Genomic DNA, 144,179 nt, shown 5'->3' on the forward strand with positions numbered 1-144,179 from the left:
CCCATCACAGTATCTGCATCTCCCGAGAGCTTGTTCTAAATTCCAGATCAGGTTCCACCAGACTTACTGAGTCAGAACGGACATGGAAAGTTTGAGAAGCATGGATGAACACCACTGTAGTCTTCTGCTTCCGAGACTTCCTACTTGCTTCCCATTAATACCTACAACAATTCACTTCCTGTCTTCGGTTCACTCCTCCTCCCAGTGCTCTTCCTACACCATGCTGAGAAGTGAAATCGGATGTCCCATGGAAGGCTGAGCCAGAATTTCTGTAGAACTCACTGCCCTGCACTCCCCAAGCCCCCTGAGCTCCAGGCCTGATGCCTTGGAAGCCTGGGACATGCTCCTTTTCTGGTCCACAGGTGCTGAGACATTTGTTACCTTCTATCCTTCCCACTGGGACAGGAAGACCTCTGTCTGGACCGTGAGTCAGGAGAGCTGGACTCTGTTTCTGAGATTTCCAACTCCCTGTGTGACTACAGCTCCTTCACTGACCTTTTCCAGCCCATGCTTTTCTTAGGTGTAAAATGAAGCTTTTGTCCTCAATCAGGAGCTTTCAAGCTCTTTTTCCCCCAAAGCATTTGGATTCTTTTTGGTATGTGAGACATTACACAGAACCCCCAAAATGCACAAGAGAGACCTGGAGACTCTGAGAATCAAGGAGAGACGATGGACAATGGTGACTGAGCCCCACAGAGCTGCCCCTCCCTCTCGGACCTGCAGGCAGATCTGAACACAAGGCTGTTAACACCACCATCTCCATCCACCCCTGCCTTCTGCTACTGAGCCCGAGGCCCTCACCTTGCCCTGGGAGCTGGGGAGTGGGGCAGTGTGCACTTGACAGCCAAGCAGTTGGAGTTGACATCTCCTGTTGTTCCTACTCACCCCTGTATCAGTCTGTAGTGTTGGCAGGGCTGATCCCCTTTGAGGCCTCTCTCCTTGGTGTGGTAGGCGGCAGCCTTCTCCCTGTGTTTTTATGGGTCTTCTCTCTGTGTGTGTCCTTGTCCCAATCTCCTCTTCTTGAAAGGTCACCAGGACTGGATTAGGGCCAGCCCTAAGTCTCATTTTAATTTAATCACCTTTTAAAATGTCCTGTCTCCAAATACAGTCCCATTCGGGTGAGGTGGGGTTAAAGCTTTAACACAGGAATTTGGGGGGACACAATTCCCAAGAGCCCCTGAGGCACTGAGTGCTCCGGGGCTCAGGACTCACTTCCAGCCTGCTCTCTCAGACACCTCTTCCTCTGTCACCCTCCCCTGGACCCCTTTAGGGGCCATGTCTCCTGAGGAGGGCCTGAGGGAGCCTGGGCCTGACCTACAGGGTGGACCATGACACAGGGGTCAGGGGATTCTAAGGACTTGGGCTGCTTGAGTAGAGATACCCCTGCCAGCACCCAGCCAGGGCCTCTGGCAGGTGGCCAGCAGCTGGAAGTGGCGTCCATATTTCTATGGAATCATCTGGAATAGAAGCCAAGGTAGTAGGCCGGCCCCTCAAATCAGGCCGTGTGGGGCCAGGGGCTGATGCAGGCTCAGTAACTGAAAGGAAAGAGGTGCCAGGAGCAGCGCAGGGGCCCAGGACCCAGTGTTCTGGGCTCAGTGTCCGGGCCATCCTGGGAGGGAGGGTGCGGCAAAGACCGCGACGAGCTCCCAGCATCCATTCTCTTACTCTTGCTTTCAGCTGGGGCTTTAGCAGGATGCAGAGCTGCCCAGCCGGACAACAAATGTCCTTGTCTCCCTAGAGGCTGCGTGTGGCGTCGCCTAACCTCTGGTCAGGGGGATGTGAGCAGGAGTGCCAAAGGCAACTTCTTGGTGCTGTGCCTTCCAAAGGACGCTGCTGGCCTTCCTATCCCCGAGCCCCGCTTCTAACCTCAGACTCCCAAAGACTTCAAGGTGCCAACCGTCTTGTTCAATAAACTAACCTGTGCCAATGACAAAGGGCCCAGAGAAGGACGCTCCTCTCTATCTCGAGGCTGCTAATCATTATTTAGAATGCATCATTGTGGGATGTTGTCATTTGTTTCCGTGTATTTATAAAAACAATATAGTTTTCTACTTCCATCTATTAACATAATACATTATATACAATCATTTTTATTAATAACAAAGTTATTTTGTTTTCCTTGCTCTCAAGGTATCTAAGAGAGAAGGAGGGAATGGGAGATAGCGGAAACCCAAGGCCAAAGCCCAGATCCTGAAGCCTGGGCCGTGGAGTTTCTGTGCTCTGATGACATTAGAGGCTAAGGGAAGGATGTCGGCATACTAAGAAAAAATTCTTTTGTTTTACAGTTGGGACTCGTTAACAATTTTCCAAGACAGATCACCTGGATCAAACAGGTGGTTCCCTCCAGGGTGGTCAAGTCTTATATGATGAGATTCTGTGCTGTCTCCTTTGTATGAGAATTTATTGTTTACCACAGGGACTTTGGTGAACAAGAAAAATATCATTTACATGGATGAGACATAAGACACTGTTCAGCTTATCAAAAAAATAAAAATAAAAAATAAAAGTCAAGGTCTTTGTTGCTTTTATTTCTGGACTATAGGGCCCCATGAAATGCCCAGAGACCTATGTCCCCAGAATACAAATAAGTCAGAAAACAGAGTACTTCTGGGCAAGAATGTCCATAATTCTGTGCTTATCTCGATCTGAGGGTCTCTGCTCTTTGAATATGAGGCCTCCATGAATGCCTTATTGTAGGGGTGAGTGTCATCTGTTTGTACTTTTAGGTCAAGGGGGGGGCGTGGTGGGGTTTCCCGAGAATATGGTGTGGCCCAGTCGGAAGACACCCAGGTCCGGGTCATCCCGAGAAGGCCCGGTCAGAAGACCCCAGGAGTGAGGAAAAGGAGGCGGCTGGCTTTCACCTTCACTGATGTGGCTCCTGGGGAGGCTGAGTCGGGAAGGGCTGGGGCTGCAGAGCCGGCCCCGAGGGGCTGTGGGGTCGGGGAACCGTAAGGAGCAGTGAAAGCCGGAATCAGGCCACCGCGGAGGTGGCAGCACGTCTGCAAACAGTTTCGGATGGACCCCAGGGAGAGGCGATAAACAGAATGTTCTGGGGTTCAGCTCTGCCTTTTTGCTGCCACCCAAGCTAAGCAGCATATGGAAGAAATTTTATTTCTTCTCAAATGTTGATGCTAATTTTGAAATCTCTCTATTCTAACAAGACATCAAACTATATAATGGGAGAACACACAGATTGCTACCCATGTGACAGCTTTCCAAAGAAAAGCCCACATGCTCTGTTATGTCGTTCCAAACCCCAGGCCGGGCAGGATGGGGAGCCCCCCAACCCTGCTCCAGCACCAAGGGCAGCTGCAGGATCTCGACGCCCCTTACACTTGTTCCAAATGTGTGGTGAGGTTAAATGTCACTCTACTGGGAAGAAGACACCCGCCAGCAGTACCGTCTGAGAAGCAAGACCCCCATGAGGCTCCCTTGACCGCCTTTCCAGAGAAGTCTCTGTAAGAGTACGTTGTTGCTGAACAGCAGTGCGAGAAATGTTTAGCAAATTAGTCTTGAGACAAAGTAAATATGAACTGAAGTAGTATTTATATTTGGCACGTCCAAAGTCTCCTAGGAGCCTGTCCAGCCTCCCACTCTCCCTCCTTCTCCCTTCCTTCTCCCAGTACTATCTTAGTGGTCTTGAAATGCTAACTTCAGCATACACAGCTTTCAATTTTTTACCCGCAAAAGTGAGTTTTCTCCTCCAGTTACAAGGTAGCTGTGTCACAGATCAAAAACAGTCTCCCCAGACCACGCACTCCCCCCGGGGTCTGGCTGCCCCTGCAGAGCGAGCTCCTCCCGGGGCCCATCCTCCAGCTTCCCCCACAGGCACGTCCCTGTGTGCCCAACGTGGGTAACTTCCTGTGGAGTTACTGGATGTGAGCTGAGGGGCAGCGGCACGTATTTTCAAGATAATCCTCCTGGAAAAGCGTTCTTTGAAAGGATTGGGAACCCGGAAGCCTCAACGACCAAGGCTGGTCTGGAAAAACACTCCCAGTCCCCGTCTGCATCTTAGAGACGCAGACTTATTCTCAGACAGAAGCAAGCACGGAGGCCCTCCTCCCAGCAGCAGCCAGAGGAAGCTTCTCTTGGTCTTGAGGGAAGCAGGTGGCTCATGTTTCCCTTACGTGTATTTTGTGCGAGGAAAGACTCCGCATCCTCCCAGCTTCTCCGGATTGCCTAAGCAGCTTCTGGGAGAATAAGAACGAGAACTCGAACTAGGATTCGGGACTCCCGGCTGGATGCCCACCCTGTGTCCTAAGCATTTTATGTGTCGTATCTGATCAAATACTCGTCCTCAACACGGTGAGGTAATTGTGAGTAGCCTCACTACACAGGAGGAGCTGAAGCTACGGGAACTCACAAAACACTAAAGAGGCTGCAGAAAGTGTGTCAAACCCCCAGATCATTACACAGTCCAGGCTCCTTAAATCCTACACCAACAAGCGCCCTCTAACAGAGAACCTGTTAGCCTCCTGAGCTTCTGGGACTCCTGACCTTGGGGACACGTTCTTGGGCTGCCCCAGAGATGTTTTAGGCCACAGGTGGGGCCTGGATGAAGAGTGTGGCAGACGCTCTTAGCTAAACCAGAGAAACTGGTGTCTTTGTCTTCAACCTCTTCCTGACGCTTTTTCGCTTTCTTGCCCAGGCCTTGGTCCTGGGACATTTCTGCTGCCCGGGCGCCCAGCCAGTCGGCTCCGCTCATCTCTGCTCTGCAAGCCCCAGCCCAAATTCTTCCTCGCTGCTCTGAACTCCAAGCCTTTGGGTGGGGTTTCTGTCATCCTCCCCCAATCTCAGCCTCGGGACAGTGGCCCCTCTCTGGCCTCCTGTCTGCCCTGGGCCGGGCGTGGTCCTTGATGCACTGGGCATGAGGAAGCCTGGCAGCTGCCTGATCTTGGGAAGCACTTTCTCATTTAAAGCACTTTCACGTCCCTGACCGTTGTCCTCTCCCCCCACCCCCCGACAGTCCTAGGAAAAGGGCATCACAGTCATTAGAATTCTTAGAATAATTTTCACTTTATTGTAAAGAAACAAAAGCTCAGAGAAACTGAGGAACTTGGGCTGGTCTTGTCGCCCCCGAATGGCAGAGTTTGTCCTTGAAGCCAGGTCCCCTGGTTCGGTCCTGTTGGCCTCTGTCCTGTGCCTCCTTTGCCCAAGCACTGGCCTCTTCGCTAGGAGGCAAGGTGAAGACAGGTGGAAAGACACACCAAGGCAAATTCAGACAGATGCACCCCCGTAATGACACTCCTGCATGCTCCGTGGTCCTGGGGGTCAGGCAGAGAGGCTCTCTACTGAGCTGCTGGCAGAATCAAGGGACAAGGTGCATCAGATAGGGAGAGCCGGGGAAGGTGCATGCAGAAGGAGGGAGAGGGGCGGTAAGGAGAGCCCACCGCCAGAAAGCAGACAGCACAGTAGATTGCCTGAAGCTGGCCATTCTGGGGGGATCTGGAGATCAGAGAGACTAGCACTGGGGTTGACCTTGAAGGCAGCAGGGAGGCAGAGAAGGCTCCCGAAGGAGACGGCAGAATGAGAAGGTGTCAGAGGAGAATTATGTGGTCATTTGTGTAAGTAAATACTGCAGAGGAGAAAAGCCTGGGGCTGGGAGAGCAACCAGGAAGGAATTCACTGTAATAATCCGACCTCTACCTGTACCACACCTTTGGCCAGGTAGGTCCACACTCGCAAAACTTCTTGTTAGTTTGCCAACCCAAAAGGCAGTTCCCGAGGGAGGGGAGAAACCCAAACCTCTTCCATTACCCACCCAGGGCAGGCTACTTGGCCCACGCCAACTCCCAAGCTGGGGGTAGGGTAGGGTGGGGGCCACTGACTTCTGGAGAGGGAACCTTAGGCTGTGTCCCCCTCTGCCTGCTGTCACGAGGAGCTGAGAGGTTGTGCTTCTCAGAGGGTCATCCACATACCACAGACGTCAGGGCGTATGGGAAAGTTTCTTAAATGTGGATTCCCAGGCCCAGCTCCGGCAAGGATGAATCAGAATCCCTTCCAGTTAGGGAAGTGGGTCCCTAGTAATCAGAACTCTCTAATTTTTAAATAGACTTAATTTTTCTAGAGCTGTTTTAGATTCACAGAAAAACTGAGTGGACAGTCAGAGTTCCCACGCACCCACTTTCCCCCTCACACATGCTCAGCCTCCCCACCATCAACATACCCCACAGGGAGGGGACCCTTGTTACAGATACCAGCAATTGTGGACGGGAGTTCGGGGCTCTGAATCATCACTGTTTTCACAGGTATGTATAATCCAGACTTTTAACAAGCTTCCCCAGGTATGTCTCATGCTTTCTAAGACTGACAGCCATTCTCCAGGGGTGTGTCTCCTGTTTGGGAAACCGGGAGTGGCTATGTTTCAGGAGCAGGTGGAATTTTGGAAAGGCAACACCAGGATCTCTGGGATGTCAGCTGAGGCCCCAAATACCCACAGAGAACTGACAGGTCTGCACTCAGTGTTGCTACATCCGCCTGGGAGTTCAGAAGCTTCTAGAACCTACTGGACGTTTTGTGAGGAATCCTCAGGGGGGGGGGGTGTCAGGAAGGGGTTGGATTTTTTTTTTTTAAGATTTTATTTATTTATTTGACAGAGAGAGATCACAAGCAGAGAGAGGCAGGCAGAGAGAGAGGGAAGCAGGGTCCCCACTGAGCAGAGTCTGATGGGGGCCTCGATCCCAGGATCCTGAGATCATAACCTGAGCAGAAGGCAGAGGCTTACCCACTGAGCCACCCAGGCCTCTGGGGCTACAATTTCTGATGGGTTTTGTTTTTCAAGGGGACGAATTAAAGTCTCCCAATGTGTCTTCTAAGCACTCTCCACCATCACCCCCCATCCCCCAGCAGGCTGATTTACCTAAGTTACTACTGCCTTGTGGGCAGCGATCACACGGAGCATATCCTCGGGCACTCCGGAAGCTCTCCAGGGCCAGGATCGTTGGGCCACCCCCAGGGCTCAATGACGCACAAGACCCATGTCAACAGTCTCCCACACTGAAGAGGCATCTGCATTGAGTTCACCCAGGGATGCCTGGGGGCCAGGCTACCCCCAGCACATACCCCGGGCGGCCTCCTGTTTATCCTCACAGCCTCCGCTGCCGTCTGATGTCTCGTTAACATTGCTGAGCATGCCGATTGCTCTGCTTTAGCAGAAGTTGACCAGTGAGGCCCAGTGTGCGGGCTAAATAGTTTGCCTCCTTGTTTTCATTCTCTTGGCAGAGACTGGTCAACAGTATTCCTTCTCCATATTGGCTAACGAGGTAAGAGGCGGGATTTCGAGAATGATGGAAGCCAATCTTAGCCTATCTCTATAAAGCTCCAATGTGATGCCCAATGGCTGGTTGGAGCTTGTGTTTGTTCTTGTTATCCTCCACAATACCCAGAAACATGAAGCTACTTCATCACCAGAGAAAGGGACAATTCAGAATAGAATGGTGACATAGGAAAACTTCATTCACCTGGACCTCAATCTAGACTCCCCAAGGGGCTTGGATTTAGTTTACTTTTGAATTATCTATGAAAGACCAGTTCTCCTAAAGAAGCAGTAGGACAGGGGCTCCTGGGTGGCACAGTTGGTTGAGTGTCTGACTCTTGACTTCAGCTCAGGTCTTGATCTTAGGGTTATGGGATTGAGCCCCGCCTAGGTTCCCCACCCAGCGGAGAGTCTGCCCCCAGCCCCCCCCACCCCACCCCTGCTCACATGCTCTTTCTCTCTCTCTCCCTCTCTAAAATAAATCTTCCCAAAAAAGTAGTAGGACAAATTATACTACAGGTTAAGGTTTACTTAATTAAAAGTATTTTTCAAAGTTTTTCAGCTTTCTTACCTGTACAGTTAATGGTTTTATGGTCCAGTGTCTGCCACTGAAAGGCTCTTTTCTGATCAGGCAAAGGGCAAGTATTGTCAAAATCAGTGACCAACTCCCTGGTCATCCACATGCCCATTCCTCCAGCCCACTGTGTGCTCTGCTTCAATCCCTATGTCATTTCTCTCTTGCCATCTTGCCTCCCCATTCTGATTTGGTCATCTTTCCACTTGACTCAACTTCAAACCACCTGTGTCTCAATTTTTTTAATTAATAAACTTTACTTTTTAGGACAGGTGTAAGTTTCCAGAAAAATGCATCAGAAAACAGAGTCCCCTTACACTTCCTCAGCCTTACCCATTCTGGGCCAAGTTTCCTTTGTTGTTGACATTGTGCATTAGTGTGATACATTTGTTACAGTTGGTGAGCCAATATTGATACATTTTAACAATCACTCTTTGTGTTTTGCATTCTATGGGTTTTGAAGAGTCTCCACCAACTTCCAGGAGTGTCAGAATTGAATTTATAGGACATCTAGTTGGTGTCTGGAGATTGGAATTCGTTAATATGGGAAAACCCCACACATTTGGTGTCAGAAATGTTATGAGTAGAGGGAAAATAGTATCATGTCACTCACCCACCATATGGTATCATACAGAGTACTTTGCTACCCTAAAACCCCTCTGTGTTCCACCTGTCCATCCCTCTTCACTCTATCAAACCCTGGCTACCATTGAGCTTCTTACTGTCTCCATAGTTTTGCCTTTTCCAGAATGCCATATAGTTGGAATCATACAATATGAGTGAAGCCTTTTCAGATTGGCTTCTTTCACTTAGTAAAATGAATTTAAGTTTCTTCCATGTGTTTTCATGGCTTGATAGTTCATTTCCCTTTTTAAAAAGATTTTATTTTATTTTGTTTTAGAGAGCACACAAGTGGGGTGGGGAGGGGCAGAGGGAGAGAAAGAAGCAGACTTTCCGCTGAGCAGGAAGCCTGATTCCAGGCTCATCCCAGAACCCAGGGATCAGGGCCCAACTGAGTCACCCAGGCACCTCTTCATAGCTCGTTTCTGTTTCAGGCAGAATAATATTCCATTTTCTTGATGTGCCACAGTTTATCTATCTATTCACCTACCAAAAGACATCTTGGTTGCATCCAAGTTTTGGTAATTATGAATCAACATTTGTATAACAAATGTACAAACATTTGTGTGCAGGTTTTTGTGTGGACGTAAGTTTTCAACTCCTTTGGGTGAATACCAAGGAGTAAGACTGCTGGATCATATAGTAAAAGTATATGTAGTTTTATGAGAAACTACCAAACTGTCTTCCAAAACAGCTGTACCATTTTTCATTCCCACCCGCAATGAATGAGAATTCCTGTTGCTCTCTGTTCTTGCTAGCACTTGGTGTTGTTGGTGTTTTGGATTTTGGCCATTCTAATAGATGTGCAGTGGTATCTCATTGTTTTAATTTGCAATTCCCTAATGACATATCATGGGGAACATCTTTCATATGCTGATTTGCCATCTGTATATATCTTCTTTGGTTAGGCATCTGTTCAGGTCTTTTGCCCATTTTTTAATCAGGTTTTCTGTTTACTTACATTGGCTTTTAGAAGTTCTTTGCATATTTTGGATGTCAGATCTTTATCAGATATGTGTTTTGCAAAGATTTTTTCCCCCAGTCTGTGGCTTATCTTTTGTTTCTCTTCATAGTGTTTCTCACAGGGCAGAAGTTTTTAATTTTAGTAAACCCCAGCTATCATTTTTTTTTCATGGATCATACTTTTGGTTTTATAGCTAAAGAATCAGCACCAAATCAAAAAGTACCTAGATTTTCTCCTGTGTTATCCTGCAGGATTTGATGTATTTTACATTTAGATTCATAATCCATTTTGGGTTTGTTTTTGTAAAAGATGTAAGATCTATGTCGAGATTCATGGTTTTGCATTGGAAATTCAATTGTTCTATAGAAGCACTACTGTGTGAAAATACTATCCTTTCTCCATTCAATTGCCTTTGATCTTTTGTCAAACATCAGTTGACTATATTTCTGTGGATCTTTTCCTGGGCTATCTTTTCTGTTCCATTGATCTATTGGCCTAGTCCTTCACCAAACCACTTTGTCTTATTATTATCGTTCATAGTAAGTCTTAAAGTTGGGTAGTGTCAGTGCTTTGACTTTGTTATTCTCCTTCAGTATTGTGTTAGCTATTCTTCAATTTTTACCTCACCACATAAGCTTTACATCAGTTTTTCTATATCCACAAAAATAACTTGCTGGGATTTTGATTGATTGCATTGAATATATAAGCCAAATTGGGAAGAACTGACATCTTGAAAATGTTGAGTCTCCCTTTTATGGACTGAATCGTGTCCTCCCTAAGATTCGCATGTGAAGCCCCAACCCTCAGTACCTTAGAATGTGACTATATTTAAAGATGGGGCATCTTAAAGAGGTAATTAAGTTCAAATACACCCTAGTCCAATCTGAATGTTCCATTGATCTATTTGTGAAGAGGTTAGGATAAGGAGAGGTTAGGACACTGGGGTAGCGATAACAAGACATGCACACAGAGGAAAGGCTATGTGAAGATATAGAGAGAAGACAGACGTCTGAAAGCCAAGGACAGGGGCCTCAGGAGAAATCAAACTAGCCAACACCTTGATCTTTGACTTTCAGCCCCAAGAAATGAGAGAAAATAAGTTCCTGTAGCTTAAGCCATCTGTTTTGTGATATTGTGAGTTGGCCTGAGCAGACTAAGGTTACACTAATTGGTTTTCAGTGTTGAACTAGCCTTGCATACCTGGAATAAATCCCATTTTGTCATGGTGTATAATTCTATTTATTCATGTTAGATACAAATTTGCTAATTTGTTGAGGATTTTTGCATCTGTGTTCATAAGAGATATTGATCTGTAGTTTCCCTTTCTTGTAATGTCTTTCTTTGGTTTTGGTTTTAGGGTAATGTTGGCCTCATAGATTAAGTTAGAAGTATTCCTCCTGCTTCTATTTTCTGGAAAAGATTCTAAAGCACTGGTATAGTTTCTTTCTTTAATGTTTAGTAAAACTCACCAATGAACCCAACTGGGCTGGTGCTTTCTGTTTTAGAAGATGATTAATTATTAGCTCAGTTTTCTTTAATAGATATGGACCTGTTCAGGGTATATATTTCTCCTTCTGTGAGTTTTGTGTGCATTTCAGTAAGTTGCAGCTTTCAAGGAATTAATCCATTTCATCTAGATTATCAAATTTGTAGGCATAGCCTTATTCATAGTATTGATTTATTATCCTTTTAATGTCCATGGGATCAGTAGTGCTGGCCCCTCTTTCATTTCTGATTTTAGTAATTTGTGTCTTCTCTCTTTTTTTCCTTAGTTAATCTGGCTAGAGGTCATTAATTACATTGATCTTCTCAAAGAACCAGCTTTGGTTTCATTGCTTTTCTTGATAACTCTCCTATTTTAAATTTCATTGATTTCTGTGCTGGTTTTTATTATTTTTTTATTATTTCTTTTCTTCTGCTTACTGGGATTTAATTTGCTCTTCTTTTCTTGTTTTCCAGAGAAGAAGGTTAGATAATTGATTTTGGATCTTTTTCTTTTTCTTTATAAAATATTTTATTTTATAAAGAGGGAGAGAGATCACAAGTAGGCAGAGCAGCAGGCAGAGGGAGAGAGGGAAGCAGGCTCCCTGCTGAGCCAAGAGCCTGATGTGGGGCTCAATCCCAGGACCCTGAGATCATGACCTGGGCCGAAGGCAGAGGCTTAACCCACTGAACCACCCAGGTGCCCCTGGATCTTTTTCTTTTATAATACATTCAATTTATTCAATGCAATATATTTCCCTATAAACATTGCTTTCACTGTAGCCCACAAATTTTGATAGGTTGTATATTCATTTTCATTTAGTTCAAAATATCTTTAAATTTCTCCTGAGACACTGTGTGTGTGTGTGTGTGTGTGTATGTGTGTATGTGTGTGACTCCTGTGTTATTTGAAAGTATGTTGTTTAATCTCCAACTGCTTTAGGATTTTCTCATGATCTATTAGTGATCTCTAGTTTAATTCTATTGTTATCTGAGAGAAAATTTTGTATGACTTCTATTCTTTTATATTTGTTGTTTGTTTTATGACCCAGAATGTGGTCTATCTTGGTGACTGTTCCATGTGAACTTGCAAAGAATGTGTATGCTGCTTTTGTGGGCTGAAGTAGCCTGTAAATGTCAATTAAATACAGTTGTCGGTGGTTAGTGTGTTGTTTAGTTCAGCTGTATCCTACTGACGTTCTGCCTGCAGGATCTGTTTCTGATAAAGGAGTGTTGAAGCTTCCAACTGTAACACTGCATTTATCTATTTCTCCTTGTATTTCTATCAATTTTTGTCTCATATTTTGATGCTCTGTTAAGTGTATACACATTAAGTATTATTCTGTCTTCTTGGAGAACTGATCCCTTTATCATTACCTACACCTGTCTTTATCTCTCATAAATATCCTTGTTCTGAAGTTTCCTTTGTTTGTAAAATTAACGTAGTGCTTCCAGCCTTCTTTTGATTGGTGTTAGTATGGTTTAATTTTCTGCATCCATTTACTTTTAATCTTGCCTTTCATTTAAAGTGGGTTTCTTGTAAACAACATATGATCGGGCCTTTAAAAAAATGTTTTTTAACTTATTTATGAGAGAGCGAGCACAAGCAGGGGGAGGGGCAAAGGGAGGGGAGGAGCAGACTCCCAGCTGAGCAGGAAGCCCCACTTGGGGCTTAATTTCAGGATCGCAAGATCATGACTTCAGCCAAAAGCAGATGCTTTAACAACTGAGTTACCCAGGAACTCCAGGATCTTTTTTTTTTTTTTAACCTACTCTGACAGCCTGTTTTTTAATTGGTATATTCAGACAATTGACATTTAAAGTCAATTTTTATTATTGATATAGTTAGATCAGTATCTTCCATATTTGTGATATTTTCTAGCTATGATTCTTTTTTTTTTTTTGAGATTTTATTTGTTTATTTGACAGACAGAGACTACAAGTAGGCAGAGAGGCAGGCAGAGAGAGAGGAGGAAGCAGGCTTTCCGAGATGCAGAGAGCCCGATGTGGGGCTCGATCCCAGGACCCTGGGATCATGACCCGAGCCGAAGGCAGAGGCTTTAACCCACTGAGCCACCCAGGTGCCCCTAGCTATTACTGTTGTTTCTTGTTTGTTTTTGTCTTCTGTTCTTTTTTCCCTCCCTGGTTTTAACTGAGCCTTTTATATGATTCCACTTTCTCTTCTCTTTCATTTCAATTGGGATGGCCAATTTTATGTGTTGACTTGATTTGGTCTTGGGGTACCCAGATGATTCTTAAAAGAAAATTCTAGGGGAGTCTGTGGGGATGTTTAGCATTTAAATCAGTGGATGGAGTAAAGCAGATTGTCTTCCACAATATGGACAGGCTTCATCCAATCTGTTAAAGCCTGAACAGAACAAAAGGCTGGACCAGAGAAGATTCTTTCTGCCTACCTGATGATGTTGAGCTGGGACATTGGTATCCTGCCTTTGTACCTGGACTGGAACTTCACCATTGGCTTTCTCGGTTCTCATGCTTTCAAACTCAGACTAGAGCTGTATCATTGGTTCTCCTGGCACTCCAGATTGCAGATCTTGGGACTTTTCAGTCTTGCATAAGCCAATTCCTTATTTACACACACACACACACACACACACACACACCCTATTTCTTGGAGAACCCTGCCTATCACATCAATTATAATCTTTCATAAAACTTTTTTTAGTGGTTGCCCTAGAGCTAACAGTATACATTTAAAACTGATCCAAGTCCACTTACAAATAACACTATACCGCTTCATGAATATTAACATGTACCTTGTAAAAGAGTATTCCCAATTTTTCTCTCCTGTTTCTTATAACATTGATGTCATTGACTTCAGATACCCATAAAGTACAATCACCAAATGAATTGTCATTGTTTTGTGCTATTTCTGTTAGGTCAAGTAAGAGTAAAAAAAAAAAAAAAAGGGTTTTATTTAACCTTCATTTATTCCTTCTTTAATGCTCTTCCTTTTTTATGTAGATCCATGTTTGTGACCCATATCATTTTCATTCTCTCTAAAGAACTTTTAATACTTCTTGCAAGGCAATCTGATGGCAGCAAATTCCCTCAGTTTTTGTTTGCCTGAGAAAATCTTTATTGCTCCTTCACTATTAAAGGATAATTTCACTGGATACAAAACTCTAGGTTGGTGATTTTTAAATTTCAACACTAAATAATTTATTCCACTCTCTCCTTGCTTGCAGTTTTTGAAGGCAAGCCATATGTGATTCTTATTCTTGTTCTTCCACAGGTAAGGTGTTTTATTCTCTGGCTTCTTTCAAGATTTTCTTCGTGCCCTTGATTTTCTGCAGTTTGAATATATACCTAGGTATAGATTTTTTAGTATTTATCCTTTTTAGTGTTTTCTGAGCATCCTGGATCTATGGTTGGATGTCTGTTATTAATTTCGGAAAACTCTTAGTCATTATTACTTCAAACATTTCTTCTGTTCCTTATCTCTTTTTTCCTTCTGGTATTCCCACTACATGTGTATTACACCTTTTATAATTGTCTTACAGTGCTTGGACGGTTCCATCTTTTTAATTTTTTTTTTTTTTAAGATTTATTTATTTGACAGAGAGAGAGATCACAAGCAGGCAGAGAGGCAGGCAGAGAGAGAGGAAGGGAAGCAGGCTCCCTGCTGAGCAGAGAGCCCGATGTGGGACTCGATCCCAGGACCCCGAGATCATGACCCGAGCCAAAGGCAGCGGCCCAACCCACTGAGCCACCCAGGCGCCCCTTAATTTTTTTATCTTTGCATTTCAGTTTGGGAATTTCTATTGACATTTCTTCAAGTTCACTGATTCTTTCCTTGGCCATGTCCAATCTGTTGAGGAGCCCCTCAAAGGCATTTTTCATTTCTGTTAGAGTGGTTTTTACGTATAGAATTCATTTTGATTATTTCTTAGGATTTCCATCTCTCTGCTTATGTTACCCATCTGTTCTGGCATTTCTTTACTTTTTCTTAACATATTACCTTAACATATTATCTTAACATATTACCTTAACATATTAATCATAGTTAATGATTTTAAATGTTTTAAATTTCTGGTCTGATAATTCCTTCTCTGCCATACCTAATTGTGTTTCTAACATTTGCTCTGTCTTTTCAAACTATGCTTCAGTCTTTCAGTAAGGCTTGTGATTTTTTAGTGAAAACCAGACAGGATGTACTAAGTCAAAGGAATCAAAGACAACAGGCCTTTAGTGTTGTTTGTTTGGCGAGGAGTTAGGCTGTATTTACTGTTTGCTATTGCCATAGGTGTCACAGGCTAAAATGGCCTCCAGTGTCTTTATTTTTGTCTCCCCTATATATGTTCATGCTTGGGTTTCCATAAAGTCTTCTTATATAAGGTCAGACACATGACAGTCCTGCTGTTGTATTCCCCCGATATTAGACAGGAGCACTATTGATGTCGTTGTGAGGTGTAGGAGAGGGGGGAGGTCTATGGTTTTATGATTAGGTCTCAGTCTTTTAATGAGACTGAGCTCTGGACTGTGATCTTCACAAGTGCTTCTCAGTTGCACCCCCACACCTGCAACTTGCATGGAATAGGACAGCTAGAGGGGGCTGAAGTTGTGTGTTTTCCCTCCTCCAATTGTTTAGGCCCCAGCAGACTAATAGTTTCTTTTGAGGGCAGGCCTTATTAAGAAGGACAGAATGCTCTAGCATTTTTCAGAACGGTTACTTCTCCCGTCTTCCTACAAGAAGCCCAAGGGATTTTTCTCCAATCTTCACCGTGAGAACCTGATAGACTCATGGAAGTAAAACTCACCAAAAGGGGACATCTTCTAAATCCTGAGTTCCCCCAAGAATTTTTAACTTTCAGACTTGTCCAAGTATCAGACTGGAGTTTCTAGCAATTCATCAATTAAAGTTTGGCTTTTCCTACACCAATAACTGATTTCCATCGAGATTTCTATTTCTACGCTACTGCTCCAGTAAGTTGTGATCCTCTGCCAGTAAGCTGTGACTCTATCTGCCCATCCATCTCTCCAGTTTGGGAGCCAGCTCATGAGCCTGTAACTTTAGTTCTCTAGTCAATCTAAGAAGAGTTGTTGATTTTCAATTTGTTCAGGGTGGGTTTTTGTTTGTTTGTTTGTTTGTTGTTGTTTTTGTCATGAACACAGGAGTGACAACTTTCAAATACACTGGATCAGCATCTTTTCTTACTATTTTATCACCTGAATCCTGTCCCCTGGCAGAGCCTTTTCTCAGGGGGTCATTCTGATATTGGAGCCTACCTGGTGTTTTTGCAACCCCAAATAGACAAACTGTTTCTGCATTTATAGTGTAGCTTTGGCCCTTGGGTGCCTACCTCTTCCTACCTAGAGGGCTAGACCAGACAGGTGATTCTCACAGGGCTTCCAAAGCAAGCCTGCCTGAAGGGGTTTTGTTGTGTGCCCTTAAAAACTTTATAATTTGCAGTTTTGATAGCTCACAACTCAGTCATCACTAACTCATATCAGTCCATCTCACTATTAATCTGAATTTGAAAAATGTCATTTATCTCACATTTATAGTGTATCTTTACTTACGAAGCCCCAGGAACAAGTGAGGACAGTGTGGCCCAGATCCCTAAGTACAGGGTAGTTTTTGTCCTGCTAAAGACCCATTATCCAAACGAGGCACCTATTCTTCAGTTTATCTCTTTAAGATAAGCATAAGTTTTGTTGACTTTTATTCCCTCCTCTTTGCCCCAAACTACTATGATGTGTTATTATTATTGAGTTGAAACCATGGGGATAGGAGACAAAAGAGCGTTCCATGGAGTAACTTAGTGTTACTTCCTGAGTTTTATCATTATGATAATCACATGTTCTAACTGCTCCGGGGAGTAGAAAAACATGAAACAGGTTAATAAACTATATACCTCAAGTTTTAAGTTAGTAATCAGGAAAATGGAAATTAGCATCATGAGGCACCATCTTACATCATCAGTGAGGGAGGGTACAGGTGCTTGTAGGGAAGAGAAGCAGCACTGTCTTATCATACAACCTCTTTGTATGATTGTCTATTAATGTCTATTAATATGGAAGAGGTGTGCGAGAACACCCTTTGGGCCAGTGCTTCTGTTTGTTACACATGTGTGTGGTACACCTAGGACCTTCATCACGATACTGTTTGTTGCAAGTTGACAATGGATGAACAACTTGGGGACAATGTTACATGGACTTTCCATCATCGGTGACAACAGCTGAGCTAGAACTCCTTGTACTAACATGGATAAAGACAAAATAAGTTCAGAAAGCAAGTTGCATGCACCACATACAAAAAATAATTCAACATTTATTGAAGACCTAAATGTAAGACCTGAAACTATAAAATTCCTAGAAGAAAACAGGGAGGAAGCTCAATGATGTTGGATTTAATAAGGATTTCTCGGCTATAACACCAAAAACTCCAGCAACAAAAGCAAAAATAGACAAATAGGACCACATCAAATTTAAAATTTTCTGTGAACAACAACAACAAAATCAACAGAGTGAAAAGGCAACCATATAGAGAAAATATGTGTGAACCATTTATCTAATAAAAAGTTAATATCCAGAATAGAAAAAGAACTCCTAGAACTCAGTAACAAAAAACAAATGACCCAGTTTAAAAATGGGTGAAAAATTTGAATAGACAATTCTCTAAAGGTATACAAATGTCTAATAAGTACATGAAAAGATGCTCAACATCACTCATCATTAGGGAAATGTAAACCAAAACCACAATGAGATATCACCTCACATGCATTAGGATGGCCACTACCCAAAACCCAGAAAACAACAAGTGTTAGCTAGGATGAGGAGAAATTAGAATGTTTGTGCACCATTGGTGGTAAGATGGTACAGCCACTAGGGAGCACAAGAAGGAGTCTCCTAAAAAAATTCAAAATATAATTATCATATGATCCAACAATCCCACTGCTAAATATGTATACAAAAAAAAAAATTAAAACGGGATTTCAAAAAGATGTTTGCATACCCGTGCTTGTGGCAACAGTGTTCATGATAGCCAACAGGACCCTTGTATGTCCATGAATGATGCTTGCTTAGGCAGTATATACACTAAAAATAGAGATTAGCATGGCCCCTAAGCAAAGATGATACCCAAATTTGTAACATGTTCCATGGTTTTGTAACTATACTATTGATTATTCAAATAAAATAATTGAAATTAAATTCATTAAAATAAAAATAAATTGTTGAGAGAAAAGAAAAATGTCCATGAACAGATTAATGGATAAACAAAATGCAGCACATACATACAATGGAATATCACTCAGCCATAAAGAACTTCACTTTTGCTACAACATGGATGAAACTTGAGGATATTACGTGAGTGAAATAAAGCAGTCAGAAAAACACTCGATGATTCCATTTGTATGAGGTATCTAAAGCAGTCAACTTCATAGAACATAGAATGGTAATTGCCAGGCCCTGGGAAAGGGGAAGGTGGAGAGTTTGCTTGGTGGGTGTGGACTCAGTTAAGAAGGAGGGGTTCATGTGTTTGACAATACTATACAGCTGGAAATTGTTGGGAGGGTGAATCTCATGTGTTTTTTTCTTTTTGCTACCGTTTTCCTTAAAAAAGCAAGTTGCAAAATCATATGGACAGTAGAAAATCACGTGATACACACACACTCACACAAACACACACACACACACACGGGAATATTACTCAGCCATCAAAAAATGAAATCTTGCCATCTGCAAGGATGAAACGAGAGTATATTATTAGAATATATTATTAGAGTATATAATGCTAAATGAAGTAAGTTAGAGAATTGCAAATACTATATGATCTCACTCATATGTGGAATTTTAGAAATGAAACAGATGAACATATGGGAAGGGGAAAAAAAGAAAAAAGGAGAGAGGGAGACAAACCCTAAGAGACTCATAACGGTGGAGAACAAACTGAGGTTTGAGGGAGGCAGGTAGGTGGGGTATGGGCTAGATAGGGAATGGGTATGGAAGAGGTCACTTGTGATGAGCACCAGGGGTTGTATGTAAAGGACGAATTACTGAACTCTATTCCAGAAGCCAATATTGCGCTGTATGTTAAATAGCTAAAATTTAATTTTAAAATACATACATACATACATACATACATTTATCAAAGAAAAAAATTAAGAAAGTTTAAAAACAAAATTACATACAGTTTAAAGTTTAAAAACAATATCCCATACAGTCATTTTTATATCATGAAAATATTAAGGCAAGCACGAGAAACAATCTGATGGGATCAAAGACCTCTGGGGAGAGAATTAAAGAGTATGGTCAGGTTTCTAGTGGAACATAATGTTTTAATTTTTTTTTAAGATTTTATTTATTTGAGAGAGAGTGAGAGCAAGAGAGAGAGCAAGAACACACACAGAGGGAGAGAGAGAGAGAAGTGGACCCCCCACTGAGCGGGGAGCCTGCTCAGGGGTTGGTCCCAGGACCCTGGGATCATGACCTGAGCCAAAGGCAGACCCTCAACCAACTGAGCCACCAGGTGCCCTCTTATTTTTCTATCTTGAGATCTAGAGTAAATTGGGCAAAATAACTTCAAATTTGTTTTTAAAATTGCTCTATCTTTCCATTTGTTTGAAAAACTTGATAATGTTATATAAAACTCTATCTAGCTCCTCCTTTCTTCTTTCTTTCTCCAGAATCCCTCTGGCTTCCACACCGCCAGTGGCCTTTCTGGGAAGGCTATACCGATTTCTTTCCACTTTTGTCAAGTGCCCTCGAGAGTTGGCGTGTACTTGTGATTACTGGAACTGGTTCCTGGATTTATTTATGCTTTGGGCAAAAATAAGTCTTCCTTTCTGAGAGATACATCATGATTCTGGAATGTATTGGGAAGAACAAGCCAGAGGATGGGGCTGTTGGAAGTTGAGGCCCCGTCCTTGTTCCCTTGGGTGGTACCTGGGCACCCAGCCCTCTGTAAGCAGGAAAAAGCACCAGGGAAAGCTTCATTCCTGGGGGCAACTCCTGTCAGCCTGATTGTTGCTATGGCCAGGAGGGTGACAGAAGGAGAGCGAGGCAACATCTCTTTTCCTTGAGAGCTAGGTCTAAGCTGGGATCGTTTTTTGGTCAGAGTCCAAATAAATTCCAAATGTACATCAATCCTATTCATCTGTTTCCCCTAAGGACCCAAGTTAGTTGGTTAACTCCAGGGCAAGCCCAGGATTTGGAATTGAATTTAAGGGAAAACGATCTCCAATGCTGGAACCAGTCCCTCCTGTTTCATTTCTCCTTGGCATACCCCAAACAGAGTCTGTATCAGGGAGTCACCTCCCTGTGGGTGTCAATGATTTAATCAATTGTTTCTATGTAATGAAAACCCCAAATAATTGGTTTTGAAGGACTTCCATGTTGGTGAACACATGGAGATTTGGGGAGGGAGGTGTGCTCAGAAAGGGCAGGGAATTTCCACACCCTTCCCCATACCTGTGTATCTCTTCCATCTGACTGCTCCTGAGTTATACCTGTTTGAGATAAACCAGGGCTCTTGTAAGTAAGGTGTTTCTCTGAATTCTGTGAGCCACTCTAGCAAATTAATTGGAACCCATGGAGGGATTCGTTAGAGTCTCCAGTCAATAGCTAATGACAAGTACAGTTTTGTGCTTTATATTAGGGGCGGGGGTGGGGGGAGCACTCTTGTGGGCCTGAACCCTTAACCTGAGGAATCTGATGCTGTCTTCAGGTAGATGGTGTCAGAACTGAGATGAATTCTAGGCCACCCAGATGGCGTTGGGGAATTTCTTGGTGGTATGGGAAACCTCCAACCACACACACTTGGAATTGAGTGCAGAAATTTAGTATTATTTATGCAAACTTTAAATTTTTTAATTCGTTTAAAGATTTATATATTCATTTGAGAGCGGGGAAAAGGGCAGAGGGAGAGGGAGAGAATCTCAAGCAGACTCCCGGCTGACTGTGGAGTTGACCCAGCCTGATCCCACAACCCTGAGATCATGACCTGAGCCAAAAGCAAGAGTTGGACACTCAACCAACTGAGCTACCTAGGTGCTCCTAAGCAAACTTTTGTTTAAAAAACTTAATAAAATTTTTGTTTATCGGTTGTGATTCCCATAAATAGTATATCAGAAATATTTAAGACATGGGATTTATACACCAAAATCATAATAGTGGTTGCCTCTGAGAAAGAGGAGTGTAGAGAGGAATAAAATTAAGGAATGCGTAACAGGGGACTTGAACTTTATACAACATGACTTTATTCCAGAGAGGTAGGAAACAAATGTAACTGATTATTAGCACCTGTTACTCTGAGGGGTGAGTATCTCTGGATTTGTTACAATAGTCCTTGTACTTTTCTTTGTCTTTAATTTTTTTCCCAAGTGTAAGAGTAGAGAGAATAATGCTTTACACTGCATGGTGGTTTGGTCCCCCGGTGCTTCCTTACCCACATTTGTGTTCTTCAAAGGCACCCTGAAAAGCAGGCAAGACTGGCAGGACACCATTCTTGGGGACTCACAAATGAGGGGGCTCACAGAAGTTGAGGGATTTGGCCAGGTCTGGGGCCAGTAAACCTGGGTTCCCTGATGCCAAGTTCAAAGCTCTTTGCTCGGTGTCTTCATCTCTAAAGTTCAGGAGACAGCTTGGCTTGCTGGAGGAAGAGGCTGGAAGAAGCTTCTTCTTGAACTGCGTTTCAGAGGAGCCAGGAGGAGCGACACTCACGTCTTGTGAGCTTGCCATACCCAGCAAGTGTGGAATTGCAGAGCGCAGCCCATGAGTACTTGATGAATTCATTTACTCGCTCAACAATTATCCAGCAAACTTGTACTAGGATCCAGGCTCCTTCCTAGGCATTTGAGATGCAACCAATAAACTAAACAGATGGACAAAATCCCCTTGCATTCCAGAGATCAATGTGGGGTGCCCTTGTGTTCCCCTTGGAGGAGGGGACCCTCCTCCCAGGGTAAGGTCCTCTCCCATCTCTAGAGCACAATTTCCTCTGAGCTTTCTGAAGGGCCTGTCACAAGCCCAGCCACAGAGGTCATCCCTGGGCGACTCCAGCCTGGGTCCCACCCAGTGGGAAGGCGCAGAACATTCTTCCGTGTCCTGGCACACACACATCTTGTCCTCCTCTCCATCCTCCCCCTACCCTTCCCTTGGTATCTGGACAGGGCTCCCATCTGTCATCCATGTCAAGTTCATTCTCTTCATTTACCCTCCTTCCCATTTGTAAGGTTTGTTTCAGATTCTGCATAAACAATATGCAAAAATCAGTAAATGAACTCCCCCCGCACCATGCACCCAGACGACCTGTCCCTCCATCCTCTCTCTTGGTGCAGATAATGGAGTCAGACTAGTTCCCGTGCAGCCAAGCCTGCCTTTCCCTGGAGCCCACAGCTATCCTGAAAGTGCCATTGGCCTTCCCTTCTGTTGGAAGCTTGTCCCAACCACCCATTTCCATCCCAATCCCTCCCCGCTAACTCCAGATCCTCTGATTCCCGCTCTGCTTTTAATAGAAGCACATCACTTTCTAACGCAATATTTACTTACCGGTCATCTTTGTCATTGCCTGTCCTTCCCCACCAGAACGTAAGCTCCATAATGCAGAGTTTTATCCAGTTAGTCTCCCCAAGCACCTAGAGAAACGCCTGGCACAAAGCAGTCCTTCAATAACCATATGTCGAGCGAAAAAGGGGGAAAGGAATGTATTAATCAGAAGCTGCCAGAATCCAAGCGTATGGAGAATGGGTCTGAGCAGAGGGTGATATGTTCACGAATGTGAAGGGGGAGGGTGTCCCAAGAGCCGCACATAATGTAAGTGAGTTGCACGAAGCTGCGGAGCCTGGCCCCCATGGCAAGGGGTAAGGAGTCTCTGCTCTACCCAGAGAGCCTGGGAAGGGCGAGCCAGCGTTTTGCATGTCACCACAGCTAAAACCAAGGCTGACCCTGCCAAGCCCCCAAGTCTCAAACTCTCAGTGCTGCTTCTGCTCCTCTGGGGATAATTCAAGCCTATTTTTCTAAAGGCGAGGAGGGGCAGGCAATAAAACAAATTAATGCAAGGAAGGCTTTTGGATGAAAACTACCTCTTCCGAAATTCTCCCTGTACAGATCACACAGAATTCACGATGGACATAGGGAGATTCCTGAGCCTTTGTGTGTGTGTGTGGGGGGGGGGAGTAGGTCAGTCAAGAAACTAGCTTTTATTTTCATTTTATTTTATTTTATTTCTTTTCAGTGTTCCAAAATTCATTGTTTATGCACCACACCCTGTGCTCCATGCAATCTGTGCTAAATGCACTTCAATGCAAATATTTATTGAGCACCTACAGCATGCAAGGGTCTCTTCTGGGGCTGTGGGCTCTGAACCAGAGTAAGGTGAGGGCAAGGGACCATTAGATCTTAGAGCTGCCTCTGACTGCCCTCCCCAGGGGCAGCCTAGGGGAGCCTCAATCCGTTTAACATGCAAATGTGAAGAGTATTGCTCTCCAGGCAAAGCTTCAGGGCTCATGTTTTCTTCTTTCCGCGGGAAGGGAGCTTCCCCAGAGAAATCCACGTTTTCAGTCTTCGCTGTTGATTTTTCATGGGTGCCCACCTCCCCTCCCCCTCCTTCATCGTAATAGTGGATTGTAATAGTGGATGATTTCTCCCCTAATCCACGGAATTTCATATGATTCACCTCCAAGCTTCATTTCATTTTATAGTCATTCTGTTTTTCAGCATCCCCAGCAGCAGATGTGGCTGAAGCAGAGATTTCTCGGGTTGGATTATCTGGAAGGATCTTGGGCATACAAAGGGCTATTTATTCTCCTGAACCCCGTACATTTGGGGTTCACTTCTATTTTATTCATCAAGTCAGTCCTTAAAAATCCTGATGGCAGGGCGCCTGGGTGGCTCAGTGGGTTAAGCCGCTGCCTTCGGCTCAGGTCATGATCTCGGGGTCCTGGGATCGAGTCCCGCATGGGGCTCTCTGCTCGGCAGGGAGCCTGCTTCCTCCTCTCTCTCTCTCTGCCTGCCTCTCTGACTACTTGTGATTTCTCTCTGTCAAATAAATAAATAAAATCTTTAAAAAAAAAAAATCCTGATGACAGCTACGACATAGGTCAGAGAAGGTAGGACTCTGTTGTCCACCTGGGGCTGGAGCTCCACATACCATTACCAGGTGAGGGATCAAGTCTTCTCTGCGAGTGGTGTCTCCATGTGGGCGGGAGGGAGGGGAATGCAAATGGATGAGCACCGTGGCTGGTCCTTCTGAGCAGTCACAAAGTAAGTTCTGATGTCCTGGGACATAGGTGCTGGGTTGCTCACGGGTCATGGTGGCAGGGTGTGGCCTTGTCTCTGGCCAAGGGGTCCTGACTCCTTTGCTTCTGTCCAGGCAACATCCAAGTCTGCTCTGCGGTCCTCATGGCCCTGAGTTCTTTAAGCTCCATACAACAATGCAAGGAAACCCTCTCGACTTAAACTAGACCGATGGTACTGTTAGGACCGAGGGGGAAACTCTGCCGATTCCAGAGTCTGATAGTAAATTGTTCCTAAGAGCCATAGACAATGTTTCATTAAAAAGACCTTGAAAAATGGACAATGCCTGTGCCCAGTTTGAGATTTCTTTGGTTTTAGCGTGGATAAGATTTGAAAAACTTAGCAGTTTTATCTAGAGTGCCTCATTTATTATATTTAGATTTAAAAACAAAAACGGTGCATGTGAAACGAAAGGAAAGAATCCGGGTGGAAGGATTTGGGGTCAGCTGTGGGGGTAACCCACTGCTGACCTCCCTTTCCTTCTAAAGTGCTTCCATCACTGGGAGCAAAGCAGCACTGAGCAACCGTCGGCTCATTATTAGGGCTCGCAGTCCTGCAGCCCTTCCTGGCCTCGTGTCTGACAGGTGCCCCCTGCAGCACGCCCCCTCGGTGGGCACGTTTGCAGAGTCCTGGGGGTGCAAGAGTCAGGGGACTGGAGGCAGCGCAGCTCCCACTAGTCCACACCTGAACTCAGACCCCAGATCTGACTCCCCCTATCCCCCAGGGCCTCGGGTCCACTTGCAGCTCTTCTTGACCCCCCTGGCCTCAGCTCCCCAGCGACGTCCCCCTTCAGCCCTGCAAGTAGGAGTGCTAGGTTCCCTTCTCTCTGCCTCCTCACTAAGCCCGGTGATAGGGCATCCGGGGGCACATGCACGGCTGCCAAAGACTTTGCCAGCTGGGGGTCACCGTGCGGGGTGTGTGCTGGCGTGGGGAGCATGCCGACACCAGGAGTAGCTGCAGTTAAGAGCTAAAAGCGCCTGACAACAGAGCAAGCCCCCCCCCCCCACCAACCACCACCTTCAAGGAAATCTAGTCTACCCACGCTGGATTCTTCAGGAACGGAGAGGGTGGGCAGTGGGAACAGATGCAAAGCAAGGTAATAACCTACTTCACAAAAATGTCCATGCGAATTTCAAGGAGACGCTAATCTGTTGCGTTTCAGTATAATTCCGTGTCTTAACAACTTCATTTGCTCACAGCCTTTCTAGAATGTATGGAACAATGTACCTATGGAAATAATACCTAAATGAAAGTAATTAGTTGGTGGACTTTGTGATTCCCAAGAGGAATCCAGAGGCTTCCTTTGCTAGAGGATGTGGGGATTTTGGTGCCCCAAATGACTGAAAATGTGGGGCATCTCCCAGAACCCTGCTTCCCGGGGCGCTATTCCAAGAAGGGCCATCTTATTGCATGCTTCCTCACCAGTCAGGTGACCAGGACTGTCTGAGTCTCTTCTAATGTATATGTCATATATAAATGTGTAAATATGAATATATATATATATAGAGAGAGAGAGAGAGAGAAAAGTTTAAAATACATATTGAAGACCTGTTTCTTCCATTTGGTGATATATCATAATTCTTTGTGGATGTCACTTGTTCTTTTTCTGTAATGATGACTTTAACTTTCATGGCACCTTTGCTCCATCACTGAAGAGCTACATGACTGTATTGGATTCCTGGGGCTGCCGGAACAAACTAGTACGAACTGGGTAGCTTACAGCAACAGAATACATCCTCTCTATAGTGGACAGCAAAAACCCAAACTCAAGCTGTCAGAAGGGCCAAACTCCCTCTGAGGCTCTAGGGGAGGAGCCTGCTCTGCCTCTTCCAGGGTCCAGTGATCACAGATGGTCCATGGCTCTGGGCTATGTGTCTCCACTCTCTGCCTCCACCTGGACCTTCTGCTCTGTCTGTGTCTTCCCTCCTGTCTTTGAATCAGGGCTGGTCCTGATCACTCAGGATGATGATCCCATCTCAGAATCCTTAATGATGTCTGCAAAAACTCTTTTTAAAAATAACATCACAAAAACAAATAAATAAATACTTACATAAATAAAGAAAAGAAATAAATAAATGAGAAATAAAAATAAGATCACATTCACAGGTTGAGGGATTCAGGCATATCGGAAGGGGGCAGGGGGTACCATTCAACCCGCTGCAATGACTTCGGGCAAATCTTTAATGTGATTCCCAGTTTCCTCATCTATAAAATGGGAGCTCGGGAATCACCCTCTCAAAAAGCCGTGAATTCACGTCTGACTGGGTTACTCCCTGTGAAGTGCCTGGCACATGTCTCGTAGATACTAAGCACTCAGTGATGGTTCCCTTTATTCATAGTGATTATTATTATGATTCACTAATAGTTTTTATTCCTCAGGGCAGTGCTGTGAGTGGGGAGAGGTCAAGATCTTGAGGGAAGGGGCGCCTGGGTGGCTCAGTGGGTTAAGCCGTTGCCTTCGGCTCAGGTCATGATCTCAGGGTCCTGGGATCAAGTCCCGCATCGGGCTCTCTGCTCAGCAGGGAGCCTGCTTCCCTCTTTCTCTCTGCCTGCCTCTCCATCTACTTGTGATTTCTCTCTGTCAAATAAATAAATAAAATCTTAAAAAAAAAAAAAAAAAAGATCTTGAGGGAAAAAACCACTGGCATCAGTCGTTAATATAGACCCCCAAGCGGGATCTGGCCTGAGCTTAGGTCCCCAAGCGTCCACACTTGCCTAAACATTAAGAAAAAGCCATTGTGCTAAGGATTTCTAAAAGTTTTTCCATCCCATCCTGGAAACCTAGCTTGGGAGAGAGAGGGTAGGCTGGGGGTGCCCTGGAGGTTAGCGGAGGAGAACCAGGCTGTTTCCAAGCCTTTTTGTTCTACTCCACTTTCCGCAAACTTTAAAAAACCCACCCCAGGGAGCAACAGTTAGCACATTGCACAGCTCATGAGTTTTGATAAGAGAAAGCGTAGCCTCCAACTGAGAAGAAGCCAAACTTAGGAAATGAGTCACAGAGAAGGAAAGCAGGGGTTAAGAATGCCAGACCCTGCCAGAAAGGGAAAGCAGGAAGAAGACCCAAAGGTCAAGAAGGGGTCCTGAGCCCAATGCTCCAACCATTCTGGTCAAGGGATCCGTAGGGTAACTCCCTGTTCCATTCATTTCCTTATGAAAATGATGCTTCACACCAGCTCCTCTCAGAAGCCCGTTACAACAGACTCTGGTTTTCTCTCAGAAGAGACGAGAACAAGTGAGTCTGCCCTAGGAGAGTTTGAGCCTCCGAGCCTTCCTGCCTGCTTCAACATCATTTCTGTGAGTGTGTCTTCTTGGCAAAGCTCAGGCTGCCGTTCACATGGGCCCGGCTCGGAATTCCATCCCCACCCCCATCGCCATGTATATCTGAGGGGAAATGTGATCCATGTGTCTGGGACAGATTTCTTCCTGACTCATCACAATGTGGCTTTGTCACGGTGGACTATGTTGGCTTCTCTTCACATCCCCACTGACTGGGAAGTCCTGGACCAGCCCCAGGGCTCAAAGGATTTGGGGGGGGCGGGGGGGGTCTGTGGATTTTGACCTTGCAGAAGCCCAACTCTGGGTCCACCTCCTTGGCTCTGCTCCCTGGTTTAAACTTGTCTCCCTGCCTCTGGGCCTTCAACATGGCAACACCTTCTCCATGTCATTCCCCTGCTTCAAAATCTTCAATGGCTCCCTCATGGCTGGAGTTTAAAATTCTAAACACCCTTTGCATATGTGTCAGGCCTACCCATGAGTTGCAGAATGACCAGAAAATATTAGGAGTGGCTTTCTGCCCCTTTGAATGTTACAGTGAGCACAACACCCAGATGAGATTGTCATCGGTGGGCATTAAAACAGTCGTTGTACCTGGTGCTGGAGCCTTGGTGAGGTCTGTCAGTTTAGGCTCCAGCAAGCATCCTTCATGCGAGGTCCACTCTTGGTCAGGGGCCTTAGGAGCTCTACCACCCAGTCTTTCCAGGTGAGACTGTCCCCCTGGGAAGGTTGACATGAGGCCATAGGACTCATCAGAGTTCCCCACAGAAAGCTCCATTGGGCAGGAGGGAAACTGAGCACCCTGTGTCCTCATACCTTATCGTGCAGGTGCTCATGAAAACTTTCTCACCAAGCACATGTCCTGAGTGCTACTTATTTCACCAATAAAAAGTCATTTCTAATATCTGATATGCTAAAATTCTGCACAGATTTAACCAATTACATTTGACCCACTTGCTAAGACCCCTGTCAAGTGTAAGTTCTTTCCTTTTTTAAGATTTTATTTATTTATTTGACAAAGAGAGAGATCACAAGTAGGCAGAGAGGTAGGCAGAGAGAGTGGGGAAGCAGGCCCCCCTGCTGAGCAGAGAGCCTGAAGCAGGACTCGATCCCAGGACGCTGGGATCATGACCTGAGCTGAAGGCAGAGGCTTAACCCACTGAGCCACCCAGGTGCCCCCACGTATAAGTTCTTGATTATTTACTAACCACTCCTAAGGTGTGAAGTCAACTTCACTCATTTATAAACACAAGCCAGAAAGGACTCACACTGAAGTATTCTGAAATATATGGCAACCAAATACAATGATCTTCTTCCAACTTCTTCCAACTTTTCTCCGATTACTCCTCTATACAGACTTCCAAACTTAAACTGTCCATTGTACCTTTCAAAGAAGCAGGGTCTACTAAAGAAGAGATGGCATTGACCTAACACGTGAAAAAGTTTAGTACAATATAATTACAAATACAAGGGAATAATGCAAGTAAAGACCAGACAACAGCAGAGATGTCATGCAAGGTAACTCAGATATATAGCCCAACCCACATCTCCCACGGGCCTGAGGGACACTCAGCACCTTCCAGGATTTCCCGGTGCTGCCACGTGACCACCTTCCCACTCTCTCTCACTCTGAATTCCTGCTCTTACCTAAGTCCCAGCCTCTCCCCCTTTCATCCCTGAACATGCCCTTCTCTCTCTATTCCTCTCTCCAGAGTGAACACAGCTTCTTCCTCTCCCCTTCATTCTCCAAACATAGCAAGTTATTGGGTCCATCAGTCTGTTATTGATGATTTGGGATTAGGAATACCTGAGATTGAATGTTGGATTCATTATTCCTGCAGTTCGTTGGTTACTTTCTCTCCTGGGAAGCCCTCACCTCCTCTCCTTGGTGCCAGTCTGCCTCCATATTTCTGGGGCTCATTCTTATGCTCAACAGGAACCCATTCCCCTGCTCAGTTCACAGGATGGCCAGACCCTCTGTCTTTCCAGCCACCACAAAGAAAACAGAACATAGACAAAGAAATATCTGCCTTAACCTTTCCCCTTCACTCAGACAAGACCCAAGTTAACTTTGTATAACCAGTAAGCCCTTAAGGTGTTTCACAGACCCAAGAGACATTTCTCCCCATGGAGGAATTTTGCTATTGTGCTTGACCAGAATTTCTCCATTTCCCTATGTAAGTCTGGAGTTCTGTCTGTACATTCTCACAGATTTGCTAGGTAAAGATACTTCTCAATTATTTTCTTTGCAATAATCTAAAAATTCAAAATAAATGTATTCTGGGTCATTTGTTCATGTTTTATATTTATATTTTATATTTACTTATGATCAGGTTGGTACAAGTGATTGCCTAACTCCCTTAAATAATTCAGTATCGGGGCACCTGGGTGGCTCAGTGGACTAAAGCCTCTGCCTTCGGCTCAGGTCATGATCCCAGGGTCCTGAGATCGAGCCCCGCATCCAGCTCTCTGCTTTGCGGGGAGCCTGCTTCTTCCTCCCTCTCTCTCTCTCTGCCTTCCTCTCCGCCTACTTGTGATTTCTGTCTGTCAAATAAATAAATACAATCTTTAAAAAAAATAATTCAGTATCTCATATAATTGACCTGAAAAGTCTCCTAAAGGTTTCAGGGACTAGTCTAGAATCTAAAAGAATTTGTCTTCTTTAAGAAGGACTTTACCTATTAACAAACCAAATCCAATAATACACTTTAAAAATAATTCAGTATGATCAAGAGAGATTTATTCCAGGGATGCAAGAGTGGTTGATTTGCAAATCAATCAATGTGATACATCACATTAAAAAGAGAAAGGATAAAAATCATATGATCATTTCAATAGATGCAGAAAAACATTTGACAAAGTACAGTATCAATTCATGTTAAAAACTATTAAAATAGATTTAGAAGGAACATACCTCAAGATTATAAAGGCCTTATATGAAAAATCCACAGCTATTATCATCTTCAGTGTGAAAAACTGAGAGATTTTTCCTTTCAGATCAAGAACAAGGCAAGGTTGTCCTGTCTCATCACTTTGATTCAACACAGAACTGGAATTGCTAGCCACAGTAATCAGACAACAAAAGGAAATAAAAAGCATCAAATTTGGTAAGTAAAGAAGTAAAGCTTTCACAATTTGCAGATAACATGATAATATATACAGAAAACCATAAAGACACCACCAAAAAATTACTAGAACTGATGAATTCAGTAAAGTTACGGCATATGAAATTAATATACAGAAATCTGTAGTATTTCGACACATTAATAATGACGCAGCAGAAAGAGAAATTAAGAGAACAATCCCACTTAAAATTGCATCCAAAAGAATCAAATATCTAGGAATAAACTTCACCAAGAAATATACCCTAAAAACTATACTAAAATTAGAAATTAGAGATGACACAAATAAATGGAGAGATATCCCATGCTCATGGAATGGAAGAACCAGTATCTTTGAAATGTCCATACTTCCCAAAGCAATCTACAGATTTAACATAATCCCTATCAAAATGCCAACTGTATTTTTCACAGACCTAGAATAAAAAAATACTAAAATTTGTATGGAGCCAGAAAAGACCCTGCATAGCCAAAGCAATCTTGAGAAAGCAGAACAAAGCTGGAGGTATCACAATCCCAGATATCAAGCAATACTACAGAGCTATAATAATCAAACAATATGGTTCTTGTACAGAAAATAGACTTGTAGATCAATGGAGCAGAACAGAGAGCCCAGAAAGAACACCAACTATGATTATATGGTCAACTAATCTAAGACAATGGAAGCAAGATGGACAAGAGGGAAAAGAAAATTTCTTCAACAAATGCTGCTAGAAAAAACTGGATAGCTACAAACAAAGGATGCTGCCACGTCCTAAGCCTCACCAGCTTCTTGACAGCCACACTTTCTTATACCATACACAAAAATAAACTCAAAATAGACTAAAGGAATATATATATATATATTTTTTTTTTAATATGCTACGTGTATATACCATAGGGAGTCTATTCCCAGATCCTGAAGCTAGTCACTATGGTGCAAGTGTGTGTGATCACACACACATATATATTATATATATTATATATATAATTATATATTATATATATTATATAATATATTCTATTTGGTGTATATATAGTTCTCATATATAAGTGGCCAGCTTCAGGATGTGAGAATACACTTGCATGTATGGTTGGCTCACTTTCATGTGTGTTGTCTGGCTCATCTCTTGCACTAAAGTCCAAGCTCCTTGAGGACAAGGACTGCCCCTAGGCTTTTGTGGATCCCTTCTTTGGGACTCACAGCAGGTATTTTAGTTCTTCTTTTTTAAATTGTTCTGCTTTTCAGTGACTCAAAAGTCTGCTGAAAGTTACTTTGCAAGGGTTGGATTATTATTTTAGATTTCTACCCTCATTCTGGGCATTTCCACTCAAACAGGACCACAAGTTATAACCCGAGTACTGGCATAGGTATGCTAAGGGACCTTGGAAAAATCTGTAATTTCTTTTGGCCACATTGTCTCCCTTCAGCGCCATTTTGGAATCAAAAATGGACAGACATATGGATTGGAAAGTCATGGCAGTCTAGTACTGAAACCATTGATTCCTTTCCCAAGAGGCATTTCCTCACCATCACCCTCCACCACCCTGCCCAAACCCCAAGAGCAGGCCAGCCTTTCCCGGAACACTTGGCCCCTTTCTGCCACATCCTAAGCCTCACCAGCTTCTTGACAGCCAAACAAGGCAGGTTGGAGGTTTCTATCAAGCAGAAGGGTGCGTCCGTTGTGTGCCATAAAGTTCCTTCTCCCACCTGGTCCCCCATTCTCCAACACTGGTTTCTTTTGCATTGCCCACCTGGGCTCAGCAGGCCTCCCAATGCCTGCCACCTGCCATCACCTCTTGCAGGTGATGTCATGTGACATCTTGACCTGTAGTTAAGTTCTTGACTTGACCTGAGTTTTGCAAGGACAGGGCTGATGTCCATCAGAACTCCCATCTGCATGAAAGCAGTGAGTTCACTGTGGGAACACAGCCAGGGGGCTGACCCAGAACCCCAAATAACCCCAGGGTCAGGTGCTGAAGAAGAGAGCACAGGGTCTGCCCTGTTTCCAAATGGGTCCACAAGAGATCTAGTCAAGTAGATGAATGGGTGATTACCAAGAATGATCAATGGTACAATAGTTGGTGTTCACGTTGCCTAGCTTGTGATCAACATAGAAATATTCCATATGGAGCTCTTGGGCAAAGGATGAGGTTATAAACTTATTTCTTATGAATAAGTAGCTAGTGGTGAGCACGTGTGTGTGTGTGTGTGTGTGTGTGTGTGTGTGTACTCCATGTTGTGCTTCCTTCTTCGTATTTATCACAGCTCGAAATGGCCATTAGATGTGATGGCTTTCATCCGGGTTGCCAGGGTCCTTGTAAAGCCAGGACCTGTCCCGTGCTTAATGATGTCTCATCCTGTATTGATGTTGTCAGGATTTCCTAAATGTCCTGTATTCAGCGTGCTTCAATAAACTACAAAAAGTTGGCAGGTAGAGCCATTCTTCAAATCTCCATAGGCATCCTGTCCCATTACTTGCTAAATCTGGCAACCTGCTTTAGTCTCCATGACCAACACCATGAAAAAAAAGGAGAGAAATAAAATGTCTTTGACTCCAAGGTACAGAAACAAAGGCAGTGGGCAAACCAGACGCTGAACTGATCTCCTGCCTCTAAGTCCTGGCTCTGGGGTTGGGCCCCACTTTGGCAGCGTGTAAAGACAAAGAAATGAAGCTTTCTATCACTTAACGGTCTTTCCTCATGCTCTCATCTAAGGCACTTTTGCCAAGGGAACTGGGAAGAATTCTCATTTATTTAGGCTGAGGGTGAAGGAAGAATTGGACATTTTGACTACTGCTCCAGATTTAACACTCCCCCATTGATTAATGATCCCCTCCCCCCACTCACCTCTCCCCCCGCTTTTGTTTCTCTCCCCCACTGCCCACCTTGGAGTCATTTTGCTGCCAACAATGCCTCTGCTGAGAACTCAAATTCGTCCAACAGGCTGGTGTTTCTGTCCCTGTTTATTCCTCTCTTCACCCCACATTAGTAACCCATTGCAAATGGATCTCAGGGTCCTTTCCTGGATGGCTACGTTTACCTAAGTTTATTCATACAAGTGGAAAGGTGGCTGTTAAGGCTCAGCCCAAACCCACAGAAACAGAAATGTGCTGCCAAATTGAGAGAATCCCAACCAATTTTAGGGATCAAGGAAAACAAGGCTGGCTGTTTCACAGGACAAAAAACATTAAAGGGCCTCACCTGCAAAGGCTGAAACTGGCTGGATGGCCAAGTTAAACAGGCCAGAGCATGGCTCCTTTGCTTGGCCTCCCCCACTGCACTAATGAAGTCAGAACCCTGACCAAGGGAAGGAGGGTCAACAAGCAGTGAGCCCTGCTTGATATGGCTTCCTGAACAGACAGCACTTTAGCATCCTGCCTTCTTTGGCCGGGTTTACTTTAAGACAAACCAGCTTCTGCTCCTCCCACCTCTCTGTGTAGGTCTGCTTTCTGAACACATGAATTAATTGGTTATTGATAGTGACCATAAGGCAACATTTATGGAGTCCTTCGTGTACACCAGGCACTACGACAATCCCTAGACCTAGGTGGTCTTGTTTGATTCTCAAAAGAACTCTAACAAGAAGGAACTATTATTGTCCTCATTTTTCAGACCCATGAAACTGAGACTCAGAAAGTATGGAACATGCTTAAGCCAACAAATGGTAGGCCAAGGAATTGCAACCAGATGGTCTGTCTAGAAATCTGTGGTTCAACCACTGCATTTTCTAACACAGTTGCCTGATTTGTGAGCCCAGCTGAGCTTAAATAACCACCACATAAGGGATGGAGAGCCCCAGAAGAGTTTGTTTGTAAGGCTGATTCACTCTGGGACTTCTGGATTCTGCCTGAAGGAGAAGGAGGAATGGTTCATGCCAATGGAGAATGGAGGGGACTTTGTGCCCTTCTCCCAAACTGGGTCTCTTGAGATAAGAGGCCAACTGAGGGAAGTGAGGCCTTGAGTCCAGCCCATGGGGTTCTTGGAGGGGGGAGTCTACGAGGCTGGGGGTTCAAGCGGTGCTGTTTTTGGGCCCACAGGACCTAGTAAACATGTGGTTGGTAGATGGGCTCTGCCCCATCTTTTGCCTGAGTCCTGGGCATATATCTAGAAGCAGGTACCTAGAAGCCACTTGTAGGAAAGAGGGGGAATAAGATAAGAACAACTGAGGCACACTCTGGGGCCTTGAAAATGCCTGGAAGGCTCTAAGAAGGGGCCAACATCCTCCATTGGACTATTAACATAGAAGTGATTTTCTAGGCCTTCCTGTTGGTCACAGGGAGTGACACCTGAGGATTTAGGTTAGGATTAGAAAATGGGTAACTACAGTTGATAACACTGTCTAATTGAAATTTGCTAGGAGAGAATAGAACTTAAGTGTTCACACACACACGCAAGGACTGGGGTTTTGCCGGGTGATGAGGGACAGACTTCACAAGTGACTTGGACTGGAAACTGCCAGGGAGCAGGGGTACTTTTATGGTCGGGGGTCTTAGTAAATCTCATAGAGAATGCAGGACGGTGAGGTCCAGGCCCAAGTCTGGAACTGGGGAAGGAGAAGGATACTGCTGGTCTTTAGGGATATGAGGGGGGTATGCTTGGTCTTCTGTGGCTGGACAGTGTACATGCTGAGTTCAGGCTGATGCCGAGGGGTCTGGTGTTTGCCTGACTCCATCACGATGGAATGAGGGTCTTATCCAAAGTTGATGTTCTACACAAATGTTTCTGTTCAACAGGAGGACACCATTGGCCAGCTGTGAGTGTCCAGCCAAGAGGACCAGGCCGGTCCCTGGTACGTGGCTGCTCTTCTCTTCTTCACTGTGAAATAAAACCTATTCTACTTTCAATGTAATTTCTGCAATTTTTTTTTTTTTTTTACCACCTGGTCTACCATTTAGGACACAGCTGTGAATTCATTGTTCACTGATTTTTTTTTAATTATTTATTTATTTATTTGTTTGTTTGTTTATTTATTAGAAAATCTTTTCTTTTGCAACTCTTCTTTGTGGCCTTCCAAACTCAGTGGGTCTCTCCAGACAGGCAGAAATCATGACACTGCAGATTTTGGCCCCATTCATTGGCCAGTGCTTGGAGCTTTCCATGAGACCTCACAGTGTTTGTTATTGGACAGACTATCTTCTCCCTTGCCAACATTCTAACGTCAAACTACAGCTTCAAACGCTAAAGAAAGCAGGGTTGCAGGCACTTATCTTTTAATACTTGAGGGATTTGCAAAGGATGGGCTCAGAGGAGAGGGGCTGTGTTGCGGGACCAGGCACATTCAGAAAAGGCCATCAGCTGGGCTGGGTACCTGAGTCTGTCACATTGAAGGGAAGTGGCCCCAGCAGTGAGCTGATGCCTGATTCTTTTGCCGACTACTGTGGGCTCCCTTATTTCCTGCTCCCCCAACATGTGCTACACGCAGAGGGGATGTTGAATTTACATCACATATGTACAGGCATGGTGAATTAGATTACCCTGTCTCCCCTCCCCGGCTACACAACCAAGCTCAGTTGTGTCTGTTTCCTATAAGCACCCTTCACTTTGTGCTGCAGGAATTGACTGGGAAGTGGCCTTCCCACGTTGGGAGGTATGCAGGATGGCCCCATGATATTCTGAAGGGCTGACTTAAAGAGGGATCCAAGCATTCCCCAAGACGAAAGCATCCTACTCCCTGAGCCTCAACATGGGGCTGGAGTCTGCCCAGAGACCCCTCTGCCCAGTGATCCCCCAAGGTGCTGAGTATGAAGACACCCAGGAGACTTATTAAAATACAGATTCCTGAGTCTTGACCCAGAGGTTCCAAATGAGTGGATCTGAAGAGGGGTCCAAGAACCTGAATTCTTAAATAATCTAGCCTGAGGAATTCTTAGAAACAGCCAGGAGCATAGGAATCACTAATCTGGTCCAGTGTTTCTCAGTTTAGGGAAGGGATAATCAGATTAGGGATCTTTTTCTCCCCAAAAAAGAAAAAAACGTGTGTGTGTGTGTGTGTGTGTGTGTGTGTGTGTGTGCGTGCATATGCCTATGCATGGGCATGTGAGCCCTTCGTGTCCTCTTTCTTCTGCCATTTGTTGAAATGCCCTCTAGAAAGAAGGACAACATAAGAATTTTTTAAAAGCTCGCAGTGATCCTAACACCTTCCTTCATACCCTTCTTGCTATGGAAACCAGTGAAGGGGAGAACATGACACCCCAAAATATGCCTCTTTGACAGAAGAATTATCTTGAGCTGATTAATTTTAAGAAATAGCAGACACTGGAGAAGCTCTGAAAACCTAGTAGAAGTAGAAGTTATCTTCTTTTGTAAGGGATATTCACATTTAAAAGGAAATCTCCATTTGTAAGGATATCTCCCTCTCTGTACCAGGAAGGGGGGGGGAGGGGGAATGACACAATCTCTAGAAACTCTTACCAGTGCAGAAGGCAAGGGTTTAAATATGCATTACAGCCTTATCCTATTAACTGTGCTTTCCTGATGACCTCCCAATAACGGGTCTTGCCACCTATCTCCCCACTGTTTTGTTTTGGCTTGGTTTGGTTTGGTTTTTTGTGGGGTTTTGTTTTTGTTGTTGTTGTTATTATTGGTTTTTGGTCTTGAGCTGAAGATGGTATTTAAGGCAATGGTTCATCCATTTCTGGGAGCTGTCCAGTTTTCCTGAGTATCTCCTATGTATACCGGAGATGAGCATGTTATCAACCTTCTGATGCATTTTTTCCTGTTAATCTGCTTTTTTATTACAGGGTCTCAGTCAAGAACCTAGAAGGGTAAAGAAAAATTATTTTCCTCCCTTACACCCTGGAGCAAGTTGTAGAGGCAGCCCTAAGACCTAAGGAAGGAGGATGCCTGCTCGTAGAGGCTCAGCTGAATGAGCGAACCAGGCTGATCAGCCCACCAACCTGGTCCAATGTGCTCTACACCCCTCACCGGTCCGGGGCCCTCACTCAGTGTCCTCAACACTGAAGTTGGGACTGAGGTTCTGGGTGTTCATAGCTCAGCAGCGTCCAGTGCAGCCAGTGAGCTGGGGAGAGGCAGGGCCTGGGGCTGGGGGAGGTAGAGGAGCACAGATTTGCAGAAGTGTGCATCATGGTCATCTGGACATGGACAGCAGTGAGGAACAGTGATGTGCATTAAGGGCACAGCTGGTCTGGGCCGCTGGGATTTCCCAGAGCAATGACCAGAGACATGGAACAGCGGACTGGTTCTGGAAGAGGCCAGAGATGCTCCCCTTCACAGGAGCACCTGAGAGGCCTGGAAGGGCGAAAAGCCAGCTGGTCTCTGCAGGAGCCAATCCTCAGAGGAGTGGGAATTCAAAGTGCTGCAAAGCTGCCTAAAAAACAGAGCCCTGGGAGGCTCACTGAGCTCATTAACTTTTAAAGAGGTTTCTACACCTTATCTCTCCCCAGCACCTTTCTCGGCAGCCTGGTGAGCAGGGCTCTGCTCCAGAAGCTGCTGCTACTGCTTCAGTGACTCAAGAACCATGAGAAGTGCCTTCCCCCCACAGGCCAGTAATAATGGGGCCATTTGACCTGGCAGAGCTTCCCGGCACTTAGTGGTCCCCCAATGCCTGCAAAAGAAAATGCAGCTTCCGAAGGTGCCAGGCCCACTGCTGGAGAAATGCTTAAAATGTTGAAATCTGAAGTTAAACCCATGTAAAGAAGAAAACTCCAGGGATCTAATTAAACCTTCCAAGTAAAATGCTATAATGGATAATGTTAGAAACTCAGAGGGCTACAGAGTGGGGTCCTCTGTTAGGCTTGATGCCCAGACTCTGGACAGCAAAGCCCTGACCCCAGGCCTGTCCACTGAGAGGTCAGGCCCTGCGCATGCCCAGCTGGCTATGCTCAGTGCAAAGGAAACATGTTCTAGGCTATCTTGGAATATAAACCTTTACAAGCAGGCAATTTGACAGTTATACAGATTTGTTGTTAAGCTGGTAGACAAGGTTTGAGTCTGGTTATCAGGCTTTCCTGCTCTACTTTGTTTCTCTACTCAGCGGGCCTTTGGCAGCACAGATCAGCAGGAACAACTCTGCTCCCCAGGGACCGAGTCTAGCTTAGCCTCTAAGCCATGTGGTTTGCTCTCTCTCTACCAAATGAGGACATTTCCACTTTGAAACTTGTTACCCTTTCTAATTCTAACATTTGGTAATCGGGAATGGGAAAAACAGATTTGAGGGTACATGGGGGTTTTAAGCAGGGACCCGTTCTCCTGGGAGTCAGCTCCTAGCGTCTCAACTGTTTCTGAAGCTGCCTTTTATGCATCTCCCAGTTACTACTATAAAACCAGACAGTCTATTGCCTTGACATTTTTGTGGGATTCAAGTAAAAGAGCTGTATTTGCCAGTGCAGTTAGCTCCAGGCAACTAGACTCTATACCAGCTAGTTAAGACAGAAAGAGATCTAGATAGTTCACAGAATTATGAGGAGGATTAAAAACAAAACAGACAGTGGGCAAAGCTTCCAGACGGACGGCTCCTCTCCCAGCATCACCAGGAGGCCAGCACTTCTGCGGTCACATGCTGTGTGTGGGACTTTCACAAAAAGAGACACACTTCTCTCACAAACTATCCTACTTGAGGCTTCATATCATTGCAGCTGAAAGCATTCCTAACTAAATAACAGTGTATTTGATTTCATCAAGTATCTCAAACCCAAATAACCTATTCTGATTTTCCTTGGGAATTCAGATTTATCATTCATTTGATATGTACTAACTCAATGTCTTCTATGAGCTCTGCTCTATTCAATTTGATCACTAAGTCTCTGCCATGCCCTCAAGAAGCAGTTAGTCTAAGGAAAGCGGGAAAGAATCCAGATACTCTGAGACAAGTGCCCTCATAAGGGTTATCCTCATACACCGTGGAGTACAGCTGCTGAAGCACCCTGCCCAGCTGGGTGGGAGAACTTCCCAGAAAAGTCCTCTTCAAACTGAGTCCTAATGGAAAAGAGGGATTTAGCTAATTGGGGACACACAGCAGAAGCCACGGAGCTGTCCATGCAAAAACCAGGGATGCAAAAGAGCTGGTGTGTTCCAAGGACTAAGAGCGAGTCTCTGTATTTGGGGATAGAGACTATCAGGAAAGACAGACCTAAGAGCCGCACAGAGTCTTGATTGTGCGTGAAGGTGTCTGGAAGCCATGTGAGGAATTTCAGCTTTTATGCTAGGGAAAAATGAAGAACCAGATACGATTTGGAAAAATTGATCAGACTTGCAGCTTAGAAAGCCCCATTAGGCTGCTGAGGGGTAGATGGTGGATTGGCAAGGGGAAGGGACCTCAGCTGAAGACCACTGCAGGAGTGTAGGGCAGAGAGGAGGGCATGGGAGGAAGTGGAGACAGGAGCTGGTTTCCAGGAGACAGCCACAGAGTAAATAAGGATATGGAGATTGTGCGGTGGGCAGGGGGGAGGCAGGCACGTCCCTAGGGGAATATGCTGTATTGGTCAGGGTGGGCTTTGTGAGAAGAGTAACCATGTTATGAGGGAGGGCTGGAGGGTCCCTCTGATCTATTCACTTCATTGTCCAGAGATGAGAACAGGAGTTGGGGTTCTCCAGAGCCTTTGGCTTACTTATTGGGTCTTGGTTGGTTGCAAGATCAGCGTCCTCTGAGGACACCTGGGTGGCTCAGTTGGTCAAGTGTCTGGCTTCAGCTGAGGTCATGATCCCAGGGTCCTGGGATCGAGTCCCACATTGGGCTCCTTACTCAGCAGGGAAACTGCTTCTCTCTCTGTCTGCTCCCCCTGCTTGGGGTCTCTCTCTCTCTCTCTTTCTCTCTCTGACAAATAAATAAAAACTTAAAAAAAAAAAAAAAAAGACCAGTGCCCTCTGGATAAGAGATATGCTGCTGCATTATGTTTTCATGATTTGAAAAACATCTGACACTTCGTTGAAACAGTGATTACCACTGAAGACAGGGTGAGGTTAAAATCCTGGCCAACTGGGTCTAGAAGGCACAGCCTTGATGCTCACCGCACCCCCCACCCGACTCCATGGCGGTAGGGCAGGTCACACGGACACAACCACAGCACCTATGAGCTGGCTTCCTGATCCCACTTGGTTTATCCACTTACAGTAATGCCATGCCATCAGAAGAACGAGGATCCCAAGGCAGAGTCTGAAAGGACAACGGCCCCCTAAAAGGGCTTCCAAGTTCTCTGGGCCAAGAGAACGTAGGGTTGGGTACCACTCTCTCTGCCATGCTTTTCTGGCCTAGTCCTCCTCTTTCTCTCCACCACTCCCAAGGCTGGGCTAAGAACTTCTTCCCTACCCTCCCACGGCACCCACCCTGAGCCTTGTAACAAAACATTTGCCACACTGCCTTACATGAAGGTCATATCTGCCTTTTTTTTTCTTTTTTTAAAGATTTTATTTATTTATTTGACAGACAGAGATCACAAGTAGACAGAGAGGCAGGCAGAGAGAGAGGAGGAAGCAGGCTCCCTGCTGAGCAGAGAGCCCAATGAGGGACTCAATCCCAGGACCCTGAGATCATGACCTGAGCCGGAGGCAGCGGCTTAACCCACTGAGCCACCCAGGCGCCCTGCCTGTCTTTTCCTGAGGACTGAGACCCATGGCAGTTCACTTCTTATCCCCATCACCTGGCATGGACCTAGTACAAGAAAGTTATCAAATAAATGTTGTAGATTAAATTAACTGTAGCACAGCCTCATCTCCAGGTATGGTTGCACAGGTTGTGCACTAGGAGGCTGAATAACCGTGCACCACAGCCCTGAGAAAAGACAAGACGTCGTTGCTTGAATTCATGGAAATCATTTGACCGTCTCGCACTTTGTACCCCGGCAAATCACCCATCCCAACAAGTCATTGGACATCACGGCCTGGTCTCATGAGGTCACCCATGTAAGTTCCCCAGCAAAGCTTGTACTGTTTAAAGTGGTGATCCTTCCCTGCCTCTCACCCATCTGCTCTTAACTTGGCCCACGCAGTCTCTTTTATTGCCGACCAAAGCTATGTCAGCTCAAGGGATGCCACTTCCGGAGGGTGACCTATCACTCTATTAGGAAGGCAAGACCTGACGAGCTTCCTCTTGTAAACCTTCAGGAATGGTGCCAGTTAAACCCGGGCCTGGCAAGAAGCCCAGACTCAAGCATGCCACAGAATACCTCACGTTCATCCTCTGTCTTGTCTCAGAGTAACTGAGGTCAACCGGAGAAGGCAAGAGCCTCCATCCCGCGCACACGGCGATGGGATCACGTCCTGAGTCGCTCTCGTGAACCATCCGGCAGGGCCGCTGAGGGCTTTCTCTCAGGAAACTGGTTTCCCATCCTTCCTGGACGCATGACAGAATTGTAGAATGACAGAGCTGGATGGAAGCTTCCAGGCCTTCTAGCCTCTCCCCTTGTGAGGATTCAGAAGCTCAGGTACAGAGCTGAAGCTCAGTTGTGAACAGGATGGTGGCTGCATGGTTGCAAAGTGGTAATAACTCACCTGTCACCACCGGCTTTTCCCACCAACCGCTCAGAGGGTCCTAACTCAGATGTTAAACCCTCGTCTTGGAGAACTGCTCCTGCTTCCTCACCACCCACCACGGGCCCTACACATTATGCAGATAGGCTCCTTGCTGTTAGAACACTACGACATTTACACTTCCTCCCACTAGGAATCGCCTTTTCCTTCTTCCCTGGCCACATGCTCTGGTTCTCTGGTTCCTTCAGGAACCAGCTCCCGTGTGAGCCCTGACAGGGACCTCCTCACCCAGACCCTCCTCCCCCATGGACAGAGTGAACACATCCCGTCGGTCTCCCACCACTGTCCCCTCCAAGGACTCTTCCCCCATCTCCAGCTGTAATTGTATATTTGGTTTTTTCCCTTACTTAATTTATTGAAAAACATCTATTGCCCTCCTGCTACATGCCAGGCACTTGGGATGCAGTGAGGACAAGAAGAGTCACAATGTCACAGTGTCACATCCTGGCCGTATGGGGGAGAGACCCAGGAAACGTGTAATATGAGGGAGGGAAGGTTGGATATGAATTCCATCCAGCAGGTGTGCAGAACTTTGTCTGTGTCCCTCCCCCACATTTACACACACCAAGGCACGGATTGGACCTTTCTAACGGTGACAGATGACAGGTGACATATGAGGCAGTAAATCTAAGTAAGGCATTGAGAGCAGCTTGCCTGACATCTGTCCCCACTCCCAGCCTCTGTAAGGTATGCTCTATAGCAACGAGGTTTGCATACTTGGGCTGATATAGGCCAGACACAGGTGATATATGACATGTTCGCGGACGGAATCAACGAGCATGGCTTTTGGAACCAGCCACCACAGGCCTCTGAGCTCCTGGAGGGCAAAGTCTACTTATTACTCACCTCGGCATCTCCAGCACCTGACACAGGACAGGATGGGACTCTCCTCCAAGGTGTCTTATCCTTCTCATCTTTAATGAGCCCAAGAGAGTAGACCGCCTTCCTCCCCTCATCTAAGGCAAGAAATGTTTCCGAGTTCTCGGGTCTGTAGAACTCAAATAAATGATCTCCTATTTTCATCGCTTGGCTAGCCTCACCGTGCTTTATAAACTGTGAGGCATCATTCATTGGTTCATCTAATAGCTTTATGGGGTCTAGACAAATGTCTACAGTACTCTCCTCAGAGGAGAGCCTGTTCCAGCCTTCCTCCAAAACCATGCTCCATCCCAGACCTCTGTCCCGTGCATCTCCCTCCGTGCCAGTGTGTGACCTTATGATGACAGGGACTTTGCCCAGTCCAGGACACCATGGTGTCTCCAGCTCCTAACAGTGTCCAGCTTACAGCAGGAATCTAGTCCATGTTTTACAAATAAATGGTACCTTGCTCAGGGTCATAGAGACCAGATTCATGGAAAAGGTGCCTTCTGGGTCGACCCTGACATGAGCTCTACCTCTCACACTTTGGGCCATCACTTTAAGGCCCTTTCTGCCCTGGCCTATAAAACGAAACTGTACTGTCACAGGGTTCTACTTCCCGCGCAGGGTCCTGTCCAAGAAATGAAACCCCGTATGGGAAAGTTCAGGAAAATCCTATAAGATATGAGGTGGAACTAATAGGAAGAGAAATCCCAATGACCAGCAGTGGGACTAGAAGAAACCACCAGGCTTCCCAGGGAGGGGCTTTCACTCATGGTTTCAGGCTCAGAATCAATGTCACCTCCCCGAGAATCCCCTGCCTCCTGTCTCCCCAAGCTTCTGGTACACAAGGGGGTCGTCCCACCGTTGTCATTACTTGCTGGCTCGTCTGACCACCCCCTTTCACCCCACTGCCACGGTCCTGGGGTCCCTCAGGACCAGGACTATGTCTTGTTTATCCCGAATCCCCAGCACACACACAAAGACCCCGGCACACACACAAAGTTCTGCTCACTTGCTGAATGGAATTCCTATCCAACTTTCCCTCCCTCACATTCATTAAAGACGTTTATTAAATGTCCCCCCTGTTCTCACAGAGACACAATACGCACTGGTCTGAGGGTAGATTTCAGAGGCGACTGAAAGCTTCTCCCTGCCCTGCCCAGATGTGCTTCACGTCCCCAGGGAGGCTTAGATGCCATGACTCCACACACTGTGGAGATTAAAATCAGAGAGGGTGCTACGTGGGATGCCCCCCTTTCCTGTGTCCTTCCCACCATCAGTCCTTCATCGGTGGAGCACTTGTCACAAGTGTCCAGTACCCAGCCCCTCGGCTTGGCTGTCAGACCAGCCCAGAGCCCCCCACCTGGCAAAAACTTAGGAGCCACAAGCAGGGTGAGCTGCTCCTCTGTCCCTAGACTGTGTGGGGCCCTAAGTTCTGTATGAAAGAGCTCTCCATGCATGGCAGCGGCCAGCGGGGCAGGCGGCCTCCATACGGACCCCTCTAACTTTCCTGAGTGTGTCAGATGCCCCCCTCCTCCACTGGGGGCATCTGGGTTCATCCACGTGAGTGGTGGGTGCCAGTGGCTGGTTAAGGAGCAGACATATGGTCCAGCTCCCCTTGATGTGCAGAAGAGGTGGAGGTCCTCTGAGAACCTCCTGGGGGGAGCTCTCTTTGCCCTAAAATTTTACAAAGACCCAGAAGGAAAAACCTTCGCCCTCTCCCGCCTGACGTTTGTGCAGAAGCGACGACTCTGAGGCTGCTGCATCCACTCCCGAACAAGGGAGCCGGGCACATGCAGGGCTCGAGCACCCCTTCAGCCCCCTCTCGGGCACGTGCTCTTGGAGATTAGGAGCTCCCTGGGCTGGACTTTCCCATTACAAGATCAGGTAAGAGGCATTCGGCTGTAAGTAATCAAAACCCCACCTCGCCAGTGACTCAAATCAGAAATCAGCAAGCTTCTCCTTTGAACGCTCAGACAGTAAGTCTTTGGGGCTTTGGGGGCACATGGCCTTTGTCGCAGGCTCGATCCAGCTCCGAAGCGCTGCCACCAAGGGGTGAGCAGACGAGCTGGCCGTGTGCCAGTAAGCCTCGAAGTACAAAACCAGGCAACGGGCCGGATGTGGCCATATGGCGTAAACCACAAATGCATTCATCGTTTACTGAGTAACAGAACAGGAGGGAAGTTCTGGCTGGTTTGGTAGCTGTGGCGTCACATCTCTGCGTCTTCTGTCTTCCTGCCCAAGGCTCCAAGAAAGCTGCCACAGACCCGAGTGTCCCCACCGCCCGTGGCGTCCCCACAAGGCCGCACAGGTGGGAGCATGAGAGGGACCCCAGCTTCTCCAGCACTGCCCACACCCTTGCCTTATGTTCCACGAGCCATGCTCAGCAGCAAGATGTGTGCGAAGTGGGTGAGTGAAGGGCTGGCTGGCGATGGCTTTGGGGAGCCACGAAGCATGTCAGCCCCTGCAAAGTGTCCGCAGGAAGAAGGGTACGGTGACTCAGAGCAGGTGAGCCATGGGAAAGAAAGGAGCAAGGCTGGGAGAGGAGCTCCAGGCCCACAAGAAAAGTCCAAAACTTCTTTTTAAATAGTAAAGACTACTCTTAACACTGAATTAAAATTATTTTTAAATTGAAATCTTAAAAATGTATTCACAAAGACCAGAAGAACGCTGAGGAAGTTACTAGAAGACCATGCCAGAAAGGGGATCCCGAAACTGATTTGTATAATATTTTGCAAAGAGCATTCATATGCATTTGAACGTCATCCTCTTGATAATCTTATGAAGAGGTTTTGGTCCTGGTTCACAGGTTAAGATGGCAGATCTGGGGTTCGGGTTCGGTATCTGACCTCCTTGCCAAGGAAGGCTTCTCCGTGCAGCACCTGTTAGACGGCACCGCTGCTCACAGGAGACCGTCTCAGATTCGGAGGGCTGAGGAACCATGCTGTCGGGTCTGGAAAAGCAGGTGCCCAAGGGGCACAGCCAAAGACTGTGTCTGAGAAGATGCTGTGCTTGTTCTGTTTGGTTCCGTGAGGACATAGAACCACGCTTCGCAGTCAAGACCCCTCTGGAGGGCCAGGCCATGCCCGCGTGACAAGCGCTCCTCGTCACCTGGCTCAAAGCACAGAGGAAGAGCGCTTGGAAGGCACTTGTGGCCCGGAGCCCAGCTACAGGTTGGGCTTGATGGCCCTAAGTCCCCAGTGTCCTTTTCACCCAAAGGTCTGAGGAATTTGGGCAAAGGAGCCTCAGGGAGGGTGACAAGGAGCCGAGGAATTACCGAGGTTGCCTGCAGGGCCAGGTGGACCGGTACTGGAAGGAAGGGCACGGGGCGCTAGGGAAGGGAAGCCCATGCAGCCAGGGAAGCCATGGGAGCTGCCCCATCACCTCTGGGAGCCCCAGGACATCCGGGGCCAAAGAAGACGCTGCGTCTCCCTCCACCATCTTGCTCCCCGGGTTCTAAGGGCACTGAAGGTCGACCTGCGCTCTGCCCTGCAGAAGCCGCGGACTGGGAAGAAACCTCAGGAAAGATTGTCACCACCCCCCCACACACCCACACCCACACACAGTAACTCATTTGGCACACTCATATGCAACCACACACGCACACCACACACACATACAACCACACACACTTACTGCTCACACACAACCACACGCGCTCACACAATAATACATACTTACCATTCACACAACCATATACACTCACCACACACTCACATACAGCCATACACACACACACACACACAACATGCAGTAACACACTTGGCATACTCTCAATCACACACTCACATCCAACTACACACATACCGCACTCACACACAGTAACACATACTCAACATATTCCCACACAATCACACACACTCACCACACACTCCTGCAGTAACACATATCCAGCATACACACAACCATATACATTCATCACACACACACACACAACACACACAACTACCCATGCTCACACACACAACACACACAACCACACACAGCATCTCACACACACACAGACACACAGGGCTCATGTGCCATCACTTCGGGGTATTTTACAGATGAGAACACTAAGGCAGCGTGACGTGAGGCGCCGCGCTCGTGTCCACACGGTGGTGCTTCTCCGTCCCTTCTTGCGTCTGTTCTCCTGCCACTGATGGTTCTCCTAGTCTCTCCCCAGTAGCCAGCGGTGTCGGGGAGAAGAAGGGCCAGTATGGCCACCATGGCCTGGGGACCCCGCTGCCAACAGCCAGTTGTCCCCCAACAGGCGGCACGCCTGCTTCTCGTCGCTCTTCCCCCGACGCCCAGCTGCGCACAGCGGGACTGTTCCGAGAGGTGTAGGTGGAGACAGAGGGGAGAAGAAGGATGGGGACAGGGCTTCCAGCATGGAACAGACTGCCCGTGCTGTCTCCCAGCAGCAGCAGTGAGCCAGCCCAGCTCCTGTCGAACGTCCTCCAGGGAGAATTAACGAGAATTAATGTGTTAAAAATGACAGATCTGCCGGGGGTTTCGGGGAAATGCAGTCTGAGATCATCTGCTAGAGACTGGCTGCCCCTCGGCCAGGCGTCCCTGCTGCCTGGCACCTGGTGGCCGGAGGAGGAAAACACACTGTGGTCTCCACCGCAGGCAATGCACCTGGACCCGAAGACTGTCCTGCCTGCTGCTTCTGCCAGTGGTCACCTCAGGTCCCCTGGCTTTGTTTCCAGCTGGGAAGGCCTTCTTAGGACCAATCATGTCCTGGCCTTCCCATCGGCCCCAGGCTGCCCTTCTGCGAGAGAAACTGAGGGCTCTGAGCCTCCCACACCCGAGAGGGAGCAGGGAAAACAGGCACGTCTCCCATATTCAGAGAGAGAAGTGAAGCTTTTCTGAAGGAAGAGTGTAGAACTTGAGGACTCCTCAACTGAAATAATAAACATGTTCTTCTGGACCTGGAAGGAGACTGCCTCTCTGCCTGGGACAGGCTTTCCATTCAGGAGACCCACGTTGTCTGGTGTGTGCTGGTTGGGTCGGCCTCACGGATGTGGGAGGTCTAGGTATGGCTCAGAGGTGTGGAGTGACCCGAGGAAGTTCTCACAAACCCACCCCCTTTCCCTCTGCAACTTGGGGGGGCAGCCGAGGAAAGTGGGATCAATTCTTCGAGAGGTGGAGAAATGGATTGTTTTAAATTCCTACATGCTACAAACTGAGCTAAACTTTGCGGATGTATTCAGGGAAAGGATTGGTAACGTTAAAGCAAACCAGTAATGGGGCCTCCAGAGCATCCTCAGAAAACCTTCCCGTCTAATAGGAATCACATGCAAATTCTTTCCTTCTGATGCTGCCGACAACAGACTCTACCTCAAAGCAGCAGAGGCCCGTTGTGCACTTTTTCTTTTTTGGATCACTGGGGAAAAATCATTCTTGCTTTTCTATGTATGTGTTTTTATAAATTCTCTCAAATTTCCCAGGCTTTGCTCCAAGAGATGATGCCTCAGTTGAAGTGACCATGAACTCTCCTGGGTCTGGCACCTCAGATGCTGGGGGCCAACCTTGGCACCTGAGGGAACATTCCAGGTGAGCCAGTAGCCTGTGTTCTCAGGTGGCCCCAGGCTGCAGGGTCAGCTGAGGTCAGGCCACAACAGAGCGAGCCCTAGAGCAAAGCCTCCTAGGGACTCAAACCCCAAGGCAGGTCCCCTTATTCTAGGCCATCCCACTCCGTTCTCTTCTGTTCTCACCCCATAGGCCCCTGCTCCATGGGAATCAGACCGTGTAACCCTGTAAGCTAGTATGACTTCGTCACCTCTCTCAGATGGCTCCTTCAATGGAAACTTTCCCAGTTTCCGACTGATTTCCACACACTGGAATCATGGCCTACTCTGCACCACGCACCACACAGTCATCATGATGGATGGGACAAAGCTTCTCTCCTAGAAGAACAGACTGCAAGTTCTGCCTGAGTCATGTTAAGGAAGGTCTGGGGCCAGAGGGACGACTGACCGCTACTGAGCATTAGGTCGGCGCCAGGCTTAGGGGAAGCCAAGATGTCACAAGGAGAGAATGAAGCAAACCCTCTCACTAACGCGAGGCCCGAAGCAGGAAGAAAGTGAGAGGCGGCCGTGGTAGGGATGTTGGCCCTCAGGTAGTGCTCCTTCCCCTCTGCACTGTGAATCTACTCAGGGGTCTCTGGGCTCCCCGATGTCCGCCTTCCCTGCCAGGCCACCGACCCTAGTCCCTGGGCCTCTGCAGATGTCTGATGAATACATCAGTGAGTGTCTTTTTTCCTAAAAGCCTGTCAAATGGATCTGAGCTGGGGAGTGGCCTGGCCAGAGGGGAGTTTTGGGGGGTATCTCCAGCAGCAGGAGAGAGAGAGAGAGGCCGGAAGGGGGAGAGTCAGAGGCCAGAGACGGGGCTGGCGTCTGGTGTGATTCCCACCCTGGGCCAGACCCCCTCCTCACTCACTCCAGCCCTGGAGCGTGGCCCACTCTCCATGCCCGCAGGCTGGACCCCAGCGCAGGCTCACTGGCCCAGGTGTGGCACCAGGGGTGAGCCTTGTGTTCCCAGCCAAGGCCTCGGCTCTAGGGCCCAGGCCTGGTGCCGCGGTGCTCACTCGGCCCATTGTATCACTGAGCAGTACCGGGTGCCAGGCAGTCCACCATCCATGAGGCCCCAAGGTACATGCCCTTTGTGCTTTGTTGTCCCTCCCGGTGTTCTGTCACATCTGTGTTCTGGAAGAGTCTAGTGCTCATTCACTCCCAGCACCGGGGGCTTCACGGTGGAAGCGCCAGTCCCCGAGACAGCAAACCTGTGCAGGGAGGGGACTTGGGAGTCTTGAGCCAAGTTTTAAACTTGACTAGGGGCAGGGGGCTTGGGGAGAGGCAGCTCATGGGTTGTGGAAATGTGAAGGGAAAGGTTTGGGAAAAACCTATTTTTAGCCTGCCTAAGAAGTGTCCCTGGTCCTTATCAGACCTGTGCCTGGTGGGACAGAGCGGTCACAGTCACTCCTGCTATCAGGAAGGCTCCATAAACCAGAACCTCCTCCTCCTCAGGGGAGACTCTGGCCTCATTCCAACTTCCCCTTCCTGTGCTCAAGTAGGTAAACACTTGGTTCCGTGAAAGCAGCTGGGATAAAGGCCAAGCTTCTCATGCACATGACCTCACCCCTGCTTCCCCCTGAGGTGATGCCCTAGTTTATGAGGACGCAGGTGGACCGAGGCGGCCAGGCTTGGCTCCTGCCCCCTTTGGGCCCTTGCCCGCTTCTTGGCGTCCCCTTTGCTGCTTGACTCAGCTTCCGGTCCAGACCAGAGGCCTCCTCCACAGGCAGCGTGTGGGCCCCTGAGACTTGGAACAGCTGTAGTTGGCACCCCTGCGCCCCGAAAAGTTCATTTTCTCACTCCTCGGCCTCTTCTTTCCTCTTGCTTCTGTTACTGCCTTTCCCTCTTCTCGAACGTGGCCCTCTGTCCTCTTTGTCTTTCCACTGGCCCAGGCCCCTGACAACCCTGCTTGGCCACTTGAGGTCAAAAGGCTTAGCCATGCTCTGTAAAGGGGGCCTCCTCTCTGCTTATCAGAACCCACGGAGAAGCAAAAAGCCACATGTCAACCAAGAATATAGTTTCCAATCTACAAAAAAAGGAGGGGAGTAAACCCCTGTATTAAAAACTCCAACCTTCAAAAAACATTCAAAAGCAAAAAGAACCCTTAAAGGATTTTCACTGCTCCCTGACAAGTACTGTCATTCCACCATTGTCACTCGGAAAGTGCCTCCACATCCATAAAGGAGTTCCAAGGAAATGTCATTCTTAACAGGTACCTGCCAGGAGGCCTGGAGGTCACCCGTGAGCATGCAGGAGCTGGGCCTGGGTGCAGCAGGACAGTGAGACGGGCAGATGATGACCTTCGAGGGACAGTGAACACTTGCTTCTATAATAAAACACCGTAGAGGGGGCGTCTTAAACAACCAGAACGTATTTTGCACAGTCCTAAATCTAGAAGGCCAAGATCAAGGTGCGAGCTGGCTCAGTTCCTGGCGCGGCCCCAACTCCTGGCTCCCAGACAGCTGCCCTCTCGGTGTGTCCTCGCGTCGCAGAGAGAGGGAGAGAGACAGCTTCCGTGCCTTATGCAGACCCTAATCTCATCCCGGGCGCCACGCTCCTGACCTCATCTAAACCCGATTATCTCCCAGAGGCTCTGCCTCCAAATACCATCACACTGGGCGTTAGGGCTTCAACATGGGAGTCTGGGGGCTTGAAATTCAGTCTCTCGCCCCCTCCTCACCTGGGGGGACGTTCCTTGGAGCAGATGGAGACGCCAGGGTAGAGGCCTGTAGTCTGCATTCTGAATTATAATCCTCACATGACAGGGCTGAATGTTTGGAATCCAGGACCTCGCCCCTCTGCCAGTTAGAAAGAGCAGCCCCGAGGGAAACCCCAGAGAAGTTTGATCTTTCTAGAAGAAAACTGTTCTTCTGCACAGGATCCCAGGGGAACCAGGGTCTCAAGGCTCCTCGAGGCTGAGTGGGAAGGATGATTCTTCAGGAAGAAATAATGACAAAGCAATTGTTTCCTGAGGGTGACAGGCTCGATACAGCCTAAGAGCGGGAGGTAAGAGCCAAATGCTGGCCCCCTTGAAGCATCTGCCCTTGAGCCGTGTGGGAAGCAAAGTTTGATAATGTCTCTCTGATGTTAAATCGCTTTCAGGATTTGGCTCATTAACAGTCAATCACAGTCATGTTTGCCATTCTGTTGCCCAGAATAACATTCTGAAAGTCAGCTTCCTTTCTGTTTCCATTAAGAAATTATTAATATTTGTGGGATGCCTGGGTGGCTCAGGTCATGATCCCAGGGTCCTGGGATCGAGTCCCACATCAGGCTCCAGGCTTGGTAGGGAGCCTGCTTCTCCCTCTGCCTGCTGCTCCCCCTGCTTGTGCTCACTCTCTCTCTCTTTCTCTGACAAATACATTCTTTTAAAAAGAAAAGAAATTATTAGTATTTGTGAGCCAGTGAACTCTCATTGGTAAGTTCTTAATGAAAGTAGAGAAAGCTGACTGAAAATATTGTTGTCCTCAGCAATAGAACGGTGATTTGTTTTTATAACCAGTTACAGAGATAGTAGACTCATTTTTTTTTTCATTTTAAAGTAAAATATGTGCCATTATAGAATAGACATGTGATAATACTATGATTTTGAATCATCCTGATAGGTATTTAAATTCTTCCTGATTGCCTCCTGTAAATTTCCTCAACTTCCCAAATTAATCCTTCCTCTCTTGCTTCCTTGGGTTCTAATGCAGACTTTGCTTCTTTTGTGCCCCCAAGGCAGAAGGATATGATCTTGTCCCTCATGAAATCTCTGTCTCGGCGGTTATATTCTTTTTGGAACATGATTGTGATGCGCTTGTTTTGGCCTCTCACCAAATCATTCCTCCCTGAGTGCCACAAGGATTAGGGCACCTATATGTTCTGGTTTATCCACAACCCACACTTTATAAATGTGTGAAATGACTAATCAAGACTTACATCAAAACATGATGGAAAACAGACCCACAAAGGAGACGTACAGGCCATCCAAGACCTGGGCACTGCATGAGACTTTTACGTTTTATCCAAGCTGTAAAGCTAGGAAGAGTTAGCCTCTTCACTACAGAAGCTAAGTTTCCATTCACTGCTGGATATCCCAAGTTGTGAGAACCCACACTCTTTTTGTGGGAATAAGGGAAAACTGTTATTTTTATTTGCTGAACCTACAGCTAATGCCTGAAAGTGGGGTTCCCTGTAGCCCATACATTGTTTATCCTTTAAGCCAGCCTGTCCTCCCCAAATGGATGGACACCTTGAGAGCCCAAGTTTTCATGTTTCTGGGGATTATTTTCATGATAAGCAGAACTAGGAGATTTGGGAGATGAAGAACAGACATAGGCTAGATGGAGAATCAGTGTGACTATAAAAAATCAAATATGGAAAAAAGCATTTGGTGTTTTTAAAGATGAAGAAATGTATTCCATCTGCTATTTGGCTCCATGTGTTGCAACTAGAGACGCAAGAATTTTTGAAGGAGCCTGAAAAGCTATTTTCAAAAAAATTTTTTTCAGATACATTACTTCACTAGATGGTATTTCAAGCAAGCATGGAAAGGTCTGAGAATGCCAGTCTTCTTTGTAAATCAGATGTAAAATGAGAAGACCAGAACAATAATGGGAGCATAAGGATCCCTTGACTAAAAGGGGTTCAGGAGAAAGAAGGAAGGGGGAGTCTACCTAAAGGAAGTTAGCAGCAGAGTGGGAAATGAGAGAAAAAAATTTAACTGAAGAACATATGGAGGGAAAGGGATTTAAAGATAGGCTGTATTTTTATGAAACAGGTTAGACACATGACTAAGTGAGAAGTCTCCTCAAAGCTAATTCCAATCAATGTAATTCTTAATGGCAGAAACCAGATCTTAGGAGTTTTCAAAATGGCAGCAGGGGACAGAAGTCGCTGTGATCAGACATTTGCATTTTTAACACGTGGATTGCCCAGCCCAAGAAACGGATGCGGCCAACACTAGCCTTCTGACGGGGAAGCATGTTGGGACACACAAAGTGGTCTGGGGGGAAAGGCAGAGGAGTGGGGTATCCCTACAGAGTCCTGAAGCCAGCCCTCCAACCCAAGCCCAAAGCCACACACACCATGGACGTTGACTGTTGCTGGACTCTTCAAAGCCATATGGGGGAGATCTGATTCTCACTCCTACACCCATCCAAAAATGTTGATCTTCTCAATGAACACCAAAGCAGACGATTGAGAAAGACTGTAGTCAAACTCTGAAAAGGGACTTCTTGAACTTTCATTTTGCACATTCTTCACGTTGTGGGTAAATGAGTTGAAGATTCTTGACAGAAGAGATTAACTACATTAATTCAGATGAATTCCAAAATATCTCAGCCTAGAGACCAAATTTGAAGTGATCTAGAAGAAGTCGAGAAAACATTTGTAGAAGAGACTTAGAGGGACAAACATGTATTTCTTTCCCCTTTTATACCACTCCATAGTTTTGTTCTTGGAGCCCTGGTGTACAAAACTGAAAAGGATCCCCCCAAACTTTACAATTTCAGGGGCTATGTTGTCACCAGGCAAAGCAGATTCTGCTTTCTTCCAATGGACCAAGGAGAATCTTTTATACCCAACCTAGGCCCTACAAGATTGTTTCTAGCCTGACCCGTTAGTGACTCAGAATTCCTTTAACACAAGGAAGATGCCACCATATGTAAATGTTCAAAAGAAAGAAAACCTACCCTGTGTGAGAATCCTGGACCTGCTTGTTGCTGGCCCATTTGTTGAGCTCTGTTCATGGTGAGAGGGAATCAGTCCAGTGTAAGGCAGGGACAGAGACAGAGAGCCTGGCCTTTCCCTTCCTCAGCTGCCCCCAGAGTCCTCTCAGATCTCCTCTTACCGTCTGTCAGGCCAATAAGCCTAAGGGACAAGGCCCACTAGGTTTGCCTAATAAAAATTCCTTCCTCTAGAGCCAGTTCTATACTAGTTAGTGTGTGGCATTTTACTATTTGTCCCTTTTACAGATGAAAACACTGAGGCTAACTACAAGAAGTCTTTTATTAAAAATTAGCTCTTCATCAATACCATGAGCTATTCAAATATTTATAGATTCATTATCTTATTTTAATTTCTAACAACCCAGTGACCTGGGGACTATTGTTTTTACCAATCTCTAGATAAGGAAACTGAAGTTCAGAGAGGTTTAGTTACTTCTCCAAAGTCACACAGCCAGTGAGTGGTGGAGGCCAGATTCAAAGCTGCTGGGTCTGACTTTAAAGCCTCCTCCCTCCTTCTCACCTCCTATTCCGTCCACCTTAATCAGCAGGAGAAGTTAATTATCTGAAGGAACAAACAGTCTTTTTTTATTATTATTATTTTTGACAGACACAGAGAGATCACAAGTAGGCAGAGAGGCAGGCAGAGAGAGAGAGAGAGAAAGGAAGAAGGAGGCTCCCCGCTGAGCAGAGAGCCCCATGCGGGGCTCAATCCCAGGACCCCGAGACCATGACCCAGGCCGAAGGCAGAGGCTTTAACCCACTGAGCCACCCAGGCACCCCACAAACAGTTTTTTTTAACATTTATGTTTGCTCTTGTTGTAGACATAGCGCAGAAAATTAGAGACATAAAAGCACCAACCCTTGGGTTGTTCTGAAAAATCAATGTCAGATCAAGGTTTTCAAGGAAAAGTATAACTAAAAATACAACAGCTGAGAAAGTGGAGAAGCCCCAGCCCTGAGCAGGAGAGGGATCCGGGCAGCAGCAGCAGAGAAAGCAGGTGCCTGGAGAAATTCCTCGCGGATGCGCAGAGCCCAGAGGCACAGCATCGCGGGTCTCTGGCTCCCAGGTTTTTCTGCCCCTCCATCTTAGCCACTGCCCCTTCCTAGTTGCATGCTAGCAACCAGGTTCTAGTGGGGAAGGAAAGAGAGGCAAACGGCAAAAGGTCAAAGGGCCAGCCAGCCACCTCTGTCCCTGGGACTTGGTGGCCGGGACCACGTGCGGGACAGACTCCTGGCAACTGCCCTTCAAACCAGGCTTCTCTTAGGTGCCAGGCAGGCCTGAGAGGCAGAGAACCCAGGAGACAGCCGGTGGGGATCAAAAGGCTCACAGAATCTCTGGGATGGCTAACTCAGGCCAGGTCGGGCCTCAGGTTCATCTCCCAAAGCCACAGCGCAGGACCAGGCCCAGGGGACCTGCCCTCCCGCTGTGATCAAGGACTTCCCAGCCACCAGCCCAGAAAGCCAGAGCCGACAAGGGCCGTGCTTGCTCTAGAAGCACCATGCCTTGTCTCCATCTCCCCGCTTCACTCCCTTCCAGATGACTTTTGTCACATGCCTCAGGGCGGCAGAACCTACCTCACGTCCAGAACCCTCACACCACCGAGGACCGGGGAAGAGCAGGACCCAGACGGGGGAAGAAGTGCTGCCCAGGCTGAGGGAGTCCACCCGACAGCCTCGTCTTAGCAAACGAAGCTAAGTGTTTGGGCTTCGGAGCTGCTGGGTGCGGGGATGGCAGGCTGAGGCCAAAGCAACACTTTGTGCTTTCCAGCGGGAAGGACGCAGGGGGCCGTGAGCCGACCATCTGGTGAGAAGCTCGCAAGGGGAGAGGCAAAGCAAAGCTTTCGAAGAAACATGGCCAAAGGGCTTCTGTGCGAAGAAGGTCCACCCTGGCCATGCGCACTGTCCTCCTTGCTCCCCAGACCCGGAGGGAGTGCTTGCTGTTGCACACACGTGTGCCCCCGGAGGTGCTTTCAGTCGAATGAGAGAGCTAGGCTCGAGGAGGGAGGGGGGCTAGGCCATTACAGTCTTATTGGGTAAGCTGAGGCTCCGGGAGGCAGCCAGCCCAGCCCTGCATGCCCACCAGGCGCAGACCCGGGTCCTCCCAGCTGTCTCCGGCCAGCCGCGAGCTCCCACACTGACCCAAGCCACAGAGCAGCTCAGGTTCTGGGGAGACCCCGAGCCCCACATGTGGATTCAAAGAAAGAATGATTTCACAGGAGTTTTTCATTAAAAATCAAAGCAATTACTACTTAGATTTTCAAAGGATGGAGTTTAACGCACAGCAAACTTTTCTTAAATCCTCTTTTTCCTTCTCTTCCACTGACCGCCCCCCCAACGTCTCTCTGACTCTCTGCACACACACCCCCCAGCCTGTCTCCTCACAGCCCTGGGTACCCAGATCCTTCTCCTTCTCTGCTCCCTTTATTTCACTCCTATGCTCAATTCCCTGCTGTAAGCAAATTTCTGATTCTTCTCCCCATATTCCAGACACTTCTCTCCTCTTGCCTCCTTGACTCTCCAGTTCTCTCTGCCCCCCACCCCCTCACCCTAATTTCAAAGCAGAAAAGCCAGGAAAGCAGCTGCAAAGACAGAGTCCACTTGGTCAGGAAAGGGCCAGGGGAAGGTGGTGGAGGCTCCTGTGGGAACGGAGTGGTCCTGTTCACCCCCACAGCAGAGAGAGGAAAAGAGAATCTCTTCTTCTTTCTGGAAGCTGGCTTGCCATTTAGAATTCCTCTGGAGCCAACAATAAACTTCCATATCCCATTAGCTGGGCCACCCACCTGAAGGTAGCCATCACTGTCCTCGAACAGTTGGTAAATCTTTAGAACGTGTCACAACTTGCCCAGGGTTCACCACAAAAGCAGAAATACGTTAGGGACACCTGGCTCCCGGCAGGCCTTCCCCACCTCCTCCCTGGCTTCTCCACCATCAAACTTCTTTGAGTTGGTGAAGGACAAAATGGGTCAAGTTCCAGTGCTGACCGGGCTGGAAAGCAAGAAGTGACCAAGTCTTGGGTCACCACCAGCCACACTGACGGCTCAAATACTTTAAATGAATTAAATCCGTTTACCACTTACTCTGTGCCTTAGCACAAGCCCCAGACAGAGATCAAACCCAGGAAACATTTAAATACGATCTCCTGCCCAGTGGGGCATGTGAATCATTTCCATCATGGAAAAAAACCAGGCGGGCAAACAATAGTGCATTGAAACCGGTTATGCAACCGAGCCTGCATGGTCAAAGTCCTCCCGGCTTCGATTAACACAGGGCGTTCAGGTTAAGAGGGCTGCCTGCTTATTGATGGGTTGATTGTTTTTGAGATGAAGAAACATCATCTTTTTCCTATATTCCTCCCGCTGGCGGGAAGCCCAGGTGCTGCCTCCAGCACCCTCCTGCAAAGGCAGAGAACATTCTACTGGCTCCTCCTGCCCTTCTGGGTGCCAACACTCCCATGTTACCCAAACTGGATCTCTCAGGAACCCCTGGGTCCCTCCTTGCCCTTGCCTCTTCCTGTGACTGCTCCCCACGGCCTCTGGTGTCCTTCCCCTCTTTTAGTGCTGTCTCTGCCTTCAGCCGCTATCACGTGGACAGTCATGGGTCTTCCTAAACCTCAGACTGGGTCATAGTTATCTCTCGACAAAAGCCCTTCTTCGGCCAATGAAAAGGGGTGGAAGTGATGTGGCACTTGAGCCGTCAGGACCCATGCCCGCTGGGAGATGCTCTCTCTCCCTCTGCCACAGTGGCTGGCCGTGTGCTATGAGGCTGCTCCATGAGCCGCAGTCCGGTATGAAGCCCCAGAGGAACAGAGTGGCACCAACCTGCCAGGCCCACCTGGCACAAGTGAGCCACTGGGCTTCGTGCCAGTGACCCAGGAGCTCCCCATTGTCCCCATCTCACCTGAGTCAAATGATCAGGCAGCAGCGGAGCAGCTCTTGTTTTTTCCTTCGATAGAAAATGGCATACCTTCCCCGCGTTCACAGCCAACAGATGAGTTTGAATCTGGAAAATAAAACAAGAAAGCCAAAAACTAGTATTATACAAGAAAGAATCTGACGGGCCTCTGTCCCTGGTTCCTGGGAGGGAGACCCTAAGTCCCTGGGATTTCCCAAGTGATAGGAGTGTCTTCATGTTCATGAGCCCCGGGTTTATATCTGAGATTATGCTAATGACTAACTCACAAGGGACCCTAGATCACGTCGGGATGCGCTAATCAGGCTGCAAAGCCCAACCACGTGATTGGTTAGAGAGTTAGGGCTTTGACCTCCTGTGGGCTGACCTCCCAACCTCCAGGGAAGGGCAGGGGGCTGATCATTAAGTTGCATGGCCACTGGTTCACTCAATCATGCCTTTGTAATACTGAAGCTTGGTGGAGCCGACTTCACGTGGTGAACATGCAGTGTAGAAAGGTGATGTGCCTTGATTCCATGGGGACAGAACACAGAAGCTCTCCACTGGGGACCCGTCAGAACTTGCTCTATGGACCTCTTTATTTGGCCGTTTCTGATTTATATCCTTTATAATAAAGCCATAACCACAGGCATAGCACTTTCCTGAGTTCTATGAATCATTCTAGTGAATTATCAAATCTGAGGAGGATCATGGGAATCTCCCAGATGTGTTGTTGCTAGTCAGTCAGAAATGAGAGCAATCTTGTTGTGGACCACGCCCTTGAATTTATGGGGTCTGCTTTCACTCAGGTGGTTAGTGCCAGAATCGAATCCCTGCGTACCAATTGGTGTCAGAATCCCTAGACAAACACGTCAAATGATAGATCAAGCTGGGAGATACACGGGCAGGAGATGTGGGGGACTTAGCATGATGGCATAGAGAAAGAAGGCTGTGCACGGTCTGGGGCATCTCTCAAGTCAACTCCTTCAACCTCTCATATTCCCATCTCCTTGCAGACAAAACTATTTCCTGCTGAGACCCTGGATTCAGCCTGGCATCAGTTGCCCTAACAGGGAAAGCCACCAAGCATCTCCCCATCCAGGGAGAGTGGTACTTGTGCACGATTGGTAAAAGCAGCCCGCTCCCTCACTCCAGCAACCTCTCTGTTTTGTCCACATTCTTACCCTGTGCATACATTCCTCAGGGGTTAGGCCACAATTCACAGTTCACAGGGATAGCTGGTCCTTTGAGTCTGCTCTTAATTTGCCTTCCAGGAATTTCTAAGAGCTCGTTGGAACATCAGGATGCAAGGGGGAAGCACACATGCCCCTTAGGATAGTCTAGTCCTCTTCTATAAGCTTCAAAACTGCCTACCTAAAAGGTGGCTCAAACTGAAAATAGACCACTTCAAAAAAAAAAAAGAAAGAAAGTTAGATGAAATAACAGATGACATTGATCCTCCCAGTCCAGCGTGTAGTGAGCATTTAAACCGAGTCTGGCAAAGCTCTAGGGAAGGGGTGGCAGGGTGGTGGGGGGGTGATAAAAAGAAGTGTGACACAGCCCTTGGCCTCAAGGCCCTAACCATCTATTTGCAGAAACAAAGTTTATAAATGGAAAAAGTACTGTAGGGCAGGACAGGATTAAATTTTCAAGGGAGTTGGACAGATCAAGAGTCAGTCTGGGGAAGAATTTAAAGAAAGAACTGAGCCTTAGGGAAATGTCACAAATGATGTGGCACTCCAACAGGCTTTTACCAAAGAAAAATATTCGTTTGTTTGTTTGTTTTAATTAACTCTTTTCATCATACAGTCTTTACCTCCTGAAATCGCATCAAAACCCACATCCATACATTGTTGTAAAATGTCTGAACACCATGGTCAGGAAGCTGGGCCACCACACCCACGTAGCAGATAGGTTGAGTCTTAGGAGGACTTTCCAATGAGGAAAGAGGACCAGCCAGCTCCTTTGTCACCCAGCTCCTTTCCTCTTTGCTCCCTGAGAATCTGGTTTTGCCTCTTGGGTGTGGCACTTTGAAGGGCACATAAGGTACCCCAAAACCAGCCCACAGGAGGTCAAGAGCAAAACAAATGTAGAATTCTTTGGGTTTACTGAGAGTGGAAGTCAACGTACCATTTGCAAAAAGATCAGACAGCAAGGTTCTCAGCCAGGTTACTAGGGAACAACCCACACCTCCCCCCACAAAAGAATAGAGCCCAATGCACCCTCTGGTACTGGACCCCAAAGAAATGACTGAGTGTGGGGAACCCACACATGGCCCAGCTGGTGGCTTTGGCTGGAGTTTGGTGGCAGACAAGCCCCAGGAGTCCTCGGGCAGTGCAATACTGAAGGGCAGCCATAGCATGTCCCAAGACTGGGTGGGCTGGGACCTAGATCAGAACTTAGACATCTACTGAAGAAACAAGCAACAGGGTGCTATACCCAGGTGAGATTTAAAATCAGGGCTTCTGTCCCAGGTGTGGGGTGGGAGAGTTCTGCTTCCTCTGGCAAATCTGCCCTAAATTGGTCTCCCTTACCAAGTCTGGGTTAGGGGTCCCTGCTGAGGACTCCTGCAATGTCCTGCTCTCAACTCTTCTCTTATTACCTTGCATTAAATCCCCCATTTCCCGGTCTATCTCCCCAGCTAGAATGCTCACACCTTTGGGGACACCTTCCACATCTCATTCAGCTTTGTAACTATCAATGTCCTATACACAGCAAATGCTCAGAAAATGTCTGTTGCTACTGTTGTATGTAGATTGCAAATCAGGGAATTCAGAGAGAAGCCTGGTAAGGAGCCTGCAGCTGCACTGAGGGGAGCCCCTGGTCCTGAGACCACATGGGAGGGCAAAGTCTCCACAAGCACATGAGACCTCAGATTGCTATAGAGACTCAGCACAGAGTCCATCCGCCAACCAGCATGGCTCAGAAACTCACAGGGGCTGAGCCTCTGATGGTCACTGAGGTCCCAGAGCGTGTGGTTGGTTGTGCCTGGAGAATGTCTTAAGAGTGTTCATGAGAACATTCACTGGTAGGCTCTCTCTGACACTTAGTACGAAGACCTACTCTGAGTAGGAAAGTTTACACTGATCACACTCAAGCCATACAATCCAAAAGCTACGACTGTCAACCCAACGATGGGTCTGCCTTTCCCCACCCTTGGAGAGAAGAAAAGGAGCTGTGCTCAAAAGGGACCCCCAGTTTTCTCTCATGACTGAGAGATCGTGTTTTTTAGTACACACACTTCTAAAGCCCTCAAATGGCCACCCACCCCTCCTCCCAATCACCCAGAGCAGCTGACTGGTACACTGCTAGGGATAGCTGCCATTACATGTTTATAATGCAGAAGTGAGCCAGCCAGGAAAGAAATCCTTATCATAAATCACCACACCTTGCCAGAATCAAAATCAAATTGAAAATAGAACTGAAATGGGATGGGAAGGAAACTTGCCTCCAAGTAGGGTCAGGGAAATAGTGGGGAGGGAGACGCTCTAAGCAACATCTTGGTAGCTCAGAAGGAGGCTCTTCCTGTCAGCCATAGTTCTAAGAAAGAGCCCCAGTTGATAGAGGCCAATGTGGGCCCTAACTTGCAGTGTTCCAGGCACTGAGCAGGGAGCTGGCCAGTCAGCTCAGAGTCGGGCTTCCCTGGTGAGAGTTGGCTCTTACTTGCAGAGCAAGCTCTTGGCCACCACCTTCAACCTCCAGAGAAACTGCTCACATTCTGCTCACATTCTGAAGATGTTTCTGTCATTCAGTGTCTGTTAACTAAAGCACGCTCTGCAGCTGGGGACAGGGTTTGGTGGCATGAAAGGCTGCCATCCACTTTCAACTCCTCTAGGGACATGGTCAATCATTTCATTTCCCTTCTTGTTGTAGAAAGTCAGTGACAACTCCCCAGTTTAGGGCTGGGGAGAAGAACAGGTCATGTGTTTTCCTTTGAACAGTTCCTGTCTTCCAGGCCATTTTCTAAGTGAATTACCCATCTTGTGTCAGTGCACAAAACGGTCCTGTGAGGTGGACACTTGTTCCTATTTCAAATGTGAGAAAGGCAAGTGAAGAGTTAGAATCAGGCTTAGCTCCTGGCAGGCAGACTTCAGGGTCCACGTCCACTGCCCTCCCCAGGAATGTGGAGGTAAGGAGTCAGGAGCTCTTGGTGTCCTGCCTCACTGGTGTACTGCCTCACTGTCCCTGCCACAGCAGGAGGCTGGCAGAGGGCACAGCGGGGTGCTCAGCACCTCACTGCATCACGAGAGGGTTCAAAATATCTTCCAATTATCAGTAAAACAGAAGGGCTAACTTTACTCTGGTTTGGTTTTGCTTGAGCCACACTTCAAAACCTGTCTCGCCCCTGCAGCAGCGCTGGTGTCTGCCTTTGTAGCATTTCTGTATTTGCCGGGCTGAGGAATTCAGGGGTGGACCCGGGCAGTCTCTACTACCTCATGTGTCCCTATGATGACATGTCTCCAGGGTCCTCTATCCACCCAAAGCAGATGACTTTGAACGAAACCAAGAGTGAGAGACTTTGCAGAGCAGGGGGAAGGGGCTGTAGAGACCACAAGCCTCAGAGTACACCCATGGGAAGGAGAGAAAATGAAAACAAAAAGGAAGAGAGAAAATAGAATAAGAGACTAAGAAGACAGAGATATTTTTCCAGTAAGCCATTAGTCTGCAGGTGCCGCCATAACAAAGGTACCACAACCAGGGTGTCTTCAGCAACAGAAATGAATTGTCTCACAGCTCTGGAGACCAGATGTCCCAGACCAGGGTTTCAGCAGCAGTTCCTTCCTTCTGGGGGCTGTAAGAGGGATTTAGTCTGGACTTCTCCCTTAACTTTGGTGGTTTGCTCGCCATCTTTGGTGTTCCTTACCTTGTAGCAGCTTCACCTCAATCTCTGCCTTATTTTCACCTAGTGCTCTCCCTGTGTTTGTCTGCATCCAAATTTCCCCCTTTTATATGAATGTCAGTCATTTTGGATTAGGTCACCCCGTTGCCTCATTTTAGCTTGATTACTTCTGTGAAGACTGTCTCCAAATAAATTCACATTCTAAGGTACTGAGGGTTAAGACTCAAACGTCTTTTTGGAGGGACATGATTCAGCCCATAATGGCATGCATTTTGCCCATTTTTAAGAAAGGTCTAAGCCTGTGGTTTTCAAAGGACTTAAAAAAAATCCTATGAAATAAATTCATTAGATAATTGCCAACTTCTACCTGTGTTTGAATAGAAAGCAGTGAGGGTGTTGATCTTTTTACATTAAAGTCAAATTTCTTGTGTGTCCCATAGTGTGACACAACTTACAGGGCCAGACACCTTGGAACATCATTTCTATTATTTGGCCAAGACCCATGTTCTAAAAACCTTCTCTTCTCTCTCTCTCTCTCTCTCCCCTACTCTTCTACTGGAAGATGATGATGTTCATCATTCACTGAAGATTCAAAGTCAGGAACAGATGAAAAGAAAGAAAATTATTTTACTTGGTCATACAAAAATTGGCTCCTTCTGAAGGGTGGTATCGGGTGGTATTTGAGGGAGATTGGTGCAGGACTTTCTGGGTTCAGATCCCAGCTCTGCTGTTTGGTAGCTGTGCTATCTGGAAAAATTCTCAAATTCTACAGCTTAGTTTCCCCATCTGTAATAAGGGGTGAAAACAGTACCTCCCCCCTGGATTTGTGAACACTGTAGGACATGATATGAGTATATCACCTGAAACAGAGCCTGAAGCCTAGTAAGCCCCACACAAGTACTTGCTATTAGTTAATAGTTAAACTATTTTGTTTTAAGTCAAATATAAACTTTTCCCTAGATGACTCTTTAACCGCTTCAAGTACACTGAAGATTGAGCAGAAAGTACAGAAGAAGACAACATACAAAGGCAAGGGAGCTAGAAGTGTAGATCCAATAGAGGCTGGAAAAAGAAAATAATCGTGATCAGAAGGAATTACCCCCAGAAGTTAGTGAGGAGGAGGTGGAACCTCCAAAGTAAGATTCATCAGGGACTGTGGGATGGACGCTAAGTAACATAGCAAAAGACTGCTAAGTGAGAGGCACTGAGAGTGAATAAGGTCATGGTCATCAAGGAGAATCAGAAAAAACATAGGAACAGTCATAAGGGCCCAATGGTTAATTTGCTTGACAGGCCACCCTTACCTCTTAACTTGGTAAATCCAATGGCCTCCCCTATGGTCTCTCTGCTCTACCTCCCATACTACCTCCCTCACCCCCACTCTCCACACAACAGCCAGAGTGATCTTCTTAAAACGTTAAGTCAAATCATCTCAGTAAAAGCCAAAGTCCCTATAATGGCCTGCAAGGACTCCACATTGCCCTCTCTACTCCTTAATTCTCCACTCCTCACCTCTCAAACACATCAGGCATGATCATGCCTTGTATAAGTTTACTATTGCCATGTAAAAAACCACCCCAGACTTAATGGCTTAAAACAACACAAGTTTGTCCTATAGTTCTAGAGGTCAAAAATCCAAAATCAGTCTCACTGAGCCCAAACCAAAATGTTAGCAGGGTCAAGTTCCTTCTGAAGGTTCTAGGAGAGAATCCATTTCTTTGCCAATGCCAACTTCTAGAGGCCACCTGTATACCAAGGCTCATGGCTTTTTCAATCATCTTCAAAGCCAGTAGCTTAGTGTTATCATATGTCCTTCACAGAGTCTCTCCCTCTTGGTGTCCTCTTTCAAAGACTCTTATGATCATACGGGGCCCACCTGGATAATTCAGGATAATCTCTCCATCTCAGGATTCTAAACTTAATCACATCCACAAAGTCCCTTTTGCCATTAAGGTAACACATTCAGTTTTCTGGGATTAGGGTGTGGACATCTTTGATGGGCCACTATTTAGCCTACCACACACCTCAAGAATATTCTTCATCCAAATACCCATCTGGCTCACTTCCTTTAGGTATTACCAAAAAGGTACTTTCTTAATGAGGCCTTAACTGATTACCCTTTTCGAAATTTCTGTACACATATTCTTACCCCTTACCTCCCTTACCTTACCTTACATCATTAGTTTTTTGATGTAGTGTTCCATGATTCATTGTTTGCATATAACACCCAGTGCCTATTGTAATACATGCCCGTCTTAATACCTATCACTGGGCTAACCCATTCCCCCCATCCCCCACCCTTCTGAAACCTTCAGTTTGTTTCCCAGTTTGTTTCTCATGGTTCGTCTTCCCCTCTGATTTTCCCCCCCTTCGTTTTTTACTTTCTTCTAATGTCCTCCATGCTATTCCTTATGTTCCACAAACAAGTGAAACCAGATGATAATTGACTTTCTCTGCTTGACTTATTTCTCTTAGCATAATCTCTTCCAGTTCCATCCATGTTGATGCAAAAGTTAGTTATTCATTCTTTCTCATGACTGAGTAATATTCCATTGTCTATGTGGACCACATCTTCTTCATCCATTCATCTGTTGAAGGGTATCTCAGCTCTTTCCATGGTTTGGCTATTATAGACATTGCTGTTATGAACACTGGGGTGTATGTGGCCCTTCTTTTCACTACATCTGTATCTTTGGAATAACACCCACTAGTACAATTGCTGGGTCATACGGTAGCTCTATTTTAACTTTTTGAGGAACTTCCACACTGTTTTCCAAAGTGGCTGTACCAACTTTGTAAGAGGTTTCCCCTTTCTCCACAACCTCTCCAACATTTATTGTTTCTTGTCTGGTCAATTTTTGCCATTCTAACTGGTGTAAGGTGGTATCTCAATGTGGTTTTGATTTGAGTTTCCCTGATGGCTAGTGATAGTGAACATTTTTTCATGTGCCTTTTAGCCATTTTTATGTCTTCTTTGGAGAAGTGTCTGTTCATGACCTCTGCCCATTTTTGGACTTGATTATTTCTTTTTGGGGGGTTGAGCTTGAGAATTTCTTTATAGATCTTGGATATCAGCCCTTTATTTGTAGCGTCATTTGCAAGTATCTTCTCCCATTCCTTTGGTTGTTTCTTTGTTTTGTTGACTGTTTCCCTTGCGGTACAGAAGCTTTTTATCTGGAAGAAGTCCTAAAAGTTCATTTTCCCTTTTGTTTCCCTTGCCTTTGGAGATGTGTCTTGAAAGAAATTGCTGTGGCCTATGTTGAAGAGGTTACTGCCTATGTTCTCATCTAGGATTCTGTTGGATTCCTGTCTCACATTAAGGTCTTTCATCCATTTGGAGATTATTTTGTGTATGGTGTAAGAGAGTGGTCAAGTTTCATTCTTCTGTATATGGCACCAATTTTCCCAGCACCACTTACTGAAGAGACTATCTTTTTTTTCCATTGGATATTTTCCCCTGCTTTATCGAAGATTATTTGACCATAAAGTCAAGGGTCCATAGCTGGTCTTTCTACTCTGTTCCATTGGTCTATGTGTCTGCTTTTGTGACAGTACCATGCTGTCTTGGTGATCACAGCTTTGTAATAAAGCTTGAAATCAGGCAACATTATGACCCCAAACTTTGTTTTATTTCTTCAACATTTCCTTGGCAATTCAGGGTCTTATCTAGTTCCATACACATTTTAGGATTGTTTGTTCCAGCACTTTGAAAAATGCCATTGCTATTTTGATTGGAATGGCATTGAAATTATAGATTGCTCTTGGCAGCATAGACATTTTAACAATGTTTATTCTTCTGATCCATGAACATGGAATGCTTTTTCTATCTTTTTGCATCTTCTTTAATTTCTTTCATAAGTGTTCTATAGTTTCTAGAATATAGGTCCTTCACCTCCTTGGTTAGGTTTATTCCAAGTTATCTTGTGGGTTTTTGTGCTATTGTAAATGGAATTGATTCCCTAATTTCTCTTTCTACAGTTACATTTTTAGTGTATAGGAAATTAACTGATTTCTGTGCATTTATTTGTACCTGCCACATTACTGAATTGCTGTGTGAGTTCTAGTAATTTAGGGGTGGAGTCTCTTGGGTTTTTCACATATAGTATTATGTCATCTGTGAAGAGAAAGAGTTTGACTTCTTTGCCAATTTGAATACGTTTTATTTCTTTTTCTTGTCTTATTACTGTTGCTAGGACATCTTATTACTGTTGCTAGGACATGTCGAGCAATAGTGGTGAGAGTGGGTATCCTTGTCGTGTTCCTGATTTTAAAGGAAAGGCTCCCAGCTGCCGCTTCCAGTCAGTGATGGGAGAAGAATTAGGCACAAAAAAGTCAGCTGCAAAAGACTGGGAGCAGGGGACAACAGTCGTAAAGGATTGCTGCCTCGAGCAACTCCACAGTCTCACTTTTATTGGATAGAAACAATAGCCAACAGAAGGACTGATGAAGGTCAAACTAATCCCATCTTGGAGACAAGCAAGGAGGGGGATAAAGTTTATAGTTAAACAAGCACATTCAAAGGACTCATCTAACTAACAACGGGCGCTTCTGGGAAGAGAAAGGAGCGATAACGGAAAAGGGAAGCAGGCGGATTTTGTTCCACCCCCAGCTGACCGGGCGTTCCAGGGTGCTCGGCTTCCCTGAAGCAGGTGGCTTCCGCCCTGGGCGGGCCAGGCATCCCCAGCTGCCCAGCTTCACGGTCGTACATCGTCCTTCTCCCCAAAGACCTGTCACCAGTATATGTATTTCTTAAGGCCGTATCTAAATGTGCTTGGTAACTACTAAAATCATCCAGGGGTTACAGTTTAAGTAACAAATTGTTCCGAGGGGCAGTAGCAACCAGCTTTTCCCCTTTGAGAATGATGTTTGCTGTGGGCTTTTTTCATAGATGGTTTTTATGAAATTGAAAAATGCTCCTTCTATCCTTACACTGTGAAGACTTTTAATCAGGAAAGGATGCTGTATTTTGTCAAATGATTTTTCTGCATCAGTTGAAAGGACCATATATGGTTCTTCTCTCTCCTCTTATTAATGCATTCTATCATATTCATTGATTTGTGAATGTTGAACCATCCTTGTGTCCTGGAGATAAATCCCACCTGGTCATAATGGGTAATCCTTTTAAAGTACTGTTGAATCCTATCAGCTAGGATCTTGTTGAGAATTTTGGCATCCATATTCATCAGACCTTACATCGGTCTGAAATTCTCCTTTTTAATGGGGCTTTTTGCCTGGTTTTGGGATCAAAGTAATGCGGGTCTCATAGAATGACTCTGGAAGTTTTCTTTCTGTTTCTATTTTTTGAAACAGCTTCAGGAGAATAGAACATATTATTTCTTTGAATGTTTGGGAGAATTCCCAGGGAATCCATCAGGTCCTGGACTCCTGTTCTTTGGGAGGTTTTGATTACTGCTTCAATCTCGTTACTGGTTATTGGTCTATTCAGGTTGTCAATTTCTTCCTGTTTTGGTCTTGGTAGTTTATAGGTTTCTAGTAATGCATCCATGTCTTCCAGGTTGCTTAATTTATTGGTATATAGTTTTTAATAATAATTTCTGGTAATTGTTTCTATTTCCTTGATATTAGTCATGATCTCTCCCCTTTCATTTGTAATTTTACTAAGTTGGGTTCTTTCTCTTTTCTTTTGGTTAAGTCTGGCCAGTGATTTATCAATCTTATTAACTCTATCAAAGAATGAGCTTCTAGTTTCATTGATCTGCTTTACTATATTTCTGGTTTCTAATTAATTGATCTCTGCTCTAATCTTAATTATTTCTCTTCTCATACATGGCTTAGGCTTCATTTGTTATTTTTTCTCCAGTTCTTTAAGGTGTAGTTAGTTGGTGAATTCCAGGTTTTTCTATTTTTTTGAGTGAGGCTTGGATGGCTATGTATTTCCCCCTCAGGACTGCCTTTACAGTATCCCATAGGTTTTGGACCAATGTGTTTTCATTCTCATTGGTTTCCATGAATTGTTTAAATTCTTTTTTGGTTTTCTGGTTGACCCAAACATTCTTAAGCAGGATGGTTTTTAGCTACCAATGGTTTGAATTTCTTCCAATTTTTTTCTTGTGATTGAGTTCCAGTTTCAAAGCACTGTGGTCTGAGAGTATGCAGGGAATAATCTCAGTCTTTTGGTATCAGTTGAGACTTGATTTGTGACCCAGTGTGTGGTCTATTCTGGAGAACATTCCACGTGCACTCAAGAATGAGTATTCTGGGGGCACCTGGGTGGCTCAGTGGGTTAAAGCTTCTGCCTTCAGCTCAGGTCATGATCCTGGGATCCTGAGATCAAGCCCCACATCGGGCTTTCTGCTTGGCGGGGAGCCTGCTTCCCCCCATCTCTCTGTCTGCCTCTCTGTCCACTTGTGATCTCTTTCTGTCAAATAAATAAACAAAATCTTTAAAAAAAATAATTTAAAAAATAAAAGAATGAGTATTCTGTTGTTTTAGAGTGGAATGTTCTGTCTCTATGTCGGAGGCAGGCCCCTGGCCAGGGCGGCCTCCGCCATTAAAAGATGGTGCCTGGCTAGTTGCCAGGTTAGGATTGCCTCTTGAGACTAAGCAGAACGCCCTAAGAGGAAGTAAACAGCATTGGTTGCTAGCGAAGTTGTTCGTTTAGGTGCACAGCCTGATTCGCTCCCTCCTATACCCTGCTCACTGATTGGTCATGTAAGCATATATAAGTGTGTACACTTGTGGAAATAAAGAGAGAGAAAGAGAGAGAGAGAGAGAAGAGAGAGAAGATGCATCTGAACCAGGGCGTCTTGTCGTCCTTGCGGGGCGAGGGCGATATCTATACATATGAGCTCCATTTGGTCCAGCGTGTTAGTCAAAGCTCTTGTTTCTTTGTTGAAACAACCAAAGATGACCTGTCTATTGCTGAGAGTGGAGTATTGAGGTCACCTATTATTAATGTATTATTATCAATATGTCTTTTTATTTTGGTTAACAATTGGTTTATGTAGTTGGCTTCTTCTATGGTGAGGGGTATAGATATTTACAATCATTAGATCCTCTTGTTAGAGATACCCTTTAAGAACAATATAGTGTCCTTCTGTATCTCTAATTACAGTCTTTAGCTTAAAATCTAATTTGACTGATAGGTAAATCTAATTTGACTAACATGAGAATTTCTTTTGTGGTCCGTTGGCATGAAAAGTTGTTCTCCATCCCTTCACTTTCAGTCTGAATGTATCTTTAGGTTAAAAGTAAGTCTCTCATAGACATCATATGGATGGGTCCTGTCTTTTTATCCAATCTGCAACACTGTACCATTTCATGGGAGCATTTAGGGTATTCACATTGAGAGTGATTATTGAAAGATAAGATTTTATTGCTATCATGCTGCCTGTGAAGCCCTTGTTTCTATATATTGTCTCTGTAAATTTCTGTTCTATATCAGTCTTGGAACCTTTCTCCTTTTGTAAAAGCACCTCCCTCCCCCACCTTAATATTTCTTGCAGGCCAGCTTAGTGGTCACACATTCTTTCAGTTTCTGCCCATCCTGGAAGCTCTTTATCTCTCCATCTGTTCTGAATGACAGCCTTGCCATATAAAGTATTCTTGGCTGCATGTCCTTCTCATTTAGTACCCTGAATATGTCTTGCCAGCCCTTTCTGACTTGCCAGGTCTCTGGGGACAGGTCTGATGTTATTCTGATGTTCTTCCCTCTGTATATAAGGAATCTCTTCCCCTTAACTGCCCTTTAGGTGGTTTCCTTGGTTCTGTGATTTGTGAATTTTACTCTTACATGCTGGGACATTGGTCTGTTCTCCTTAATCTTGGGAGGGGTCCTCTCTGTCTCTAGGACAAGAATGCTTATTTCATTCCCTAAATTGGGGACGTTCTCAGCTACAATTTGCTGAACTATATCTTCTAGTCCTCTCTTTCTCCACCCCCTCAGGAATCCCAATAATTCTGACATTGGAATATTTCATGGCATATTTACTTCTTTAATTCTATTTTCATGAATTTTATAGTTGTTTGTTCCAGGTCTCCTCCTGTTCCTTCTTTCCTATCACTTTGTCTTCTAGATCACTAACTTGTTCTTCTGCCTTATTGACCCTAGCTGTTAGAGTATCTAATTTAAACTGTATCTCATTTGTAGCACTTTTAAGTTCAGCCTGATTAGCTCTCTTTTCTGCCCTTAGAAAATTTATGTAATCATTAATGGATTTCTCCAGCCTAGTTAGTCTTCATAACTATTGCCCTGAAGTCTATTTCTGACATCTTGCTTATATCCATATCCATTAGGTCTGTGGGAGAGCCCATTGTCTCTGGTTATTTTCTATGTTGGAAGTTCCGCCTCCTAGTCATTCTGTTGAGTTGTGATTGAGGGGATGTACAGTCAATAATATCAATCCAGGCAAGATGCACCCTGGGAAAGTTCAGACCAATCAGAAGCCACCACCAAAAAAAAAAAAAAAAAAAAAAAAAAAAAAACCAGCGAAAATGAAACCTAAGAATAAGATTTATAAAATACAAAAGCAATCAAACAAATAAAAAAAATTTTAGATAAAAAAATAAAAACCACCAAAAAACAAAACAAAACAAAAACAAAAACAAAAAAATGAGGGGGTGAAGGGAAGGGGGCTATAATTCCTCAGCGTTGGTGAGGTGGGGTGTTTCAGTTCTTCCAGGGTGTATTTTGCTCTCTTTGTTAGAGAATACTACTTCCCAGAGGTACATATATAAAGTTAGTATTTAATAGGGGGAAAAGGACTACATTGAAGTTTATATCTATTATATATAAAAAAAAGAAAAAGAAAGAAGGATATATGTGTGGAAAAGTTCAAGTTAAAAAGTTACTATGAAATATGTTGTATTAAACATCCAGTTGAAATGATAAGTAGATAGAAAAAAAATAGAAGAAACATGAGAAAGAATTTTTAAAAAGAAAAGAAAAGTTTTATCTAAGAAATACACAGGCCATGAGGCAACACCAGGAGCTTAATATTCTCTTTTCCCCTGGTGTTGGGGTTTTATAGTTTTGTGGGGACCCTGGGATTGTTGTCCTCTTGTTCTTCCAGCTTGTCTTCTTGGGGAGGGGCCTGCCACATTGTTTTTCAGTCAGTCCTGCTTAGGTGGAGTTGCCCTGCCCCCTATCACAGGGCTAGGCTCCATGGAAACGAATTTTTTGGGCTTTTGTTCTCTAGTGGGTCTAGTTTGTTCTCTCATGGCTTTTTGTGCCTTTTCAGAGAGTCAGGGCAAAGGAAAATGTCTGCATGCAGACCTCCGCCCCAGAGGAGAGAAGCCCCAGTCTGCTCCTCTCTGAATCCTCCAGAACACACAGCCTCCCCCTCTGTAAGTGCTGCTGGAAACCACAGCCTCCCACAGGTGGTAGGCACCCCCCCTCAGCCCCCACTTATCTCTGCCCCCATGCCTCTAAAACTGCTATTGATCCTGGTCTGGGTGGCTTGGGCCCAGGTAGTGGCAGTAGCTGGCCTCCAGGTCCATGGGCTCAGGTCTGCACCTGTGGCTGCCTAGTCCTAGCATTTGCCCTTTAAACCCCTGTGTTCTGTTTGAGCACTGTTATCATTCCCTTCCTGTCTCACCACCACCACTCTCCAAGCTATTGCTGGACCCCAGGCACAGGATGCTTTTGCACTGGGATATTAACTCTCCAATGGCTAGCTTCTATTGTCCCCTCCCCTTTCTGTTTATCCTCCGACATCTCTCTATGCAATCACAACTCTGTTTTTCAGAGTCCTTCTGTCCAATCTCTTGACTGATGATCCTCTGCCCCTGAAGAGATCCAGATGTATAATCTTACATCTCAGGCTGATTTCATGTGTATTCAGAGAGGCTTGGTAGATATCTATCTAAATTCAGGGGACTGGTTGAAACAGAGTCCCCCACTCCTCCACCATCTTGCCCCAGGCCCCCATAAATAACAATGTTTAAAAAAAAGAAAGATGTAATGTATTTTGGCACTTATAAGTATTAGCAAAATGAAAAATATATGACAACAATAACATAAAGTCTGTGTTGAGGGGATAAAAATATACTATTGTAATGTTTTTATACTAAACATAAAATGGTATATCACAAGATGGTGTACTATAGCAAGTTAAAGATATATGTTGTAAACCTTAAGACAACAACTTAAAAAGTTACAGATAACAATCTAACTGAGGGGTTAAAATGGAATTACAAAAAAACATCAATTAACCTAAAAGAAATCAAATTAGAAAAAAGAATAAGTGGAACAAATAAAAGAGCAAAACAATAGACTTAAGCTTTAAAAATGTAAAAATAGGGGCACGTGGGTGGCTCAATGGGTTAAAGCCTCTGCCTTTGGCTCAGGTCATGGTCTCGGGGTCCTGGGATCGAGCCCCGAATTGGGCTCTCAGCTCAGCGGGGAGCTTGCTTCCTCCTCTCTCTCTGCCTGCCTCTCTTACTACTTGTAATCTCTGTTTATCAAATAAATAAAAATAAAATTTTAAAAAAAGGTAAAAATAACATATATAAAAAATCATATTAAGGGGCGCCTGGGTGGCTCAGCGGATTAAAGCCTCTGCTTTCAGCTCAGGTCATGATCCCAGGGTCCTGGGATTGAGCCCCGCATCGGGCTCTCTGTTCAGCGGGGAGCCTGCTTCCTCCTATCTGTCTGCCTCTCTGCCTACTTGTGAGCTCTGCCTGTCAAATACATAAATAAAATCTTTAAAAAAATATATTAAATGCAAATATTCTAAGCATCCCAGTTAAGAGGGAGAGACTTTCAGATTGAATAAAAAAGTAAGACCCAACTATATGCACAACCTACAAGGAACACTCCACTCCCTAAATATAAAGACATAGGTAGATTAAAAGTAAAAATATAGAAAAGACACCATTCTAATACTGATCAAAAGAAAGTTGAAATAATTGTATTAATATCAGACAAAATAGATTTCCAGGAAATTACCAGGAATAAAGAAGGTCATCTCCCAAGGATAAATGGATCAATTAATCAGAGGACATAATAATCTTAAACATTTATGTACCTAATAACAGAACTTCAAAACACATGATAGAACTGCCTAACTTAAAGAACTAGAAGGAGAAATAAATCTTCAATTATAATGGAAGATTTTAGTACTCCTCTCCCAAAAATAGAACAAGCAGACAAAATCACTAGGATATAAACACTTAAAAAACATTATCACCCAACTTGAAATAACTGACATTTATAGAACATTCCCCTCAACAAGAATAAAAATTCTGTTAAGTACAGTTACCAAGAGAGATCTGGGCCATAAAATAAGCCTCGATAAATTTAAAAGGATTCAAGGCGCACATTGTGTATTCTATTACCAAAATGGAATTAAATTAGCAATCAATAACAGTAAGATCTCTGGAAAGTCCCCGATATTTGGAAACTAAAAATTATAATTTTAAATAACCAACATGTCAAAGAAGAAATCAAGTAGATATTTATAAAGTACTTAAAATTAAATGAAAACACAGCATTTCAAAATTTGTGGCATGTCATCAGATTAATGCTTAAAGGGAAATAGCACTAAATGCCTTAATCAAAAAAGAAGACAGTTCTCAAATCAATGGCCTCAGCTTTAAACTTTAAAAATTAAGAGGAAAAGGGACACCTGGGTGGCTCAGTCGGTTAAGCCACTGTCTTTGGCTCAGGTCATGATCCCAGGCTCCTGGGATCAAGTCCCACATTGGGCTCCTTGCTTGGCAGGGAGCCTGCTTCTCTCTCCACCTCTCTGCCTGCCACTCTGCCTGCTTCTGTGCTCTCTCTCTCTGACAAATAAATAAATAATTTTTTTTTTAATTAAGAGGAAAAAATAAATGAAACCCAAACTAAAGAGAAGACAGGAATAATAACAACAACAACAACCAAAAAAAGCATTTGACAAAAATCCAGTATCCATTCCTGATAATAACTCTCAGCAAACTAGGAATGGATGGGTATTTCCAACCCAGTAAAGGCTGTTTATGAAAAAAAAAAAAAAAATACCATAACCATACCAATACCATGTTTGGCTACAGAAGAGACTGAATTCAGAGTTTTGATAGGTGTCCTAAGTCAAAGTCATGGCCCTGATGAGGAAAAAAAATTAAAAGTGAGACCCTGAGACCTCTATCAAGATTATTTGAATGGATGAGACTGAGAATTTTGAGCCTCTAGTTTTCCTAAATCCAGTGGACCATTAGAAGCAGCCCAATCCACATGATGTAATAAGCACTGGGTGTTATATACAACTGATGAACCACTGAACTCTACCTCTGAAACTAATAATACATGAGTTAATTGAATTTAAATTTGAAAAATAGTAATAATAAATAGAAGATTTTTTTTTTTTTTTAAGAGAAGCAGCAGCCCAATCCTCCTTCCTAGAAGAGTATCCCTTTGCCTGGAAACTGAGCAGCAAAGGACCTTTCTGAAGCATATGACTTGCTAGATGATACTTGTTCTCCTCTAGATTTGCTCCTGGCTACCCTGATTGATTCCAGGACAAAAATTACCTAAATGGGAAAAGATAGTCTCTGCTTTAGAATAAAGTTTACATACCCAAGAAATTGCAGTCTTGGATAATCAGAACTGTCAAAAACTGGGAAAACATGTGGGAATAATGTTGAGGGTATTTGAATTGGAGTAAGGAGAGAGAGGCTGATAAGGGAGAATTTATTTGACATATAACTTAGGATTCAGTGTTGTGCAAGGATACCTGGAGCCAGCCCTAAAAGACTATGGAGATGCCCCCTTGACAATTTGACATAAAGAAAACCTACATGTAATGAGGCAGTGATACCAACTTCTTTTTCATAGTATCAAGGAAAGGATCAGTCATATAGGGAGGTAAGGAGGTTAGGGTAAGTTCACCAAATAAGACCTGAGAAGTCACCCTGTCTACACTGTCCAGGAAAGCCTAGAGGATATCCTTCACTGAGATAATAATGAATGCACTGAGGACAGGTAGACTGACATCAACTGAAAAGCCTGGAGATGGCTGTACTTTTTAGGGCAGAGTTGACAGTGAAAGATGATGTCATAGAATTGGGATTTCTAATATCAGTGAGGAATTAGAAATTAGAATTGCAGATTGCAAGGGCCACTCAAATTTGGAAAGAAAATTGAAAACAATTTCCCAGGATCAGAATAGTAATCAAGGTGCTTAACTTGTAGGTATGTGTGGTAATGGCTACTAGATCCTGGTGTCATCAGGGACAAGATAGATGGAGAGTCAACCAGGGTGCCAGTCAACTTGTATTGAAAAGGTTGAGTGCTGGTTCTTCACTCAGTTTTCAGATCTGAATCATTCACAGATCTAGACCCTACTGATTGAAGCCTGTACCCCTTGAGGAAAGACTTAGCAACACCATCACAAATATATGCACTAAATTTCTTCAAAACCTTTCCCAAAATGATCAGAGGCCATTTGCTGAAGTCACTAAACCCCAAGGAAAAGGTCTAGACAGACACTTCCAAAAGTATTAGATATGGGTCCAAGGTGACCCTGATATGAGGAGATCTAAAAAGCTATCATGATCCTCCAGTTAGAGTGGGGAAATATGAAGATGAGGTGACACAGACTATTTTCCAAATTCATCTTTCCTGGAAATTCTCTCCAAGGTAGAGGACAAGTTGTTGCAACTTGCACTTACAAAAGTAACACTGTGTTCTGTAGGGCTCTTTAGGCTTTAGAGGCATTACATGGCACATGAGAATACTTCTCTGACCCATTGGGCAGGTGACACAGAAGGCTACCAACCTTAAGTGGGTCACTGAGCAAGAAGGAGCCCTACAGTAGGTTTGGGCTGCTTGGACCATATAACTCACCAGATCCCAGAAAATTCCATGGTGCTGGAGGTATCTGCCATGGATTAAAAGTGTGACATGGAGTCTCAGGAAATCCCCAGTAGGGAAGTAATAGCACAGCTTCCTGGGGCCCTGGGACAAGGCCTCTACCTGATTTTTGTTAAAAACATGCTGGAACACCCACCCACCTGGAAGGCTCTCTGTTCTCCTTTCTTCCTCTCCATCCTTCTCATTCTTTAAGGGTCAGCCACCTTCCATTCTTTATAAAGCTACTTCTGATGGTTCCAGTTCACTCCTATGAATTCCTATCACATTAACCTCCAAAACCACCTAGCCTTGAACTTGCTGGTGGTTCTCCATGGGAATCACAATTGGGATGATTTCAGCATCTGTGGCAGATGAGAGAGATGCCTCCTCCAGGAATACTGCTCACAGCCTTCCATCTGCCTTTTGGTGAAACTAAGTTTATTAGTCTGCTGGGTCCACCAGCACAGTACCACAGACTGGGGGACTTAAGCCACAGGAATTTATTTTCTTGTATTTCTAGAGGCTGGAAGTCTGAGATCAAGGTGCCAGCATGGTTGGTTCCTTTTGAGTCCTCTCTCCTTGCCACACAGAAGACCATCTTCTCCCTGTGTTTTCACATGGTCTTCCCTCTGTGTGTCTCCTAATCTCTTCTTTCTGGAAGGACCACAAACATAGTGGATTAGCACCCATCCTAATATCATTGTTGCAACCTAACCACCTGTTTGAAGGACCCTCTCCAAAACCAGTCACATTGTGAGGTACTGGAGATTAGGACTTCATCATGGGAATCTGGGGGAGGGGGGACACCATGTGGCCCATACTCAGTTCAGGGCTGCGGTTAGCCTCAGCAAGCTGCCCCCCGGTCTGACTCAGAACACTCAAATCATCGAAGGTCTGTAACCAGAAGAGCCTTAAGAAGTGGACATGCCATGCTTAACAGGTCCCTCTTTGTCCTTCTTGCCTACTTTCCTGCCTCAAGGGCAGTCACTTGAGCAGACATGGATTGGAATCCTGGCTCTGCCTCCTACTAGGGTGGACACTCGTGAGTTCACTCAACCTTCCTGGGCCTCAGTTTCTTCATCCATGAAGTGAAGATGAGACCATCTACTTTCACAGAACCCCAAAGATAACTAGTCCAAGGAACCCAGCAGAGGGACAGTACCTACCAGTCCCCTACCATTTCTCTGTCCCCAGGGCTGCTTCCTCAGCCTGCTAATGGCTGCTCACGACATTTGCAATCCTTACAAATATTTACATAGGATTTGGTTAACTTGCAAAATTTGACTTAAGCTTCATTAGGATTTTAAACTCCCAGGGGCAGTGCTCCCATCTGTTTGATTGTCTCTGTATTCCACTGAGGACAAGAGGACAGGCAGATAGGCCTGGACTCACTTGCAAAGGGGCAGGCAGAGGTCCCTGTACTTCTGTCCCCTTGTCACCAGGCATTATCTCAGCCGCCACAGACCTATCAGGGAAATCCACCCTTTGCCCCGTGCCAGGCAGTCCTGCCTCAGACTTTCAAATCAGGCCATTACTAGCCTGGAAGCTCCATTGTTATTCATTGGGCTTCAGCTTCCCAGCCCTTATCTAATCAACACACAAACCCAGTTATTCAGCCAGTATTTACGTAACCCCTTCCCTCCTCAGCCCTCCATCCTCCAGCTGCTCTCCTGGGCACAAAGCTCTGGTTTTACTTAATCAAGCGTCCCAGGTAACCGTCCTTCCACCCGTTTGTGTTGGCAGTATTGAAAGGTGAGGGAAAGATAACACTGAACCCGCTCAGTTGGAGCTAGGGCTCAGAGAACCGTCTGTCCTGAGCACACCAGAGAGCCTGTTACGCCAAGTCCCTCCCTCTGTGTCCAGAACTCACATGATGAGATTCCTTGCAACAACCCAGTCTTCCCCGAGGAAAGAATGCCTGGCAGATAAGCAGGTCACCTTCCCCCACAGGAGATCTTCTACCCCTACTCCCCATGGGGTGAGCAGCAAATAACACCCCGGGCTTGTGCTAACGGCACCTCCACACTGAGTTCTTCACACACAGCATCTCCTTTAACCTTGACCACAGCCCTATGCTGCAATTTCTACTTTACAGATGAGGAAACTGAGGCCAAGTAACTTGTCCCAGGATAGACTGCGCTGGTAAACCGATAATCCATCCTGATCACAAACGGGCGCCAATGGCTTGGCTGGATAAGCCCTGGCCCAGCTCAGGTTCACATGGCAGGGTTTCATCCCTGGAAACCCTGCCTCATGGGCCCCAGAAGTCGGCCTTTGTAAAGCTCTACTGGTAATTCTGGCGCTTCACTAAGTTTGAGAACCACTAGACTCCATGATCCCCAAGGTTGCCTTCCATCCGTAGATGTTCTCTGGCTTTGAGAGATTTTAATAAGGACACATTAAAAGCCCCAGCCTCCTCCCTCTTTCTTTGGTGACCATCCCATGCGCTCTCTCAGGGGGTCTCCCCACCGAGTCGCACGGGAGGACAACCAACAGGCTTTGGACGAGTAGTGCCTAGCTTCCTTCTGAAGCCATAACCCTTCCAATGGCCGGAGAGGAAGGGACCTCAGCTGTCATCTCATTCTGCCCCCAGAAGACTGAGGACTTAGGTGACAAGGTAGGGGATGGCAAAACTGGGGCAAGAGTCCTGTCTCTCGATTCCTCCAGGCTCATCTTACTACACATATTTGGCACTTAGCAACGATATCCTCAAGGCCTAAGAGCACGGAGGGGACATTTCTGTTCAAGGTCAACTGTCCTCACTAATGCTTCATCTCTAGAATGAAATCTGAAGATGAGAATAGGAGCCCTGGGAGATGCTCTTAAAGGAGACCCTATCCTACAGTAGATCCCCGTGAGGAGTGCCCTCCACACACCCTGCAGGGAGGCCTTTGGGGACCCCGGGCATTAGGAGCACCTGTGAGAGCAGCTAGCTGGTCCTTGGAGCCCTCTGTCCCCAGCCCTCTATGGGCACACAGTAGGTGTAGCATGCCCAAACAGCATAGCCCTGATCTGGGCTGGTCCAAGGCCATATTCAGCCAGATCACACCGTTGAGATGAAGACAAGAATCCCCAAGAGAGCCCACCGGGGCCAGATGCTTCTCCTCTATAACACCACAGTGACAAACAATACGCTCCAAGTGACTCCAGGGCTGACTCCCATCTCCAAGGAACAGCTGTGCCGCTGTGAAGTGATTGGTTTCAGAGCCCCTCCTAACATCAGAGCACAGTGAACATGGAGGCTGGAGTATGGGGTGTCTGTAGGAGAGAGCTCTTTTCAGACCTGCTTTTCTCCATAAGGCATGAGTGGTAAGGATGCTGTAAAGGCAAGGTATTCTCAAACTCGCTCTCACGCTCACACACATGCAGACACGAATGCACACGTGCACGTGCCTACACACATACGTACATCCCTCCCACTCTCATTCCCCTTCATTCTATCTCCCCTGTGTGCTCGTCCCCTCCCTGCTTGCTCCTTTTCTGTCTCTTCTCTTTGTAAATTTGGAATCAAGGCCGACCTGGCCCCACCCCCAGTTCCAGAAAAAGCCCAGAGGAAATCTGAAAGTGATGCCAGGGAAAGGCCGCGGAGACTGCAGGAGTCCGTGCTGGCGCAGGCCCGGCTCCACGGGGAGGCAGCAAAGTTGCCGAGGATGGCAAGGGAGCCAGAGCCAAAGCCTCGACTTGCATCAAAGTGCCCTTTTGCCTGGAACTGTTCCCTGGGCTCCTCTCCCACAGGAAGCTCATGGCGCCCTAGGCTGAGGACGTGTTTCCGGATCCTGTGCTTCCGGACAGCAGTTGCTCTAATTTCCCAATACACAGGAAGCAATTTCTTTTAACTCATGAATGTCAAAGTAACAATATAATTTGGTGAACAAAATCGAATTCATGCTACGGCAGAGATATCAGTGGGTTATCAAACAGTCACATTAACCATAAATACAGAAAGCTATAGACGTCCATCACCTTCAAGCCCTGTGCACATATAACTGGACTTGAGCCCATTACTAAGGTCCATGCCCCTGGTCCTCCATCAGTGACCCAGCCCCAGCTTGTCTGAGTGCTCCACTTTAGTCACCCAGCTCTGTCCCCTGCCTGTAGGTCCTAAGCTGGTCCTAGCCTAAGTCAGATGTGTCCCTTCCCTGTATCAGCAGGGACAGGTGACAACAGAGAACTGCTGAGTTCTCTGCTGTCCTCGCTCAAAGTTCAGCCATAAAAGAATAGAACCTCCCTACAAGACTACACTGCCTCCTCAAAACCTGGCTCTCCGGCCCTGGTGGCTCCCCCAGCCTTTGCAAAGAATAAAGGGCCTGGACATTACATTTCTTTGTACTCCTGAGTGTACATGTTCCGTGAACCCCCCTAGCATGACCACTGCTACAGAAAAGCGTGTGGCAGGATGTGGTAGAAAGAGATGTTTAGACCTTGTGGACACTGAGAAGAGAAAGGCACCTCTTCCACCAAAGTGTCCCTAGACAGCCCCTTGCACCGATAAGCTTTCCTCTCCATGATGATTTCCTTTCTCCCCCTCAGTATCAAATCTCTCCACCCACCACCCCCAGGGATAAAATCCAGAACTAAAAGCAACCTCTGGGGAAAAAATGCTGTCTCACCATGGTTGTGGGTTTACCATTTTCATGTTGGACCTGAAGAGTCTGAGATACAGATAAAATGGACCCCCAGACTGCTTGAGAATAATCCTCGAGAACCGTAAGTTCCTATTAACTGGGTTTTAACAAGAAACACTCCCCTTTGTTTAGTTTTAGCTTGTACTGTTTTCCTTTAATCTTTCTAAAAGAGTAAATGTAAATGTAAGCAAGCAAATGGTATACAAGAAAACAGTGGCATACAATGGTATACAAGAAAAAAACAAGGTTGTTGGACTGGCACCAGGAGACCAGATTTCTTGTCCAGGTTCAACAGTTGTCTAATCATGTCACCAGGACAAGAGGGCTCCAGGCCCAAGCTTCCTTGACTATAAAGACAAGAAGCTGCACTGGATAATTTTCAAAGCCTATCCTACGGGTATGACTCTATAGTTCCCTTTTCTAGTGGATTAAGTCTGGAATAGAGGACCTTTGGGCTTTGAGGATGGTGCAGTGGCTCACCATCCAGGAGCCCTGAGGGGGTGGGTGCAGGAGTGGGCAATGGGTTTCCTGCCACACTCACCGGTTACGTCTCTGGCTGGAGGGGACTGGCAGTGGGGAAGTATTTCTAGTCCCAAGGAGGCTGGGTTCTAGATTCCACCCCCCTTCAAAACCAGGGCAATCCCACTTACACTGTTTTAGAAATTAGACTAAAAGACTAGCTCTTGTTGAACCAAGAAGTTACACTACAAAAAAAGACAGCGGATAAAAGACACTGATGTTGGGGATCTTATTGCAGCAACTGAGAACCTGGAAATCACTCTTCTTTGTTTACTGAATGCCTACTATGAACTGGTTTTCTTGTCAACTTCCCTTCTCCGAGGAGGGGGCATGGGGAGGGGGGAGAAAGTATAGTGTAGAAAAGATTGCAACCAATTTGGAGAAACTGCTTAGGAGTGATTCCACCATCTCTGGCCTTCTGAGCCAAGGCTAGCAGCCCTAAGCCTATTAAGGAGAGGTTTGGCTGCTTTCCACAGCAGCCTCTGATTGCCCCATGGAAAAAGGACCCCCCAATGCAAGTAGGAATTTCTTTCAGCAGGGATTGCCTCCTGCTCTTGTTTTTTTCCAACAGAAGTAGGATAGGCAGCTAGGAGGAAACAATATGCGCTTCTGCATGAAGCTCTGCTACATCTTCTACTCTACCTTCTATAATCATTCACTTCCTGAACTACACAGCACCTACCCCAGTGGCAATACTGGGTAAAATGAGAAATATTCACTGAAAGTCTGAATGAAGATTTCACTGATGCCCTGATGACTTTCCTTTCTCTCATTTCTCTCCTCTTCCTCCCTCTGGTCTCCTGTCACCTCTCACGGAGACTTTGCCTGGAAACTGCTAAAAGGACCTGGGTCTTTATAAATTCAGTCTCAGTAGCCTTTCATGCAAAGGCTTCTGGTAGACGCTTCTCTCTCAAAGACCATCAAAGCGATTTTATATAAAATGTGGAAAAGATGTCCCTCTCCCCCCTCTCCTCTCCAGTCCCTTCCAACTCGCTTGTACTCTGCAGCTTCTGTGAAGTCTCCCACTCTCTGAATGTCTCACCCCTCACCCTGCTACCTCGATTACATCCCCAAATATTAAGTCCACCAGCTTTTCCATAATTTGTCTCCGTCTCCTGTGAATCAACTCTTGATTATACACATGACTTACACATGACTCTTTACCAGCTACCTTAAGTTGACTTACCCTTCCCTAGCAGACACTTCCAGAATTTTAGTGGCTTATAACATCCAAGGTTTATTTCTCCCTCATGTCACAGCCAAAAGGGTTGGCTTCAACTTCCGCTCACTCCAGGTTGTCAGGAATCGAGGACTGAGGGGGAAGGAACAGCCCCTCCCTAGAACATGCTGGTCTTATGGCAGAAGGAAAAGAGAGATGGTGTAGCCATGAATGAGTCTTAAGTCTTCTACTCAGAAATGGCTCCATATTGACCTTCCCATTCCAGGGCATTCCACAGCTAGGAGCCAGCAATGATCTCCAGATCCACTCCATGATGCCGGAGAAGGCTCATGGCAGAGGATCTGGGGATCAGGGACTGAGGACAGTCACCTAGTCCGGATGACTCAAGCTGTGCAGCTAGTCACTCTGCCCCAACCCACCCCATTCATCCATCTACCTGGAGCCTGGCTAGTTGTCAGATAGCAAATCTGAAAACAAACCAGATCAATAACTCTTCATTTTACCAAGAAGACATGTGCTCTTCTCTCAGTAACTGAATCCGTTTGCCCTAGCCTAGGGGCGGGGACTTCTTTTACAGACTGAATTCTAGAAGCAGAGCAGCTTGATTTAGTGTTCTGCTGATCCACATTCCAACCTTCACTGGATTTTATGTGAAGCTACTTCCATGGAGGTAGGCTCAAACAGTGGGCTTTAATAAGCCGGGGAGGAGTTCCTTCGAAGCAATTTAGTCAGGCTCTTTTGTCTCCATGCCACAGCTTTGTCACCCTTTACTCAGGAAAAACATACTAAGTAGTTCCATGAGATAGTTAAGGGGGAAATGATTGTGCAGCATTTTGGAAAAATGAATAACAATTGAAAATATCAGCAGATTTGCTCAAGACGCAGGGAGGGCAGCCCTCTTTAGATGGGAAGACAGATCTTTGACAAAGAGTTTGAAACTCCCTGATAAGCATTTTGTTGCTGAGGTCGAGTCTTTATCCTCCCTTTCAAAATTAGAAACCACCCTTTTTCTCTCTGTAATAACAACTCCGATGCTTAATCAGCAATTGTGTAGGAAAAAAGAATTGCATACTTTAAAGGAGAGTCGAAAATTTCCAGAACTGCCCTATCCAGGAAACACTTTTTCTTTTGCCTCTCACCAGATATCTCAAGTAAAACATCTGCTCTTCATAGAAGGAAGGAAATAATACAAGGAAAAAGATTCCCACAAATAAGTAAGCTTTGCCAAGGAGGTCACTCCAAGCAAGGTGGATAGAAAAGTAAATCACTTATGATAGGAAGGCAGCTATGCTAACCACTCTACCACCAATGCAATGATAGGGAGAAGAGAGACAGAGACAGACAGAGAGGGAAGAGAAGAGAGAAAGAGAGACAGACAGAAACAGATACAGACAGATGGGCAGACACACACAAACACACATGCACAGAATTGTTAACCCTGCCTGGCTCTGCTTCTAAGAAATACTCCAAGTGTCCACCCAGATTGAGCTCACACCCCACTGCCTGCTACCCTCAGGAATGGCCATATCCAATAAAGCTGGATTTCTTCTCCCATTCCAGGATTGTAAGATACTGTGCAGTTACGAGCCTTCCCATATTCACCACGCAAGACAACAGGTAAACAAAGAGTAATGTGCATTTTTTCCAGTCCTTCTGGCTGCCTGGGGATGCTAATTATCACAGCCTCAGCTTCTAGCAGCAGTGTGCTTATCAGAATCTCAGCCTTCAGATGTTAATTCCATGACCTCACACGTGACCTCACACTTTCTCCGTGAAAGAGACAGCAGGCCCAGTTTGTAGCTGGAAAATGTGAAGCAACTTCAGTAGATAGAAGGGTTTGGGGAGGTGGTCACTGCAAAAGTGAAGCAGGAAAGACATCCTTTCTTGGGTAATGAACTTCAGCGAAGCCCTGTTATTAGGAGAGTTGCATTTATACCCCTCTGTCAATGCTGGTGGAACCAGGCCTGCAACAGAAGCAATGTTCCAATACAGAAGGGTTTGAGTACTCGGTCTACCTTGATCTAAAACCTCAAGTTGTTTTTGTCTTTCCTTTCCCACCTCAGACATGGGATATGCATTATAGGATGGGCAGCGAGGGAGAACAACCTTTCCCAGAAAGTGCACAGCAAGCACTTGTGTTTGTAAATAGAGTCTTCTCAACCGCAAAGAACTGATCTCTTCTGCTGATAATGACTCATAATCCTGTTTTAAAGGCTCATTCTGATTTCACCATCATAGCTTGTTGTAAAAGATGGCTTTAGCGTGGTGCAGAATAAAGGATCCAGGCAGAAGGTGAGGAAGGGACTGAGAAGTAGAGACTCCAAGAGAGTCTGGAACCCTGGGGAGAGAGTGGTCAGAGCCGGGCACTAACTCAGCAGGTACAGGGGGGAAGGTCTGCCTGAAGGAGCACAGTTTAAATGCCAGGAGTTCCTTCAGCTCAGCGGTCTGCCTGAGGAGACCCCAGCCTTTACCTGGCTTGCACAGTGCACCCCCGTCCAACTTTGTATCACAGTCTTGGCTGCACATCCTCCCCACATAGGCTCACATGTGCATGCGTGTGCGTGCGCGCGCGCACACACACACACACACACACACACACACATACACAATACAAGAGAATCTTCTGGCTTCATGCAGGAAGGCGGATAGTGGCTCAGCCTGTGTTAGGCTGAGCTGAACAATATGAACTAGAAGAGTAAGATATCCGTACAGACTAGCAAGAAGCATTTCCTAAAAACAAAGGGATTTTATGGTTATCTGTGGTAAAGCAAATTTGGGGGAAACTCCGTACCATAATCTCCACCTAAGATTGCATAAAATTACGGCAGCCAAACTCCAGGCAGTCCCCAAAGATCACCTTATTTTCTAAGAGAAAGTGGCCCACATGCCATGGGGAGCCACCCTCTGGAGAGACACACACAGAGAACTTAGGGCTCCCACCAATAACCAGCACCAGCTCACTGGTCACAGAGCTTGGAAGAGGCTCCTTCAGCCTCAGTCGAACCTGCAGATGATGCAGCCCCAGCCAATGTCTTAGCTGCTGCTTCATGACAGACCGTGAGCCAAAATGACCCCACCAAGCTGCCCACGAACTTCTAAGCCACAGAAATTTTGAGGAGCATTTAAGATGCATTGTTTTTAGCCACAAAGTTTTAAGGTGGTTTCTTACACAGCAATAGATAACTAACACAAAACTATATTCACTTATTTTAATATCAGACTGCATTCTGCATGTTTTTAACTGTATTTTACTTTGTTTGGCTCAGTATTTTCTGAATGCTTCAGTCATAGTACATTTTTTTCAAAGAATGCTTTGTTAACGTCACAGGAAGCTAGTGTTCCACAGAGCATAGTTTGAGAAGATCCAGGCTGGCTGTGGTTGTATTTATTATTAAAAAATTAGTTCAGAGCACCTGGGTGGCTCAGTTGGTTAAGCATCTGCTTTCAGCTCACGTCTTGATCCCAGGGTGCTGGGATCGAGCCCCACTTTGGGCTCCCTGCTCAGCTGGGAGCCTGTTTCTCCCTCTCCTTCTGCCTGCCACTCCTCCTGCTTATGTTGTCAAATAAATAAATGAAACCTTTTTAAAAAATTAATTCATACACTTTATATAATAGTCTGATGCCAGATAATCATCTCTAATAAAACATACTTTAAAAAAGACTTATCTCTAATTTTAGGAATATAATATATGCATTTAGGTAGGTCACCATTTAAAGGAATGCAAGAGAAAAATTTTGTCCGGTTAACATTTTGAAAATAGAAATGCTCTTCCTACTCCATCATTTTTCAATGTACTGGTTTGTATTTGTAAACTTGAATTTTATTTTTGTGACTCTATTCAAAGCATCAATAAAACGTGAGTAATCCCTGGCCATTAAAAACGTTAATCCCAGTTACTGGACAAAATAGAACAACCAAGCTCAAAGCTGTCCTAAATAATTTGGTTGTCTTAGAGGACGACCTTCATCCTGAAGAAGAGAAGGTAAAGAAAAAAGGGACTTGGCAGAGTCCCCAGGTGAGGAGGGTGAGGAGAGAAACACTGAGCCACTGTTATATTTCTCTACCATTCTCTACTACCACAGTGGAGCCTCCCGGGAAAAATACATCCTGAGAGAATTCATCTCCTTTTTTTTTTTTGATATTTTATTTGACAGATAGAGATCACAGGTAGGCAGAGAGAGAGGGAGGAGGAAGCAGGCGCTCTGCTGAGCAGAGATGCGGGGCTTGATCCCAGGACCCTGGGATCATGACCTGAGCTAAAGGCAGAGGCTTTAACCCACTGAGCCACCCAGGCATCCTTCATCTCCATTTTTTAAGGATAAGTCTTGACCCTGAGACTGGCTTCAAAGAACTGCAAAGATGGCTGATCCGGAAACCCAGAGCTTAAGTCGCTCTACCAGGCTGCTTCCCGTTGAAAAGCTTGAGTGCCAAACAGAGCACCGAGAGCTCGGGACATCTCTCTGGGCCAGTGAATTGGCCTTGGACTGGATCCTAGGGCCACCCGTGCCTGCCTGCATCCTTGGTCATGGCCCTCTTCTGAGCCACACTTTCTTCATCTGCTAAATGGGGCTAATAATACCTACCTCACAGGACTCTGAGTAGATTAGAGAGTGTATCAGGTGTTCTGTTCACCATAGACCCCCCTTCTCCACCACAATGTTCTACCCACATGTATGCCTTTCAAGACCCATTTTGACATGGCTAGTGATTACATACAGCAAGAGAAACCCCATTTATTAGATCAACTGGGGGAGATTTTAATTTAACAAAATTACCATTTTATGCTTTAGAAAAGTTTCACTTAAAATAGCTTTAAATAGAGAGTCCCTCCTTCATGTATTTACAGACAACTCCTTAGGAAACGAAAAAACAAAGTATTCAAGGTATTTGGTGATCAATTCAAAATGAAACATCTCTGGTACTATAATGTCGGCCAAAGGCTAAATATTTGTAAAACAAACAAACAAACAAACAAACAAAAACCCAAAACACCACACAGAGTTTCTTTAGGATATTCTTCTTTTTTATTTAAATTCAATTAGCCGGGGTACCGGGGTGGCTCAGTTGGTTAAGCCACTTTGGCTTAAGTCATGATCCTTTGGCTCAGGTCATGATCCTGGAGTCCTGGGATCGAATCCTGCATTGGGATCCCAGCTCTGCGGTGAGTCTGCTTCTCCCTCTGACCTTATCCCCTCTCATGCTCTCACTCACTTTCTCTTTCTCGCAAATAAATAAATAAATAAATAATCTTTTAAAAAATAATAAAAAAAATAAATTCAATTAGCCAATATACACTGTATCAGTAGTTTCAGATATAGAGTTCAGAAATTCATCAGTTACGTATAACACCCAGTGCTCATCATATCATGCGCCCTCTTTAATGCCCATCATCCAGTTACCCATCCCCCCACCCATTTTTAGGAATATTCTCAACACAAGCACCGCTCCAACACAGATGTACTTACCTGGTGCTCTAATATCAAAGACAGCCTACGTCCCTTGCTGAAAGGCAGAGGTAGGCCCTGTTCCCTTACACTACCAACATAGGGTCAGGGCGTTGTTAAACAAGCTCAATTTAGTGGTGAAAACTGGCCTGTAATAACTTTGTCAAGAAGCCTGTTCACATGATCTCTCCAGCTTACATCTCAAATTCCTCTCATTAAATAGAACTCATGTGTGTTTCATGTAAAAATCTCTCTTCCTGTTTCAATATGTTGCCCATGAAGATCCCATGGGATGTCCAAAGCAGAAGACTGACTGGCTGGCCCCTGAGGACTATAACTGTGAAGCCCTCTGTCACCTAGCAGGATGACATGCTGCTGGGCACCCAGACCTGGTCCATTCCTTCCATTTGCCACAGACTAGCTTTACTCGAATCCAGTCTGGGTATCTTCCCAGGTTGCAGCAACCCTCTGGGTGGGCGAGCTCAACCTACATCACGTGGATTGTGGGCTCCTAGGAGCTTAGATTCAGAAGACATGGACTTACAATGGATGAAGAAACCACCCTGAGTTCTGACCAGAAGATCTCATAAGGGCTGCAGACAGACAGAAGGCATATAAAGAAAAACCACAGTCTGTGTGCTCAGAAGTGTGCAGTCTAGTGTGGCGGATATGTCTTAATACATCCACCACAGGGAGAACAATTTGCGACCAAATCTGGTGCCCTCGGGACACTAGGACTTGATGGCTGTGTAGCTAGAGAAGCCAAAGAACCCTCATGAAGAAGGTTGATCTGGGATGGACTTTAAAGAATGGATGGTAACAATGACCATCGCCATGCATGAGTCCTTCCCATTTGCCCTACACAACGTGCTTTGTATGTGACTCTCCACCATGTCTTTCTTCCATCAACACTTAGAAACTGTTTTTACTATTTTAATATTATGTGAGGTAACTCTGACTTTAAAGCTTAAATAAAGTCACACACAGCCAACAAAGCAGTAATTAGATCTCTTGACCTCTGAAGCCCAAAATTTTACACATTAGGGTGGACAGGAGGCAGGAAGAATGTCCTTTTCAAAAAAGGCAAAATAAGGGGTGTCTGGGTGGCTCATTTGGTTATGCACCTACCTTCAACTTAGGTCATGATCTCAGTGTCCCAGGATCCCCACTCTGCAGGGACTATGCTTCTCCCTCTCCCTCTCCACCTGCTTATTCTTTCTCCCTTTCTCTCAAATAAATAAATAAAATCTTTAAAAAGGGGGGAGCAAGGGAAAGGTGGGGTTTTTAATTTATTTATTTATTTATTTATTTATTTTTAAAGATTTTATTTATTTATTTGACAGACGGAGATCACAAGTAGACAGAGAGGCACACAGAGAGAGAGGAAGGGAAGCAGGCTCCCCACCGAGCAGAGAGCAGAGGCACCCCTTCCTTTAATATTTCTATTAAGAAGAGTTTGTTATCAATGAATTATTTTAGTTTTGTTTAGCTGAGAATGTCTTTGTTTCTTCTTTGGTTTTGGAAAAATAGTTTTACAGGATATAGGATTCTTGATCAATGCTTTTTGTTTTTCTTTTTTCTTTCAACACTTAAAACATAGCATCCAACTGCACCAGGTCTCCACAGCTTCTGATAAGTCAGCCGTTAATCTTACTGGGATGCTTCCTATATGATGGGTCATGTGCTCTTGCTGCTTTCATGAGTTTCTCGTTGTCTGCCAATTATTCTACTCACAGTAGATTCCAGATAGATAGAAGGCACAATACTTACTCACATCTTCCAAGACCAGACTTCCCTGGTAGGTCTTCAGAATGATCCATAATCTTTCCCTTCCCAACATATTTAACCTCATCTCCCTTCCTCTGAAAGTTGACCCCTACTGGTTAACAAGGTTCCCCTCCCCTAGTGCCCCACACAGATCCTAGGCTCATTCAAAACCCCACCTTTCTGGGTGCCTGAGTGGCTCAGTGGGTTAAGCCTCTGCCTTCGACTCAGGTCATGATCTCAGGGTCCTGGGATTGAGCCCTGCATTGGGCTCTCTGCTCAGCAGGTAACCTGCTTCCTCCTCTTTCTCTGCCTGCCTCTCTGCTTACTTGTGATCTCTGTCTGTCAAATAAATAAATAAAATCTTTAAAAAAAAAAAAAGAAAGAAAGAAAGACTAAAGGAAGTTCTTAGGTTGAAAGCAAGGGACTCCAGATGGTAATTCAAACCCTCGTGAAAAAAATAAAGAGTACCAATAAAGGTGACTATGTAATTATAAAAGATATTTTAAAAGCATATTCTTTTATGAACTGATTTTGTAAACAGTTGCATATATTTATAATGTACTGTCAGATCTATAACATATAGAAACGTAACATATTTGAAACTAACATCACAAAGGGGGTAGGTGGAGACAAACTTGTATTGGAGTAAGGAAATGACACCACATGGTAATACCAGTGCACAAGATCACATGAAGAGAAAGAAATAAATATGTACTTTGTATTTGCTCCCTTCCCAGCTTCTCTAAAAGGCACAAAATACATAAAGTAATAATTATAACAATGTATCTTTAGGTTTGTAACATACAGGGATGTCATGTATAGTACTATAGAAAGGGGAATGGGAGAATAGATTTACACAGGAGGAGTGTCTCTGTATCTCACTGGAATTAAGTTAGTAAATCATGCGTAGGTAGTAAATCTGAAAGACGTTCTGATAAGTAAAGATGCATACTCTAGGCCCTATGGCAACCACTAAAAACAAAGCAAAACAAAAACCCAAGATAATCATTAACATTTGACAATCATTAACAATGTTACAATATTATCCTAAGAAAATCATCATAGGTATAGATGTATATTAGTAGCCAAAAAGTTAATTGCAGAATAAACTGTGAAAAAAAATTTAATTTTTTTAATAGAGAATTAGCCATGTACTTAATGTTTTTCCATATAGTGATTTAAGTTAACATTTACAGTCATCTAAATTATGCTGTAGAATTGCATTAAGGGAAAAGAGAGCTAGTTACAATATAAATTTTAAGTGTTACAAAATAGTATGTAGAGTATGGTCCCACTTTGAGAATGACATATATGTTTTTACAAATTAAAAATGCATTTTTATCACATTTTACTATTTCTGAAATAAAAATATTGGAAGTACTTCTTTTATTTGTAAAATGCTATTAATTGGTCAAGATATATCTTTGAATCAAGAAAATACACACAGGGGCGCCTGTGTGGCTCAGTGTGTTAAGCTTCTGCCTTTGGCTCAGGTCTGATCTCAGGGTCCTGGAATTGAGCCCCACATCTGGCTTTCTGCTCAGCAGGGAGCCTGCTGCCCCTTGCCCCCTGCCTACTTGTGACCTCTCTCTCTCTCTCTCTCTCTCTAATTAAAAAAAAAAAATTTTTTTTAAATCTTAATTTTAAAAAAAAGAAGAAGAAAATACACACACACACACACACACACACATACACACTGAGCCCACAATGCTGGGTTGGGACATGAGACTTGCCGATTAAATGTGAATGTACATGACCATGCTAAACCCAGGGAAAGCTTCGAATGTTCCTAAGGGTTTGCTTGTTCCCTGGGAGGAGGCCAGGCTTCTTCACCCAGAGTCCCCAGACCTGACCTGACCTGGAGCAAAGCCAGGCCATGAAGAGAGGAAAATCACTGAGAGACGTGAGTTGTTTGTTGTCTCAGCAGAAAACTGTCCAGCATATTCTCCTGAAAGTTGAATGTAAAAAGGAGAACATTATTCACCTCATGGGTCTAGTCAGCTAAGTTCTGATTAGGAAAGGATCTACAACGTGCTTCATTCATGTTAATATTAAAGCAGATTAGTAGCAACTTCCCGAGACTGTTCTAATAGACGAGCCTCTGCTCATAACTCCAAACAACGGGCCATGTTCACAATGTAAACACCTCACCGTAGCTTGTTCGATGTTGCCTCTGGGGTCTCTGTGCCCTTTGACTTCAGGAAATGCTCTGTCGCTGTGACCTTGTGGGGTCAGTGTTGGCAGGAACTGTAAGACCCATCAGGACAGCCTGAGGTCTGCGCATGCAGCACACACCCTCTTGTGTAGTGTGTTAGGCACTGTGGTTGCCCCTGGAAACACAAATGTGGGGATGACAAGATCCAGTCCTAAAGGAGCTCGTGGTCTAGCAAGTCTATATATACCATTCTGTTGGATTAAAAAGGGAAAAAAAAAAGGCTCATCATTATGTCTAAGTTTCTTTTCCAACAGTGAAATGAATAGGAGTAACAAATCCCGTGCAAGGAGTCTTAGCATTTCAAGGACATTTTGGGGAGGGCTAAAAGCATCAGAGGAAATACAGAAAGATCCTCAAAGAAAAGTTATTGTTTGTGTGGATGGATGGGTGTGTGGATGGGTGAGTGTGCATGTATGAGAGACAGACAGACAGGTACACAGAGACAGAGGGAGAGACAGAGACAGAGAGAGCAAGAGAGCACGAGAGGACACACTCAGTCTTCCAATACCAACCACAGAACAAAGTAAGGACATTTCTCCATGGCTCCTCCGCCTGGCTCAGGCTTCTCACTGTGCAAATGGACCTGGTAGCAGTAGAAAGCGCCTAAGATGGGAGTCAAGCCCCCATGAAGCTCTTGTTCTGGGCCAAGCCTCAATTCCCTGAACAAGGAACCTCAGTTCCTTGTCCAAAAAGTGAGAACTGCAGAGAGTTTATGGAAATGTGTAGGAACATTTTTGCTTGGCCCCATGAATGGGGAGGGCGCTCCCAGGCTCTAGGGCTCAGGGACCTAGGACCCTAAAGGCCCAGCAGTGCCAGTGTCAGTCCCACACACAAGCAACTGTCCAGCTCAGCAGGGCACCTGGTGAGACACTCAGCTAGATGGTGACAATTCTAGGAATATATGACTCTGGGCATACAGTTTAATATTTCCAGACTGTATCAGTTTCATATATTTTTATTAACTGCCACTCTTCCTTCTTCTCTGTCCTAAACTCTGTCCTTCAAGCTTCAGTGGGGCCCACTGGCTCCACTGTGGGGACTGCGCCATCCACATGTCCTGGCCAGCACTGGCTTCATCCAGCATCTCGTGTCACACAGTACTGATGTCCACATACCAGGAAGGGGCTTCTTGTCTACAGGTGGTGGAGGCAGGCTTGAAATTGCTTTGATACACCCAACCAGAGGGAAAATGGAGCACTTCAGGGCTACCTTCAGAAAGAGCCAAGGACAGGCCCCACCAATGAAGTGACAGCTCATTTGCTAATTGAGGAAGAAGCATGCAAATCCAATCAGGAAGTAATTGGATTGAAGGCTTAAGACCTCATATTGGATGTGGGTAGAGGAAATCTCATAAACTTACACCTCAAGAAAAATATAGCCTGCCTCTTCGAGAAACTACCTTAGAACAATGTGATGACAATCAAGCAGAAAAATCAATTTACTTTTGCTTGGCGTTTCTGCACAGCCCACCATACTGAACTTGCTAGCTGGATACTTTTAGCACTTCAACAAAGTCAACGATCAAAACAGTTGTTCACATGTGAATCCAGCTGATGAACAAGAGAGAAAGGAAATCCACTGGGAATGGGGGTGAAAGGGGAAAGATAGAGGAAGAGAAAAAGGGAGGGGGCGATGAAGGGGGATGGAGGAGACAGAAAGGGAAAATAAAAGGGAAGAGAAGAGAACGGAGGGAACCATAGGGCTGGGGAGTTGTGAGGGAGGGGGAGCAAGATCAGAGGTTCTGCTTTTCCCTATATTTTTGTATATTATTAGGCTCCCACTTCTATAGAGAATTGGACGAAGGGCATCAAACTTCTATGGGGATAAAGACAAATACGGAAAATTTTAGTGACTCCTTTGCACAAGACTATTTGTGATAAATGCCTTCCAAGGAGGAAACAGGAAGAATGGGGGGTTAACCTGCCACCTCTTACAAGCTGAGCAGACTCCGCACCAGGTAGGGCTGGGCACGGGGAGTGCTCCGTGGGTGGTTTTGTCTATCCAGCCCCCTCTTCTCACACCACACAACCTTCTCCTCACAGCAGCTTCCTCTGTTGGAGAACTGCTCCTCCCTCCCTCCAAGTGCTTCCACCATTGCAATACCCTACCCCAAAACTTCCCCTGGCCTGGCCCATCCTAACATCTTCTACTTAGACACCAGATTGGCCCAGGGATGAGCATATGAGCTGGTATTTCCAATGTGCACAATAAAAATTCTTTTAGTTCTGGTGTTATTACACTAATGTGATCTGTGTGTCCCTCTTCTGCTCTACAAGGTACAGGCCTGTCTTCAAGAGGAGACTGAGTCCACCCACCAGCACCCCAGTGCTGAGAGAAGACAAGAGGAAAAAGAGATGCCTCGACCTCTCTCTTTGAGCCCTTAGATCCAATCATGCCCAAAGCCACTCCATTTCTATTTTTCCTAATGGAGGCAAATAAGTCCCCCTTTTCCTTAAGCTGATTAGAAGGAGTTAGGTTTTTCCATTCATCAGAAAGTGTCCTAATAGGATATGGTTTGTCACAGCATCATCCTTAGACCTCAAGCCCCTGGATCTCCCTCTTGAGAGGGTCCTACCCAGGCTCCCATCTGGCTACTCTCTCCCTGTGGGGTGAGGAGTCTGGGGGTTAGGGGACCAGGTGAACCTTCCCTCCCAGGCCAGACTCCTGAAGCTCTTGCCCCCAAATGTGGGTCAGCTCCCAGGGCCACACAGACCTCTTCCTGCATCCATCCTCCAAAGGACAGAACACCCTGTAGGTGAGTGAACTCCTAGGTTTCAATGGCTGTCTGCAGGGGCAGGAAATTGGGGTGTCCACCACATGGACATAAGGCCATGTAGAGAGTAGAGTCAAGGCAGGCCAACGGGGAGAACTTTCACCCATGCTCTTTCTGGGTGCACAAATATGGGGTGGGGGTAGATAGATTTAAACCTCTTGACAACCCATGAAGTCAGTACCATGACCCCATTTAACAGATGGGTCAACAGAGTAGTCAAGAACATGAGAGAGAACATGGTGTGGCCAGAGGTAAGGCTTTTCTGAATTGGTGACATTCTCTTATATTTTGTGTGTAAATAACAAGGCAAATCCCCCCCCCCACCTGCAGGGACATCATAGCCAGACATGGCAGAAGTCACACACAGCCCACAAGGACACGGACATACAGGAAGCCTCTCTTAGTCAGCTCTCAGAGCCAGAGTGGGAAGGGGTCAAGGTTGAGATCTGGGTTTTCTGGTCACCTTCCGTCTGTTCTGACACTCCCCGCATTTTCCCTGCCTGCCTGTCTAGGCCAGGCGCTCAATATCTTCAGACTTCCCTTTTCTCTTGCAAGAGAATGAAATGATCAATAAACCACCCCATATGCATGCTTGGTAACAAGTTTCCCTGCATCAGATGGAGCTTGGCTCTACCATGCAGTATTTACTACAACCAGCGAGAGCACAGGGATTTCTCGCAGGATGGTGTATATGGTTTACAGCTGAAGAAACACATGCGAGGCTGCCTTTCCAAGAATGTCAAGGAGCTGCCCCGTCCACCATCCCCAACCTCTCCGTCTCACAGAGAAGCCCCTGCAATGGTCACTAATACCAGAGCAAAGGGAACTGTCGCAACGGAGCTTCACAGACTCTGCCCCTGTCCCCATCTGACTGGGCTCAGAAGGCAAGTCCTTCCTACGTCTTCAAAAAGAAGCTCAGGGAGGTGGAACACTGTTCACTCTTCAGGGACGCAGAGTGAGCAAAAGAACACCACGCTTTAGTCAATTTATTTCAAGGCCTGAAATCTTGGGAGGTCAAGATAACCAGCCAGGCGCAAGGCCCTTGATGTCCCAGCAGCACAGAGCTGAGCAGCACAACAGCCTCCAAAGATCAGTGCTCCCTACGTGCTCTCAGATCAAACCACAGAAACAAAGGAATAATTAATCAAACTTTCCCCCTCTGTCCAACCAATCTCAAATGCCAGCACAATCTAAATGGGTACAGGTTACAGGGCATAAAGTAGAATTCAAGAGATGAAGCAAATTCCAGGAACCATCAGGAAACCACCGCTTCTCTAAATGGTTAATATTCATAAAATACCTAGAACTCAGATTGGACTTACCTTCAGAGTCTCAAAGGGTCCACTTCCTTGTATTATACACATGCTCATGCCTAGACCCACGCTTTCACCCGTGCAAGGCCCGTACAGCCAGCACCTGCCGCTCAGAGCTCTGATGGAATCTGTCCAAGGCCTGGTCTCATCCCACCCTCACGGGACCTTGAGCAGGGGCTGGGACATAACCCTGGCCTTGGAAAAGACATGCATAGGAAACAGTCAGAGGAGTCCCAACTTTTATCTCAAATCGAATTCACTAGCAATTCTCTGAAGGTAAATCATTGCGAGGAGAGGGAAGAGCAGAACACAGAACACATGCTCGTGATTGATCACTGAAACCCAAATCATTGGGCTGAGACAAAAGGATTTTTTAATAACTCCATTTAAGCCAGAGCCAATAGGAAAGGGTAGCAATCAAGGTTGATTTTCTACCTTTTAAATGTGGGTGGAAATCAAAGTTTCACAAAGGTAAACACTTATTCCAGGTCACCCCAGGATAGGTGAGAGCCAGGCTGAGTGTGTCCCAAGCTCTGTGTGATATCCCAAGCAGATGGCTCCAATCTAAGTCCCCGCCAGATGGGGGCAGGTGCACTGTCATTGTTCCCATCATGACAGAATAGCAAACAGGGGCCCAATACCATGGGTGTGCCTGCTGGTTTCTCAAGGCTGTTCCTTGGTTGGGTCTTCAAAGTTAAAATCCCTGGAATCTGAGGGCACCTTGGTGTCTCAGTGGTTGGCCATTGGACTCTTAGTTTCAACTCAGGCTGTGATCTCAGGTCATGGGATGGAGTCCCACATGGACTCCACGCTCAGCAGGAAGTCTGCTCGAAATTCTCTTTCTCCCTTTGCCCCTCCCCCCCACACACACACTCATGCACACATGTGCACACTCTCTCTCAAAATAAATAAAATCTTTACAAAAATAAAAAATAAAAGATCTGTTCATGTAGTTTTTAACATTACTAGAATAAAAAACAATTCTATGATTATCTCAATTTTTGCAGCAACACAGTTGCTAAAGTTCACTATTTATTACTTTTTAAAAAGCTCTGAAGAAACGGAACAAATTAAAAATTGAAAGGAAATGCCTGAATTCAGAAAAAAATTTATGCCAGAAAACTTACAAACTTACAAAAGTTAAGCTTAAGGAAGAAACTTGAGCCTCACACCCTTTAAGACTGAAAGTAAGACAATGCTTTCCCACTGGGGACTCCTATGACCATCCTTTAACACAGTCCTAGAGGTCTCAGCCAACAGGAGATTCCTTTAAAAAGAGGGAAAACATAACATTTGGAAGGGAAAAGAAAAAAATACCATTATTTGCAGACAATGGAATCATCTATATTAAGGAACAAAATCAATTCCATAAAATTGCAGGAGACAAGAAAAAGTAACTAAAATCACTATAGCATATCTCTTTATCACCAAAAATCAACAAAAGAATGATAGCAAGAAGAAATGATTAACAATAGGGGAGAAAATTACATCCAAGAATGAACTTAAAGAAGGCCTCCGCCCTCTGTGGAAGATAAAGTTAAGCTCTTTTGAAGGACATTTTAAAAGAGCTGAATAAATTGGGTAACATTTCATGATCTCAGTTGGGTTAATATCATATTTTAAAGATATCTGTTTTCTCCCAAATAAATGTATAAATTCAATGCTATACCAGTAAAAATGATAGCTGAACCTTACAAGGAATTTGAGAAACACATTCTAAGATATGTATGAAAGAAGACTATCTCTATATAGCTAGACCTATATTGAAAAAGAAGAGGAAGCTAAACTACTAGGTGTTATTAGCTCCCCTAAAGCCCTACTGGTTAAGTCCACGTGGTAACAGCTCAAAGCAGTAATGGCGACAAGGATGCAAAGAGCTCCACCAGCCCAGTGTGCTGGCAGGTACCACAGAGGGGAACTGCAACCACTGAGGCCAGGACATCCCGGTTTGGGCTTAGGAAACTGATTCACATCGTGGCAAGGAATAAAGCTGCATGCCTTCCTAAAGCCATATGAGATGGTGGAAGCCAGATAGTTCAACATCCCCCACGTGGAAAGTAAGATTACAAGTTTTACAGAAGATAATGCAGAAGAAAACCTTTGTTCACTAGGAATGGAGAATAACTTACCCAGAACCCCCAAAGCACAAAACATAAATTAAGATCCTGATGAATATGCTTGCATCAAAATTCTGGGGTTCTATTCAACCAAGAACTCCAGAGCCAAGTTAATATTTTATGCTTATTTAACAAATATTCCAGTACCACGTACTCTGTGCCAGCACTGACCCAGGTGCTCTAAAATATTGACTGGCTTAATGTTCTTAGCAGCCCTGTGAGGTGAGTATTGTTTTCATCCCCCATTTTACAGATAAGGTGCTAAACTGCACCAACTTAACATTCCCAGGATCACATAGGTAATGGGCATAGCCAGAAGGCAAACTGAGGCCATCTGATCTAGAGCCATGTTCTTTCTCCTTCCTTCCTTCTTTCCTTCCTTCCTTCCTTTCTGCCTTGCCTTGCCTTTCTAAAATAAACTCTACACCCAACATGGGGTTTAAATTTGTGACCCCAAGATCAAGAGTCACACGTTATACCAACTGAGCCAGCCGGGTGCCCCTAAAAGCTACATTCCTAACTACTATATTGCACAGCCACTCCACAGAGTGGTGAGAGACCAGGACAAGATATTTGTTAAAGTGTGTCTACAATGTGTCGAAAGGGATGCCTGGGTGGCTCAGCCGGTTGAGCATTTGCCTTCAGCTCAGCTCATGATCCCAGGGTTCTGGGATCGAGTCCCACATCAGGCTCTCTGCTCAGCGGGAAGCCTTCTTCTCCCTCTGCCTGCCCCTGTCCCTGCCTATGATTGCAATCTCCCTCTCTGGCAAATGAACAAAATCTTTAAAAAATAACTAAAACATATCTAAAAACAAAGGACTGATATTTAGAATACATAAGGAACTCCTGCAAATCAGCAAGCATAGAACAAGGAAGCCCAACAGAAAAATAGTGTGCGTGCCAAGTAGAGAAGTAGTTAATTCACAGAAGAGGAGATCCAAAAGGACTGACAAGCATGTGGATGAGACATTTCAAATTCATCATTATCAGAAAAATGAAAATTAAACAACAAAAGATCACATCATACCTACTGGAGTGACAACAACTGAAAAGCTGGGGAAAGCAAACCGGTGTGGCCAGGGGGCAAACAGCCTGACGGGTGTTCCTCCGTTTATGTATATGGATACTTTATGACCCAGCAAGCCGTCTCCGGAGTAGTTCTGTCTTAGTCCTGCTATAACCGAGTACCAAACACCAGGCTGCTTATAAACAACAACAAATTCTTTCTCACAGTTTGGGTGGCTGGGAAGTCCAAGATCAAGGCACTAGCAGGTTCAGTGCCTGGGGAGAGGTCACTCCCTGGTTCACGGGTGGCTCTTTTCTCCCTGTGTCCTCACATGGCATAAGGGTTCAGAGAATTCTGAGGAGTCTCTTTCAGAAGAGACTTTTCACTTATCCCCTTCGTAAGGGTTCTGCCCTCATGATCAAAACTTCTCTGAGGAGCCCTACTCCCTGATCACATTGGGGTTAGGATCTGAACATGTGAATTTCAGAACACAGACATTCAGTCTACAGCAAGAGCCCGTAGGTGCTCTAAAAGGGGATCAATACATGGATGTTTGTCCCTGTTTGTTGTGGTGGTGGGGAAGTAGGGTGATCTAGGCATCCATTTCCAGATAAAGCAACACACACACAAAGACACACAAGCATTGTGGAATCCTATTCCTGTGTGAGAGACACACACACACCAGACATACATACAGCACTACGGACAGACCTCAAAAACACAGTGTTGAGTCAAAAAAGGAAAACAGAATTAGATCTAGAGCACATTACCATTTATATAAATTTTTAAAACTTGTTCATGCAAAACTATATACATGTTTTATAAATTACATTTATGCACAGTTTATGCATGAACTCTACATTGCATAAACTGTATGTTTGTTTACAAGCAAAAAGACAGACATGGCTACAGATCCAAAATGGGGAAAGGCTGCCTGTGAAGGAAAGAAAATGGAAGTGGGAAGTGCCTATAAAAAGAAATGAATAATGAAAATTAGACACCAGAGTGGGATCTTGTACAGACAACAATGCTAATGGTCCCTGAGCCAAGAAGTGTGATTAACTCAGTCCTCCATGTCTGGGGTTAAAAACACAAGGTCCAAAATCATGAAACACAGGGACTGATCATTTGTTTTACACAATGGACTCATCCATCATAGGATCACAAGCTTCCCTTATCTACTTAGATTTGTGTTTTAAAATTAAGGCTTCCAGTAAAACTATTAAATAACGCATTTGTCAAATGGGCATGTATTTAGGGAGGCTTGGGTCTTTTTTTTTTTTTTTTGAAAAACAAATATGTATCAGACTTGTTTGCTATCTTTGTCCTAAAAAGTTACTTTGGTCTAATGTGTAGAGCCATGGGTCTCCAAAGTAGGGCGCATATACCTTAAAACGGTCACAACAATCTACTAGGGGAAGGAAAGAAAGGTTAAAGATTTAATTTTTATCTTACAAACTGAGGAGATTGTTTTATGGCATATGTTCCATGACTGAAGGGGCAGCTCTTGCTTTTCCACACATCAGACTGTCCCAGGTTGGATGTGAGGCCCCGGTGTCCTGAGAGACCGTGGGAGAGGAGACATGGGGTTCTCATTCACTCATTTGTCCCTGCAGTGGCTGCTGCAGTACAATCAGCTAGATTGTCTAGTTTGAACTAGATTCACTCTTACAAGATGACCTTACAAGATTCCTGCAAAAAACCCTACAGAGTGAAGAAAAAGCTAATCATGTGCGCCCAGTGAACCACCAGAAAATGGCAGAGCAGGTCCTTTTCCCATCCCTGATACAAACCCTCCGTCACTCACATTCGCAAGTAAAAACAGCGACCATCTCATTAGCCTGATGGATAATCAGCCACAAATATTGAAATAATCAAGAAGATGATTTGAAGAATGGATTTATAGCCACTCTTTTCTCCCTGTGTCCTCACATGGCATAAGGGTTCAGAGAATTCTGAGGAGTCTCTTTCAGAAGAGACTTTTCACTTATCCCCTTCGTAAGGGTTCTGCCCTCATGATCGAAACTTCTCTGAGGAGCCCTACTCCCTGATCACTCTTAATCTCCCCAAAGTGTATATTGTGTGAAGATACTGGCTAATGGTATAGTGAAACCATCATGATGAGTGAGACATTTAAAATCTAAATGAGAGGGCGCCTGGGTGGCTCAGAGGGTTAAGCCGCTGCCTTCGGCTCAGGTCATGATCTCAGGGTCCTGGGATCGAGTCCCGCATCAGGCTCTCTGCTCAGCAGGGGCCCTGCTTCCCTTCCTTCTCTCTCTGCCTGCCTCTCTGTCAAATAAATAAATAAAATCTTTAAAAAAAATCTAAATGAGAATGTAGATACAAGGACAAACACGTAACAGTTCTTAAGTAATCTTTAAAGTGAAGAAATATTTAGTTCACCATCTTTGAGAAGCTCACGGAACTTCATGATAAATTTTAGAACTCCTTTCAAGTTTTCTCTTATCATAGCAGTAGACTAACAAAATCACTTATTTGGGAAACACACTCTTCTCCTGCTGGGGAAAAAATGACTGGAATAAAACATGAAAAACAATAGCAACAAACTAAAATATAATCTTCTGTTAGCAGATGCCACTGAAAGACATGAGTTCAAATCTCACTGTACATTTACAGAGGCAAGCATCAAAGCAAATTAATTAGTTGAGGAAGTTTATTATACAAGTAGATAAAAAGACAGGTGTCCCTCACATGTTTTGGCTTATAGTTAGATTCTGTATCAGTAATGCCATGTGTCTTAAAAAGTCTTTTTTTATGAGCTCCTAAAAGATCCCCTAGAGTTGTACTCACCATTAAATGATACCTTTAATAAAAGTAAAGGCTTATGGGAAGATTGTAAAATTCTGCTTTAACCAGAATTTTTTTTTAATACAAGAAATTCTGGGGTTAAGTTTACAAGTAAAGCACCTCATTTGTAGTTCATTTGCAGACAAGTTACTGTGGCATAGACGTGGGTGTCAGAACACAATAGTAAGTACTGCTGGACATCTCTCCCATATGGTTAGTTTTATAAAAGCAAGACCTTTAAACTTTTATTCCAAGTGATCGTGAAACTTTGTACCACAATGGTTGCCTCATGGCAAGACACTTAAAAGAATTGTCAACCCAAATGTTCCTCTTTACAAGGCGTCCCAAGTTGGCTGACTCTTTCTGTGATGGCAGGAGGCACCCAACAGTTAGCTTGCCGGCATATTTTATTAAGATTAGGCCAGTAAATTTTTAAAACACTCTTAGCCTTCAAGGTAAAAGAAAATTTTTAACCACAAGTGAGGAAAGAACTCTTTTAGAAACAAAGCTGTGTGTTGAAGAAGGCATTATTTTTTAAAACCAATGTCTGGAAATGTTTGCAATATTAGGGGACTTTCCGCCTGAAAACCACCTAGGTGGGACACCTACAGAAACCCTGATATCTATACCCTTTAAAAACTAGAAACATTTAAGAAAATGAAAAAGACAACCCAAAAGATGTGGGGAAATATTTGCAAATCACATATCTAATATCATATAACACACTAAGAACACTCAGAACTCAATAACAAAAAGACAAACAACCCAACTTAAAAATGGGTAAAAGACTTGAATAGGGATTTCTCCAAAGAAGATACACAAATGCCCTGTAAGCACATGAAAAGATGTTCAATGTCATTAGTCATTAAGGAAACACAAATCAAAACCAGAGTGAGATACCATTTCACACCCACTAGGATGGCTATAACAACAACAACAAAAGATAATAACAAGAATTGCCCCCCCCCCAAAAAATGTAGCAAAACTGGACTCCTCAAGTGTTGTTGGTAGGAACTTAAAATGGTGCAGCCACTTTGGAAAACAATCCACCAGTTCCTCAAAAAGTAAACACAGTTACTCTATGACCCCCACAGTTCCACGACTAGATATAAGAAATGAGAACATATAAGATATAAGAAATGAGAACACAAAAGTTAGTCCATGAGTCCGCACAGTAGAACCATTCCTAATAACGAGAAGTGAAACCGGCCCCATGTCCATTAGCTGATCATGGATTTTAAAGATGTGATATACCATATGGGGGAATATTATTTAGCCATAAAAAAGAATGAAGTGGGACGCCTGGGTGGCTCAGTGGGTTGAGCCGCTGCCTTCGGCTCAGGTCATGATCTCAGGGTCCTGGGATCGAGTCCCACGTTGGGCTCTCTGCTCAGCAGGGAGCCTGCTTCCCTCTCTCTCTCTGCCTGCCTCTCTGTCTACTTGTGATTTCTCTCAAATAAATAAATAAAATCTAAAAAAAAAAAAAAAAAGAATGAAGTACCAACACATGCCACAACACAGATGAACCTTGAAAACAGTACGCCGAGTGAAAGAAACCAGTCCCAAAAGACCACAGGTTGAATGATTCCACTTATATGAAATAACCAGGAAAGGTAAGTCTATAAGGTTAGAAAGTAGATTAGCAGTTGTCTAGGGCTAAGGTGTAGGGAGAGATGAGGGGTAACTTTTAATGGGGTTAGGATTTCTTTTTGGGGTGAGGAGATGTTCTAACATTGACTATGATGACAGATGCACAATTCTGTGGTAAACTGTACGGCATATGAATTATATTTCAATAAGGCCAATACTAAAAAAAATCCTTAAAAACAGTTCTTTCCAACATGTTTTTAAAATTTCCAGACACTGCACACAGAAAGGCAACCCAATTCACTTTATGAACATCACCAATTAATGCAAGAAAGGTAGAAATGTTGTTACTAAGTTTTAATAAAGAACATTGCATAATCAGTAGATATAATTGAAAAATGAAGAATGAGGCTCAGGGAAGGTCTAGTATGTGCCATCAACCATGGGTGGCTTCGACTTGGACCCCTTGTATCTTCCTTAGGGATGGCAGCCATTAATTCAAGCGTCCAAATGACCTGAGCTTAACACGGGCCTCAGAATCACGATATCGCTGAATTGAGCCAAAAAGTCAAAAGAAAATAAAGAATATAAAAACATTTTTTCCCCACGGAGAGAAACCATTTTTGGACTCTAACAAGTTATAAACTGATGTTAACTGAAAGTATTATCCATCGCACCACTTTGATCTTTATTTTGTGTATATTTTTAGTATACAAATTATTCTGGCACAGTTGCATAATAGATAAAATAAAATAAATACTTACATTGAGGGTTCAAGCCCAAAACCTTTCTGCTGACATGATCAGAAAACATAAGGACCTAGGCTGGAGGGGGAAGTTGAGGTTAAAAAGCTGGACAGCCCATCTTTCCCCCAAGCTGCTGCATAATTCTGAGCAAGGGATTCAACTGTGGCGGGCTAAGCCACCATCCACCACCCCAAGAGGAAGAAGGTCTCTGAGTGTGGTTGCCTGCCACTCTCCTGGGGCAGAACCTCAAAGCCAGCCTCTGGGTCAGGTATGGCCACTCCTAAAAACACACACGCCAACCCAGCCTGGAACGGCTCCCTGCCCGAGCAGGGACGGAGCCGGGAGGAGGGCTGACCCTCCTGGTTACATCAGGCACTATGCCTGCAAGGTCTTCTGTGGTAGACAAAACGAGAAATGCTAAGATTGACAGGGTTCCCTGAACAGGCCATCTTCTGCATCCTGCCTTCTGCAGTCCAGGGATGCCTCCCCTGCCTTTTTAGGGGTCTCAGGTTCCCAGTCAGTGGGAGTCAGAGGCCTGGCTGTTCACCCAGCTCTGCACAAGGAGGGGGGCCTCTGTGCCTGCAGTTCTGTGCGCGGACCATGCAGGCAATCTGCTGCTCCCTGCAGGGACGAAGAGACAATGTCATGAGCTGAAGCTGAGTTTTCCCCAAAAGAGTATGACAATGAGTGTGGGCACATCAGATGGTGATGAGCTCAACAGCCAAGCTGAAGTTTCTCAGTGGTCTTCCTGACTAGTCCCTTCTGTTCGGGCTCTAATGGAAATCATCCAGGAGCACCCCGCCTTCCTGAGCCAGAGGTGTGCTCTAATGTTGTCTCCAATATTACAGGACAGGTATTCCTGACACACTGGGGACACACACAGCATAGACTCCCTGACTACCAGAGCGGGAAGGAAACCCAGCCACCAGCCTGTCCTAACTCGCGTTTTACATATAAGGGAAGTGGGCCCAGACGTGCCCAAGATCACGCAGATACATGGACACAAATGACATTTCTCGTGCTACAAGCCAGTTTTCCTGAGGTGGCGTGCAATTAAGAATTATGGAAAAATAATCATAGCTCCCCAAAGGCCCTCTCCCACATGCCATACCTTATCTAAAGCATTGTTTCCAAACTGTACGTCGTGACTTGATATTCTTGGGAAATCACTTTAGGAAATGGAAACCACGACAAAGTACACACTAGGATAGGATCGATCAAAGTGCATCCCTAACAAGTGAGGGTGAGTAGTGTTTTCTGAAACTGTTGTTTCACTCTTACACCCACAAACCCGTGCAGACACATTCACGTCTGGAAGCACTGAGTATTTATCAACTGGTTTACTATAAAATGCATTTCTTAGTGAGATCATCTTCAAAAAAGCATGGCAGCCTCTGATCTGAGAATGAAATATGCAAAAAGCAATATGGATGGAAAGAGAACCTCTTCCTACACAGACAAAAGGGGATACAGCTCAGGAACAGCCCAGCAGGGTTGGTCCCTGGAACTACCCGAGCAGCTCCCACCACCATTGATTTGAGCAGAAACCACCTGGTGGGCTATAGACAACTGCAAAACCAGATGGGCCACGGTTCCCATCCTGTGCCCAGCATGCCCTCCTGCTGCTCCACCTCTCCAGAATCACGGGGCTGTGAGGGGCCTCTCAACAGGAGGCAATGTACTTACTGGACATTGGCCAGGGCCTGCTACTTTCCCAGAGATCACGGTTTCTACACAAAGTAGAGGAGACATGCCCAGTGTTGCAATTTGCTTTCCAGGGTCCTCCTGTCCGGGTGCAGTGGGCTGTGGGCAACAAGGATGTTCAGCAATATTAGGGTCACACCCCACCACCCAGACTGCAAGCGATCTTATGTAAAGGAAATTGGTACAAGTAATTCTTGAAGCCAATGGTCCACTGGCAAGGGCTTGAAGCTAATCAGGGAATTTAAGAACTGACGTTACAATTCAAAATGCAAACCTGGGAGGGCCCTTCCAGACCCTCTAGTTCAAGGGGGTCAGAAAGTCCGTAAAGGGCCAGTGGGTCAATGTGTTGGCTTTGCAGACCATGCAGACCCTGTCACAACTCAGCTCCACTGTGGTACAGCAAGAACCCCCACAGACAGGAGGTAGTAAGGGTGTGTCTGTGCCCATAAAGGCACATCCCAGGGACAGGCCGGGGCCACATGACCCACTAGCCATAGTTGGCTGACCCTGCTCTAGTGGAATCCCCTCTTTTTATGGCACTGAAAACTGTAACCTAGAGGAGGGAATCAGTGCTGGCTAGATAAGGACTTCTTCTACCTGGAGACAGCCTACACCAGTTTGTTACCAAGTAAAGTCTGTTCCTGAGATGTAGAATGCCTGGCTCTCGCTTGCCCCAGAGGAAATCTTAGGTTAGATTTCAGGTTAAATCACTGGGACCAAGGGCGCCTGGATGGCTCAGTGGGTTAAGTCCCTGCCTTCAGTTAAGATCATGACCTCAGGGTCCTGGGATCAAGCCCCACACTGGGCTCTCTGCTCAGTGGGGAGCTTGCTTTGCCCTCTCTCTCTGCCTTCCTCTCTGCCTACTTATGATCTCTCTTTGTGTGTGTCAAGTAAATAAATAAAATCTTTAAAAAAAAATCACTGGGATCAGAAGTCAGGCAGACCTAAGTTCAAATTCAGGCGTTGTCTAAATTGCCTAAGTTTTCTAAGCATCCATATTTTTCACTGGAAAGTGAACAATGAAACTGCATTCAACTAGGATTATCCTTAAGTAGGTACAGGTAGGTGAATAAAGTGAGCATGTAGAGGGAAATATAAACAAGGTGAACACACAGGCATAAATGTGAGCATGTTGAGGTGAAGGTGCACAAGGGGAAGCTACTTAGTAGACAAGGCAAAGGTAACAAAGCAAGGCATGTGAAGAGCCTAGGTGTCACGAGTGTTCAGTAAATGCCAGCTGTCTTCTCCCACCCCTCACCCGAACTCTCACAACTCTTGTCGAGCTCCCTGATAATCCACCCCACCCTACTCTTACTTGAAAAGACCAAAGATTACATAGGTGAACTTTGAAAACTACAAAACACTGAGTGAGATGACATCACACCCTTCTAGACCTCATCCACTCTTTTTTCCCCATTTGGATGTCTCCTTCCATGAATATAGTACATTTCTTCTCACCTACATTCATTTGTCACACATTTATGGGCCAAAAACTACTAAGCAAGTTGTCATACATGTGATCTAGTCATATGGTTCCACTCAATTGCAGAAGTATCATCTATTCTCTTTATATGCTCAAAACCCTATTTCTGCTTCCTGACTCAATTATTATTTTCTCCAATTATTATTTTCTCTTCTCCTACTGTCTCCTGATCCTCAGCACTATGCTCACCTCTGATCATTCCTATAACACAGGGGCTGAAACTTTGGAAATTGTGTCTTAGTCTCTCATCCAGGTAAGTTTTTGGTCTAGCCTATTCCATTTAGAGGCACTGGAAGATGAAATTCAGAAGACAGAAGAGAACAAATAAAGTATTATTCTTCTCTAAGAAGAGAAGGTGTAGGTGTACAGTCAAACAGAAGATACAAGGTTCATGGTGTTTAGACAAGCTCCCAGAAATCACCTGCTTCAATTCGGCAAGTAGCATACTTCCCAGTGGTCATGTCCTACCATTCCAGCACTTCCTAATTTTCTCAAATCCAGGAGAGTTTCTCCTGACTGTTGTACCCTTGACCATCCCAACAATTTTATAAGCTCATAATTCCTTATACTACATCTTTTTCTACTGAAATACAGAGTAGTTTTAGGCCAAACCTGACTGATAAGATCATTAGAATCCTGAAATGAGTTTCCACCATGAGAATTAAATATGGCATTAGCTTAACAGCTGTGTGGCATAAGGAAACCAGGATCAGAGTCTGAAAAGATGGCACCCCATGTTATGTGGTGGTAAAGCACTTCATAAAACTGCCATCTGCAATAATTTGGAAACCATTTGCATACCGAGCAGGGGACTTTAGGGGAATTAATTGGACCAGTGTGGTAGTGCGCATTGGCCACTACTGGCTTTTTTGGGCAAGATATATAAGTAAGTAAGATATATAAGTAAGATAGGAGATCAGAGAGACCTCACCAATGAATAAGCAGAATGAAAGGAAAAACAGTCTGGAAATTTGGGTTTGAAGGGTGGGAAAATCTGGGACATCTGGGTGGCTCAGTAGGTTAAGTGTCAGCCTTTGGCTCAGATCATGATCCCAGGGTCCTGGGATCGAGTCCCACATCAGGCTCCTTACTCAGTGGGGAGCCTGCTTCTCCCTCTGCCTCTGTTCCCCTGCTGTTCTCTGTCTCTCTTTCTCTCAAATAAATAAATAAATAAATAAGATCTTTAAAGGGGGGGTTGGAAAATCCAACTATTTCTAAAATCAAAAGTCCAGCAAATTTCTAAGCTGAATAAATAATTCAGTCCTCCATCAATGATCACATTAAGGGTATTGTTTTCCCAACAATTTTCTTGAATAATATCAAAATGGTCACCATCGAGTTGACAAAGAAAGAGGAATGAGGATCCAGCAGAGAAATAATTATTGAGAAAAATAATCAATAAAAATAATAATGGGGAAAAAGGAAAATGATAGTGGGAATTATGTCTAGGAAAAATGCTCTGGGAGTGGTTAGTAACAGAGTGGTTAGTAACAGAGAACTAATACAGAAACAATGGACTTGGGCATCCTTCCAGAAGGCAGACTCATGGTTGTGATGATTAAACTGGATGCAGAGACTGGATGTGTTTCTCTTGAGGAGGAATAAATGTGGAGGAAGATAGAACAGGTACTTGATGACCATAAGGATAGACTATGGTAAAGACAATAATACTACACATTCCCCAAATCCCATTTTTCTTCTCCTCCCAGACTCACAGCTGAGTTCTACGTCCCAGTCTCTCTGTAGTTGGTGGGGCAATGTGAGCTCCAGCTAAGGGAACATGGGTAGAAGTGTCCACAGCACTTCCCCGTCTGGCCCCTAGAAAGTCTTCTGAGCCATTCTTCTTGCACTCTCTCTATTTCCTCTCTAGCTGTGTATGCCCTATACCCAGTGAAGGACTCAGAGGCCCAGGTAATTGCAAATCTTTTAGAGGGAAGCAGCCTGGTTCCCTGTAAGCATCGTGTACATGCATGTGCACACACACACACACACACACATGCACACACATGCACACACACACACTTTAAATACACACACCTGACTACCAAGTAAAATAGAAATAAATTTTTCAATATTATTTAAAATAAATTATAGCATACAACATATTATTAGTTTCAGAGATAGAGTTTAGTGATTCTTCAGTTACATATAACACCCAGTGCTCATGACCTCAAGTGGCCTCCTTCATGCCCATTCTCCAGTTTCCCCATTCCCCTCCACCCCCCTCCAGGCACCCTCAGTTTGTTTCCTATGATTAAGAGTCTCTTATCGTTTGTCTCCCTCTCTGATTTTGCCTTATTTTTTTTCCCCTACCTCTCCCTCTGTTTTGTGAGTTTGCATGTCATCCTTGCACAGGGGCCATGCTAACCTTCTCTGTATCGTCCCGGTTTTAGTATATGTGCTGCCACAGAGAGCACCAGAAGTAAATTTTTATTTGAAGACATTTGTTATAGTGGTTACCTGCCATTACTAAAACTATTTCACTCCTCTGCTCTGAGCTCCAATTTTACTGAGACTTGATGCCAAACTATTTCACAATTATATGCAGGCAACACTTGAGTTATAGCAATCCATATTTACAATCCCCTGACAACCACCCTGTGATATTAGTTATTATATTTAAAACTAGAAGAATATAAAACTATCTGTCCCAGGAGGGTTTTTGTCTTGGCCTGACACCACCTCCCTCCTTTAGTGGTTAAGGGCATAGACTCAGATTACTTAATTTGCTTCTCATATCAGCCATGTAAGAAATGTGTTTTTATCAACAGTTTGCTATATCTGAGAAAGTCAAGGCCCTAGGAGTCCTGGAGACTTGCCCAAAGTCATACATCTGATAACTCTGAAGCCAGTATTTGTATCCAGCTCTTCTGATGTCAGGTCCAGTGGTCTCTCCCTCACATTGCAACGCAAGAGGGGAAAGAAAGCCCATGGGGTTCTCTATCCATCAAAGTTTTATTACCATATGACTTCAAATATGTGAAAATAACAGACAAGACAAGCACACATTACCCTTCTTCCCAGTTCTAACCAGACCCTTCCCAGACATCAAGGATTCCATTCCCAGTGGAAATCCTTTCCTGGAACAGGAGTTTGAATTCCCCATGAGAACAGAGGTCCCTCCCCCGTCCTTCGATGTGTACAATCTACAGGGTTCTTCCCATCTCTGTTAGGCCAAGAAGAGGTACCACTAGAACATCTCCTGGGATAAAGAAGCTTCAAATTGTAGTATTTTGGACCTCATCTGCTTTGGGGGTTAATATGTACCTAAAGCTCCAGTCACTAAGCCGACTGTTCAAACTGTCTTTCTCAGTTCCTGACCCAAAAGAACCTATCTGTCCTGTGGCAACGCTCGAAATACCATGACAGAAGGAACAGGATTCTCAAGGAAAGCCCAATTACAGATCCCATGAGCTGTAATGTTCATCAGTAGGCCTTATCAGCAGCCCTAACAGTGCAAATACAACAGCATCCCTCCTCGGGGTACGAGGGAAACCACTCTTGTGCCTTCTGAAACAGATGGATGCTAGAAGCTGGATAAAGCATCATTCCAACAAAAAGCAGTTTTTACACCTGCCAGCAGCCTGGGTTGGATCTCAGAGGCCAGACAACCAATGAGCCTTTGCCTCCATGATGTAATGTTTCCATTATGGAATCGTACTGGCTGAAGGACCTGTGTCTGATCAGCAAAGTTTACAGGGATGTAATCTGTGGAATCCAGGCTTTTCTCCCCTAGTGAGAGGCTCAGTGAAGCTCTGGTTGAACTCTGTTGCTGTTTTTCTCTCCTACAATTCACTTCTGAAATTGTACGCTTCTGAAATTGTGGGTTGCTTGGACTTTCGCGCATTTTAATTTCATTGGCATAAAAAGCCCTTTGGTTAAGAGACTTTCCAAAGCCATAAATATTTTCTGGACATTAATGCTCCATATTTTTCAGAGTTCTGCTATTATTTTTATCACTTACACTTTACCCATGGAAACAGAAAGCCAGGAGCAGAAAAACTTCCCAGTTGCACTGATGCCAGGGGTGAGGACTGTTGGCCCCAGGATATAGATTTGAAAAACAGAAAGGAAAGAAAAGAGCCATAAGTCTGAGTGTGGCTCTGGCAGTATTTTCTGGGCTGTCAATCCAACCACTCCCACCTACACACATCCCATTTCTCATTGTGCATTAACTCGGCAGCCTGCTGCCGCTCCCAGGCCTGTGCTGGCCAGGGGCCTGCGTACAGTGCAGTGTAATGAGACTGGGCCAGCTGAGCTGGTCTCCAGTCCCAGAGGCCATGTGACCTTGAGTGAGTCCATATGCCACTGTGAGCTTCAGCTTCCACGCGTAGAGCGAGCTTACCAATGTCTCCGTGGCAGAGTGGCTGTTGGAATTAGAGGAGGGCAAGCCCATGGGTCCCTGGCACAAAGCTGCTACTCAGAAAACAGTAGACTGGCTTCAAATGGTGTCTGTCCCAGGAAGGCTGGGAGCTCACGTCATCAGTGACAAGGCATCAGGGAACAACCACGGAAGGCTGGAACGAGGCAACTTCCTGGTGCTGACCAGGGTCCATTAACCCAGGGAAGCCTCGTGCAGAGTGAAGACCACTTTTCCAAGAACATTCGCTCAGCGTTGTCCATGAGAAGTTCCACAATGTCCCCCAAACAGAGAAGCCCCGCCAGCATGGCAGTCACACTTTCCACAAAGGAACAAACTGGTTTCCCCCCAGGAATGTGCCAACAGGAACTTCACTGTGCCAGATGGCCTTGGGCACTTGCAACATCTTGCTGGTACCTATAGGGGATGCCTACGCTTTGAGAAAATTGGGAAGAAATCAAGGGATAAGATGTTCCTGATCCCTTATGACCAAAAATTCTACTTCAGTTTAGTGTGGTTTCAGAGCTAGATATTCAAAAACATCCAGCAGTTGGGGGCTAGATGTAGATCTTCCCTACAACATGAGGACAAATCAAGGCAACAGTCTCCAGAGAACTAGTGTGTGAGTCAGACGAGTTCCAGTCAAGGCTTCTGGGGGGAGACAGTGGCTGGAGGGCACATGTCCAGAGTGTGAGGAAAGGTACCTGAGATCAAAAACGGGAGTTCTTAGCCCTCCTCCATCCCTATCCTTCTGCCCTCCCTCCATACCCCCTACCCAGCCACCAAGATGGCTGCCCTATCAGTCCTGTACCAGCTCATGCAAGGGAACAAAAATGCCTTGATCACAGAGTCTCCTCAGAAACAGAAAACCCTGCCATGTTTTGTCCAGGGTGAAGTAGGAATCAGGTAGAGTTCAGGCCTGGTGTCTCCCCCTACCACAATCAGTGAGCCTGTGAATACTACAGTACCGCACTTTGGGGGATACAAACCATTAAGGAAGAAGCCGTGTCACGCGTGGCATCAGAAGCTCATCTGAAATTTCCAAGATGTTCTCCTTAATACAGTCATCTGGATGATACGGAGGAGTTTCAATAGCTTCCCTGAGTGATAAAATTAGTCACTCTACACTGCAAGGCTGTTTCCAATTTACAACACTGCTTACACTCCAGCTTTCTCAACATTTGGCACATGCATATTTTAGTGCCTTCTGCCTTTAACAATGTGTCTCTCACAGGCTTACTACTTGGGAGGCTAAATTTCTTGCTCAGAAGAGACACAAAGACACAGGATCGGGAGCTCTCCTCCATCATAAGAGCCACAGCTTTCTCCCTGCCATTCTGAGCATGCAAGTTCTGCAATGGCCACCACCTAAGCAATGAATTCTTTTTTTTTCTTTCACAGATGGGGACTCTATTTGGAGAGGACTTTCTTGAGGCTGCATGAATTCAAAGTGATAGAACCTAGATTTCAGTCTAGCCTCTCTGGCTCCAAAGCCAATTGTTTTTCTTCTCTGTAGTCACAAATTCAGAGGTGGTGCTATCCTTTGCTACTTGACATTGTGTCAGTCAGCCTCCATGCAAAGCTAGAGTCCCATTTCCAAGTCAGGTAAGTCCCAAGGATATGAAGGCACTCAGTCCCTCTAACTTTGCAGTGATGATGGGCAAACGATAATTGCAAATTGGCTCTTCCACCCATGTTTCAGCACTCTTGTTGGGTAGGTGATGGCCAGGCACTAAAAGGAGAGCCAGCTAGGTAAGTCAACTGGGAGCTGATGTGACCTCTCCCTTCTGCTTCAGAAGTAGGCGAGGAACCATTTAGATGGCCTTCAGCTGTCTGTCCTCTTCCTCTTCCTTCCAAATCTCCCCCTTGCCATTTTTTGACCAAACCCCCTTGAAGTCTCCAAATTGATCCACCATTAGCCTCTCCCGGGTATCTCCTGCAGTGTCCAGTGTGGCCAGTCTCTTAACTGATTCTTAAACCCATGTTTGAATTCCATAACTCAAAAGGAGATGGATAACCTGAGAAAAGCCTTCCTCAGCACTTTGTGGCAGAGGTCAGTGCCCACCATCTTCCCCTCCACCTGGATGAACTGAAGAGGATCAGACAGACAGGTCACCACACTTAGAGACAGGATCTGAGAGGATTCCCACAGGTCAGACCCCAGCAACAGGGCACATATCTCTTGGGAGCATTTGTTCCTCACCCTTCTAGACCCTGAGCAGCTCTCCCCTCAACAATTTCAAGGAATGATCCTGGATTCTGTGAGAAATTATAGAGTAGATTCTGCTGAGAAATTATAGAGTCTCAAACGACAAAATTTCATCCTTCTGCTAAACATCAATCCTGTGCTAAATGTTGCATAGGACACACACAGACCCTCAGCGGGCCCATTATCTGAATTCCAGGTGTCACCCACTGAGAACATGCCGATTGCTAAGCACACCTGGTAAGGTACTCTGCAGGCCCCCAACAGGTGGGCTCCCAAGTGGGCCGACCCTATACTTACTGCAGGTCTCAGTGAGCAGCATGTCTCCTGTGACATTTGGCTGCAATCCTACTTCTTTTTCCAGAACAGAATGGACATTGAAATGGACATTAGTCTCTATAAAGAGAAACTGTATACAGTATGATATCACTTCATGTTATGGTTTTCCCCAGGGTAGAAGGTTGTGCCCCATGTACCATAAAAGAACTATTTTTCCCTTCCCATCTATTACAAGATGATTATAGAACACTGCTCTTGTCTTTTCTTCTGTCTGGTTAATTAAGCTCTGTTTTTAAAAGAACTTTACTGCTGATGGTTGGTTTAGACCAGCAGGTACTTATGGTATCAAAGGGTCTAGGGAAGGATTGTTTTTTTCCTATGGAAAGGTTGCAACAATTTATTCCTGGTCAGACTCCTACTAAACCACAGAAAATCACTGCTGCCTTCAAGGTATCAGATTGTAAATGGCACTCTTATAAAGATACTTTGATGAATCTTATACAATTCTACACACAAGAACTCTAATCTATTTGCCCTCTCAACTCCCCAGCAACATAGGTGGCATATAGCTGTACAAATTAAGGGCAGAGCCTAAAGAACATCTAAAGATCCCACCACTTCATGAGTGAGCGCTTTCTGAAGACTCCTTAAGTAATTAAGATTTTTCTATCACTTACCAAATCTCTTGACTATGTCCCAAAGATGAACCGAGATCCTTCCTATTAAAAGAGGGAGGAGAAGAGGGAAGTAGCCTGAGTGATATTCTCCTTTTCTCAGCAGCATTGAGTATGAGCTATTCCTAGACATCATCAATTCCTCACTGTGGCTTAGGGACTTCATGGTTTCTTGAATGGTGATTTTAAAGATAGGCAAGAAAAGACCAGGATGGGAATTGAATGACTACTCCAAGATCAGAAAGAAAGGCAGTGGGTTGAATCCAGAAATAAGTCCAGGAGTCCAAGTTCAGGCCAAGACACCTCTCCTTCCATCCAAGATAGACTTACTTAAAAGAGCTGAGGTTGCCAAACCCTTGCAGGAATAGGCAGAGGCTGCAGGCAGAGGCTGAGGTCCATCATAGGGGATCTCTGAAGAGGACCGCTAGTCCTCTGATGTCATTGAGAGCACTGAGCTCTTCACAGCTAGTCAAATTCTCTATACCACTTCCACCTTATAAGAATTCAGGAGCAGTTTTGGGGGCTCTCCAGTCTAAGACTCAGCTCTTGTTCCCTCAATTCCTCTTCTGTGTGGCCCCAAAGCTCCTACTGTGGCAAGATTAGTATAGATGCTGCCTTCCAGGCAGCTTTGGGTTTATCTTTGCCAAAGGGGTGCCTCAAGTGTACTTGGAGTCTGACCTTATGGCTTGAAAGTAAAACAGAGCATGCCATTATAACCATAATAAATGAAGTGAAGAAAGGAGCTCTGGCTCCCATTCTCAGCTGTAATTACATTGGAAACAATGGAGAGTTTTTATAATGAACCTGTGTCATTTCTGGGCCTTGTGATACTTAGGTCTGGCAAGAAACCTGTTGGTCAGGAAAAACAACTATGCTACTTATAGTTTATTGGATCTAACTCCCTTGTCCCCAAATCCCAGCTCTCTCACCTGAATTGAGCACCCTGCTTTAAATGTCTTATGGTGAATCCACTTAGCGAGCCTAAGGGTCATCTACACAGAGGAGCTCCTAAATAATTTATTTCTCTAACAAACACTTACTTAGTACTTGCTAAATTCCATATCTCATCTAAGCACTTTACATGCACTAGTTCCTTGAACCTCAAAAGAGAACTATTGGGAGAGGAGGCTGGAAAGATGGTGGAGTAGAAGGACCCTAAGCTTGCCCTTCCCACAGATACAACTAGATAACACTCACATCAGTGTAATAACCTGAAAAATGACCCGAAGACTGGCAGAACAAACTCCACAGCTAAAGGTAAGAAGAAACCACAGCAAAGAAGGTAGAAAGGGCAAAGATGCAGTTTGGGAGTAAAACAGACCATGGCCATCTGCAGCAGGACAGAGCTGGGGTTGTAGAGACTATCACACTGTAGAGCCCACATGGGTTAAACAAATCCCCATAACATTCAGCTTTGAAAGCAGGAGGGGCTGAATTTTGTGAGTTCTTATAACCAGCTGGACTTAAAGCCTGGAATTTCAAAATTCAACTTGCTTGGCTCTAGGAGAACTCAGAGGGTGTTGAGAAGCTGACTCTCCACCCTTAAAGAGACAGCAGACAGCCAGTGGAGATACAGCCTGGAAGCAGCAGTTTGAAAAATGCCAGAAATAGATGGGAAGGAACATTAGTTACTCATCTCAGAGCATGAGCTGGAGAGGCAGACATCATAGGAGACCCCTTCAGGAACAAGGGAGCTTATGTGCACCATTTTCCTTTCCACCCCTCAGCATAAACACACAGCCACCAGCAGGAACCAACACCATGCCAACAATCACTAAGTAACTTGCCCCAAGCCCTGTTCCCGGTGTTTCCATGGATCCACCCTTTCTACTCATGCTTACTTCAGTCTCTGTGGTGTAGGGCCCCTCCCCCAGAAGACCCGTCTTGTGTCTCCTGACCCATGCCTCCTGTGGGGCCTCAGTTTTGGCAGCAGTGGCAGTCATCTCATTTCACAAGCAGACCAGCACACACCTTGTTAAAAAGTGCCCCACCTAGCTGGGAACAAAACACTCACCACAACAGGCAAAAAGAGCTTTGGAAGACAACTGTACTACAGGAAAGAGAGGCCAGGACCCAACAGGAGGGCACATACAACACCCATAGGAGACAACCCCCAAAGTGCCAGGCCATAGGGAATAGGGGACACCACACTGCAGGACACTGCAGGACACTACAGGACCTCTTCTTCACAAGCAGACCAAAAGACATGGATGACTTACCCATACAGAAACAGATGCAGAGAGTTAGACAAAATGAGGAGACAGAGGAATGTGTCCCAAAGGAAAGAATGGGACCAAATCATAACAAGAGACCTAAGTGAAACAGATATAGGTAATATGGCCGGTAGAGAATTTAAAGAAATGATTATAAAGATACTTACTGAAGTTGAGAAAAGACTGGAGGATATCAATGAAACCTTAATAAAAGGTACAAAAGAGTCAAATGGAGATGAAAAACATAATAAGTGAAATTAAAAATAAATTTGATGGAATAAACAGCAGACTAGAAGACAAAGAGCAATGAATTAATGACCTGAAAGACAGAGTAATGGAAAATAACCACACAGAACAATGAGAGAGAAAAATTATGCAAACTGAGAAACATCTTAGGGACTTCCACGAAGTTATACTCCATCAAGTGTTATGATATTTTCATTATAGGAATCCCAGGAGACAATATGGGGCAGAAACTACTTGAAGAAATAATAGCTGAAAACGTCCCTAATCTGGGGAAGGGAACAGATATCCAGATCCAGGAGCTACAGAGATTCTCACCAAAATCAACCCAAGGAAGTATACACCAAGACACATAGTAATTAAGATGGAAAAGTAGTGATAAAGAAAAAAAAATGTTTAAAACAACAGGAGAAAAGAAGACAGTTACATAGAGGGGAAACTCCATAAGGCCATCAGCAGATTTTCAGCAGAAACTTTGCAGACCAGAAAGGAGTAGCACAATAGAGTCAAAGTGCTGAAGGGGAAAAATCTATACTTAAAAACACTCTATCCAGCAAGGCTGTCATTTAGAATAAAAGGAGAAATGAAGAGTTTCTCAGATAAACAAAAACTAAAGGAGTTCCTGACCACTAAATCAGCCTTACAAGAAATATTAAAATATTAATATTAAAAGTCCATCTTTGATTAGAAAGAAGAAACCATATGGGAGAGTATGAAGAATAAACACACAAAAACAATAAAAATAAATATTTCTGAAAAATCAGTCAAGGGATTCATAAAATAAAAGTATATAAAATATGACACCATATACATCAAAGATGAGGGAGAAGAGTAAAGAATGAGTTCAAACTTAAGCCACCATCAACTTAATATAGACTGCATATGCAGAGGATATTATATACAAACCTAATGGCAACCACAAATAAAAAACCAGTCACAGTTATGCAAAGAATAAAGAGAAAGAAATCCATGTATATCACTAAAGAAAGCTAGCAAACATGAAAGAAAGCAAGAGAATAAAGGATCAGGAAAAACTACAAAAACAACTATACAACAAGTCTTAAAAATGGTCAAAAAAGGAGCACCTGGGTGGCTCAGTGGGGTCAAGCCTCTGCCTTTAGCTCAAGTCATGATCTCAGGGTGCTGGGATCAAGCCCAGCATCGGGCTCTCTGCTCAGCAGGGAACCTGCTTCCCTTCCTCTCTCTCTGCCTGCCTCTCTGCCTACTTGCAATCTCTGTCTGTCAAATAAACAAATAAAATCTTTAAAAAAAAAAAAAGGCCAAAAAATACATATCTATCAGTGATTATTTTGAAAGTAAATGGACTGAACACTCTAATCAAAAGACATAGGGGGACAGAATGGATTAAAATACAACAACAACAACACAAGACCCATCTATCTGCTGCCTATAAGAAACTCATTTCAGACACCTGCAGATTGAAAGTGAGAGGATAGAGAAACTGGCAAATGGACGTCAAAAGAAACAAAGGGTAACAATGCTTATATCAGACCAAATAGACTTTAAACAAAGATTTATATCAGATGAAATAGACTTTAAAACAAAGAAGGGCACTATATAATAATAAATGGGATGACCCAACAAGAAGGTAGAATAATTGTAAATGTTTATGCATCCAAGATGAGAGCACCAAAACACATAAAACAGTTAATAACAAACACAAAGGAACTAATCAATAGTAATACATTAATAGTAGGGGACTTTAATCACCCCACTTCCATCCATGACAGTTCTAAACAGAAAATCATCAAGGGACAATGGCTTTGAATGACACATTGGACCAGATGGATTTAACAGATGTATTCAAAACAGTCCATCCTAAAACAGCAGAATATACATTCTTTTCAAGTACACAAGGAACATTCTCTAGAATAGATCACATGTTAGACCACAAGACAAGTCTCAACAAATTCAAAAAGACTGAAATCATACCATACATCTTTTCTGACCACAATGCTATGAAAGTAGAAATCAACTACAAGAAAAAAACTGAAGGGGCACCTGGGTGGCTCAGTGGGTTAAGCCGCTGCCTTCGGCTCAGGTCATGATCTCGGGGTCCTGGGATCGAGTCCCGCATCGGGCTCTCTGCTCAGCGGGGAGCCTGCTCCCCTCTCTCTCTCTCTGCCTGCCTCTCCGGCTACTTGTGATCTCTCTCTGTCAAATAAATAAATAAAATCTTTAAAAAAAAGAAAAAAACTGAAAAGGCCACAAATATATGGAGGTTAAATAATATGCTACTAAACAATGAATGGGTCAACCAAGAATCAAAGAAGAAATCAAAATTTACATGGAGATGAATGAAAATGCAATGGTCCAATATCTTTGGGACATAGCAAAAGCAGTTCTAAGAGAGACGTTTATTGCCATACAGGCCTTCCTCAAGAAGCAAAAAAAAAAAAAAAAAAAAATCTCAAATAGACAGCCTAATCTTACCTAAAGGAGCTAAGACAAAAAAAAAAAAAAAAAGAAAAGAAAAAGAAAGAAAGAAAAGAAAACAAACCGAAAGCCAGCAGAAGGAAAGCAATAAAGAGTAGAGCAGAAATAAGTGTTATAGAAATTAACAACAACAACAAAAACAATAGAACAGGTCAATGAAAGAGAGAGCTAGTTCTCTGAAAAGATCAACAAAATTAACTTCTAGCCAGACTCATCAAAAAAGAAAAAGGGAGAGGAGCCAAATAAACAAAATCACAAAAGAAAGAGGAGAAATAACAACCAATACCACAGAAATACAAACAATTGTAAGAAAATGTTGTGAAAAATGTATGCTAACAAATTGGACTATCTAGGAGAAATGGATAAATTCCTAGAAACATAAGCTACCAAAATCAAAGCACAAAGAAATAGAAAATTTGAATAGACTGACTGCCAGCAAATAAATTGAATGAGTAATCAAAGAACTCCTAACAAACAAAAGTCCAGATGGCTACCTATCTATACCCTCTATGTATTATTAAACATTAGCAACAGCTCTGCAAGGGAGCGCTATTGTCCCAATTGAAGGAGATTAAGTAAATGGCACCAGATTCACTGTTAGTGGACGGTGGGATCAAGATTAAAACTGAAGTCCTTATGATTCCAAAACTCTCTTGATTTCTGTACTACACCAAACTGGCTCTAGCAAGATTTTCTTGAGTATGTGTTCACACTTTCGCTACTCCATGCTGCCATGTGAGACTACAGCTAGGTAGAAAGACATCTTTAATCCAGTTTTGTATGTAGGATGTAGCTCTCCTCTCAAATGTTGTAGGTGGGAATATAAATCAGCACTTTTTTGGAGAGCAATCTGGGAACATCTATCCAAATTATAAATATGTATGTTGTTTACCTAGCAATTATACTGACTTTCCAGGAATTTCTCCTACAGTTAAAATTTCAAAAGTATACAATGGTATCTTTGCATAAAAATATTTCAGTATTGTCTTTAACAGCAAAAGAACAGAGAAAAAACAGTCTAAGAGGAAGAGACGGCTAAAATAAATACTGCAACATCCATATAGAAAAATACTCTGCATCCGTTGAAAACAACATGAGTTATCTCTATATGTCAACAGGAAAAATGTCTGACTTATATGGATAAGTGAAAACCAAACAGTAATACATATGGCTTAGTTCCCATTTGTGAAAGAAAACACACATTTGCCTATTATATATAGATATTATAATTATATTATGTCTAAATTACTGGAAAGGATTCCCAACAAAGTGTTCTAAGTGGACAATTTCAGAAGAACCTTTTATTTAATAACTTCTGCCTATCAACTTAATTTTTACAATTTTACAACCAGTACAAATTATTTATATAAATCAAATAGTTAATTCTTGAAAATATGCTGCTACAACTCTGTACTTGAATGCAAGGCTCTGATTAAACCTGGTCTCTGAAAATGTCTTACTGTTCCAATGTGAAAAATAGATTCTACTTAAAGTCACCTTGCTGACTGCTAACTGTAACAACATCTCTCTTGGTCAGCTCAGAGTTGCTGCAAAGGACAGGCTTTGGTGGGTTGACACGGCCTCGGATCAGCCATGCAAGAGTTCATCTGACTGTCCTCTGGACTGGCTACGCCTCGCTTGCATTCATCCCTTGGGCATTTTGAGGTGCCAAAAGCACTTGGCACTTGGAAACTTGACATTAAAAGGAACCCTAAAACCTATGTTTGTTCCAGAACAGCTCAAACCTCTGCCAGGCTTTCTGGAGTGATAACTGCATGAAAGAGGAAATGGTGGCATTAGGGAGGTGACAACAAGATGAGCAGAAACTATGTCTGTTGTAGGCAGTGAAGAAATCTGGCATGGAGGGGGTGTACATATGCTAGGTGTATGGCCCCCCACTAGGATATTTAAATACTGCATTGGAGACTTATAGACAGGTTAGTGGAGCCCAATTTTGGAGGGATGTGAAAACAACTCAGGCAAGTGGAACCCACTCCTGATATTGAACAAAGCGCTGTGATGGAAGTGGCTTATTCTGGGTGTGGTGTGCAGAGTGGATTGGGGGGTGGGGGGAGGAGCCTGCAAGAATCTGTTGGTTTCGAAAACGAGTTGAAAAGGTTTTGACTCTGGTCTCATCATGATCAACTGTCCTCCTCCACCAACATTTGCCCTTCCTCTTGTCCGGGTCTCGTTGCATCACATCAGACGGCTGTACCACTTTCCCACTGTTCACCCGTGATATCAAAACATCTTCCCCATCACATTCCAATACTGTCAGATTCATTATGGCTTTAATCTTGAAAAGAACCTTCCATGGACCGTCGTGATCCCTGAATTAAGCAGAAGCTTCTTATCTGGGTGTAGATGGGGTACCAGGGGAGGGTCTGAACAGCATTGACCCCCACTGTGCACCTGGGCAGTCTCAGGTTGGGCCCATCCTAGAAAGAGAAAGTGAGTAGCCTGAGTTGGAACTGGTGATGGGCGCCTCTGGGTCCTCTCAGGAAATTCTGACTACCTCTGAACCTTTTTAGTGTTGAACAAGATCCAGCAGACATCCGCCAGGACAGCAAAGTTTAGTGAGCTGGAAAATAAGAAAAGCAGGAATCCAAAGAACAACTGTGAGTGGGTGGCACAATAATGGGGCCAGGTATGGGGTACAGAAGGGAAGCTGAGAAAAACAAAAGAGAAACCTCTTGGGACAACCTCCAAGAAGAGAAAGGCAGACACAAGGGTTGGGTTAAGGACCATCAGGTCCAGATCCCAGGGCTGCTGGGACACCAGCAGATGCCCAGGTCCCACTCCCAGACCTCCCTCGTCAGAGTTCTGGCAGAGAAACTTTGCAGGAGATAGTATTTCAGCTCCACAATAAGAATGTGAGACCTTCTAAATGTACTGGTTTGTAGGCTAATAATTTATCTTAATATGGCATGGAGAAAGGCATTTCTCAGCCTTATTTGTGATTCCGCCACAAATACAATATCTAGTTCTGCCTCGGATTCAGTAATTCACTAGGAAGACTCACAAGACTGCACAGTCATCCTCATGGCTGGGATTTATTACAGCAGAAGAACACAAGCACAATCATCAAAGGGGGAAAGCTCATGGGGCGAAGCCCAGAAGAAACCAAGTGGAAGCAAACAAGGGTCTGTTCCCAGGGGAGACAACACAGGACTGACTCCTGGGGTGAAATGCCACAAACCACAGACACTCACAAGACATGGACTGCTCAGGGTTTCTATTGAGGGCTGATCATGTAAGCAGCCTCTAGCTGGCAAGGTCCCATATTCCAGACACCCAGAAGGAAAGTCGGTGTTTAGCATAGACCATGTTGTTTGTGCAAACAGCTTAGGTACAGCGAGCCACTCGTCAATTCTGGGAACAGTGGGTTCCTAAAACTCCAGTTCCAGAGAGCCGAGTGCCAACCTGGCAAGCAGACCTTTCCGAGGAAAGCAGTTCAGTCCTGCCGTGTTAACTCTTCTACACACTAGCCAAAACAATTAGGTGAGAGGAAGAAATGGAAGCTAAAAAAAGCAACATAGGAATGACTAAAGTCCTATCATTTTCAGACAATATATGATTGTTTACATGGAAAAGAATAAGAAAATCAACAAAAATATTATCAAAATAAAATCTGTATTAAGACTAAGTGAGTTTATAACCCATCCCAGCTCCCATCTGCCCAAGGCCCAGCAGGAGGAGCCAAAAGTAAGTATGACTTTGAATCAAGTTAGAAGATTTCATTATCACAAGGGCCTGGGCATTCTCATTACATAGTTGAGATGGAGTTTGGACATCAAAAGTCACCCAAGGACCTTTGTTTCTCTAAGAAAACCTAGAGAAGCCCCAGGGCCTGTGCAGGTGCGTGGGCTGAGGTAATTGCACAAGGCTGAAGAGGCCGTGTCTCAGCCACATCTGTGCTCACCTGTGCCATCCTCCCGACCCCTGTGAAGAGCTCAGCCTTCATGTGGTTGTATGTTCCTGAATAGTTGCAAAGATGAGATCTCTTGACTGAGGTCCTCTAGGACCACCGTCTCTTTCTACTCTGTCTTGGAACAGGTGGCTACAGATCTGGCTCCTGCGTCCTCACGGCCAGCCATAGAACTAGTGGGAAGATATTCCTAGGAGCCAGCCCACAGCAGGATGCTAACAACAACTGATTATACACAGAAGTGACTGCAGACCACTCAACCCTCACTGAACGAGTCCCCAACTCTCACAAGGTCCCCAAAATGTTCTATTCAAGCCTTGCAATGCAAGTAAACAACTTTTCAAGGAGTCTAAAATGTATTTTCAATAACAGAAACGAGAACAAACAAAATGGAATACAAACAAAACATAAAATGTTTCTTAAAAGCCTATTAAAGCTTAAAATGCCATTATCACTGCCAGCGAAAGATGTTTATGAAACATAAGTACAGATTCCTTTTCTGGATATATACAAAAGGGACTTCCTTTTCTCACCTTTAAATTTACCTGTTAAAAAACTGAGAGAAAATACACATATAAATTCTTTTAAGATACGAAACAAAAGTGACAAATAGAAGGAAGAAAACTGGTAGAAATTGTTCTGATATCAAGAAGCAAATTGCAAATAAATAAATAAAGCAAATTGTAATCAAAAGAAATTACAGACCTTACCAAAATAATAATTCATTAAACAGCAGAAAATAGGTTTCTACTTGAAGTAATGGATATATGGAGAGGCTCTTGAACTGTTTGATAATTCAATCAGTGAAAAGAAGTGAATCCTAGAATTCATTGGGAAAACGAATTTTCTTGCTGATTTGACTGAAAAAAAAAGGCATCAACACAAATAACATGACATTCCTAAGAAACTAGTACCACTGGAAGGACACCCATGACAAATTAGTTAATGAGAAAGTGGAGAAACTCAACATCAGTCACTTGCGCAAGAAAACTTGAACTGACCAGTGATAGAGAAAGAATTTATCTCATAAAAAATATTAAAGGGAAGAGGGGGAAAGCTAATAGCTAATGAATAAAACTGCCACTCTGTACTTCTTAAAAACTGTAAGAAAATGTAGTAATAATATAAAATGATTAACTCCATATCTTTCAACCATTCACTAACCACAACCAATTAGAATATGTCTTAGAGAGAAGGTAATTTACAATAGAAAAAAGAAGAAAAAACTACTTAGAAATGAAGTCAATAGGAACTAATGTATAGGACACATTAAAAATATCCTGAGCAAATAAAAAGGCCCATCATACTCTTGGATTGGGAAATAACACAGTGTCATTTCTCCCTAACTTACTATCTAAGTAAATAGCCTATTAAAAAAACCAATCGAGGGCACCTGGGTGGCTCAGTGGGTTAAGCCGCTGCCTTCGGCTCAGGTCATGATCTCAGGGTCCTGAGCCTGCTTCCCTTCCTTTCTCTCTGCCTGCCTCTCTGCCTACTTGTGATCTCTCTCTGTCAAATAAATAAATAAAATCTTTGGGGGGGGGAACCAATCGAGATAAAATACCAACAAGATTATTTAACTAGATAACCCGATCATGAAGATTATATGTAGAAATAAGCAAGCAAAGCGGTCAGGACACTTCTAAAAAAGAAAGGTAATAACGGGACATCCCAGGCAAATACTGACATATTATGATTAATAACTACCCTAGTGTAGTACTGATGAAAAGTAGACAGGCAGATAAATGAGACAGAACTTAAAGTCCATAAATAAACCCAAGCACAAATGAAAATTTAGTGTATGGAAAGGACAGCCCATCAAATCCGTGCAGAAAATATGATGTCGGAACAATTGGATAGCCATCTGTGGGGAAAATGCAGTTGAATTCAGGCTTCACATCTTACACCAGGGTAAACGTGGTATGGATTTAAATTTTTAATATAAAGCTTAAATTATGGAAGAGTTAGAAGACTCTATGGGATAATTTTTAAAATCACCTTGGCATAAAACCTTGTTTTTAACTGCAAAACAAAATAGACGCCATTAAAGAAAAGATTGCCCCTTTGAACTACAAATGAACGTTTCAGAGTTTGCATGGCAACACATTTTGCAATTCACATCACTAACAAAGAGCTAGTCTAGAAATGGCTCTTTTTCAGTAAAAACATAACCCAATAGACAAGATAAGAGATATGGGTAAGGGTTGGGAGGGGCAGGGGAATGCCTCCAAAATGAAAATGGATTTTAAACATGAAAAGATGTTCAAATCCACTTATTATAAGCAGAATGCAAATTAAAATTTCAGTGGGGCACCATTTTTCCCACTTATAAAATTGCAAATGTCAGGGGCGCCTGGGCAGCTCAGTTGTTGGTTAAGCATCTGCCTTCCACTCAGGTCATGATCTCCAGATCCTGGGATAGAGCCCCAAGCTGGGCTCCCTGCCCAGCAGGGAGTCTGCTTCTCTCTCTCCCTCTACCCCTCCTCTCTGCTAGTTCTCTCTTTCTCTCTCTCTCCCAAATAAATAAATAAAAGCTTTTTTAAAAATTGCAAATGTCAAAAAAAATGGATGACTTCTTATGGCAGCAAGTGTGTAGTGAATGTCAACACATTTGGTGGCCATGTCAACTGGTCCCTCAATTGAAGGAAATCTATCCATATGCATCTAAACTATCAAAGTTCATATCCTTTGACTCAAAAACTCTACCTTTGGGAAGGTAACCTGTATTATACTCGTGTGTGTATTGTAATGGGCAGTTTGAAAACAACCTAAATGACCATCATGGGTCATATATACAATGGGATACTATGCAGTCCCAGAAAGAATGAGGAACCTTCTTATGGACTGATGGAGCATGGTCTCCTAGATGTGTTTTTAAATAGGTAAAAGAAGCAAAGTGCAAAACAATATGTAAAATGTACTAGAATTTATTCTTTAAAATGAAGAAAAATCTATTCCTTAATATAGAGAGATGATCTCTGGAAATATGAAGAAGAAATGTGTGCCTCTGGGAGGGCTGGTGAGCCAGGAATGGCAGAGGGACTGTTTCTGCATTCTTCATCTCTCTTATTTTTCAACTCTGTGAGTGTATTACCTACTCAGTATATAAATGTTCAATAAAAATTAAGTAATTAAGAAACAAATAAGCACAACTCCTCCTGGAGAGAAGAGGGAGGTAATTGAGACCTTATCTACACGAAGAAGCAAGGGACAGCTTAGAGGTGATGGAACTAGAGAACCCAGTGGCGAGTATCATGCATGTAGCCAAAGAAAGGGACCACCATGGGACTAAAGAGAAAAAGGGTCCGCCTGTTCTGCAACCCCCGATGATTCCAAAGTCTACTGATACAAGCTTGAGGCAAAATGTGTGGGGTGAATTTTTTTTTATAATTATTATTGTTGGGACATAAAGTCTGTCAGTCCTGTCAGTCCTGATGGGACCTGCAGAAATATGGTACTCGGTACAATACTCGGGAACGCCCTTCTTGTCCCCCATCATCTGGTGTCAAGTTTTCTTAGCAGTATGACTTCCCCTTCACTCGTTCCCTTCATGAAGTCTTTATCACAGATCAGGGTAGCCCTTCTACTCTGCTGGGTCCTTGAGGGATCTAGCCCTAGATTGAGCTTCAGGGCAGAAAATGGGGCTGCATTGTTGCCCCCATGTTCACAGCAGTACCTTGCATATTGCCTGGTGCACACATGTTATCCATAAAATATTCCCTAATCACTTCAAACACATTTCATGTTTCACTCACCCACCCTGTGCTTGTCTTGCCCTTTACCTGTGTTCTTTGGACCCATGCCCTCATTCCCAGCTGTCTCTGCCCATGTGCATCGTCTACCAATGGTCCCATCATATCAATGCAGGCAGGACCAATCCTCATCACCTGCACCACTTTTTTGTGGAGCCCTCCCCTGGTGTCATCAGTATCACCACTGGGTTCCTGGAAGGACTGAATGACTCTGGGACTATCTCTAAGGACACCACATCTACCGTGTTAGCAAAGAGACACAGGGAGGAGCAGGGGACCAGTGGACATGGAACCACCACCGGCTTAGAGTGGGTGACTTAACCCAACACCAGCCCCAGCTCCTGCCTCAACAGGATTAGGTCAGTATTTTTTTTTTAAGATTTTTTATTTATTTATTTGGGAGAGAGACAGTGAGAGAGATTATGAGTGAGGAGAAGGTCAGAGAGAGAAGCAGACTCCCCGTGGAGCTGGGAGCCCGATGTGGGACTCTATCCCGGGACTCCAGGATCATGACCTGAGCCGAAGGCAGTCGTCCAACCAACTGAGCCACCCAGGAGTCCCCAGAATTTTGTCTATACATTGCAGGTGTAACTAGCCAGGGGGTGGCTCTGACAAGACACACTGGGTAGGTTGTAAGCACATCGGCCTGGAAGAGAAAGTGTTTCTTAAAGTGGCAGCCGCTGGCTGCCGGAATCCGAATCATCTGGGGTGCTTCCAGAAAATGTGTAGTCTCAGGCTTACCCCAAACCTGCTGGAACATAGGTCTGTGGTTGGGACCCCTGAACCCCTACCTTAAACACCCCAAAGAATTCTAAGGTTGGCATCTGGGAAACAGCCCCAAAATACATGGTTCTAAGAACTCCATACAGTCTGCTTCTTTATTTTGTGACTTTTTGATGTGAAGTAATTTCAAACTTTAGAGAAGTAGTTCAGGAACAGTGCAATTATACCTTTTATTCACTAATTACTCACATTTTGCTACATTTGCACACTTTCTCCCTATATATGTATGCATATGTGTACATTTAGAATTATTATTTCTGAACAATTTGAAAGTAAGTTGCAGAGACAATATTTCCTTTTACCCCTACATATTTCAGCATTTTTATCCTAAGAACAAAGATATTATCTTACCTAACAACAGTATAATTTTCAAATTCAGGAAAATTTAAAACCGACGCAATTATCTCTTCTACAGTCCCTGTACCAACGTCTTCAAGCGTCCGATGACGTCCTTTACAGCCATTCTCCCTGAGCCAGGGTCCAGTCTAGCTAGCTACACGTGCTGTTGACACCCCAGTCCCTGTACCCGGTGGGAACTTCCCCCAGACTCTCTCCGCTCTCCTCACGGGACCCCTGCCTTTGGGTCCATTTGCGGTGTCTGCTCTCTGTCCTCTCCCCGCGCTGGGACACTGTGCCTCTGGGGACAGAAAGACGCACAGAAGAGGACAATTGCGGGACGACAAGAGGCTGACGGTCAGGACATCTGGCCGTGGGGGTTACTGCTGCGATCTCAGCCCCCCGGCCGGGCCACGGGCGGCGGAGGGTCGCCGCTCGGGGAAGAAGGGGACCGCAGCGCCCCGACACTTCGGGGACAGCCGCGCGGCTCCGCTCACTTAAACCATGCACTTCCACTGGACTGGAACCCCCAGGAGGCAGCCAGCGAATTTCCTGCTCATGAATAATTCAGCCTCTGCACCCTGGCCCAGCCTGGGCCCTCTCCCTCGTTTCTCCTGGTCCTCCCCACCCCCTGCCATGGATGCTGTTTTTCTCATCTTCCTACACCACGACTTCTTAAAAATGCTTTCCCTGAACTTTGAGTAGGCCTTTACAGATGGGGAGGGTCCGCGGCTTTGGAGCCAAGATCAAGCTCCAGCACCGGTTTCCCTGACGGGCGCTTCCTCTCCACTGGAGCGCCAGCAGGACCTGGCGAAGCCTCAGATGATGGAGTGCCCTTCAGGGAGCTTCTAAAGCGGGGAGACCTCACAGGGGATCACATATGCCTGCAGGCAGATTTCCAGGAAGCCAACGAAACTCAGGCTTCAGCCAGAACCTGGGAAGGGTTAGCACAGTTGTGTTTCTGGAAAATTCTGCAAAGTAAGATTATTTATATATTTTCCTTGAAAAAGACCACGGAAATTTTATAAGCTACCACCCTACGAAACTGTGTGTTTGCAATAGATAGATACAGGTAGATACGTGGACACATAGATATGATATATAATAAACAAGTATATGCCAATGAGTTATTTTAAGGAGAATCAAAATTTAAATTAAAATTATTTACATTTGGGTCTTTTTTTTTTTTAAGTGAGGAGTAAGGAACTATGGAGCTGATGGAAACATGACTATTAAAAACTTGCCTTGTAAAAGAAAAAAAAAAACTGAATTTTTTGAGCAAAACTGCAGACCAAAAAAAGTTCCTGTCCTTTTCCTTTTCGTTTTTTGTTTTGTTTTGTTGCAACATGACTGGATTCTTCCTAGTTTTCTGATCCAAAAATCACTTCTCTGGCTTTCTCTTCACCTGAGAGTATGAACCCATACTCTCAACGTGGTACAGAAATCTGCCGTCTTTTGCTGAAGGAGGAGAGGACAGAGCCCTGTGTCTGTCTGAGAAATAGTGTATAGTCAGAGCATGTCTCCTACCTCTTTTGGAATGTTACCATCATGGAATGAATGCTACTCGAGTCAGCTGTCTTCCTTCCTAAAATCATGTTTGCTTTGTCCTTTTATCTGATATGCAGCCTTATTCTAGAAAATAAAGGTCATTTTTCATCTTGCAAGCTGTCCCATTTCAAATAATCTCTTTATTTTTTTAATTTTTTCATTTCAAATATTCTCTTACTGGATAAATGATCAAGTGTTAATAAGGTTGTTTTCCAACATTTCCATAAGAATTCAAAAAAAAAAAAAACTTGGTGTTAATTACTGTATTTTTTCCCCAGAAGAGTCTGTGGGACATAACAAGATATTCTCAATGCTCCTCTGTCTACACAGAGCTTGGGTCTACTACACCAGGTAGTGAAACCAGCAAGGTGGTGGGAACCCAGGCAAGAAAAGATTCTAAGGGGTTACACAGAAAGAACTCTCCATCCTGGGGTATCCTTAAAGCCATGTTGTTCCTCTCAAGAATCTCAAAGCTTGACATGACCCCAAGCCATACAGGGCCTTTCCAGACTAGAGCTGAATCAGTTATTCCTGTCCAAACACACACCCTTGGTGTTCCAGCGCCAATGATCTGAGACATGACAAGAAGGCATTCTGGTGGCTTCTGAGAAAGTTACCACTTACTCTACTTCTACAGAAAGATCTAAAACCTGAGGTACCAAAGGCAGCTATCACTTGCTGAACCACACACTATGCTAGGTTCTTGTCATATGTTCTGTCGTCTAACCCCCAAAATAAAATCCTGGAGGGTTATTATTTAAAAAAAGCATTTTTAACAGAACGGAACAAGTGTTAGTGAGGACACTGAGAAAGTGGAACGCTTACGTACTGATGGTAGGAATGTGAAATGGTGCGGTCACTGTGGAAAACAGTATCAGGATTTCTCAAAAAAATTAAAAATAGAATTACCATAGGACCTAGGAATTCCATTCCTGGGTGGACACGCAAATGGACTGAAAGCAGGGACTTGTACAGATATTTGTACCTTCATGTTCGCAGCAGCACTACTGACTGTAACCAAAGGTGGAAAGAACCCAAGTGTCCACTGATTGATGAACAGACAAGCAACACATATACATACACGGCACATTGTCTGGGCTTGAACGGAAGGGAATTCTGACGCGGGCTACAAACATGGATGAACTTTGAGGACACTATGCTAAGTGAAACAAGTCAGTCACAAAAACACAAATATTGTATGATTCCACTTGTATGAGGTCCCCAGGGCAGTCAAATCCACAGAGATAGAAAGTAGAATAGTGGTTTCCAGGGCCTGGGAGGGGAGAGGGGAATGGGGAGTCATTGTTTAATGGGGAAAGGGTGTCAGTCTGGAAAGATGAAAAGAGTTCTGGAGACGGATGCTGGTGATGGTCACCCAAAAATGTGAATGGATTTAACAGTACTCTTGAAAATAATTAATGTGGTAAAGTTTATGTTTATTTTACCACAATAAAAATGAAATCCTGAAGTGCTATAATTTTGCTGATATAGCAACCGAACCACAAGACCACGCTGCAAGTAAGAGGCAGAACCAGATTCTCAGTGGGTAGATAGACTCCAAGATCTGGGACCTAACCACCAGCATCCACCACTGGCCATCGACTGCTGACCTTCTACCAGCTGCCGTCTGCCATAGATCATCTCCTTGGGGTTGCTGGGGCGGGGAGAGCCAGAAAATCAGAAGCAAAAATAATGAAACATCCACCCTTGCTCTGGGAATCTGGGATCCCACATGGCTAAAAGATTTGACCTGGCCTTCCAATCATAGCTAATCATAATCAGACTCACCCTCTATTCCAAACCAGTTGTAAAGTGGCCACAAATTAATCATTGTCTTGCTCTATAACTTGAAATGGAATTTGAACACACAACTTACAAAACTAGAGTAAATTCTAAAGATTCCCTGATTTCTCAGACTGTAGGGTCATCCCTGTCACTTCAGCCCAGCCCTTCCACCCTGCATGTCTGTGCCAGCCCCTCGAGAGCCATGACAGGTGTCCAGGAGCAAACAACCAGAGGAAACAGAATTGTCCAAAAGCAACAGAAACACGACTTTCCATCCCCAGTGAAACAGAACCGACCCCAGGTTATCTTCAACTTGGTCACTGGGTCCCTGGTGACTTACTCCATTTACCTGGACGGAGCGGCAGTCCACACACACGTCTTGGTGTCAGTGGTTGAGATCCCCGTGCTCACCCCACCTACACAACAATCCCGCTTCTGTCTCCCCAGGTTCAGGATACAAACTTCTGAAGGAGGCAGGGGTCCGGGAGCCACATGTCTGTCAAGACGACCCCCTCCCCAGGGTCACAGGCACAAAGATAGCTAATTTAAACCATGCTCTTTAAAACCAAATGAAAGAGAGAAGCAGTCAAGTAGAGAACGTGGGTTAAGTAAACATTACAAAGCCTTCAAAACCAGAAGCCCAGAGGCACATTTTCTTTGGGGATAGGCCCGCTATTTGTTCTTCCTTTCAAGGGTGTAATGTTTATTTAACTGGAAAAGACAGCTTGATTTAATTGAGTGTGTGTGAGTGTGTGTGAGCGTGTGTGTGTGTGTGTGTGTGTGTGTGCATGGAAGGGAGGAAGTAAGGCTTCTATAGCTAGGCAGAATATCTGCTCTCTCTTGCGGAAACCGGCTACACTCGAAGGTCAATGACAACATGGACACAATCAGGGTTTCTAGAAAAGAAACGAAGGAAGAGAAGGAAGGGTATAAATGACCATAGTTGAATGCCTATTCTGACTGGGCAGATCTAGACCAAACATTTAGGCTTTAAACATTTTATGCACCAACCCACAGTGAGAAGCACATTTTATGGGAACCCAGTGTTCACACGCGGCACAGACACACACACATTTATCCATACATTTCACAAAAACAAAGCATACCCGTGCTACATGGGAGGGATCCAGACATTCTCTAGGCCATTTTTTTATATTTAATTTTTTTAAGATTATTTATTTATTTATTTATTTATTTATTTATTTATTTGACAGAGAGAGATCACAAGTAGGCAGAGAGGCAGGCAAAGAGAGAGGGGGAAGCAGGCTCCCTGCTGAGCAGAGAGCCCGATGGGGGTCTCGATCCCAGGACTCTGGGATCATGACCTGAGCTGAAGGCAGAGGCTTTAACCTACTGAGCCACACAGGTGCCCCAATATTTAATTTTTAATGGAGGTCTAACATGCCATAACAAAGTACACAAATATCATACAGCTTGATGGATTTCTTTAGGACTCCTAAGTTTTTTTTTTTTTAAATATTTTATTGAGAGGTTTATTGAGATCTGATTTACATACCACAAAATTCACCCATTTCAAGTATATGGCTCAATAGTTCTCAGTATATTTCCAGAGCTGTGCAACCTTTGTCATAGTCCAATTTTGGAACTTTTGCATTTTCATCAGCCCAAAGAAAAATCAATGTCTATTTTATTTTGGGTGTTGTTGTTGTTGTTGTTGTTTTATGCCAGTCACAGCCCACTGGTGGGCGACAACTGCAAATGACAAAACATATGTCGGAGGTTTTACTAAAATCTTTCCCTTCCTCATCCCAGGAGTCCTGAAAGACTGGAACGGCTCTGGCCACGCAGCTGAAGGAGCAAAAAGCCGAGTGCCCCAGTAATTCCAAGCTTGCAGCACTCAAGCGATTGAGGCTGAGCGGGAGAGCGAGCCAGCCCCACACAGAACCCCCCATTGTGGGGAGACGCTGAGCTTAGTGACTCGTTGCACAAAACACATTACAGTCAGGACTGTTGCCAGAAAAACTGAATTCAAACCTCATCAATGCAGAACTCAGCACTGACATTCATAACCTGGGTGGGGCTGGGCTGAGCACGGCCAGAGCGGGATTGAGCAGATGAGTCTGAGAAGCAAACTAAGAACATAAGAAAAGCTTCGGGGGTACTGCTGCTGTCAATTCTTCTAACCTGGAGCAGATGACCCGTGCTTCAGAGGCTGCAAACCATAAAAACTGTGTATCTATTTTTATAGCATGAAACTATTGTTATCAGTAGAACGGAGAGCAATTTCAATCAGAGATACATCAAAAAAATCCTACCGAACTACGGTTATACAGAATGTTGTGATTAACAGCAGACAAAGGTTCCCTCTCTTCTCTCTTAGCCCAACTCCTCAACCAGGGGGGGGGGGGGAGTTTGTAGATGTCTGTGTGTTTGTGTGTAGGAGTGTGTATGCACATTTGTGTGTGTGTGTGTGTGTGCTTGTGTGTGTGAATATGTGTGTGTTGGGGGAAGGGCCAGGCTCAATTCTCACCTCCACCCAAAATGGGCTAGACGATGTAGATGGGAAGCAACAGGCAGACATTCCAGCCCAATGTGTCCCAAATTATGTTGTGGCGGGAGGGGCTCAGCCAAACACTGAAGGGGAAGAAAACCCAGAGGGCCCGGGCTCTGGGTCTTGGGCAAAGCGAGCCCTCCTCAGGTGACTGGATCCTTGAGGATCCTTGAGGCCGAGGGCTGGGGGACAAAAGAAGGACTCAGGGAATGGAGAAGATGCTGGCCAGCCTTCCACTATAGAATCAGCGCCACTGAATACGCTGATCTTCTTTATCGACCAGCTGGTTTGATGGGCAATGAAAGCGTGAAGGTCATCAGGGGAGGAAAACACATAAAAATTTTACCTTCCAGGCCAGCCCCATCCTGCTCATAAGCAGAGTTTCTGCATCCATTCGACAAGCATTTCTTGAGCACCTTGTAAGTGGTCCCAACTGGGATAGAGAGCACGGAGCTGTTTCGTTTTTCCCTAGAAGCTGTTGGGCTGAAGCCTAGGACAGTGTCTAAGACAGAGGGTCCCCAGGGAAGCGCAGAAGCACGAGGGGAGCAGAGCTGTGGAGGCAGCCTCTGCCCAGAGTGGGGCTGACCGACTCACCAACGTTGAGTGTGGCTTTATCACACGTTTGCTCTAGGATGGGCTTGACATGTTTCCTGACCGGCTCCAAGGCAAGAGGGCTCCCCCAGCAAAATGGGGGGCAGGGTTAAAGAGCACAGTGTGATCCTGTAAAACACAACAGAGCTACCCTTGGTAAGTTAGGGCCCCCCTCCCCTGGAGCACAGGACACTGCCACTGACAAGCAGTACAGAGTGGGGGGGCACCCCAAGTCCCCAGTCCCCTCAGATCCAGGTGCTGGTGCTGCCAGATCTCCCTAGGATATGTAGGTTCCTTTGAACTTTTCAAAGGTATGGACGAAAGCCTGGCTTTTTATGAGTTCTGCCGCAGGCAGAGGAAATGGCTGTGTGGGGAGATGGAAGCCAATTAGAGGCAAAGGTCCGCAAGCTGCTCTCCCCAGAGCTTGCCACAGCCTGTCTCGGCCCCGTGGCCAAGGCTCCACTGCCCTCCCTGCTCCTGAGGGCTGAGAGGCACACAGGGGGCTCCTGGACGGAGGTGGGAGGCCGTTCCGAGGCGTCTTCCCCTGGACTGAGTCCACCTTGGACCCCTCTCACCGCTGAAATCTGGAAGACAGTGGCTTGGCCCGGATCCCCCATTCATGAGGTGTTGCGGGAAATGCCCGAGGAAGGCCAATGTCAATTCTGGCCGTGGGAGGAAATGGCAGTTCTTTTTTCCTGTCTTCCCTGGTGCCCCTAGGGCTACAGAGCCCCCCTGTAAAGAGACGGCCCCACCCGCCTCAGATTAGTGCCTTACTTGTAAGTCCCAAGAAGAGGCTGACCCCTCCTGGGACGAAGGGGTTCGCAGGGACACAGGACTTTGAGGGCTAAACAAGTCTGTCATTCTGCCCACAGGACTTTCAGCCCTCCACTAAGAGACCCAGAGTTTCTGACAGAAAGGAAGGAAATCGGTCCCTGAGGACAGAGAGCATGGATACCAGCCCTCTAGCTGCAGAACACACCAGCATCGTCTGAGATTTCAGAGGACAAGATGCGTGGAGACTTCCACACGGGCCCCAAACCACCTGGGTCAACCCCCAATCCAAGCTGAGCTGTGACCCTTAGAAGCCTGACCTCTTCTGACCCAATTGGGGCTGTGTCCCTCATGGCCACTGCCACCACCAGCAGGCTCTCAGTCCCCTGGAACAGCTCAGGTACCCAGGGATGGTGGGCCATAAAGAATGGTCTTTTGGGGGGCGCCTGGGTGGCTCAGTGGGTTAAAGCCTCTGCCTTCAGCTCAGGTCATGATCCCAGGGTCCTGGGTTTGAGCCCCACATCAGGTTCTCTGCTCATCAAAGAGCCTGCTTCCTCCTCTCTCTCTCTGCCTGCTGTTCTGCCTACTTGTGATCCCTGTCAAATAAATAAAATTTAAAAAAAAAAAAAAAAAAGAAAGAAAGAAAGAAAAGAAAAAGAATGGTCTTCTGGGGCTTTGTTCTTGCCAACATCCCACATCCCTGGCAGGGCACCTGGAGTATGCCGAGCAGCTTGTGGTTCATTTTACCTTCCAAAGTGAGTAGGACCCCAGCGAGGTTTGTGGACTGTACCTAAAAAGGGAAGGGAAATAGGGCAGGGTTTCCCTTGGCCTTCGGAACCCTCTGCTTGGTCCTCCTCTCCTCCAGGCCCCCTGGACCGGTGGGATGAGCCGTCCCAGGCCTCAGATACAGACGGTGAAGAGCAGCCGAAGAAAATGCTGCTGAAGGGCGAGAACGAGGAGGTGGTGGGGCCAGGAGGAAGAAGGATCCTGCGAACAGTGTGTGTGTGGCGGGGGGACTGAAGCAGCCTCACCGTTCACTGGGTGAGGACACCTTGTCTCCCCTAGAGGCCTCCGTGGCTCACATCTCTGTTAGCCACACAGGGATTCCTGCAGCAGCCCCAGGACGGCCGGTTGGCTTCTCCCTGTTTACAGAGAAAGACACTGCAGTAGGGGAGGTCCGGCCGGGCACCTGGTAACACAGCTAAGCAAGGTCATCATCGGGGCACGTCTGACTGCGGAGCTCACCCCGCTACTACCGACCGCTCTCTGTCCCGCACGCGCCTGTTTGGATACGTGCGCCGCGCATCTCCGCGCCAAGGTCGGCTCCTGGCTTCCCAAGGTCAAGACCCACAGGTACCGGCCTGGGGACTCCTTGGGAGAGGCCGGTGCCGGCCACAGGGCCCCGCGTGGGGCTCGGACGCGGCTGCGGAGCGCCCCCTGCCGGCCGTTCCTGGAGATCGCGCGGGGCGTGCGGACGGCAGCGCGCGCGGCGGGGACGCCGCACAAAGAGACCGAGCGTGGCGGCCATGCGGGAGGGTGCGGGGAGTGCGTGGGGGGGCGGAGCTGGGCCTTCCGGGGCCCGCTGGGGGCAGCGCCCCGCGCCCCGCTTCCCCGAGGAATGCTGAGAACTGCCCCTAAGATGCACGCGACCGTTCAGCTTCAGCGACCTCAGAGGCCGGGAGCATGTCGCCCCCGGGCCTAAAGTCAAACCCTGAAGAAAACCCGAGAAGCGAGCGCTCGGCTGAGAGGAAGCACGAGGAAGCACGGGGACAGAAGCCAGCAGAGGCCCCGCAGATGCGGACGCGCCGGAGCCCTTCCTGTGCCCAGCCCTACTCCGGGAGCTTCGTCTTCACAGCCTCATTACTGGGGTGGTACTACTTTTATTAATTAGTTTGTTAACCAATTTCGATTAAGTTGTTCGGTTTTATTAATTATTTCCACCAGCTGTGGGAAATGGGGCACAGAGACGTAAAGTCATTTGTATGACGTCACAGAGCCAGCAAGCAACAGAGCCAGGGTCTGGAGACAGAAAGCAAGAGGGACACCGAGCTTCCTTAAGGAACGCATAATTCTGCCCTCCCGCATGGTGCAATGATAGTATCTCCAGGTGCTCCGTCTGTCCATTGCTCCTTCTTATTGTATCCCGAGGAGCAAACAAGCCAACCAGCAACAAAGCATTTGGGAGTCCCAAAGTTAAGGCACTTCACTTCTGGCCATGGGAAAGAGGGAGCCCCAGACACTCCCCTCCCAGAAGCAGACATTTTGCCCCTAGACGGTGAAAATATTCCCTCGCTCCCCGGGCTGAGCAGCCCGCAGAGAGAAGGGCAAGCTCAGGAAGCCTAGGCTCCGCCAGCTGCCATCCAGTAAATCACCTTTCATGGTTTGTAAAAGGAATTTGGCCTTCCATGGGAGAGAATTGAGCAAATTGGCCGAGGTGCGGAGAGACATCTGAATCTTACTCCTCAGTTCTGGGGACTGAGTACAGGGCAGACTTCCCACTGTGCTTTTTGCCAACAGAGACGCAGATGATGAGATGACATTGTGCCTACTTGCTTAACAGGACAGGTGAGCGAGGTTGAGGGGCAAAGTTGACTGCAACTGACCTCAGAGTGACTCTTGGTTCTTCCCTAAAATAGAACTGAAGAGGTCAAAGAGAAATAATGTGGCAGCTGGTGTCCACCGCTGGGTGTTCTCACTTTACAAAGGGGCATAAGAGACACCCCGAACCCCAGGTCTCCACCCTAGATAAAGGGAAGTGTTGGTGGACTGGTGTGGAGGTGGGTGGACGGCTGCGGGGAATGAGTTCAGACTTTAAAACTAAAAACATCCCGGGGATCTTGGCAGGATCTTCGCTCCTCCATCTGCCTTTAGCCGACTTTCTGACAGTGTCCCCCAGTCTTGTGCAAGGACAGAGCTAAGCTTTTGGCAGCACGCTGGAGCCCAGATGTGCCAGGACGTTCTGTTAACAAAGCACAAAGGATAGAAGGAAGGAACAAACCATTCTTGTTCAGCAGGAGCTCCATTGTGTTTATCCAACGGGACAGAAAGACTCCCTCCTCACCACCACCGTCAAAGCCATATCCCTCCCAAGACCAGACTGGGAGCCCCACCCCCAGAGCAAGGATCCAGAGGTTTCACTGTCAGGGAACAGAGCCTGCAGCTCTAGCGAAACTCAAGGGCTCAGATCTGGCAGCTCGGGGGAGAGCAGGCGCATATCCTACCCTCTCCAGAATCACTTCTTTCCACTTGTCTGAGCAGAGTGGGAAGGAGGGCCTCCGGAAACCAGCTGGAAGGGAGTTGGCTGAGCTCCACTGTCACTGATTTATGAAGGCCTTTCAGGGCCAGAATGACACCATCCACTCTCAACCTACCTCCTGCTAAATTATATTCTCGGAGCTTTAAATCAGGGTGACAGCCCTGCAGGAACTTTAACCAGTCATGGGCTTCCGGGGCCCTGCGGGCTGGCACGCTGTTCCCCTGCCCCCATAGTGGGCCCTGCACCGCACTCAACACCCCAACCTGCTCCATACCATACTCCCAGCCCCTGCTGTTCCCAGCTCTCTGCGCAGTCAGACAATCAGCAGAGCAGTGACTTTCTTTTCACTGACAGAGAAGCTCCTTCAACTGAAAAGAAATTACCGTAGTCAAAAAAAAAATTGACATTATGACTCAGCCTTACCTGGTCTTACTGCTAAGCTTCAAAGTAAACACCTGCTACCGTCAGCAAAATAAATGCTACATTACTAAGATACCCAAGTTCTTTTTCTAAACAGAATTTACCACACCGCTGAAATCACGCTGGGTTAAAAGAGTTTTCCAATTGCCCAAAGCATCTGAGTGCCCGTCAATTCCACCCCACTTTTACTTTTTTTTTTAAGATTTTATTTATTTATTTGACAGACAAAGACCACAAGTAGGCAGAGGCAGGCAGAGAGAGAGAGAGTGAAGCAGGCTCCCTGCTGAGCAGGGAGCACAATGCAGGGCTCAATCCCAGGACCATGAGATCATGACCTGAGCCCAAGGCAGTGGCTTAACCAACTGAGCCACCCAGGCACTCCTCCACCCCATTTTAACCAACTGAGCCACCCAGGCGCCCCTTACCTCCACCCCATTTTAGATGCTAGACCAAACCTTTGAAGTCCACTGCCTCTTGCAAAAGTAATAATAATAGTAGCAGTAGCAGTAATAATAATAATAAAAACTACAGCACACTAGAAAGCCTTATTATTCTTGAGGACACCTTAGTAGTAGCTTGCTCCACCATATGGTAACTATAGTCAAATGCACAAAAAACAAAACAGGTAGAAGCAGAAAGTAGTCAGGAAATGAAAACCAGGCTAGCTAGAAATCGGAGAAAGGCTTTAGGAAGCACTATGACAAGGAAAGGAGAAAGTTCCGGATGGTTTTGTCTCTGGGGTCAGAGCTACATCCCACCGCTGAAGTTAAGGTGAGTCTTTCATTCAGTGGTCGGACAGCCAACAAGCATTATTATGCACCCACGACTCACTTGGCATTGTGTTGGAACCAGAAGTCATCTCTGAGTCTATCCAAGCTCTGCTAGAGAAACAAATCCACCCTCATAAAGCGGAGTCATGCAGATTGCCTATGTGGCTTTCCCTGGATGGCTTCTTAGGACCGAGGGATTCTGTTTCTGGCACGCGGGATAGACAGTCATCTGTTCATTCACCTCAAGGGCAAAGCTTGGGAGCCAGTGATCTGGGCTGGGTCACTCTCCTCCTTGCTTTATGTACAGTGGGCTTTCACATCACTGCTCTCCCCCAAACTCCAAACAGGAAGTGAGGGTTGTGATTTACTTCAAAGGGTACCAGGTGGGGTGGGGAGGGGTGAAGAAGACTGCCTGAAAGCCAAGATGTAAAACGTGCTGTGCAAGGAACCCCATCATAAATACTGTGGTTGCCCCAGTGGAGTTTAACTTTCACTTTTGTTCTAATATGATCAAAGCAGTAGTAGCGGGAGGTCACATGGTAAAAAATAAAAAAAAGAAGGGGGATCGGATTAGCTCTATTTGAATGTATATTCTAGCTGGGGTAAAACACATCTGAATCATTGACAACCCCAAAATGCTAATGATTCTATGAACTAGCGGAATTAGTAGGAGACACAGCATACCAAGAATAATTAAATGGCCCATGGCCGGTGATGTGGGAACTTAAGACTACGCAGAGGTTAGAGTGAGCAGGCACAGGCTTGGCCTTCTCGCTGTGGGGTCTGGGTCAATTTTGGAGAGGGAGAGTCACCACAGTCAGTAAGCCCTATGAGCAAAGACATGAAGAAAGAGAACTCACCGGTTTCTGACGACAGCATGAATAACCCAGTAGATGAGAAAAATTCACTTAAGAGACAGCAGATGAGGTCAGATAAAGTTATCAATAAAATAGGGATCATTCTCTAAAACCCCACGAGGGAATCAAGATACTGGAATAACTATTTTGCAAAGACTAATCTGATATTAAATGTAGAAAGGATAGGAGAATAGAAAGTAGAGAGAGGTTCTAGGAAGCTGTAATGTCACCTGGACCCGAAGCCCTGAGGATCTGGAGACAAGAAGGAGAGGGTAATGCGAGAGACATTTGCAGTCAGAAGAGGCAAGATTCAGTGTGTGACAATCTGGGCTACTGTAGAAGACAAGAAGAGAAGTAAACATGATGTGGAGATATTGAGCTTCTGTATTTCCAACTAATATGGTAGGAGTGGTCATCACAACTCCTCTAGCTGCTGTTATTGTTGGCATCCAAATTCTGCCTTCAAATCAGAGCCCAATCTTACAAGCAGACTCAACTCCAAAGCAGAACTTGGGGGCCACTGGGCCTCTCAGGAGGCTGTTTTCATGGGAATAAGTGTCAAGTGTTCTAACAGAGACCAAAAATAATTAGGAGTTAAAGTAGACATCGCTCTCTCGCTCCTGTAATAGTGCACACACGTGAGAACCCAAGGCTTATACGGCAGCCTCATGTGTCTACAGCAAGGTTCTTCCTTTCCAGTCACTCTGGCATTCTTATAGTGTTTCCCTTATTGGTGTTCTCCCAGATGTGTTGCTCTGTTTCCTCCAGGGTCTTCACAGCAGGATGGAGAAAGGGGTAGATGGAATCACACTCCTTTCCTTTAAGAACATGACCTAGAAGTTGCACAGCCCTTTGGCCACACCCAGGGGCAAAGGAATCAAAATGAAAATCTAAAAGAAATAGAGTCTTGATCCTGGACAACTCAGATGAAAATCCTATTACTGTGAAAGAAGAAACGAGTGGATATTGGGAATTCATGGGCAGTTACTGATATGCAAGCACTTCGCTTAAAGCAATATGTCACACCTTTTTTGAGCAGTGTGGAAAGAGTGGCCTGAGAAAACAATGGTACCATTAACAGAAACAAGAGGAACAAGGAGAAAAACCAGCAAGGGAAATAAGATGATTAATTCACTTTGGAAAGTTTAATGAACACCCCAAGAAGCATTGGCTTGGGGCCATTTAGAGACCTGGCCCTGTAGCTCAAAGGAAAGGGGAGGGTTAGAAACCCCGATGACAGCCATGACACAGAGACCAGGAATGCCTTCCAAAGAGACTGAGAGGATATGCCTTATTCAGACTGTTCAGTGGGCTTCATTCACAGTACTGGATGTTCCTAGACAGCCTCCAAAAAGAAAGTTAAGTCCTACTCTCCACTGAGATTCCTTGTTCCAAATGGCACTGTGCTTAATCTTGGGAAGAAAAAGTATTCTTTTTTCCCTGTTGAGTCTGTTTTTGAACACTTGATGGACAATGACTTCTCCTTATTAAGCGAGTCAGTACCTTGTTGATGCCAGTCCCTCTCAGCCTGTGTGTGCCCACTGGTGGGAGGGAGGTAGCAAAGACAAGAAGGAAGTGCTGAGGATTTTCAAGGCACCTACTGTAAGCACAAGCTGCCTTTTTTTTTTTTTTGTAATCATTAGGATTTTTGAGCATCCTGAATTTTTCATCCTCTGTTGTTTAGCCGTCCATTTTCAAAGTGTTTGCATCAATAAATAGGATCAGGATCAAGTGGACTGGATGCTAACACCTTCACCTGGTGGCAGAGATGGATTCCCATCCAGTTCGCATGAAGTTGGCTCCAGAATACAAAAGGGGTCCCCTCTTCCAAGCTACTTAGCAAAGTTCTAACAAAACTGGGGAGCCAGCAGGCCAGCCATCTAGAAGACAGAGGTAAATGTCAGGGTCTGAAGGAATGTGCACAACGTGTGGCAAAATAGAAAAAGAGAGAGTGTGAAAGAGAGACAGAATTCTAACTGACAAATCTGCCTGTCTCTCAAAATCACAACCGCAAGACCACCATTTTGTCTGATGATGCTCTGAGCACCAGAGGATCACATTTTATATTGAGTTATGTTATATTTCTGTCCTGCAGCAAGATCAGGAAGGTCATACAGGTTTTTTGTTTTTGTTTTTTTTTTTTAAGATTTTATTTATTTATTTGACGGAGAGAGAGATCACAAGTAGACAGCGGGGCTGGGGGGAAAGCAGGCCTCCTACTGAGCAGAGCCGACATGGGCCTCGATCCCTGGACCCTGAGATCATGACCTGAGCCGAAGGCAGAGGTTTAACATCCTATATGGGGGTTAAACACCCCCATACAGGGTGTTTAGATTCATCTGGTGCACAGGGCAAACCAATAGCAAAATGAAATCAAGGCAGTACTCAAATGGTTTGGGTTTCTTGCCAACCAGCTAGGTATAGTTAGCAGATAAGTAAGGCAATACCTATTTTTAATAGCTTTCTGAACGAATGAGGCAAAAACACTA

At 45.2% G+C, this 144,179-nt stretch overlaps 1 non-coding gene across 1 annotated transcript; it reads right to left on the minus strand.

Annotated features, from left to right (window-relative positions):
• Positions 1-110,259: 110,259 nt before the first annotated feature.
• LOC123393872 lies at positions 110,260-110,366 on the minus strand. The gene has a single exon (XR_006608678.1). It is a non-coding gene; the product is annotated as a U6 spliceosomal RNA (small nuclear RNA).
• Between the last annotated feature and the right edge of the window lie 33,813 nt (positions 110,367-144,179).

This window comes from Mustela putorius, unplaced genomic scaffold, assembly GCF_011764305.1.
Source record: "Mustela putorius furo isolate JIRA1106 unplaced genomic scaffold, ASM1176430v1.1 tig00001033_pilon_pilon_pilon, whole genome shotgun sequence".
NCBI classification, from domain to species: Eukaryota; Metazoa; Chordata; class Mammalia; order Carnivora; family Mustelidae; genus Mustela; species Mustela putorius.